The sequence below is a fragment of the Bacillus rossius genome, chromosome 1 (assembly GCF_032445375.1).
Source record: "Bacillus rossius redtenbacheri isolate Brsri chromosome 1, Brsri_v3, whole genome shotgun sequence".
Taxonomy (NCBI): domain Eukaryota; kingdom Metazoa; phylum Arthropoda; class Insecta; order Phasmatodea; family Bacillidae; genus Bacillus; species Bacillus rossius.
Genome location: NC_086330.1, coordinates 302,448,345 through 302,592,523, shown reverse-complemented (window position 1 = coordinate 302,592,523; position 144,179 = coordinate 302,448,345).

Below are 144,179 nucleotides of genomic sequence, written 5' to 3'. Positions count from 1 at the left end.
ATAAGATGGCTGCCTCCAGCAGACAACGATGGTATATAATTTTTATTTTGATAATAAATTTATTTTAAAGAATGCAGTGAAACAAAAAATTGTAACAGGTATGAGTGGGGTGTTCGATGACGATGTCATTGTAACAGAGGAGTGGGGGGATAGATGGTGTATTCATAATGTAGAGGAGTGGGGTAATTGATGCACAAGTTTTTTAACTAAAATTTTATTAAATAATATATTTTTAAATTTTATTTTAAAATTTTGATTATTTAATTTTTTTATAAATTTTAATTTTTTTCCATTAAAATCGGATAATAAATAAAGATTTTCAAGATGGCGGACGAAACTCAAAATGGCGGAATGTTTAACAAAACAAAATGGCGGATAAAAACAAAATGGCCGCAGGGGTCAAAGGTCAAGGTCAAATACAAGATGGCCGCCGGAAGTGACGTAATCCAATATGGCCGCCACATATCCCCGGATCCCCCACCGCCCACCGGTGTCCCAGGACCTACTATATATACCTACTAATAACTCATGACAAATAATTACCAATGTCAAACTATAGCGTGAAAAATATCATACCAGCAATAAATATTTAGTTACACCGCTAAAACAATACTCATACAACAATGGTTAAATATACTGATTTACCCTAGTAATTAAAATAATACGTACTTGTAAGAACGCCATTTCCTTGCGAATATACTCCCGTGGCGCGGTGCACAACAATAACCTCGAACCCCGCTATGTTGTCGTCTGCCCTGAGCAATACGCCGCCACGTGCCGGCCGAGATCTCTGTACCGTCCGCAACATACCAGAGAGATGCCACGCATGCGTAAACAGGACATCTGTAGTGGAACAATTTTTTCGTGCGTGCAGCCAGCGTTCATCCATTTATTAGATGTCACGTCAAAAGGATTAAAAGTTATTAAACAATGCAGTAAGTCCGTAACAGTTTATAAAATCACACAAGTTTTGTGTATATAAATCTTTACCGGTTCGACTGTGCACTGTCTGTGGGCCTACACGACATTTCAAATCGACTCCAGCATATTTCCACACATTACTAAATAGAATATTATCTCCTGTTTCTAAACCGACAATGATATATGAATAACAATTACACAATATTCCAAAGTGATTGCGATTCATCTTATATAGGCCTACTATGATATTTATCGCGAAAGTTGCAAGTATGTTTATTTTTCATTAAGGCCTGGGATGCCTGCCACTATAAACGCGATCCATTTGCCAAGGTACACTACCATGTTCAGAGGTGAAAATAGTTTCTGAATGAGTCTCTTATGTTGCTTGCAAGTGCTGCGATATTCCCGCCAACTCTAGGCAACTGTTGGAGAGCACAGATTTTGTTGTCGTTTTCCTGTTCTGCAGGTTCCCATGCACACACATCATTCCGCAACAAATTACGAAGAACTGTTGTAGCCAACACAATTTTCTCCATGTTCTTTGGAAGAAAGTTGTATTTAATGGAAAAAACACTAAATCATTTTGTTAGTAGACCAAAAGCGTTTTCACTGAGACGTCTTGCTCTACTATGCCGGTAATTGTAAACTTTCATCGATTCATCATCCGTAGATTGCGCTCCAGGATATGGCCTCATTAGATGCCTTTGTAGAGGAAAGTCTTCGTCTCCCACAATTACATGAGGAAGTACTACATCAGTAGAAGGCAGAGCTTTATCGGGAGGAATGTTCAATTGGTGTGATGCCAAACGTTTTCCTAGCGAAGATGAACGAAATATTCCGCCTTCGCTGTTCCTCCCATAGGCCCCTACATCAACTGTAATAAACCGGTAGTTAGCATCTACTAAAGATAACAGAACAATGCTGAACTGATGCTTGTAGTTATATTACAAAGAGCCAGTTTTTGGAGGTTTTTCGAAGACGACATGTTTGCCGTCTACAGCCCCCATGCAATTTGGAAAATTCCACATGCTAGAAAAATCCTCTTCAATTGCTTTCCAGTGCTCTTCTGTTGGTGGTGGCATGACTTTCAGGGCAAGAGTTTCCCATATCAGATCTAATGTTTCGTAGATGATGGTGCGAACAGTCGTATAGCCTAGCCTGTAGCTAAAAGAGAGGCTCTTGAACGAATTTATATGGCCAAGGAATCTGAAACATATAAACCGACGTATGTCTGAATAAAAGTAAATACCAAATTTAATTTAAACCTAAGGATGTTGAGGGAGTAGTTTCCTACATGTATTGTTTTGTTTGTTATATTCTTTTAACTCAAATTTATACCTTATTATTGACATTCACAGACAGTCATGACAAGTAGCAATACTGTAATTAGGTTTTGAAGCTGAATTGAGCCGATTGTCATTCACTATTTCTGATGTGAGACTGGCAGCAATAAATAGGCTAATTAGTCAACTCTTAAATGACAGTGACACAGGCCACATTGGTAATGTTGATTAAATAAATTTACCTCCAAATACCTGTTAAGACATGCTCTGTGTCATACTTAACCCGTATTTAAGACATGCTCTGTGTCATACTTAGCCCGTATTTAAGACATAACAAATATAAAAAAGCTTTAAACATTTCAATAAATTAAAGCATATAGGAAAACTTCCCCCTTAATAGGATACAGTTGCGCATTACATTATAGTATTATTAATGTTAGTAAACTGTATATATTGGATAATAGCATTTTATTTGCCTAAGCTCCATCAGCTAATGTTACTCGTTACTTCTATTGTTCCAGCTACTGCATGCAAGAAAAGATATACTGCACTAAGAGACAGTTTCGGAAGGCATTACGAAAACGCCAGACAAAGAGTGGGCAGAGCGCAGTTGAAACAAAACCATGGAAATATGAAGCATGCATGAGCTTTTTGATCCCTCATATAGGAGAAAGACCTCAGGTTTCCAACTTGGCACCACTTGATGATGTCTATGAAGAAAATGGAAGCATTGACACTCCAACTGAAGCAGCATCAGTTACACCCCATTTACCCGCCGAACAGCATTTGGCCACTTCGCCCATTGCACAAAGTGCTACAACTCCCCCGTATGAGCCTCCTAATCCCAGACATCAATTAAAGCGAGTTCACCAAAATGAGAAGCATGCGCCACCAATGTCTCTTGTCTTCAAAGATATTTTGACTGGAAGAAACGAAAAAGTGACGATCGTCGTGATGCTTTGTCAACATTTTACCTTGCAATGTAAGATACAGTAAGAACATTCAGCAAGCCATTGCAGATAGAGATGAAGGACAGAATATCAGAACTAGTGAACGAATACGAGTTTAGAAATTATAATACAACTCTGTCTTCCACTTCAGTTCAGGTAAATAATTTGGCATCCAATTCTTCCTACTCAACTTCCACATTTTCGTCACCTTCACCAGTATTGCTCCCTCCCATATCAGCAGATCAACCAGGAACTTCAACACCCCCAGCCTTTGTAGTGTCACCATTGAATAGTGTTCAAAATTATGGTCCTAGTCAATTCAGTAATACCAATCACACCTTTCATGAGAATATATGATTCACGTTTTGTACGGAATATTTCCTTTCAGTTTCTCTTTTATGTATTGTGAAATGCATATTATATAACATGTTCGTTTTAATGATATGGAGTATAATGTTTGGTAGAGGTGTTTGAAGCTTCAAAAAAGTCGAAGTCGAATCGGAGCATGCCGACTTTGGTTCGAAGTTAACACCAAGAATTTTTTTCAAAGGAATCATGAATAACTTGTCAATTATCTTGAGGCTTCATTCAACAATATTGTAACGATGATTGGCGTAAATATAATATCACTTTATTACAGTAAAACAGATTTTAGAACCGTATATTTGTTACTTCATAAGCAAAAATAATTTAAATAATATCTACGGCGACGATCGGCAGCGACATCTTATTTTAACAATTTCATGCAGGTTGGCCAACGTGACATGATTTTTAAAAAAGCACATTTGCGTCGTGCTCCGATGAAATGGTAATAAGTAATAATATTTGTTTCATCCTAAACACATAAAAATAATGCAGTTATTACTTCATGTACATATCAAAAAAAGATATTTGGGAATTATATTTATACATTTTAACAACATTAAGTCTGAAGATTTCTAATAGCATCGGTTGGCCATCCTGGTAGTATCAATATGTGATTGTGCGCGTCCAAATAATTATCTCAATATTAAATTATGTAAACGTTACTTTCAGTTTCAGCAATAAAGAGTTTTTGGGTAGTTACAAATGATTGCATTGATGAAGTTAAAATATTTAATTATTTGTGGTCCGAAAATATTGAAATTAAGAGAGCCTTATGATCTTAACCAAAAATAAGGGTAAACGGAATGTAAATAAATAGTGGTGGATACTTTTTTTATATATTTTGTTTCCTTGCACAATAAAGATTATTCCTAATCCTTTAATATATGGTTTTTGGTGTATCAACGTCCGGATTTCTGCTGCAAATTTTGAAAAATGTTAAAATTGGTAGAAATTATCATTTTTTCCTTCCCTTTTTTTTAGTCAATTTGTAAAACTGATTTTAAAACAATTCTTTAATGTTTTACTTTGCTAGTAGTAAAATCAATAAGAATTTTTTGATGTCAAGGATTACCCCAGAAGTAGGCCAGATTTAATCACTTAAAATTGCTACAGCAAAAAATTTAAAAAAAATAGTTTTTTTTTTAGCAAATACAACCTGCATTTTGTTTCTTTTGATTCAGCCACAACATCACCACTACTGGGACATCTAAAAACCCATCCAAGCAAGTGGAGGGATTACATTGATGTCAAAGAAAAATGCACAGCTTTGCCAGAAAGTCATAAATCTCATACTCATCAACAGTCTCTGCAAGAAGTATTTGCCAAAAAGGCAAAGATGACCTCAACTGATACTAGAGCTCAGAGTATAACTAAGAGCATTGCCATAATGCTAATAGATAATTTGCTTCCATACAGTTTTGTTGAATCACAAGGGTTTAAAGATTTGATGTCAAACCGACATGTTGCTCCTCTCTATCAGGTTCCCAGTCGAACAACTTTTTCCACACTTTACATTCCACAACTTTACGATGAGTGTAGTTCTAAAATGAAGTCCATTATTGCTGATGATTCGCCATCACTTCAGTCCTTGAGTTTAACTACTGATGGATGGAGATCTAGAGCTACAGATATTTACGTCAGTGTAACCTGCCACTATCTCACCAGCAATTTTTCATACAAATCTCTGACACTGGATCTTATTCTAATGAATGAATCTCACACATCCAGAATCTCAGTGATGTCCTAGTAAAAACAGTTGAAGATTGGGGTATTCCTGTAGTGGACTCCACAATACCCATTTACTGTGTCACTGATAACGGCGGGCCAAATTTCACTGCAGGTGTTTCCAAGCATTTTATTGGACACAATTGTTTTGCATATATGCTGCAGCTAGCTATAAATGCAGCGAAAAAAAGATGTCCAGGTGTAACTTCATTGCTGAGCAAGTGAAAAAGTATTGTAGGGCATTACAGACGGAGCAGCTCTGCACGTAAACGTCTGAACATGCAGCAACTTTAAGTCATTCAGTATGTATATACTAGGTGGTCTAGCGAATACTCAATGTTAGTGCGGTTAGTGAAAATTTAAGATGCTGTCAATGCTGAGCTTGCTAGCTCACTAAATAACAGTGAAATCAGCTCGCTCAATGCAAATGAGTGGAGGCACGTTCATGGACTAGTTGAAATTCTTCAACCATTCAAAGAAGCAACTGAAGAGATGAGTGGTGACAAATATCCAACTTGTTCAATGGTTATTCCAGTACTGCACTGCATTCAGAATCATTTGCAACAAATTATTGGAAAGGAAAAACGAATTGAGGGTACTATTTTTGCCAAAACATTAATGCAAACTATTATGGAGAAGTTCCCGATGTACTATGAAGATTGTGTTTATCAGGTAGCAACAATAATTGATCCTCGTTTTCGCAGTGTTCTGTCAGATAAAGAGTTGGCTTCGGCCACACTGTCCGCTGAAATCAAGAAATTGCAAATTGAATGGGTGCCTCAGTGTGAACCTGAACCACAGTGCAGAAGTAAAGACACATCAAGCTTTTGGAATGCACTCGATAGTGTACCAAATGAAACACAGCTACTGAGGATTCAGAAATACAACTGTATTTAAATGAACCAAGACTGAACAGAAAAGAAAATCCGTACGACTGGTGGATAACGATAGGACACAGTAGGTATCCAAAACTTTCTCAAGTAGCTCAAAAATATTTGCCGATTCCTGCAACATAAGTCAACAGTGAACGTATCTTTTCTGCTGCTGGAAACATCATCACAGAAAAACATCAGCATCTTTTGCCAGAGCATGCATGAGAAATGGTTTTCCTGCATTTAAGTTCTAACATTTTCTTCTCCTGTCAGGATAAACTGTAAATAATCAGCATGTTGCAGTTAGTAATGTCTAGGGGTAGTCAAATTTCGTTAATGATGAAATTGTGAAATTTTAAAAAAAATCACTTGCACATAATGTGTAATACAAATAACCTTACTTGGTAGTGATAAGATGTTAATATACTGCATTTCGTTTTAACTAAATTTGCTGTGATGCGCGAAATCCGTAGCTTTTCACGAAATATGACGAAATTGTTATATTTGTGCGAAGGTAACCTATATTATTGCGAAAAATCACGTTGAATCATTCTGGAACCTGCACAAAAGTTTATTATTCCAAGAGGTTATATGTGAGACACCATCTTTGCTTTTGTTTTTCTCTAACACCCATAGAGTAGAGATTGGCAATAAACATCACTTTAGCTACTGGTGGACAAATCACAGATGGCGTTGGTAGTTACGAGTGTCGAAATGTTCTATGATTTTATTTTCACGAGTGCGTATCTGTCGATTTTATGTTCTTTATTTTGGAGTGGATGCAATATATATCTCTTCCGCATTCTATGATCGTTTTCCGTTAAAGTTTTTGTGGCATGTTGGTCATGGGAAGCCTAAGATGCACATTTTTTTTTCCTAACCTAACTAAAACTAAGTGTATTTTGGAGGGGTCCGGGTTAGGGAGGGACCTAGGTGCGTCTCAGGCCGAAGCCTATACGCCTAGTCATGCTGGGATTAGCCATGCAGGAAGAGGGTCGCATGCATCATGTGCTAGGAGGGGATTGGCCAGCCATGGCAGCGATTGGCGCCATGACTAACTCCCCTCACTCTTAAATCTAGACTATAACTAGAGATAGGTTGGGCCCAGGTAAAACCTGCATGAACACAGGGAAAACCCTGGGCACATTCATGCAGGATGCAAATTGGCATGCATTACGTGTAGGAATTTACAGGAGACAGAGGATGGTCTGGATGAAGTGTTGGACAGAGTAGAAAAGAGTCTACCATGAAGGGGTTGGGCACTTGGACTCGTGGTCCGCTTTGCTAATTGTCCAGTACTGGATTTAGTGACCAGGGACGCAAGCGCCCCTGGTGGTGAGTGGTTGCACTGACCACTCACTCCGCCGCCAGTCAGCACCTAAGATGCACAGTAAGTTCTGCCATTCCCGATTTCACCTGAACAATTCACCTTCGGCAAACTTCAGAGTTTTGTTTTTGTAAATTAAAAATAGAAACACGGGCATTGTTTATTAATATTTGGAGTGTAAAAATGGCACGTGAACATAGTGTGAACACGTGAACTTAGATAAAAGGAAAGACCATAAACATGGCAACGGTATTTATTTGTACGCCGCTATATTTTTCGTTTGCCGTGTGTCCGTGAATGTTTGTTTTGGACAACTCATGATAACTAATGGTCAAGTAGGTTAGGTTGCTACATTATAAATACTTTAAAACTTGTGGACAGTTGATTTGGTTAGGATAGCTACATTAAAGATACTGTGAAATCATGTAAACTGTTTCCTAGCACTGGATAGCTACATATTAAAAAGTTGTTTGCTAAGCAACCATAAAATTATTTTACAGTATTTTTAATGTAGCTATACTTACCTAATGTAACCAACCATCCACAATGTTTTAAAGTATTTATAATGTACCTAACGAAAATATAAAACTTCTATAACAAATACATTCTGCCTAATTTCATAACCAAACTAATTTCAAACACAGAAAACGTATCGTGATAAAATTCATTAAAAATACGACTGAAAATAGCACATTGAATAACGGCTAATATTAATTAACAATGCCCGTGTTTTTATTTTGAATTTACAAAAACAAAACTCTGAAGTTTGACAAAGGAAAATAGTTCGGGTGTAATCGGGAATGGCAGAACTTTATGTGCATCTTAGGCTTCCCTGTTGGTCATATTACCACGGTCACTGTGGATAAACGTATAAAATGCCGAAAGTTGTGTTTTCGAAAGAGCTAAAGAATATGACGATGAAGGATTTTACGTGTTCAGTAAAGAAAAAGGCATCATGATGTGCAAGTTCCGTAATGTGCAAGTCGATTGGAAAAGACAAGACACGTGTGAAAAACACTGTAAATTTCGAGCATCGCACAAGGTGAACAAAGATAGGTGTCAAGCATCGGGTTCTGGAAATAAGCGTCAAGTTACTCTAGAAGAAAATATCTCTATTCACGAGAAAACTATACTGGCCGAGGATACAGTTCGCGCTTTTGTTAAAGTGAATATACCACTTCAAAAACTTAACCACCCAGCAATAAGAGAATGAAAGTTTGGTGAAACTAAACTAAAAGTTGGTACAGATTTATTAAGTTTGACCCCTTTTCCTTAATATATATATATATATATATATATATATATATATATATATATATATATATATATATATATCCCTATATCCCAAAACACTTTAATTTAGTGCTACAAATATTCCTCAAAGGCAAAAGGCGTACATACAAAATTCGTACCCATTTCGGAGAAATTACCATTTATAGCCTGAGCATTGATGCGGTAGCCGCCACATTGTTATTAGTTTACATCACATTTTCCATCTATTTTATCATTTAAGTGTCGCATAACACGATCCTGTGGTACATGATAGATGTACATGTTGTACTTTAAAACATTGTTTTTGATAAATTTTGACCAAATAAAACAACAATTCCATCATATATATATATACATACACATATATGTGTGTGTGTGTGTGTGTGTGTGTGTAAAATTGTAATAAAGAAATATTTATTTTTTCTAACTAAACAAAAAAAATTTTTCACCAAAATTTTGAACCTAAATAACTTTTTATTCACCTAAATTGTTTTTTTTTATTTACCTATTTTCATTGGCCCTAGCTAATGTCAAACTCTTGGGTTAGATTTCTTGTAAATAGTATAAACTTTTGAATTAAAATAATTCAGTTCATACATTAGAGATGTTTGTTTAAAACATTTTTTTGTCTTTAAAATAAATAAACAAATATCAATACTGTGAAACAACCTTCAATTATTCTGTAGAAAAGTTACGACTTCGAACTTCGGAAGTTTGAAGGTTTAGAATTTGACTTCGACCATAAAAAAAATGGACTTCGAACACCCCTAATGTTTGGTAACTACAAACATAAACATAATGATATTTTATATTATACTTATGTACTTTACAGGACATATTGTTAGCTTAAGAAGTGTGAGTGTACTAGCTACTAAACTTATTACTCTACACCTTACAGTGGAAAAACGTTTCACTACAAAATTATAATTAAACTCTGTTGTAAATGTGTGAAGCTGTATAATGTTCACTTAAATATAGGCATTTTTGAAATTCCTATAGCTTCCTCGTTATGGCAACAATCAACGCATCTAACCAATGTAAAAAGTATAAATGGAATGTGCATATTGATATTGGATATTTGGACACCGACAAAATGGCACTGTAACATTTGCAGCTACTTGACTTAATTCACTGCCAAACGATTAGGGACCTTCTGTTCTTATAGTAGTTTTTCACAGAATTAACTATGAAATAACCCATTAATTTACTACAATTTCGCTCTGAAATAAAACAATTACAAATTCAGTTTCATATTGGAAACTTTTTTATGTTACAGCAAAAAATACACATTCGTTGCCATTTTCCTGGAAGTAAACCAATGGATATTAATGTACAAATATGTGTAGTTTGTGAGCTTTTAAAAGATTTCACTATCTACATAACATTACTTTTCATATACTGACTTAAGTGTCAGTGCCAATCGCTCCTCTGGGCCAACCGATTTACGGAAGTTCAGTTCTTGTTTCCGTAGTGGTAACACGGCAACCAACTCATAAAAATTAGACACGGACATTCAAAAGTGTTCCGTAAACTTCTGCTCGTTGTTTAATAACTGGGGAAATAAATGGTGGTATTCAGCTAACGTTTCCCGTTTCAGGAAAATGTCGTGAACCCAAAAACCATGTTTGTGTTGTTCCACCAGCTCATTACAAGCAATTGTCACAACAATGTCTTCTTCTGAAGAACTGTCCATAGTTACTGACGGTCGGTCCGGTCCAATTGTGTCGCTCCAGTGGGTTTCGAGAAGGTGGGGCCGATCCGAGACGACCCGCGCCGGGCCGATCCGATTCAGTGGGTTTCGTGCTTAAGGCCCCTTTTATGCACGCGTTTTATGCACGCGTTTTATGCACGCGTTTTATGTCGTGCGAGTTTTGTCGCGCGTCTTGTAACTGCATGGGAGATAATGGGCCCGTTTATACAGTGTCGCGCGTTTTGACGATCGCAATTGTGCGGTCGCGTTCTGAAAAACATGCCGTCGTGATCTAGAGAACGCCGCCGCAAAAAGCTTGACGAGTTCTAAATGTATTGCTCCTAGTAGACGTGTTTATGCAGATGCGCAACATTGTTGCCGACTGCGATCTAGGCATAGCTGCCAATCGCTCTGACATAAAAATTCAGTTCACAGTTGTGCATGAGTGACATGTTAGTTCAGTAGTATAATGGAGTTCAATACGAAGCTTTTAATAGATGAAGTGAAGAAACGAAAAGCCATTTGGGAAACCAATTCGGAAGAGTATAAGAACAGAAATATGAAACGTGAACAGTGGATAGGAAGAGGTATGTTCGATCTTGTACCCTGACTTTGAAAACGTGAAGCCAAAGACAAATTGAATACAGGTATGTTATAAATAACAAAAATTGGAGGATAAACTTGAGAATTACATCGACAATTTTGAACGTAACAGAGATTCCAGGTCAGAAGAGCACAACTCCGACGACATGGATTTTTTTCGATCCTTATTACCAACTTTAAAATCTCTTTCACTACATCATAAATTGAAATTTAGAATGGATGTAATGTCATTGGTGCTTAACTACGCTGAACAGTCCCCCGCATAGATGTTGATATCCCCAGCCTACTCCTCACAGCCTATTATTCCATCACAGACACACATTGCCAATATAGTTCCACGTATTCCGCATCCTCCACAGCAATGTTCAAATGCCTATGAACGTTTTCCAGCAGAGCTCCATGCAACGAGCATCCACTCATCCACCACATCGGCCTACCTCTCGAGAGCCTGTCATTGATCAGCAAGAAAATGCTCATTATCCATAGGAAGCATTGCAGCGTTCACAACAAATGAGCTCTCACATTCTTATGCGTCCTACTGACATTTCTGAATCAAGTGCTCATAGCCATGCATCCTCCGTATCGGAAGATTCCGAAGCTATTTTTGGTTTACATAATTTTCAGTGCAATTAACAATGAACAATACTTTATAGGTGAACCAGAGACCTTTGTCTGCTAATGTAATATTTAAAGGCACTAATGACGAACATTATTTTTCATGTGTTCATAAATATTCTGAAGGTTTGTTTTAACAGGACCAAAAGGATGGTTTCCATGCATGTAACTTTTAATTTTGACTGTCATTACTATTTTAATTTTGACAATGGGTACTGTATGTCTTTTGTATTATGTATGCAATATATATGTTATTAGATGCATAGTTAACAACATCATATTTATTTAAATTGTGTTGACTTACCTTAGAGTTATTGCTAACATTTATTTAGGTGAAAATGATATGCCGCAAACCAATTCTTGATTAGCTCCAATTGTGTGTAGCAATTTAGCCACAAGTTCATCAAACGATGCCACAGACATTCGAAAATAGATGAAAAACTTTATACTATCTTCCCTTAATTTACCGAACAGGTTTCGGAATGCCCCATCCACGTATCTAGCCGCGTTGATAGGATGGACAGCCCATCTTCTCTTACGTCTTTTCTTTACAATATGTTTAAACGCTAAATATATTACACACGGATTCATCTTTCACTCGCGAATGGCTGAGTGGCAGCATTGATTACAACCACTTCGCGCAAACCTGCCGTCGGATGAACGCGCGACACGAAACGATGTATATACCGATCTTGCGGCGTTTTCCGTCGCCTGTCGCGCGACACAAAACACGTGCATAAAAGGGGACTACGGCGCCACTCAACTCTACCCCTCCCCTCAGTGATTTCAAGAAAGTCGCGCCTGAGAAACAACAAGCCAGCCCATTGCAGACTGACTCACTAATAGTATTGCCAACTGCTTCACCGCAGCTAAATCCCGCGGAGAAGCCAGCGATGGACGGGAGCGACTTTCTGAAGCTCGTAGGCCAATCGGATGCCATTACACTGGACCCTAACCTGGAACCAATGTGCATTTTAATGGCTATTTGGTGTAATCCGTCCAAGTCAATAGAGGACAAAATAAAAGCCACCACGGGCTTCGTGACAGCATTAGCTGCCAGCTTTAATGCCGCACACCCTAATTTAGGTTCTGCCATTAATCTTACCCCCGTAGACAGTAGATTAAGTACCATCCTTTACTGGAATGCACGAGAAACTAGAAATAAAATAATCGAATTTACCGATCATTTAATTAAACATAATATTATAATCGCGGCGTTAAACGAAACACATTTAATTCCAACAGATTGTCTAACCATCTTAAATTACACTATTAATAGGCGCGACCGCGATAACAGAAGTGGAGGGGTTGCCCTACTAATCCACAGAAGTATACAACATAGTGAATTTCATTTACCTGAATTTAATAAATTAGAAGCTGTTGCTGTTACTTTTGAAGTCAATAAACAACAAATAGTGCTTATTTTGATGTATGCACCACCGGGCAGGTCACTAACTGAAAACGAGCTGGATATCTTATATGCCTCAGCTCCCACATTCGTAGCAATCGGCGATATTAAGGGGGCTGCTCGCAAAAAAAAAAATTTCTCTTTTTCTTTGTAACATTTATTCATCCTGCGAAGAGCATCGATTGTACCAAATTTGATATTATTTAGGCATATAGTTTTAAATAAATCACTATTAAAGTTTGGTTTTTTTCAATTTTGCATCATACAAATCTTGAAAACGGGATAAGATATGTCAATGAAATTTTGTATAACTGAAGTATATTAAGTATCTATTGAAGGGATTAAAACCATCTATGTATTATGATTTTAGTGAAGAGACTCATTTAAATATAAAAATGGAATACATCATTTTATTTGTAACAAATAATGGTACATTTATGCATTGTTTTCAGATGTCACTACAACCGTTTCATTGGCTACCTCAATGTCTTCACATGTACTCACAACATAGTAGCCAAATTTGGACACTAAATCACGTGTAGATTCAGATGCTGGAAGTCCAAGTTCATGCTTCATCTTCAAAATACTAATGTTGTTTTATGGTTTTGAAGCTTAATGTAATCCAATAGAGATGTACTTTTTTTTTTTTTTTTTTTCAGAAAGTCATCCATGTCAGAATTTTGCTCTGTACTAGAGGCCTTCCTTTTTGTGGGTAATCCTACAAAAGAAAAAAAATTATAAGTACAAATAAATAAAAAAATATTAAATAATAGTTTGTTGGCTAAGCTAAAGCTGTAATGTGTTGCCTGTAATTGATAGGGGAACTTGGGCAAAAATGAGCAGTCGGGTAATATGAGCAACTTTAACCTCTTTGGCCACGACATCGCAACAGATTTTTTTTACTATCAATGACTGGTGGTAACACTGCTCTGTAGTATGCTTTAGCTTTGTAAGTAACATGCAAGGCTCCAGCTATTCTTCAAATGAGTTTTATTGTCATTCAAAGGTATGTATGTTTTGTTACTTGATTATGTGTGGCTTATGTAGTTAAATGAAGTGTAAAGTAATGTTAAAAATATTTCTTACTCTTAAACACAACAAAATTCTAGGGTACGTCCGTGAAACCATGGTATTTGCTCTCTCTTTTCATGTATGTGATTTGTAGTTAGTTTGTCGGTTGTCTGCTGAGGTCTAATAAAAGAAAAAGCAGTCAAAAGTGTAATATTAGCAGGCCTAATCAGGGTAATATGGTCAGCTGTTTTTCACTATGGGTAATATGGCCAAGCTAATGAAATCATGGTAAATACTAAATACCAAACAAATTGATGTGTCAATCATAACTGTCTAACAGTAAAACTATCCTTTAATATTTTATGTTGTAATTTCTAGTCATAAAAAGAAACAATGACGACTTATAAAATATGTTAATATATTGTCTTGTTCTGTGACAATAATTAGTTAACATTGAAATGTAAAGACAGCGCAGCGATGGTCAATTATTAGTAGAGAGACAAGAAAGAAACCATTAGCCAGCTTCATCCATTCGACGCCATGTCGGGGCCAGTCTAGGAAAATTTTGAGAAGAAACATTTTTTTTCTTGAAAAATTGTGTTTTTTCAGAGAAGACACCTATGCAGATGAACTTAAAAACTAAAACTTATGTTTTACTATATTGCTGCATTGTATAAAATGTTCCTTAAATATGAATGTACACCTGGAATCGTTTAGAACACGACACCATCATAGTGTTACTGCAAATTCACATAGTAACCTATAAATCACAACATTGTTGAAAAAAAGTGCCTTAAATTAATTAATCCTAATTTCTTTTTACTTTCAGATGGCTTATGACCTCAAAAGAAATAGTGTTGCCCGCCAGAAGTGGTCGGCAGAATCTATGGAAAAAGCTGTTAATGACGTTAGAACCGGAAATATATCTGAGAACCGTGCTGCTGCTGTTTATGATGTTCCACGCCAAACATTACGTAGGTATTTGAATTATGTTACTGATGAAACTTGGGGACTTCAACCAAGAAAACTGGGTCGCAAGCCTGAATAAGGGGAGCTAGTTGAAGAAGTCCTTACTGAGCGTGTAAAATACCTGTCTGAACATGGGTTTTCCCTTAACCGAATGCAGTTACGCGCACTAGCTTTTAATTTAGCAGAAAATTTTAAACTACAGCATAGGTTTAATAAGGAAGCAGGTATGGCAGGTTGGGACTGGCTGTGGAGCTTTCTCAAGCGTCATCCAGATCTCTCAATACAGAAAGAAGAAAATCTTTCAATTAATCGTGCTTTATCCATGACAAAATCGGAAGTTGGAGTATTCTTTGACCTTCTCGAGGAAAAGATGCATGAGTTGAACTTGATACATAGAGCTGACAGAGTATTCAACATTGATGAGAGTGGGTTCAAACGTAACACTAGACCAACTACTGTTGTAGCACCCAAAGGATGTAGTCGTTCACGCGATTTCTCCGAAAGAGAAAGGTGAAACTACAACTTTGGTAGCCTGCTTCAATGCAGCAGGTAACTACCTTCCTCCCTGTATCATCATGAAAGGAAAGCATACCAGTGGTTGGTTTGAAGGAAAATTTGCCTCCTAGAAGCGAAGTTTTTCTAAATGAAAAGTCTGCATGCATTAATGCACCAATTTTCTTTGTTGTAATTAAGAAGTTCGTAGATTATTTCCGCATAAGCAAGGAGTCACCAGACATTTTGATTTTGGATGGGCATGATTCGCATTGTTCTAACCCTGAACTTTTTGACTTTGCTGTGGAAAATGGTCTTTGTATGCTTTGCTTGCCACCACACGCCACTAATTGGTTTCAACCTGCAGATAAAGGACTCTTCTCGCCACTGAAACGAGCTTATTACGATGCTTGCAATCGTTTCGTTAGGCAGCATAGCAGAGCTTTCACCAAGGTTGAATTCGGAGACTTGGTAAAGGAAGGTTGGGAGATAGTTGCAACAGTCGGTCTGGCAGCCAATTCGTTTCGTGCAACAGGTATGTGGCCTGTGAATCGAAATGTTATTCCTGATCATGCTTTCATTTCAGAAGTGATTCCAGGCACAGATCAAGAAACCAGAACATGTCAAACCCTACAACAAGACAAACCTACAGCAGGCAGTTCTGCAACATCACAACCACATACAAGTACAGCTTCCCAGCTTCTCTCTACCTCCAAGCAGATAATGCCAACAAAGTGCAACCAAAACGCCTAAGAACATCTCTTACTCGAACGAGGTCTTCTAGGGGCAGGAAACGGGGTAGAGCAAGAGAACTCACATCAGCTGACGCAATTTCCAAAGTTAAACTTGCGAAAATGAGGTCAGGGAAGTTTAAAACTTGTTTCTAATGAAAAAAGGAAATTGGCTGATTCGGACTGCATGTGCCCTGTCTGTGGTGGTAATTTCACAGATGATCACCATGGTGAACAATGGGTTGTGTGTGAAAAATGTAGCCAGTGGTACCATGAAGATTGTGTAAGTTATTTCGACTCGGAATGTTTTTCTTGTAAGAACTGCATATGAATCGTTAAGGCAGACAATCCCTTCTATCCGAAGTAGGTAAATGTGAAAAAGTGTGTAAGTCCTATAAAACATGTTTTATGATAGTTCTGTCTTTTATTATTCTGTTACAATATAATTTAAAAAAATAAGTTATATTTTTTTAGTACTTGGTTATGATATTACTGAAAGTATTCAAATAATAATGCCTTGTGTCATATAGGTCTCTTTCAAGTTAAATATGATTGCTCATATTTGCCTATCTACTTGCTCATATAACCCCTACAACTGGGTAATATCAGCAGGTTGTTATATTTGTAAACTTAACTTCCACATGGAATGTGTATGTCCAAAATAATTTTGGTGACAGAAAGTTAACAATTTTAAGTATTATTTGGTGTATTAATTTTATTATTTAACGACCTTAAAATAAAGTTTTTTTCGGAGTGTTCCTTAATATGCTCATATTTTACCGAGTTCCCCTAATAAAATGATGAAACATTAATGCATACCACAATATATTGTTACATATTTTGGTTTTCTGAAAACCATTCCAACTATTCCTCTATAATCATTCCAACTATTCCTCTATAATAATAAAAACAACATAAACAATAATTATAAACTATTGTAATTGATACTTGTACCTTTTTTCGTGATGGGCCTACTATTAATAGGAGTGTCACAGAACTCCCTCTGCTCCTCCGTTTCTACTATGTCTAGCATGAGACTTCTGGCAAGGGCTGAATCTTCATCAATGCTCCCGCTGCTAGAATTCTGGGATTGCCAAGTCTCTAGTACACCCAAGGAATTAACGAGAGGTGAATCTTTTCCAAGTGTGTCCAGAATTATACTGTCCATTTCATTAAACTTAGCAGAAGTGCCTCCTCCACTTCCCGTTTGTCGCCTGTTATCTACTGTTGCCTGTAATGTGAAATGAATACCTAAATTAATCTTGTATATAAAATTAGGTAAATGTTTCATGCAGTTTGCTTATAACAACTTCTAAGGTTATGATACTTACCATTGTCCCTTTCTTCCAGTTTTGCCACAGAACGTCACGTAAATATTCCCAGCCCTTTTGCTGGGGCACAACTCCTAGTGACTGAGCAAACGTCATTACATCAGTCCAAGCTAACTGCTTATTCTTTTTCGTCAGTTTGTCCGAAAATGCTCTAAACAAAATGTTTTATGTTCATTAATTTTTTTGAGCACACATATTTTGTCATGCATCTGCATTTGCAGTGAAATCATTTTTATCAGCATACACTTTGCAACTATAACCTACAAATTCGTTACATAATCAAAACACGAACAATAAACAGCTGACTCGTAAACTTGTAGGTATGTGTTACAAGTGCAGCAACTTCTATAAGTCAAGCAACTTTCTTTGTGAAACACTTCAAATTCACACTTGTAAGAAATTCCCTTGTAACTTGTAACTAGTAACTTGTTTTATGAAATAGGCCACTGGCCTCGTGGCGCGCGCTCTTGCCGCGCTGCCAGCAGGGCAGCAGGTATACGAGCTCAGCCCGTAGCTCCACTCGTGCGGCTAGCATCGCTTAGTGTGCAACATAAACTGGTGGTTTTTTCCATGTTTGAGTAGATTTTAATTTATTTTGTTTCCAAATGGCCCCACAAATATTTGTGGATGGGCGGCCTTATAAGAAAACAAAAAAACAACACGAAAGCGAGGATTAAAAAGAAATTTCACGCAGAGCGAAAAATAAAAAAATTATATTTCACAACAATGTGAAGGTTCCGATTCAAAATTGTGCGCACCTACCGCAATCTACTTCCGAATACGTGCAATTAACTGTTGCTACAGCATCTACTTCCGGTGAATGTGAAATGTACCAAGAATGTGCAGATAAGCGGTAGTCATCACACAAAATAATGTAAAGGGTTGTTTTATTCTTAGGTATGATTTAAGCTGATGCATCTAAAAATTATTGTGATTTTTATATTGTAATTCACTCATTGTCAGTTACTTTCTTTAAATTTTATCTTAGGGTGAATTAAAAAAATATATGCTTCATTCAAAAAAGAGTTGGTTGTAATTACTATATTTTATTACTGACAGCAATATAAGGAAATTGTAACGATTACGGAATTAGGATAAACATACGTTTTCTTATCTATTGACTTTCAATGCAAACTTACTCTAGTCAAATATTTTGCCCTATTTTTTTAATATTCGCCCCTGACTAGTGTGATAATTAGAATGTACTTAATAGAAACCATATGACTTGATGTAATAATTACATAGCACTAATTTCCATTTTGTCCACACTGTTGAAGTTTGAAATCAATTAGACTACCTTGATGTGTAAATCCTATTGCCTTTTACTAGGCACATGGTGCTAAGGTGTTTCTTTTAAGGCCCGTTCCACAATATTTTCTGAAATAACTCAAGGCAAACGCCGGGATGGTTCCTTACTATAGACCAGGGGCGGATCCAGGAATTCCTTCTTTGGAGGGGGGCAGCCATCGGAATGACCTTTTGGGGGGGGGCGGGGGGGGGTACACGGGTAGCCTGTATCTAGTATAATACCTGTGTATTACTGCATAAGTCGTATTATCCAGTGCATATTTTACCCTTCTAGGGTACACCCCATAAATCCGCCTATGATATAGACCATAACAAACTGTGCCTCCATAGAAGTGGGCACCAACCTAATCTGCGGAGTGGGAGATATGACATAATGCGCACAGGAGGGTCCAGGGGCACAATTTTTAAAATATTAGGGGAGCGACAATTCCTGCCCCTCGCTAACGGCGCCCATGGTAGTGGGTCATATTAAATATGACAAGGTTTATGCATGTGCCCAGAAGCATTTTTACATTAGAAGTACGTGTTTAGTTGTTTTACCTAATTAAATTAATGTAATTTGTTTTCATTTTACGTGGACAGGCTTGATGTTCAAGTATTTTCATAGATTTTAAAATTTCATAATCACAATATTACAGGACAATCTGTGTGGAGTTAGGAATCTGTATGGGGTTATAAATCTGTATGAGACTAGGATAAATTATTTTATACTTTTTAGTCAGTTTAAAAAACGTATATTAATAATTTTTATTTAAATAATCTTTCTCTTATGTCTTAAGTTATCATATATGTGTGTATATTTCCCACTCGTTTTTAATTTTGTATGACTGTTGAGAACACAAGTTTATTTAAGGTGCCAGCCATCCATTGTTTAATGTATGTGTATTATAAAAAATTGTGGCAGCAATAAATACACACACATGTTTGTAAGTAACGAATGTATCCATTTAAATAATGTAGTATGTTTGTCGGGAAATTGCCGTATTATTTCTAACGAAACATTCATATCAAAATTTAGTCATATCTTCCATTTTGGTGTAATTCTGCAGATTAAAATGAAACCTACTGGTAATACGCAGAAATGTTTCAATAACAGTCAAATTTTGCTGACTGCATATTTGAAGGGAATTCATTTTGCTACTTTTCAAAGCTGTAAAATAATCCGAATCAAAAATAATATTCTGACAGTTAATTCTTTGGTTCGCATACGACTGCATGTCTCAAAATTACCTTATGAGATACACATGGCCGTCGAGAGGGTTGAGTAAGGGGTAGGAGGGGGGGGGGGGGCTGAATTCTCAAGGCTCAGGCTACATGGCCTTGGTTAAGTTTCAATATTTTTTTGTTGTTATAAGACAATAATTACAAGTATATTGTTAATATAATCCATACAAAACCTTTACAAGTAATGCGATATGCACAGATTGCGTTTACAATTATGGCGACAGTAACGTTTACAAGTCTTTGGAGTTTGAAAAGTTGTCCATTAAGTAATAGGGAGGGGGCTCAGCAAATGTTTTCGCCCCCAGGCCCTTAAGTTTCTTTAGACGGTCCTGGATCATGGAGATGCAGTGCAGTTTCATTTGGATCTTCCGCAAAAAAATAATAATCTTCTCCACGTATACTTTCTATCAAAAATGTCATATTTTCTAATATATTTGATAAATTACTAAAAGGTTTACCTCAAAAATAAAAAATAAAGATTCAGAAATATTCTACCACACGTATATTTCCCATACAAATCTGGTTCAGATATTATAATATATTTAGTAAATTACTATAAACCTTGGAATGAGTCAGTGTATGTGACTCGTTGCGTACATTTTTATTGAACAATATTTACTTTTTTTAATGTGTTTTCAGTGCTGACATCATTCTCCAAGACCTGCCTTCATCGCCTACGAATTCTACTAATAGTAGTGGCGTTGATTATAATCCAGCCTAAGATTGGGTTGGTTTGGAAATAGACGACGATGAGTTTCCGCCACCAATTGTTGAAAATGAAAAAAAAAAAAAGTTTAGACTATGTTATTTAAAGACGTCGGATTGTCCATCCAAGTTTTCTTCTTCCTCAACTTGAAGCCGTGGAAAAACATTCCCTTTCACGCACAACTGGATGTCTCCGGTTGCGAAATGAATCGAGGAGAGGCCTTCACTGTGTGTGGGAATATTACTGCGAAGTATGTGGGCAAATTCAATACGTCACGACAGATGAAAACACAGTACAGAGCAAACCTGAAATAAATACGCTCTTGTTTTTGGGAATGTTATCATCTGGTTTAGGATTTACTCAAATTCAAGAGGTTATGGATGTGTTAGACGTGCCAGTTATGTCTTCCTCTTGTTTTAGGAAAAATGAAAAAGAAATTGGAAAGGTAAAATTTTGCTGACAATTTTGATTGTTTAAATTTAAGTCCTCAAAATTAAAATTTCAAGTTTTCTGCTCGAAATCTCTTTCATTCATCCTAATTACCTTCTACGATTAATTTTGTGTTAGGTGTGGGAGGAGCACTTGGCACTTAAAATGAAAATGGCTGGAGAGGAAGAAAGAAAAATAGCAATACAAAAAGGTCATATTGTAGATGGTGTACCATACATAACAGTTATTGGAGATGGCGGTTGGGCAAAGAGGAGCTATGGCCATGGCTACAATTCTGCTTCTGGTGTGGTGAGTTCGATAATTGAGATTTCTTTTACGTTATCGTATACTCGTGGTCGAGTGGGCAGTACAATATTCTAAGTTATATCAGGCTTTAGACCTAGTATTAGTAAAACATGCAAAATATAGTAAGTATCAGAAATGATACCACTATAATTTAAATATATGTTCTCAATGGTATATGTAGATTTATTATACTTTAAATTACTCTTAATGTTTTATATGCCGTATATCTGTAGCTTTCACTTGATTTAGTATGCAGTGTTTTGTGAATAAATATCAACACATAAAATATTTGTAGAAAATTATTTACTATGAGTCAGAATATGATTCTTATTTTTATGGTTTAGGCATAAACAACATTATTTTAAACTGCACTGATATTTTATGTTGTTGAAGGATCAACTTTTGCACTGGAATGCTTACACATTTATTTTACTTGTTTAATTACATTTTCTCGTCTGTTAATTATCGTGCTAAATGTAAATTTTGTTCTAGTATATGCAAATGTGTTGAGTTAGTAATCCAGCCAAACTGTAGCTATATTTCTCTCAGTTTTGTCGTTCTAAAATTAATTATATTCAGAATACAATATTTCATTAGTTTCATTACTTTTTTGTATGTGTCAGCACGAGATACATTTCTATAGTTGATTTTATCTGCTTTGCAATAGCTTCCAGGTAGAAATAGTGATTGAAAAAATCCTCTTTATATCAGTGCTCCTTGGTGGCTTAGCAGGTTTAAATTTGGAGAAATGTTACAATAAAGGGATTGGGACTCTAGCTGTCAGTGAGGCAAGACGGCTTCTGTGTAAGAGGCGGTCTCGAACCCTTTGAGACCCAGTACGGTAACCAACAAGAGTTACTTCTTCCGTGTTGTGTAACTAGTGGTGTTGATTTAGTTCTGGGAAATATTTTATATATATATATATATATATATATATATATATATATATATATATATATATATATATATATATATATATAGTCATAAAGTTAGAGATTACAACGGTCGTATATTAACTATAGTCAACGCAGAGCCTTAGGGGACGCCGTAGCTGTCCTATCGAGCTGTTAAATCTTGATCTTCATCAGTGAGATCGATGGATAAGGAAACTTTTCAGTTGCCGAAGGAGGTGCAGTTTTCTAAACCATGGTTCCAGAACAACGTCGATTGAATAGGTAGTTCCTTTCGATAGCCTCACACGCCTGTGTGCTGAGACAAAGCATCTTCCAGTGGTCCAGAACGATTACCATCTATGTTCTATGACTATGAGCTGCCGAGACGACTAATGGCATAACTATCTGTAGTAATGTGTGTGTGAATGACCTATCTTGAAAATTTTTAACATTACTATTTTTTGTTCCCGAAACCTACAGGACTAATATCAGTACTCTAGCACGAGGGTACGTGCTATGGTTGAGTTGCACTCTAGCGTATTGTTTTGGAAATTATAGTAATTTTAGATCAACCATTTTAAATTAAATTAAATTTTGATTACTGTGCATGTTGAACAAGTTATATCTTATTTCAGTACCTAAGTTGATAAGTTTAGTAACAATATGAGTTATAGTTTTCACAAAGATATTAATATAGAAATAATATTAACAGTCATCAGCCACAATTGACTAAATAAAAAATCCACATTTATTTATTTTCAAGGCACCTATTTCATCACCCCTTTCATCACGTTAATTCATTGTTCACATATCTGCGTTAAAATTAAAACACATCCTCTACATATTTGTCATACAGCATGCCAGCATTTCTATCACAACTGAACAAGTGGCTTTTATGCCAACCAAGTGTGTACTGACAAATACACGCACCCAACACTTAAGCAGGACTAAAATATGAAATGCATAGGAACGAACGCAGAAAACTAATTCAAAATCCAAAAATATAAATATTTCATATATTTTAGATGATTTTGTTTTCTGTTTTCGTTCCAGCCATTTGTTCGATATTGACTGCTAAGGTTTTTTTTTATTAATCTGTGGGTCATTATAGTTTTTGTAATTTTTTTAAAATATCAATAATTTCTATTTCATTTTTTTTTGTTGACCTGTCATTATTCAAACTCATACAACAGCATACTCCAATACCAAAAGAAATAACAAATTCAGTCAATATTTTTGGAGTACTAAACGTAACTGTATGCAGTTCATTTTGTTGTAATTAAAATGTGAAATATACTTTTCAGACAAGGGGATGTAACACGAGAAAATTTTGAAGCAAAAAAAAAAGCTGACATTTTATCTGCATTGCTTTAGGAAGATAAAATGTGTTTGGGGACATATTTTTATAATTTTTGTTTCGTTAGTGAAAATCAGTTGAATGTTTACATAATCATTTCTTGCTGTTGCAGGGTGTTTTTATTGGTGCTGCTACTAAAAAGGTATTGTTTATTTCCATAAAAAAAAATGCATTCTGTTCTGTCTGTGCCAGAACCAAAAAAGACCAAACTGAAATCCCAAAGCATGAATGCTTTAAGAATTATTGTAACCCTTCAACTGGCATGGAGCAGTGCGCCATAGTTGAAGGTTTCAGACACAGTATACAGCAACATGGCGTTATGTACAAGTACTACATAGGGGATGGTGACTCCAGTACTTTTTGTAGGATACAGGAAGGAGTTTCGTATGGAAGGCAAACTGTCAAAATAGAATGTGCTAACCATGTAACACGTGCCTTCAGCGAGAACCTACATAAGCTTGCTGCAAACACATCATATCCACTCCATGTACGTAGAGTTTTGAAAGACAAAATTAATGGTGTGACATGCATTGATCGTATGATGATTGGCGTGAGGGCTGCAATAAAAGAATCAGGTACGGACTTCAGCCAAGCTTCTGTTGAACGACTGCGTAAAGACTTGCTCAACAACCCTTACCACGCCTTGGGAAGACACAGCAACTGCCGTGAAGTATTCTGCAAGAAGAAAGAGGTAGAAGACAAAGTAGGAAAGGTTGAGGAAGGAGGAGTCTTGCAGCAAGTTTTTAAATGCATCGATAATGTCGTTAGGAAGGCTGATCGAGTTGATTCAACGAAACTACAAATGAAGCTGAAAGGTAAGAGTTTTGTTCACTTGATAAGACTAAAGTTATATTACTTTCTTTGTAATCGTAATATTGTATGTAATAATGTATATTGGTATTTTCACATATATGGCTTTAGTAGATAAATTCACTGGAGGGAAACGTGTTAACTACACACTGCAGGGGTCTTATCACAGACGTTGCCATGTCGCTGGCCTGGAGCACACCCTTAGAGCCAGTTGGCATCTGAGTCCTTGGAAGCACGTGTCAGGGAGAAGCCCAGGGAAGGTGTTCAAGAACATGTGCATCTCAAGAAATTGCTCGTCGCCTGCGTCTATCTAGCAGAGGCAAATGCGAAAGTTTACAAAAAAAGAAACGCGGAGGTGATGCTGACCAAGTATATGGACCGGATGCTGCTCAGCCTGACATTGATGAACATACACTGGAGAGAAAAAAGTTAGATATATTGGCAAGCTTGAAATCTGATGTGGAAACTTCCGAACAAATGGAAACCTTAGAACGCGATACAGTTGGACAACACATTAACAGCAAGTGGCGCGAACATCGAATGAACCACCTCACTGCATCTATGTTTGGTTCGGTAATGTGCAGGCGTGAGAAGACATCATGTCATAACTTAGTGAAATCCTTTTTGTACAGAAAAGGTTTTCTGCAATTCAGTATGGGAGGTTAAACAAATCGGTAGCAATTAACCTTTACGAGCAACAGCAAAGTGCTGAGGTTCAGAAATGTGGTCTGTTCGTGGATAGTGAGCATCCATACCTCGGTGCCAGTCCAGATGGGCTTGTAGGAACGGATAAGTTTCTGGAAGTTAAATGTTTGTATTCACTCAAAGATAAGGATTTGGAAGAAGCAGTGACTTTGAAGGGGAAAGAATTGTGCATTGAGAGTGCAATTGAGACGAAATCATAGCGATTATTTCCAAATTAAAGGTCAGTTGAATATTTGTGATAGGGAGTATTGTGACTTTGTTGTATACGCGGGAGAAAAATTAACAGTGGAATGTATTGTCAGGGACAAGCTTCTTTGGACGAAAAATGCTGCCAAAATTATCTCAGTTTTACATGAACTGCATTCTGCCAGAAATCGCTGACCCCCGTATTCCTCGCGGTTTGCCGGTTCGTGAGCCATTGTATAAAACTGAAGAACAAACGCAACACTATAAAACGAAAATCAGTTCAAAATAAGGAAACTGTACGGTTCCTACCAATGTTGTTTATATTCTAACATGTTATAAATTTTAATTTACGTTAACAAATCTGTCAAACTTGTAGAAATTTCAGTGGTTTCACTTTCACAAAACTAAAACGTAAATATAATGCATAATTTTTGCATAGTTAACTGCCTAATTACATGATTTACAATTTTGTGTAGTACATATAAGGAGAATGAAACTGATTACTGAACTGAAGCTTATAAGGTATAAAGGCAATGCTACTGAGTAGTGTATATTGGGGGCTCCTGGCACTGGCTTCTGGATGTGGATTGTGATTGTCGATCCGCCGTCTTGGATTGTGAAGTCACGGTGGCCATCTTGGATGGGTGTGACCTTGACCTTGCCCCGGCAGCCATTTTGGATCCGCCATTTTGGATGATGTAATTTTGTTTTCTCGAACTTTCCGCCATTTTGAATTATGACGTTACCGTTGCAATTTCCGTTACGCCTGCCATCTTTAACTTTTATATTTATTATCCGATTTTAATGAAAAAAATTTTAAAATTTATAAAAAAATTTAATTAATAAAATTTTAATAAAAAAATTTAAAAAAACATTCATTTACGACACAGAGCTCGGAGTCCTCGGTTCGAACCCGACGAATGCAAAAAAATTAAAAATGGCGACAGGCTCCTTCCTCAATGGTGGCTGCAGGCAGACTGACTTCCCCCCACCACTTTTTTTCATAGCACATATATCTTCTACCCCCCCCCCCCCACCCAAAAAAATTGAAAAAAATCATAAAAAATAGTAATCATCAAAACCACCCGACAGCCATATTGAATTTGTAGCTTCCCCCCCCCCCCCCCTATATTTTTTAAACATTATAAATACCACCGTCAGTGCCTAGGGTACCCTTCAGTTTGACGCAGCTCACCGACCAGTACCAACCCTGGGAGGAGAGTGACACGAGTTTGTACCTTACGAGTCTAAAAAAAAAAAATCATATGCAAGTCTCCGGGAATCCTGGAAGTCACGGATCTGTTCGGGGAGACGCTAATTTTACAAATTAATCTTCAAGAAGCAATCAACGAGATTGTGGTAGGATACGACGGCTTCGAAATGGACTGTGTTCGGTATAGCGTGGCAGCAATCAACGCCGAGGTAAATACACTGTACCAGGATCCGATAGAGGTACTCGTTTGCAACTTTATATCCGCAACAATAATATCATTATGCGAGGAAAGAAGAGCGCTGTACTAGCATACAAGAAATTTATTAATTCGCGTAAAATTATATCATCTCTGCTACTGCTGAAGGTGGACCGCCGGAACCGACACCTAGACTACGGTCGTACCCCAACGACCATGTCAGTCAAGGATTTCATCGATGGTCGTCGGAGGGCTTTGGGGCTGCCGTTAGTACATAAAACAAAAATATTTGTACATCAGTGTCTTTGTGCCGTCTTGAAAAAGTAAGACGTGTGCATGCATACTTAGCAAGGCAGTACCTTTTCTGTGTTACAGGTTCCTGCGACCAGCGTGTGCTGCACGACGTTCCAGCCCTCCTCGTGTGTGCGTGCAGCGCACCCAGAGACGTTCCTGTTTTCGTCTGGTGAGTTGAATTTTTTTTAAATTTCAACTTTTGCTTGTATACATGTACATGACTGTGTGTTAGTGTGTGTGTGTATGTGCGCGCGAATGCCTTTACACTTGAAATTTTATTTTTTAATTATACTTGACAAATAAAAAAAAATTAAATCTACAGGAAAATCACAAACATATAAACTTTAATCATTCATTACTTCAGATTCAAAATTTAATGGTGGAAATACAGTAAAACCTCGTATTTACGTTCTCGTTATTGACGTTTTCCCGCAAATAACGTCATTTTATGTAGGTCCGTTTTATTGTACATTAACTTTCGTGTTGCATTTTCCCTGAAATTACACCGCTACGTAACCAAAAAACCCGGAATGTACGTTTCAAAACACGGTAAAAATGTAAATACTCGTCACGTTAGTCATAGATGTGAAAAGTTTGAAGTAGTTCGCCTATTGTCTGTAACCTTTCGTTTTGATGTATCGACAAGTTCTATGGTGCCTCTCCTCTACTAACGTTTTAATCTTTGCTGCCATAGAGAACTTTCGTAGCAGAACCACAAACGGTTTTATTTATGGTGTCATAGAGCACTCTCGTAGCAGAGCATAGTCCGAAGCGCTGAGCTATCGATACTACCGGAAAGCGCTCATACACAGTACGTATATTTAGTAGTGCTGCATTATGTACAGTACATATCTATGATGGCTTTCATTGTTTACATTAGTCAACGTCCGTTTTGGTTAGCACGTGTTTTTTTATCGTTCACAATATTATTTATGGCAAGATTTTGATTGAAGATGGATAGGTATAAAGTTCCACGAAATACTTTATCTATTGAAGATAAAATTAAAATTATTGAGAAGTTTGACAAGCATGTGGGTACCCGAGTGGTTTAGGCCAAGGAACTGAATATTCCTGTTAGTACTTTAATGTGTTGTAAACAACTATTGTTTGTCTTGTAGCACCAGTAAATGCTGATACATTTTTTTAAGCTAAAATTTAGCATTAACTGCCAATAAAAGTGCTTTCCCACAATTTACACTTTCCCGCAATTTACACTTTTTCCTTGGGGTTCCTTGAAAAGTGCAAATAAGGGGTTTTACTGTAATTAAATAAAGTTTATTACTATAATATATTTGCTCGTGTTACAGAGTCCATCAACATGAAGAGGACTTCGTCAAGGGTTCCCGCGGGAGCCGGCCAGCCCTCAACCTCGGGGACCAGCCAGCCTGCGACATCTCAGGTATGTGCGCCGTCACCAGGGAATGGGTGTGCATACAGTGGCAAAATGTTTACAAATACCCAAAATGCTAGACGGCATGAGCGTGTGTGCAAGGCAAATCCCGGCTGTCATACCGCCAGCCAATGCCATATCTGCGGTATGAAAATAAGCCGCAAAGACAGTTTGACCCGCCACATTAGAACATGTGAGGGCACCGTCGAGCACAGCTCAGGCTCGAGGTGCATTTACTGCGGGCAGCAATTCAAATATAGCCATGATGCCAGACGCCACGAGAAGAGCCAGTGCCAGTTCAATCCTGGTCGTATTAGCTACAAATGCGTAAAGTTCCAGGGCGAATTCACACGTAAAGATAAGTTTTTTGTGCACATCAAGACGTGCAATGGCCTGGCTCCACAGGCCGCTAAGAGACGGCGCATGGACAAGCTCTCTGACCGAAAACAGCCCGGCCCCAGCACTCGTCTGCAATACGTGGCAAGTGTGCCCGACCAGGCACAGCGAAACTTGGAGGCGCAAGCGCCTGACCAGGCTCAGGTTGACTTGGGGGCAGGCGGTTCCGAGTTTGTTGAGGCGGAGAGCGCGTTCCGCAGAAATTTGAAAACGTTAGTGGCAGTTAACAATGGTGCAACCAAAGATATTTGCACGTACCTGGGCGAAATGAAAAATAACTTGATAAATCGCATTTCCCAGGAAGTACGTGAAAATGGCCCAGTGAAGTTCAATGTATGGCTGGAATGTGATTACACCAAGCCCGCTCCCTTCGATGAAGGTGTCGACAAGAGGGCATCCAAGACGAAGAATATACCCATCTATGAAGAGAGCGACATTGAAGAGGCAGTAACAGAATGTATTGAAAAAATATGTAGGGAGGAAGACGAATATGTCAGTAAAGGATCGGGGTGGACTCTGTCTGCAGTAAAGAAAATTCATCTCCGTTTCAACAAGTTAGTACCACTGCGAGTCTCCTCCTACATTGATCTACCATCCACAATCAAGAACAGGAAAGCATGCATAAATCCCATGAACCTGGAAGACAGCGAGTGCTTCAAGTGGGCCATACTAGTGCGGTACGTGGAGGGGGAGAATCCTCAACGCGTGGACAAGTGGTATCATGAGCTGCATAGTAAATTTAATTTTTCAGGACTGGAGTTCCCCACCCCCCTCCACCAAATCAAAGTGTTTGAGAGGAACAATTTTGATGTTTCCATCAATGTCTACAGCATCGATGAGAACGGCAAGATTGTGCCAGTGCGTGTGGGGAAGGAGGAAAAGCAACACCATTTCGACCTTCTGTTGCTAACGTCCGAAGATAAGAACTCTCATTTCTGCTATATAAAAAATTTCTCAAGACTCGTCAGGCCCCAGATCACCGCCCACAAAGAAAAAATACATGTGTGTAAGAGATGTTTCACCTATTACGATGAGAGGCCACATGTTTCAGGACTGGCAGGGCAGCAGTGTCTCGAGTCGCACAAGAAATTCTGCAACACCCATGCTCCTGTGTGCGTCGAGATGCCGAAAGCTGACAAGAACAGCAAGCCGCCTGTCATAAAATTTAAAAATTACCACCACATGTCAAAGATGCCCATCGTCGTATACGCAGACTTTGAGGCCATGCTCGTGCCCATCCCATCATGCCAGCCAGACCCCCAGCAATCGAGCACACAGGCCTACTAGAAGCACGAAGCCTATAGTTATTGTATATATGTTAAGGTGGATAATGATGTGATCCCAGCCACACTCACCGCCTCGCTGCCGCAAGAGCCAATTCTGTACAGGGGTCCCAATGCTGAGGCAAAATTCGTGGAGGACATAGTTAATATTGGAAATCAGGTGAAGGACATATACGAGCGAGCCTACCCATGACGTCGCTGACGGCTCAAGAGTATGTCAGCTTCGTCGCAGCCCATCAGTGCTGCTACTGTAAAAAGTCATTCACGGCCTACAACATCAAAGTAAAGGACCACGACCATTTTAGTGGAAAATACCTTGGTACCGCCTGCAACAGCTGCAATCTCCTGCGCAGGCGGCCCAAGAAGCTTGTTGTGTACTTCCACAACCTGGGTTATGATGAAAAGTTTATCATCAAGAAACTGGGCTACGACAACAAAGAAATATTTATTATTCCCCACACGCAAGAGAAAATGATTACATTCTCTAAGAAGCTGGGCAAAAAATTCTCCGTACAGTTTATCGACACATTCAGGTTCATGGCACGAAGTTTGGCGTCCCTCACGTCGTACCTACCAGCCGACAAATTCGTAGAAACATCAAAGTTCTTCACTCAAAATGAATTGACTCTGGTAACAAGAAAAGGTGTGTTCCCATACGACTACGTGACCTGCTGGGAGAAGTTGGACGAGCCACAACTGCCTGCGAAAGAGGAGTTTTACAATATATTAAATGACAGCCATGTCAGTGATGCAGAATACAGTCATGCGCAGGCAGTGTGGAGCGAGTTCGGCTGCGTGACCCTGGGCGACTACAGCGACGTCTACCTCAAGACGGACGTGCTGCTGCTGACGGATGTGTTCGAGAACTTTCGACAGCTCTGCCTCAAGACCTATGGCATCGACTGCAGCCACTAAGTCAGCGCGCCAGGGTTCACGTTCGACGCAATGCTAAAGCATACAAAGGTACAGCTGGAGTTGATGACCGACTACGACATGCACATGTTCGTCAAAGCTGGGATCAGGGGCGGGGTTGCTCAAGTGGTCAAGCGCCACTGTAAGGCCAACAACGTCTGCCTTCCATGCACCTACGATCCCAGCCAGTCATCAACCCACGTCACGTACCTGGACGCCAACAACCTCTATGGATGGGCCATGTCTCTGCCTCTTCCCGCCAGCGGCTTCAGGTGGGCGGGCACGGACATTGACGTCATGACCATACCGGACGAGGGGCGGATGGGGTACATCCTACAAGTGGATGTTGAGTACCCATCCGCCCTGCATGATAAGCACAAGACCTGCCGTTCCTGCCAATCAACAAGTGCCCGCCCGGCTCGAGTCATCCTTAATTGATGACGACGCTCGAGAAAAAGAGTAATTACATAGTTCATTATAGAAACCTGAAGCAGGCTCTCAAGCACGGACTGCGAATCACAAAAGTACACCAAGTCCTGGAATTTGTGCAGCGAATGATTTATGAAAAATACGATTATGAGGCAAAATGCTTCAAATGATTTCGAAAAAGAATTTTTCAAGCTGGCAAACAATGCATGTTTTGGTAAACTATTAGAACAAAAGAGGAAGAGGCAGCAGATGGAACTCGTATGCAGCGAGAAGAGGCTGCGGAAAGTTGTGGCAAAGCCAGCGTTCCAGGACAGGACAGTTCTTGATGAAAACTTGGCTCTGATCAAATCCAGCATGAAAGTATCCTCTTTGACCGCCCTGTATATGCGGGTTTATCCGTCCTGGAGTTGTCCAAAACGCTAATGTACAATTTCCATTACGACATCATGAAGGTAAAATATAAGGACAACATCACGCTGGCGTACATGGATACGGACAGTTTCATCTATGAAATCAAGACGCACGACTTTTACCAGGACCTTGCAGACGACTCTGCGCTCATAAACGTGTTTGACACCAGCGCGTATCCCATTGACCACCCCTGCTACTCGTCCAACAATAAAAAGGTGGTGGGCAAATTCAAAGAGAGTGCAATGGGGTGGCGATGGAGGAGTTTGTCGGCCTCAGAGCAAAATTATATACATATAAATATAACGATAATATATCCAAGAGAGCTAAAGGAATTCAGAAATGTGTGGTGAAAAACAAAATTACGTTTGAAGATTTTCTTGAAGTCCTGGAGCACCACACAACAAAGCGTGCGCAAGTCCGGTCCATAAGGTCGCACCAAATGGTATTGTACACAGAAACTATGAATAAATTGGCACTTAGTTGGCATGATGATAGAATACATACATTACCATATGGGTAAAATGGATAATGTTATTATACCTCAATAGTTATACATAATAAATATGTCTGCAAAAAAAAAAAGTAAAATCAGCAACAAAAAAAAAGTGAACTTATAACATGAAATGTTGAAACTGGTGACTGTGCTCGTACGTTTCGTGTAGGATTCACTGATGGGGTGAAGCATGGTGTGGACTTTGAGGACCCCTGGTCCGCTACGGTAGCCGAAAAGGTTCGTCAGGAATACCTACAGATATGTTACGAGTATGGCGCTAGTGATGCCACTAGGTAGCCACCCATGTCTCTGTTGATTTGGTGTACATATAGCCTTCGACGGTGGATTATGCATCGTCGGATTTTTCGTTATTTTATCTTTGCATCGATGTTTGTAGTGCAATGCTTTTCTTCATTGTGTTTTTTAATTATGCACCTACGTTGTTTTGAGGTGTACAGTTTATTCTTGGTTGGTTTGTTTTATGGATCTACTATGTTTTTTGTGGTGTTATGTTTATTCTTGGTTGAATGGATGGTGATGGATGGTGATGGCTGGTTAGTTTTATGCACCTATGTTGATTTGTGGTGCTACGTTTTTTGGTTGGTTGGTTGGGATGGAAGTGGCGGTTTTATGCATCCTCGTTGTTTGCGATGCTACGTTTTTGGTTGGTTGGTTGGGATGGAAGTGGCGGTTTTATGCATCCTCGTTGTTTGCGGTGCTACGTTTTTTGTAAACCGAAAACCAGCATTTGCCTTGGAACCATTTGGCCTTTGGCTTTCTACCGGTTAATTTTGGTAGGCCATCCATAGGCTCAAATGTATTTTTAAATTAACTTAACTCATGGACCTCTTTCATATTTCGCGTCGGTCCAGGCTCCGCCCAAGAACCTCTGAACATCCCTCCTTCCCCTCTGTAGTCTAGGCCTTTAACTGAAGCTATGCGCCATCTCTTGGCAACGTTTAGAACTATCATAGGTAACTCCTGGGTTTCCTCACCAGGCGGCGACACTTCCTGGAGTCCTGTATGCTGTGCTACTATCTTAGAGCACCTACCTAGTGGCGCGAGCCAGCGGCAGCTTCGCGAAGCAAGTCGCGCATCCGCGCTTTGTTTTATTTTCTTGCAGGATTTACCCAGGCTGTACAACTGACCAATCATAATGCGTTTCTCTCTCCCGTAAGTCCTACTAGCTCCGCCTATTTTGGTTCCCTCCCCTCCCTTCTGGTCACGACACCCTCAGGGGGCAGCTCTTTTGGGTACTTGTGACAATTGCTATCGACGAGCCTCGGCTAAATGACCGCCGCGACTACTGATCGTCTTCTACCGCGACGAATTTCCGCGACCCATCGACTTGGAAATATGTAGTTACCTAAAGTAAGGGAGTTATCCCAACTTACTTTCCAATTTTTAGTAGTATTGATAGTCGTCACCATGTCGCGTGCGGTAGTGTTTCGGATCGGCTCCCGCGGTGCTCCGATCCCCATCCATGGAGTAAATCTTCTGGATCGTACCCACTTTTGTGGTAAGTGTTCTCTCCCTCTCTATCACTAATATTTCACTAGCCCCACTTTTGGCCTTATAATTAACCTCTTATCCTTCTGGTTTAATTATTTTTCCTTTTCCTACCACTGTGTGACCTTCTGTTTCGCAGTGGGTTCCATGTCACGAGCGGGAATCGTGGTACTCCAGCCCGAGGACCAGTTTTCGGACCTACCCCTACTCTCCGCCTGTGCCATCCCTGGTGCTTCCGTCATGTACTGGCTGGCAGGATGAGTAGACAATAAATTTGAAATGTAAAATTTATTATCTCTAGAATCTTTTTAAAAAAAAAAGCAAGTAATCAACAGATTGCCACAGTGCGAATACCTTTCATAATGGACCTTTTAGGATTTTGAGAAATTAGAAAAATAGACAAATATATTTTTGTAATATTAAACAGTAATAGGCTTGACTTAATTTAATATCATGTTAAAATGCTTAATGTATTTTCACAACTAACGGGCCAGCCTGAGAAAAATTATTATGTAAAATTGATAAAATTATAATTCTGTTCTGTAAAAATGAATTGTCGACTGTTACAAATTTAGCATCCATAAATGGTGATTGCCTAATTCTAACCATAACTGAAAGTAACCTGTTTATTTTATTTATCTGATATATCTTTGTACGCTTGATTATGGTGACTACGAAACTAGCCAGTAAATTAGAACCAGATATCCAGTGTTTTATTGAGTTTGCCTTTGTCGATCCACACTTACACTCAACTTGAGCGGTGTGTATACTAAATTTATGTGTTCCTTCAGATCTCCTCCTCTGGATAAGTTACTGTTCTGCTGAGCACGTTTCCAAGCCTCTCCGATTTGGTTGCATTGTTTCTATTTATAAAAGGAGATCGAAGGTATGTTACATTTGGTTGGTTGGTTGGGATGGAAGTGGCGGTTTTATGCACCTACGTTGATTTGTGGTGCTACGTTTGTTGGTTGGTTGGGATGAAAGTGGTGGTGTTATGCACCTACGTTGATTTGTGGAGCTACGTTTTTTGGTTGGTTGGTTGGGATGAAAGTGTCGGTTTTATGCATCCTCTTTGTTTGGGGTGCTACTTTTTTGGTTGGTTGGTTGGTTGGTTGGGATGGAAGTGGTGGTTTTATGCACCTACGTTGATTTGTGGTGCTACGTTTTTTTGTTGGTTGGTTGGTTGGTTGGTTGGTTGGTTGGTTGGTTGGTTGGTTGGTTGGTTGGTTGGTTGGGATGGAAGTGGTGGTTTTATGCACCTACGTTGATTTGTGGAGCTACGTTTTTTGGTTGGTTGGTTGGGATGGAAGTGGCGGTTTTATGCATCCTCTTTGTTTGGGGTGCTACTTTTTTGGTTGGTTGGTTGGTTGGGATGGAAGTGGTGGTTTTATGGACCTATGTTGATTTGTGGTGCTACGTTTTTTTTGGTTGGTTGGTTGGGATGGAAGTGGTTGTTTTATGCACCTATGATGATTTGTGGTGCTGCGCTTTTGGTTTGTTGGTTGGGATGGAAGTGGTGGCAATAAAAAATATTTAAATGTATATATTAACGACAATATATATCTGAATTTTTTTTTAACTTTGTGTTTTATTTCTATAGTACTAATAGCTTGGTTTTTTTTCTTGATGAGCAAAAACATTTTTTATAATGTATGATTGAAAACATACATTGCTGTAAAAAAGTAAAACGATTATTATTTTTTCTGCATATATAATTTTTGTTGAAAGTTGGAATTAAAGAGACTTTACTTCCCACAAATCCATAATAAAGGTGAGAAGAAAAAAAGAACAAACATAATGGTATACATTTTTTCTATTTACAAATAAAATTCATCATTCTACACACACACACCAGACATTTACATAGGAAAAATTTTCAATTATCAGAAATATATTTAATCTTCACTCTAGTAATAAAGATGTTCATAGAGCCACAGCTCAGTAACTGGCTATTACAATGTGCACAGTGGAAACCATTATAAAATTTATCGCACTTTTCAATTTGGTTTCCGTACATATTTAACAGTGTGTTAAAGCCAGGACAGTTGCCTTGTTTACGTAGATCAATTACTTTGGCACTGCACGAATCACTCACAATTCGTTTCTGTTCATTACCACGGACGTAAACAACGTCGTCTTCCGGCTCGACAAGGTTAGACAGCACAGATGTAAGCTGGTCATAGTCCGCATCACCGTCATTCCACGAGAGACCGTTCACTTCATAGGTTAGTCGACGGTTCTAGCGTTGAGAGAATCTGTCCAATTCCGTCCAGTCGCAAGGAGGTTTAAAGATGTATTCATAAGTCCTGGTTTCTTCACCGCCAATGATGGACATCACTGACAGTTGCTTCACTACGGGTCCCTTTTGGGACGTAAGACACTGGACGTTGACAAGAAAGAGTGTCATATTGTCATTACTCACAGTTACACGTACGACGAGGCTGGAGTGGCACCTAGATGGTGACAGCGGCACGGCGCTCAGGATCTAGGCTGCTGCTGCCGCTGCCTGCACGCATCTCGCTGCTTCTTGCACCATGACTTCATGTGCGGTGTGTCGTGGACGCTGGAGCTTCCTCTGTCGCACTCGGTGCACGGCAAACATTCTTGAATGTCTGGGTCTTGCTGTAGATACACCGGCAGGAACTTGTAAACGTATCTTATCTCATGAGGGGCGTAGACCAGGTAAGACTTACTTTAGGTAAGTACGGCAACTCCATCTCCTTATCCAGTGCCGCAAGCGAGCGCACTTTACCATATGCTAAGATGGCCGACAAGATCTTTGCTCCGCTAGCACAACAAGCAAACATTACCCCACTCAGTAGACATCTGGTGCATGCGAGGAACTGCAGGTAACTGAAGGGTACCCTGGGCACTGAAAGGTGGTATTTATAATGTTTAAAAAATATAGGGGGGGGGGCTAAGATACAAATTCAATATGGCTGCAGGGTGGGGATGATTATTACTATTTTTTTATGATTTTTTTAAATTTTTTTGGGGGGGGGGGGGTAATTGTTGGTAAAGGGGGGGGGGGGGGGGGGGGGTAAAAGATATATGTGCTATGAAAAAAAGTGGTAGGGGGAGAGTCAGTCTGCCTACTGCCACCATTGAGGAAGGAGCCTGTCGCCATTTTTTATTTTTTTTTGCACTCGTCGGGTTCGAACCGAGGACTCCGAGCTCCGTGCCGTAAATGTATGTTTTTTAAATATTTTTTATTAAAATTTTATTAATTGAATTTTTTTATAAATTTTAATTTTTTTTCATTAAAATCGGATAATAAATAAAAAAGTTAAAGATGGCGGGCGTAACGGAAATTGCAACGGAGACGTCATAATTCAAAATGGCGGAAAACAAAATGCCGGAAAGTTCGAGAAAACAAAATGACGTCATCCAAGATGGCGGATCCAAAATGGCTGCCGGGGTCAAGGTCAAGGGTCAAGGTCACACCCATCCAAGATGGCTGCCGTGACGTCACAATCCAAGATGGCGGACCGACAATCACAATCCACAGCCAGAAGCCAGTGCCAGGAGCCCCCAATATATACTACTCTACTGGCCTATATGGTTTTAATTTCTTTCAGAACCAGATATTTTATTTAAAATGGCTGTCAAAAACCTCAAAAATTAAATAATTTTGAAAGACATGTAAAAATTATAAATTTTTTTTCGGCGCTACATTAAAATCGTATATTTAAGTAACCAGTTCCAATTTCTTTTAAAATTAAAGACATTTCAGTTCTGTAATCTTTATATATTTTTCATTTTTAATGCTCAAAATAGTTGAAAAAGTTATTTTGAAAGTTAACTGTAAAAATATGCCCAATATATTAGCTAGATTTCGTAGAAATACAGGCTTTAGTCGCCTATACCATGGTGCCACTTCCGAATTTTTTTTTACATACTTTTCTTGGTCTGTAGACCCCAAAACCATAGTCAACTCAAAAAATATATATATACTAGGTATCATTTTTATAGAAACGCTAATTATTTAATTTTTCACAAATCACTACCAAACAAATACATAAAATATAGTAATGTGAAATCTCGGTCAAGTTCGTTAATGGGCAACATCCAAACAAAGTGGTAGAATTGGGGAAGGCATTAAAAAAAACAAGAAGAATCGCTATAACTCCTACAATACGATGAATATAAAATATGTTTGTACGTACGTATTACATATAACTTGTAGGAGTTATACCAAATACAATTGTCTAAATAACAATTTTGATTCGACCAGCCATTACTGAAAGGAGTGGAAAAAGCCAAGGTTGGAGGACAAAAAGATTAATATGTCCCTTAATACGTACACTATCAAATCCGTTCAATTTGTTTGTAAGCCCTACGAATATTATCTAAAATTTTGTCTGAAATAATTTCTGATACAACCAACCAATTGCAAAGGGTGGCTAGAGGGGTTAAAATACAAAAAAGGAATTTATAACTTCGTTAGTAGGCACTACATCAGATCTGTTCAAATTATTTGTAAATTGTATCATTTTTATCTAAAACTTTTGTCTGAAGCAAGAAGTTGAAAAAACCTGGGGTTGGAATAAGAAAGCAAATAAAACTTTCCTACTGTATACATCATCGCATCCTTACTTACTTTTGATTAACTTTCTATATATTGTCTAAAACTTTTGTTAAAAACAATTTTATGTTACCAACCATTATTACAAAGGAATGTAAATAACAAGGCCTACTATCAAATCGGTAATAACTTATTGAATATATCCTAAACTTAATCTAAAACTTAGGCTAAACCATTTATGATTAAACAAATTATTACCGTAAAAATGGTTTGAAATTTAAAAAAAAGAAATTCTAAACTACTTTAGCTCTATCAGTATTTATTTTAAACCATCTTAATATTATGTTAAACCTTGGTACCAATCAACATTTTATAGGACCACGTTATTGGTGCAATGGATAAAAAGGGTTCGAAGGACAAAAAAAATTTGTAATACCTACTTTAGTTTACATAATATAAAAGTTGTTCTTAGCTATTCAATACTGAATACAATACTGGATTCAGTTAAAAACATTTTCGCTGCATGAACAATGAGAACATTTATGTAATCGATAATTTTGTGATATTGGAGGATGTTACGTACCTTAAGTTCCAAAAATTTTCCAGAGGTTTATATACGTTTTAAAAATATTTCTAAAAGAAGTAGGTACTTTGAAATCTACCTACGCCTATAGGCTGTGCCGAAAGGTATTTTTTTTTTTTTTGTAATTTTTTACTTTGTGAAGATAAAAACACTAAATGATAACATTTAATGTAAATATATATTTATGGCCTGAAAAAGGACATATCCCTTAAAAGTGCTTCGCTGCTTTTTAAATGATTGCTTGTGTATGTAATAGCTATTTCGGATATGCTATAATTGATATATTTATGCCAAACAAATTATTACATTGATTTTGTGAATAGTGTAGTGAAATGTTTTTCTAAGCATCTGCCATGTAATTCTGTATGTTGTCATGTTTTTGCAATAACAAGTTTTATTGGTAGGCAATACAAGATATGTATGTCATCAAAAATTATTATGAAGCTCAAATAATCACTATACCTACATTGTAAGGTACAGACGCCAAACAAGGCCAGTCTCCAAACAAGGCCAGTCTCCAAACAAGGCCACCACGCTCTGTAGCACGTAGTTGTAGCTCGACGCGATAGGTAGCGGCACTATCCGGTACATCCATTGGTATCAGCTTCACACAACAGGTAGCGCGAGCTGTATCGCCAAGTACGTCGTAGACAGGCTGTGAAGAATGTTTTGTCTGACTTGCGGTAAACAAATTTGGTAAGTAATGTTTATGTCATAGTAATGATTCTAGATTTTATACATAGAACATCAATACATTAAACGAAAGGGTATTTTGTTAGCTTTCAGAATATAGTATGTTTTTAACAGTCAGCCAATTGTGCTGTTGTAAGGAAATTAATGAAAGACACAAAGTGTAGGTGTCTTTATAAGGCCAAGGTGGCCTTATTAAGATACTGTGCTGGTCTTATTAGGTGTCGATGTTGTATTTTGTGATATGTTGCTATATTCACAGTGCAATGGTTTTATATTATGTAATCAACATTTGTTGTGGCTTTAATTCGTTTGATTAATTGTCTACTAAATAAATTACAGTACTTCTCATGTGAATTAATTTCTTGAAACATCTTGTTTTGTTTCAGATGAAAATGGACACTAAATGTAAACGAGCAAAGTGGACCGCTGACCAGCTTGTGGCAGCTTTAGCAGCATTCAGAAATGGCATGCCAGTTGCAGCAGTTGCGCGTGAGTACAATATACCACGATGGACATTGCGAAACCATATTTTGTCCGGAAGTAGCGAGAAAAAACTTGGAAGACGTGCGTTACTTACAGATCAAGAAGAAAGCCTATTATGCAATCGTATTTTCAGGTTAGGAGAGGTAGGGGTACCGTTAAATGCACAACTTTTAAGAAGGAGCGTATATTCGTTTTGCGAGTTGAATTCTATCAACCATCCATTCAATAAGAATTCCCAAATGGCTGGTAAAAAGTGGTTAAAGTTATTTCTTCAACGACACCCAGACATTTCAAAAAGGAAGGCCCAAGCAATGAATGCAGGTAGAGCAGCCAAACTTAACAAAGTCATTGTTGGTGATTACTTTGTTAAATTACGTGAAATATTAGAGGCACATAATCTTGTAGGTCATCCGGAAAAAATCTACAACATTGACGAAAAGGGCTGTCGTTTGACATTACACAAGCAGCAACAGGTATATGGCAGAAAGGGGAATAAGAGAGTTCATCTCCTTGCACCGGAGCATGCACAAAATGTTACAATTGTTGCTTGTGGTAATGCAATCGGCCAGGCTATCCCTCCTATGATTCTTTTTAAAGGAAAACGCTGCAAGCCAGAGTGGGAAGAAAACATGCCTGCAGGAACAGTTATTGAAATGACTGACAAAGGCTCTATGACATGCGAGGTATTTGCTAAGTGGGTAACCCATCTCTCAAAATTCAAGGCCCCTGGGAAAATAATTTTAATATTTGATGGAGCGAAGTCCCATTTAGATGCGAATATAGTGGATGTAGCCGAACAGAACGACATCATCTTGTTTTGCCTTCCATCCAACTGCACGCACGAGCTACAACCACTCGATAAATCTGTATTCGGCCCTTTCGAAGACTATTGGGATAAAGAGCTTCTTAATTTTTGGACCACGCAAGGCGACAGAACTTTAAACCGTGTAAGCTTTGGACTGATTTTTTCAAAGGTATGGGTAAAGTCAATGACCCCTGCCAATCTAATTGCTGGGTTTAGAGGAACTGGGATCTATCCTTACGATTGCAACATTCTTCCTGAAGCAGCTTTCGCCCCATCTGAACTGACATACACCGAACCCGATGCAACTGTGGCTAGCGAAGACAAAGTTGACAATGTAAGTGCAAGCATTGTTAGTTCTAGCAACGAGCCATCTGATCGCGGAGTATTGAACACTTTTCCAAACAATGATGGACGTTTAACATTCCACGATATACTGGCAACACCTAAATTGAAAAAATCTACAACACCAAGACGCCAAGCAATAAATTCACGAGCTCAACGTATTGTAAAATCATTGTTTCAGACCAAACGACAAACAGTTCCCGGAAAATGTCCAAAGAAGATAACTGAACCAAGAAAGGAAATAAAACGAGCAGCTTCTCGGACACCAAGATATAAGAATCGCACGGCTCCTCAGGCTGGATCTAGTGGGATAACAAAACATCATCATGTAAAAGAGGATTGGTCATGTCCTATCTGCAAAGAACATCAAATAATAGACATGAGATTGTGTTCAGAATGCAGAGTTTATTATCATGAACAGTGTGTTGGACTTGGCAAATGTGATGACAGGCCATTTGTTTGCCCTACTTGTGATGATTAGAGTAGATTTTAATGAAGTCCTTGACTGAAATTTCTAGGCTTTCATTAATAATGCCTCATAAAAATATTATTATTGAAATAACACAGTTGACAGTTAGGAAACAAGTATGCCTACGTCCTTTGTTTAAACACACAAATGTTTCTACATTTTTCATGCAATAAGGGTCAGGTCACTTTTTTTTACTCATATTATGTGATACTTTGTCATGTGTAAAGTCATTCTTAATGGTATATTTGTGACAAGACTATTTATTTTGGGTATTGTTAGTGTAAAGGAACTTTTCTTGTAGCTATTGTGTATGACCGATGCAAATTCAAGTTTAATATTGTGCCATGTATTTGTTTTTCTTATTTTTGGTAAATTGATAACATTATAACTTATGTGTAACATTTAGTTTTCCTTAATTTTCATTCTTAAACTGCTTTTCTAATAATGAATGTATTTTTTCATTGTATTATTATGTTTCATGCATGATGGCCTTATTAGGCAACACCTAGTGGCCTTATTTGGCACTGGACGTCTTAATAAGGCCATTTGCTATGCCCTTATATTTTTTTACCCTGGAAAAATAATAATTATGATAATCGTGTTCTGTATTTTTTTTTTTAAATCTCCACTTATGTTCTTATTACATAGTAAAATTCCAAACTTGTATATACTATCATAAATTTTATAACCACAGCCAAACCTTAACGTGGCCTTATTTGGCTCCTGTACCTTATATGCCAAATAACGTGATAATATTTTTTAAGTATTTTTACCATCTGCATTTGTTTTCTCTGTTAGGCATTTGCCATTTTTTGTGAGTAAAAATGTTTTTGTTATTATTAGTTTTATTATATAGTAGCCAATATAAAATGTATATAAACGTTACCGGGATTAATTCTGATACCTTGAATAGTCACTCCTTTGTAAACATTTTTTCTTCTAATTATTTGACTTGATATTCGAGTTGTTTTGTGTAAATTGTATTGAATATTAACTTAAGAGTTTTGGTACATTGTATAAAATTAACTTATCATCCGCCGATTCGTTCTGTGGGTTAATGCTTTTGTAATTTGGTGTTTTGTTGGTAGACAATAGAACTTGTTTTTAAATTTAAGTTCAGATGACTGTTAATCTGTTTCTACTTTTTGTGTTGTAAATATGTTTATAGTATCAAAACAAAAATTACAGTAAAAATATTTTAATAGTATTTGGCTGAATAGTTAATTAATATGAGATATTACATCTTATTACATTGCCTATTTGGTCAATCACGTTGTGCATGTTATTATATTAGCTGTTAGAATTTAATATTTAAATAAAAATAATTCCCTCCAGTTGCTTTCTGTGAGGCAGTGGACAAACAGTTTTACAAATTTCTTGTTACATTAATATTTAATTCAGGAAGGGCCTTGCTGTTGATGATTGCCAGTTATAAATTTTTAATTAAAATAATGTTAGTGATTCCTGAACCAATGCATCTCGCTAAATATCACGCTTTAACGTTTTTATACGTAAATATGTATACAGTATATAAAAATATAAAACACTGTTTGGAGACTTCCATAGACTGTAATACTCAATAATGACACAATCCCAAAATGGTAATTGATGTATGTATATAAAAGAATATATTACGGTCTACTATACATAAATCAAGTTTGCATTTAGATATGTTTGGCGATATCGAAACAATTTGTATCTGTAATACAACTACAAAGCTTTATAGAGCAATAAACAAGGTAGGTAGTTAATCACTAAAAAAAGTCTTCATTAAAAAAAACACAGAAAAACTGGTATCCCAAACAAGTTGTTAGTAAGCAGAATATTTATTGATGAAAGTTTTTGGTTTGTAATAAAGTAAATTCTTTTTTTTTGTCGGTTTTTAAAAGTTTAAACTGTGTGTTCCCGTCTACAGAGGGTTTTAATGCTAGGGCTGTTATATCATTAAAAATGAGTACGCATTTCTTATTTAAGTTATCAAGATTCAACGATCAAGCCATGCGCCATTTCTTATCTACTAAGAAAACTGTTACGTATGAAGGTTACATCACGTAGAATTTTAAACATAACTGTTTGAGATATAACTTGAAAATCACGTTTTTTTTATTTCCTTTTAAATAACTTTTTTATGTGTAGCAAAACATTAATAATTTAGTAACAACTTTTAAGAAACGGTGTAATAATGTGCAAATTACAAATGCAATCACTGTGGTAAACAACTCAGTTTTGATAAACTAAGACAAAAAGGGTTGGGATAGAACCCACGACCCATAGCACATTAGTGATACCTAAGCGACACCATTCCTTCAGAATATAATTTTTATTACACGCTATGTTTGTATATGTGTTTATTTAAAAGATAATAATTACATAAATCGTAATTCTCGGCGTTGTAGTTTTTAGATTTCCAATTTCACTAATAGCTAATGTATACAAAACACGGAACACAAAATACATTATCAGTTATATGCACATATATAAGTTTAGAAATGTACATTATAGAATATTTTATTATACAAATTTGTCTATTTTTAACTCAGGTAGGTTACATGCTAAGATAGGGTGGCAACCACTCGCTTCAGAAAGCAGAGTACTCATTGGCAAGAGCCATGTGTTCCTTCAAGGAGAGGATTCTGATAAAAGCTCTTGGGTGTGAAGTCACCCGAAGCTAGCCCGTGGAGTTGACAACACTGGTAAGCTGATCCCTCCCTGTCGCCCAGCGCGGCTCGGCACAGTGCGAGAGAGAGGGCAACCGCAGATTGTAACTGAGATAAGGCGCGCTTCCAGCCGCCACCGCGTATAGCAGCCTCTGCTACCTAGCGGAATTCAGGCGACTGCATTAGCCTTCCAGCGCCCTTAGGCCCGGTTCACACTTGCGTTGAAGTGACGCGCGTTGCAGGGTACATACGAAGCAATGGTGCAAGACACACTAACGATGAAATGACGCGAGGTAAAGTGTGCCGACGCGCATTGCCTGCCTCGATGCCGCGTACTGGCGTACACGTGCAAATACAGAGCAGTTCACACTTGCGTTGAAGTGACGCGTCGTAGTATGGAGGAAGAAAACCTTGATGTGGAAAACCTTATCTCCGAGGTGCAAAAATATCCTCTAATTTGGGATGTCAGCAATGAGGATTATAAAGACCGGGAGAAAAAAGTTACTGCATGGCTGCAAATCGGTGAAGTTGTTTATGAGAATTTTAGTTCCAAGACAGAGAAGGAGAAAGCAGAATTAGGTATGTATAAAATGTTCATTACATAACTATTTATTTGAAAAAGAATTGGGGAGATGGCATTAAATGTATACATAACAACGTTGTGCAACATTGTAAAAATAAACCATGATGTATACACAATAACGTAAAGATAGTTACAAATTATCACATGTAAGTTTTGTTTTAAAGTAACAGGTACATAACATTATTGTGTAACATTGTAACATGTGAACCATGTTGTGATAATGTTTTGCAATATACAAATATTTACAATTTAGCACATGCTAAGTTTTCTTCCATATTGAGTACAGCGAAACATAGTTGTGCAACATTGTTAACATATGCACCAAGATTTTGCAAATGTTTCGAAGGAAATTTTGTTGTAACTATGGTAATATGACACACAATCGTAAACTGTTGTGCAAACGTTACATTCAATTATTAACAGATATAGATTAACATTCTACTTCTAGCAATCAAACCCTTTCATTTTGCCATGGAACCATACCCACATTGGAAACGAAATGTTCAGCCCAAATATTTCTCAGATGATTAACATGTAACCCACCATGTACATTGTCATCCATTGCATTATTACCTATCTCTTCCAAACCTTCAATGGATAAAGTATCTTCAAAAATGATACCATCCCGAGATCGAACGTAATTGTGCAATATGCAGCACGTCTTAACTATATCTGTACACAAATTAAGATTTACATTAAGGGGTCTGTGAAAAATGCACCATTTGTTTGACAGTATTCCAAATGTGCATTCGATGTACCTGCGTGCACGACTCAGACGATAGTTAAAGATGTGTTTTGTGTGTGACAAAAATCTACCTGAAAATGGACGAAGCACATGTTTATGCAAGCCAAACGCTTCATCACCAACAAATGCAAAGGGGATTTGTGGCCGTATGGTTCCAAACAACGGTTTTGACTGAGGAATATTGAGGGTATTGTTTGTAATTCAATCCCATAGTGTGGATCTTCTCAATACAGTGCTGTCTGAGTCATTCCCGAAGGCACCAACATCAATATATGTGAACTTGTACTTTGAATCTGCCACACCTAATAATACAATAGAATGGTAGTGCTTGTAGTGGAAGTATAGCGAGCCGCCCATGGATGGCTTGATGATTCTGAAGTGCTTTCCGTCCACAGCTCCTATGCAGTTAGGAAAATGTGCATGTTGTAGGAAATAGTCAGCAATATTTAGCATCTTCTGTAGGCGAGGGAAGAGTTTCGTTTTTTAATGTGTTCCAAATTGTTTTGCAAACTTTCCGCACAATCTTGCTTGCTGTTGAACGGCCCACTCTGTACGAATAATGTAGATCCACCAAACAGCATCCACTCCCCAAATATCTGTACAAAATGTTATCAATCTAACAAACACATACTCATAACATTTACACATAACTACATGCTTATCATATAAATATTACAAAAGATGAATAAAACGAAAACACAGATTAACCTACACTATTTCTTTTGTTTGCAGGAAGGAAACTGACAGTTAAATGGAAGAACCAGAAGGATAATTACTTGAGAAATGTAAAGAAAGTACCCAAGTCTGGACAGGCACCCCGAGGATATCGTCCCTATTTATACGACAAGCAAATGTCATTTTTGCTACATGTTCTCAAACCTCCCAGTACACAATCTTCTTTACCTCACACAAAGGTATGAAGAAACAGCAACTGATGTAATGCCCACTGATAGAACTGATGATAATCAGGAACCAGCAGAGTGTGGAACTGTTATAACATCTGCTACAAGAAATAACAGAACCAGCCAGCGTAAAAGAACGAAAACGTTGGAAACATGTCTGATTATATAAATACACCAACTTCTACTACGGCGAGTGATGATAATGAGGACCTACATTTTTTTAAATCCTTGTTGCCGACACTGAATACTTTTTCTGTAGATCAAAAACTGGAATTACGTAGTCAGGTTCTAAGTGTCTTGAAGTGCATCCAAAGCAATGCTACTGGTCAGCCAGGTATTTGCTGTACTGTGCCTCCCATACCGAATCACAGTGTTGCATCAACATCCTTCAGCAATAACACTAATTCACTTCCTCATCCCCTCAGTGTTTCTCATCAGTATCAACATTTGATCTGTCCATCGGCACATACACAACACACATTTCTTTCGCCACACCATCACGGTTCGTTTCAACAATCAGATTCACCATCATACAAGCAATCAACCTCCAGGACACCACAGGAAACTGTCTTTGCAACAACTCCAAAACCAGTCAGCATGTCGCATCATCAGTATCCACAAGTGATCACTCCATCAACGCATGCACTACATACATTTGCCCCTCTAACCCAGCATGGTATGTTTCAACAGTCACCTGCACAATCACACATCAAATTCAGTGGAATTGGCTAGACTAACCAGCCCGAACCAAGTATCTCAAGATGATATTCAGACAACGCCACATCCACTGCCTGAAACTACCTATACTACGAAAGCAGTTGTGAACCCGTCTCCAGCAGAGACACTTTTGTCACCATCAGAAAATTCAAGTGATGATATCTTTGATGGTTATGAGTAATCATTATTTAGTTTTCATTATCTGCGCTTAATGTTAACATGTAAATGAAATAGTGTGTATTGTCTAACATTAGTGATTTGTTTTACTGTAAATATTCCTACTGATAACTATTATGTAATGTGTTCTTTAAAATTATCTGTGACTATCATATGATACTTATTAACGAAATTTTAAAATACCAAATTTTCTGCAATTTCCAATGTGTAACCATTAATTGTTTTGTTTGCTCTTTGCTGTACAGTACAAGTAATTTGTTGGGATGCATTCTTTTGTATAAAGCAATATTTTGTTTTTCTATTAAAGTTATAATATTCTTACCTTAACGTTATTGCCAACATCTCTGCTACTGTTGAAGCAAGCCTTAATTTTGTGTCTTCCGATCTGATTCCGTCTTCAAGTTTCACTAACAATTCACCAAATAATTTTACACTCATTCTAAAGTAATTGAAAAACTTATTTTCATCTTCTCCCAGATCTATAAAACATGTCACGAATGCACCTTTCAACAATCTTGCATTTACATACGGATGAACCCATTTTCTTTTCTTTCTCGACATCCATTTATACACAAGATACGCGAAAACAATGTTCTTATTCTTCTGTACTTGATTCATGTTGCTGCGCTGACTGCGATGTGACTACTGTAGAGTCAGCTAGTGTAAATATTGAAATTATTTAATGTATTTAATAATTTCGGTTTCTCTAGCCTACCTCTCTCAGTTTTAAGAATTTTATCTAGAAGCTTGTGCCTGAAAGTCAAAGTAAAGTGTGTCAAAAGTATGTTAAATACTAATATCGTGACTAGACCTTGTAATAACGTGTAAACAAATTCAAATGTAATATTTATATTTGTGTGTAATGTTTGTGAAGACGGTGACAATACACTTTGACATGCACAAAATCACACTTTCTATAAATAAACTTAACTAAAATAATTTATTTTTAACTACAGATGGAATTTGTTATTACTCTCATCTTCAAAGCATCTAACAATTCTTTCACTTGAGTGAATTATCTTTACAATCAAATTTTAATTATTTGTATGTTATTTATCTTAACTAACTTCAGTCCGGTAGAGCTTGGACTACTGAGTACGTAACTTGCAGTACCAGTCAACCAAAATAGCAATACGTTCTTCCAATATCAAATTCCATCTATACTAGCTAATATTATCTAGTTCGGGATCGCGATTCCGGAATTTGATTTGTAAATCTAAAGATGAACAAGTTAATCGGTTTTTCTGTACAAAGAATATGCTCTATAATATAAAAGATTCTAGTTCTGTAAAAATGTTTGTCTTGTTTAAATTGTAATTCGTTAGGGTACTTCTATATTCAGCGAGTCTTCGGGTGATGGGGTAAAGGACCAAACCTTGCTGCAGGATACCCACGAGACGTGTAGGTTCTCGGAGACTCCTTGGTTCGACTCATTCAGGACTGCGATGTTGGTGTTGCTCCTCCGTTCTCTAGCGTGCGGCAGGAATACGCGCTGTCACGACTCCATCCTTCAGACTATGGGCTGCAACTGGGCTGGACTGCGCGACGGTCATCCTTCCCGGGCTCGAACTGCGACTTTTCAATCTTCGACAGGATTCTTCTTTCTTCGGAATTGTAAACGGCATTTATTCTTCGTAGTTTCAAAGCAAATTAAAGTCATTTGACGATCTCTTGAACATGGATATTTGTCGACTTCTCTTCTTAAGTAATGATTTAAAATCTTGATGTCTGAGTTTTATCTTCGTCGATTAAAATTATTATTTTCTTCAAAATCTCAGTTAATATTGGCATTAATAACCATTTTCAATCTTCTATAAATATTCAATTATAAATCAATGTCAAAATCGTTGCATTCTAGCTGTTGTCTTAATCAAGTCTCAATTCGTTCTAAAAGAATATTTTCCCCGTCACTAGTAAACGATGTTGATAAAACAAAACTAGTAAAATTACTAACCATTACTGGCGTGTTCATCTTTAAATTAATAGTGGTTTCAAAAAAATACTGCTATGCTAGCCTTGACAATATTTTAAAATAAAAATTAACATAGAGTAATACATAGACAAAACGATAACCAAAGATATTTACAGTCTGAATTAATCATAGATTACAACTATAAACATACGGAATAAAATGTAATCAAACAAAATAAATATTAAAGGAAATTAAATATTTACTTTCTATAAAGTGTAAATATTGCCTTTATACTACTAAAAACTGCGGTATTGCTACGCAAGTGTGAACTGCACAGCTTGCGTTGGCAAAACGCGCGTCACTTCAACGCAAGTGTGAACCGGGCCTTAATGCCAAGCATAAAGACTGGAACTGTCGTAGCAATACAGCCAATGGCCTACTGCTGCAAAGACACGAGTCTAATAAAAATTATCAAGTACATGCTCCCTCAGAGCCCACGCACGATAGCGGAGTACTAAGGCACAACCCCGATATTTTAGATATTGCATTAAATAAGAGAGTTCAAACGGGATTCGAACTCAAGAGTCTTTCACGAAATGTCATCTGACCACTTTCCAGTACATCTACTATTCGATGACGTGGACACTGACATCAGTCCTCCGAGAAAAGTTAAAGACTACAAGAAAGCCGACTGGAGAGGCTTTCAGACGTATTTAGTCGATAATTTGCCTGCAGCCGATGCTGCCAACTCCGAAACGAAAGATAACATCGAATCAGCAGTCACTGAACTTACAGTTAAAATTCAAACTGCAATTAACTCGTGCATCCCAGAAAAGGTGGTTAGATTTAAGCAAGATGAACTTCCTGTGTGTATTAGGGATTTAATTTCTCATAAAAATAGATTAAGCCGCGAATATACTTGACGTAGGCAGTGCGACATTAAAACGCGAATTAATGAATTACAGAATATAATTTCCGATGAAATAACTCTATGGAGGAGCAGCCAATGGGAGACGAAAGTCTCTCAGCTACAGGTGCAAGATGGTAGCACCTGGAGTATGACAAAGCGGTTCCTCCATAAGATATATAAAATACCTCCGCTACAAACTCGCACTGGGTTCGCTTTTACACCGACAGACAAGGCACAAGCCTTCGCGAATACCCTTGAATTAGTCTTTCAACCTAATATCGAACCCTGTGATCCACAATTTAATGCCGGAATATACAGAGACCTTACAATTAAACTTAATAGGCCTTTAACTTCAAAACCGTACTTAACTCAATCTCAGGAAGTTAAACAGGCTATCAGGCGTATGAAACCACGTAAGGCACCGGAAAACAATGGCATTCAGGCAGTAGTCCTTAGGCAGGCTGCACACCGGACGCGTCAAGTTACGGAAGAGTCAAGACAAGCCTGTCTGAAACGTGACGCAAGGATAGGAACGCAAGGCAAATATATGGAATTACAAAAATCGCCGCACACCGGGATGAAGCATGACGCTGACGTCAGCTTCATGTTTCAGACACACTTGTAGAGACATGGCTGGGTCCTGTTCCTTGCGTCGTGCTTCAGACGTAGTAGCGATTTGGAAGGCACAGGAGGTAAAGATGAGCGAAGAAGAAGTAATTAAACTTGTGCAGGCAGTGGAAAAATTTCCAGTTATATATGATTATTCAATGGCAGGTCACTCTAATAAGGATGAATTGGACGAAGCTTGGCGAGAAATTTCTACAGAAATTGGTTTCAATGGTGAGTAACTTCATTCATTTGTTTAATTATAAATAAAACTTTGTAAGAATGACAGCCCATGCAAACAATGAATATTGAAGTTCATTTTGTATACATAAATAAAATTGCATTTATGATCAAAATAAACTAAATATTTTTTGCTAAACCAGTTTGAGATCAAAAGAGTACATTGTTGAGACAGCTATAATAGTTAATAACATCGTAACTATTTATAAATATATATGCAACTATTATCTATGTTTTTAATTTCTGTAAAAAAAATTTACTCCATGTTTTAATTTGATTTCTCTTGCAGTGAACGTTTGTAAAGAAAAATGGAGGAACTGCCGAAACTGCTGGGCCAGACACCTGAGACAAACAGAAGCTAGTGGTTCCATTTCAAATCCTAAAAAGCCATATTATTTGTCGGAGTATCTGTCGTTCCTGACATCTTTCACGAAGTCAAGAAGGTTAGTATGTACAAAGAAACCTGTGACCTTTTAAATAAAAATACACTGTTCAAAATTACTGTTAATTGACGGATAATTTTACGGAAATGTTCCTTTAATTCATGGGGTCCTACTTTTGCAATGCATTAAAATGAAATGATGTTCCATTAGTAGTTATACGTATATAAACCCGCGTAATAATAATTCAGTATGCGCACATTCAACTTTGTGCATCTGCATTCTAAAGAAGTCTCAAAAATATGCGATTTTCCATAAGTGGAACTAGTTGCCTTCTGTAAATTAACGGACACTTCTAGATATATTTTTACCATCTATTTTCCGTCAAACAACTGAAATTATCTCTAGTATATATCTTCCTTGCTGATTCAATTTAATTATTTTTATGTCATTGCAGACAGTCATGTAATTTGGCAAGCGCATTCGACAATGGCGAGCCATTATCCCAGTCTGAAGATGAATGTGATGCGAATGACAGAAGTAGTGATGATAGTGTTATGTCGCCACCAGAGCAGAGTACCGCTCAGAAGAAGAGCAAAAGAACAGATAAACAAATCCTATAGACAGTGCATTTGTTTCATATTTAGAGGCAAGGAAAAGGCGATGTGAAGCAGAGCCAGAACATCCGGATTTGCTTTTTCTGAAAAGTCTTTTACCCGATATTTCAAAATTGTCACCATCTCAGAAAAGCCACTTTAAAATAAGTGTTCAGCAAAAGTTACACAACATGCTCTATGAGTCACCAGCAAGTGAGCAGAATCACACTGTAAATTATCAACCAGGCCAATCAGCATCCTCTTTTCAGTTCATTGATTATGATCAGTCTCGCTCTGCTTCTAATGGCTCTCCAATAATGCCTCCTTCAACCAATGGAATCTTTGGCAGGTCCTTCAACTTTCAATAATAAATCAAAATTTATTTTTATACTGTAATGTGAACTGATTATGTGTATCAGCATTGTTAAAATAAAAATTTGGATTCTAAAAAAATTACTAAAAATTTTGTTAATACTATTTCTACATATATTTCTAACACAGTTCCTTAATTAATAAAAAACATTAATATCACTATAAATGTGTACAAACTTTGTTTACAATTTCGCTGTTATTGCCTTTTCACTATTTATATACATTATCAATTAACAATTTTGCAACAATAAAAATTAATAAACAGGTTTCAGATGATTATGTACACTATTGTTGGGTACACCTTCAACGACATAGCCTACCAGTAATGTAATATGACATTCATCATTGCAAATGATTATTAATTTCAACAGAAGGAATACTTGTTTTGCCATGGAAGAGCAACATTCTGTTTGAGAAAATATGCACACAAACGATTTCACAATCCTACAGCTTCAATAGTTGCTCTTGTACAGCACGGTTTTAAATAATGTGAATTATCAAAAGAACTGTCGTGTACACTGCAACTGTTATTGTTCCCTACACTGGGTTCAGTTACTTTTCCTTCCTTTAATTTGATACAATTATGTAGGACACAAGCTGATCGTACAATGTGGTCTACCAAGTCTGGTTTGTAAGCTATTGTTGTTCTAAGAACTCAACATTTGGAAGCTACCATACCGAATGCACACTCTATACTCTTTCTTGCCCTGCTAAGTCTATAATTAAATATTCTTTTTTCGTTTGTAAGTTCTTTTCTTGGATATGGCCTCATCAAATGTTTTTGCAATGGGAAAGCTTCATCGGCAATGAAAAAAAATGGTAATGGCTCAGTTCCAGCGTCATCTGCAGGTAACTTTGTGGGCTCCATAATGTTTAGCTGATCATTTCTTAAATTTCGACCAAGTGCAGTTGTGCGCAAAACACCGCCATCACTGTTTCTTCCATATTCACCTACATCTACATAGATAAAATGACCATCCGCGTCGGCTAACGCTAACAAAATAATGGAAAAATATCCTTTGTAGTTATAAAAAGAAGAGCCACTTTTACTAGGACATTGAATACGAACGTGTTTTCCGTCAAGAGAACCTATACAGTTAGGTATATTCCCAAGTTCCAAATACCTATCAGAAACACATTTCCACATCTATTCTGTTGGCACTGGCATAAATTCAGGCTGAAGCGCAGACCATATTGCAGGGCAAACATCCTGCACAATACTTCCGATTGTAGTTTCGCCTCTTATAAAATTGGAAACTCAAATTCCTGAAGCTGCTGCCAATTGCAAGATACCTGAGAACAAATGATATTATTTTAAACGAATTTGATGTTACATGAGTACATTCAGAAGTAAACTAAGGAAGTATTTTTAATCTCGTAGTCTTATTGTGAATTTTTACTACCTATTTATTTTTGCCTCCAAATAAAAATGAAATAATAACACGGTTATTACAGTCAGAGCAGTTAACTGCTTACTCAGTACCGAGTAGTACATACATAAATAGATATTTTCCTCAAAGTGATAAGCAACTTCTCACCTGCTGATATAGCATTCCTGTAATTAGTGTCTCGTTTCCTCACATAAGGCAATACACGCTGAAGAAGTTCTCGATATGTATCAGGACACATCCGATAAAAACTTTTAAACTTGATGGGATCACGCGAGCTAAGACATATGCCCCATTTTGTGCACATGATAAGTTATAATCATGTACCCATTTTCTTTTTCACTTCCTGACATCCCGCCACATAAACATCAAAATATCGTCTTCACACGAAGTCATCTCGCCAACTACGAGACTCCCGCGTGTTGCAGACACAATGTTGCACCGGTGTGCGGACGCTTGTCTGAATCACGACGCAAGACAAATTTGTCCATGTCTTGAAGCTGTCTTGACGCGTCCGGTGTGCGGCATGCCTTAAGTTTTGAAAATAAACAAGTAATTACTGTTTTTTAAAGCCGTGTTTCTCTCTGTTGTAATATCTTTGGTGAAGTTTTATTTTCTCTATGCATTGGATTTTGATGCCACCTGTCGATACAAAGAGAAATTATTGCAGTATGATGAGAAGATGGCAGTGCGAGGGAGGAAGTATGTGTGTTTAATGGTGAGTTATATGTAAATTTTTAATGAAATAGGTAACTTTTTAATTCAAATAATTTATATACTTTCAAAAATAGTACGAGGGTTATTTTTTTTTCAACCTCCGATCAGCTGTTATAAAAAAACGGGAATGAATTGGGAAATTATTTTAATGTCAAAAAAAACGTACATCTTTACTCTATTTTTCCACATAATCACCGTGCAGATTGAGGCATTTGTCGTACCGATGCACCAGCTTTCCAATACCCTCTGCATAAAATGATGCCTGCTGCCTATTCAGCCATGTTTTAACAGTGCCCTGCAGTGTGATTACAGTTTCATTTCTCCATGGCATGCCCATTAATCGATACCCTAATCGCTCGTACACGAATCGACACGTCTCGTAGTGTTTACCCCCTTCCACCAACCATGTGGAGCGGCCAACTCACACCTCAGTTGAAGCTTGGTTATGGGAATGTCAACATGGCTGCAACGATAAACTGTACGGCGAAATGCGAGCTACGTGGAGTCATCAGTTTCTTACAGGCAGAAGGGCACACTGCAGCAGAAATCCATCGCCGAATGAGTGTTGTGTACGATGAAAACTTTATGAGCGATGGCGTTGTGCGAGAGTGGTGTCGGAAATTCCGCGAAGGCCGTATTGATGTTCATGATGAAGGTGGCCAAGGAAGGAAGTCGGTAGCAACAGATGAAACAGTTCAGAGAGTTAATGCAGTTGTTCGTGAGGGACGTCAATTCACGATTTCAGAACTGTCTGAACAATTTCCGCTCATTTCAAGGTCAGCCCTATACGCCATTGTTACAGACAATCTCGGATACAGGAAAATATGTGCCCGATGGGTACCCAAGATGTTGACTGACATCAACAAGGAGCGGCGAATGGCATCAGCCTTGTCGTTTTTGCTGCGTTACGCAGACGATGGTGAACACTTTTTGACTCAAATTGTGACAGGTGATGAAACATGGATTCATTTTGATAATGAAGAAACAAAACTTCAATCACAACAGTGGATGCACACCTATTCTCCAAACAAACCGAAAAAGTTCAAACGGACATTCAGCACCAAGAAACAGATGGCTACAGTGTTCTGGGATCACCAAGGTGTGCTACTGGTTGATTTCATGGAGCCAGGGACAACAATCAATGCTGCTGCATACTGCGCGACGAGAGGAATGCTGACATCTGGTGTTGTCTTGCTTCATGACAACGCCCGACCGCATAGTGCCGCCGTAACACAACAACTCCTTACAGGATTTCGATGTGAAGTGTTTGATCACCCTCCTTACAGTCCGGATTTGGCACCGAGTGACTATCACCTTTTCCCCACGTTGAAAAAGTGGCTTGGAGGACGACGTTTCAACACCAATGATGAACTGCAGAGCACTGTTAAAACGTGGCTGAATAGGCAGGAGGCATCATTTTATGCAGAGGGTATTGGAAAGCTGGTGCATCGGTACGACAAATGCCTCAATCTGCACGGTGATTATGTAGAAAAATAGAGTAAAGATGTACGTTTCTTTTGACATTAAAATAATTTCCCAATTCATTCCCGTTTTTTATTACAACCGATCGGAGGTTGAAAAAAAAATAACCCTTGTATTTAGGCATTGCACTATAGTATTATAATATAAAATTACATGTTGTTGATTTGATATGAGCCATAAAAGTATGTATCACATGTGACACACCACCAAAAATGAGTAATTCAATGTCTTGTTACGTATGTATTATATATGACACATTGCTTTTAGGCTGTATCAAATATACCACATTGCCAAATATGTGAACAAGTAAATCATTGTGATATTTTGCAACTGTTATTGTAAGTCTTAGATTAACAAACAAGTTTTAGGGTGAAAAGGCAAGTTACAGTTATTATTTCAAAGATATATAGTTTGAAATATAAACATTTTATTTTTACAGGGCCAAAAAATCTACTGCCCATCAAGAGTGCAGTTCATTATGACGTTGCTTCCTACAAGTGGGGATGTTTCAGACATGGCCACAGACTCTGAAGATGACCCAGAAAATGATATTTTTAAAATATCATCAAGAAGGGAAACCCACAATGACGACACCAGTTCTGTAAGTTCTGCAAGTTCTGCAGCTCCATCTTTGACAGCATCTCTTGAAAATTTATTTTTTGAACAAGATACAGGTAAAGAAATGCAATCATTAGAAAAAAATATATAGCACAATTAGGTCCAGAATCATACCAACATTCTGAGGATTTACAGCATGCTGAGAACATTCTAAAGACAAAAAAGTCCAATTTTCCTTGTGATCATGCACTGCCTCAAACACATTCTACGACTGCTTTAGAAGCCAGACAATCAACTGGTATTTTTTCCCCATAACGCAGATGACACAGTGCCTACAGCATTACCTGTTCTTCCGCCACAAGTTGAAGACATTCCTTCTAGTTGTAAAAGTGACAGTTTGTATGATGCACATTTATCTACCATAGTAGACTGTTCATTTACAAATTACCACATGGATGAACACCAAATAATACATTTTGACACCATAAAAGCAAATAGTGATCCTACTACTGCGAGCCAAACAATATCCATTTGTACAGAAATTAAAAATGCCATATCAGAAAACTCCAATATAAATTCACATCAATATGGAAACGCCACAGCACAAAGACGCCCACAACTTTCCTGTGTTGCAAGTTCTACAATACAGCTAACAGATTCCATAACAACTTCATTCAACAATGATGCTCATGTAACTACAAAGGGAGGAAAATGTACACATGCACCAAGTAACGTAATGCAGTCTCCTGTAACCCGCTCAAAGCGTAAGTTGGAAACACAGAGTCCCCCTCTAAGCCAAATTATTGGAAAGTGCATGAAACCCAATACCACTGGAATAATTAAAAGACCTGCCAAGCATACAAAATTAGACATTAAGTGGAAAAACATTCCTTTTCATAAACAAGATAAGTTTGAACCAACAGAAAAAGAGAGACCAGTACCTACGAAAATAAAATCTCCCATAGAGTACTTCACATCTGTTTTTCCTGAGGAAATTTTTAATGTTATGGTTGAACAAACCAATTTGTACTCAACTCAAGTCACACAAGTGAACGGTGGATCTGTTTTAGTGGTTACGAAGGATGATATTACAGATTTCTTAGCTATTGAGATTTTAATGGGTGTTGTAGACATGCCATGTTACCTAGATCACTGGTCGAATGATTTGAGGTATGATAAAATAGCCAGCCTCATGCCTCTCAAAAAGTACCAACAAATACGGCATTTCATCCACTTTGTAAACAACGATGATGCAAGTGATGACAGGTATTTTAAAATCAGGCCATATTTGAGATTATTAGGGAACGGTGCTTGAAATGAGACCATGAATCTCGATTTTCTATCGATGAGATGATAATCCCATACAAAGGGAAAAAGGCAGAAAGTAGGAGGCAGTATCTTCCTAGGAAACCCAAGAAGTGGAGATTTAAAGTTTTTGTTCATGCTGGAGTCTCTGGTATAATTTATGACTTCCTTCTTTATGGAGGTGATGATACTTTTCGTAACCGCCCATTTACTAGTGAAGAAGAACTCTTTGGGCTTGGCCCAAAAGTTGTCATTGCACTCTGTAAAACTATTCCTAACCCTGCAACTTCAGTTGTCTATTTTGACAATTATTTTACAACTCTTTCTTTGGTTTACTACCTGCGGAATGAGCTTGGCATCTTCAGTTTAGGTACAATCAGGGCAAGTAGGATTCGTCGCTATAAAAAAAATTAACTGATGAAAGTCAATAAAAAAAAGAAAAAAACGAGGGAGTTTTTGTAATGCAGTTTCAGACGAGCACAAGTTGTCTGTTGTCAGATGGGTCAATAACAAAGCTGTAACTCTAGTTGTTCTTATGCTGATGCCTATCCCATATCAATTGTGAAGATGTATTGCAAAGAAACTAGAGAAAAAGTAGAGGTGGCGTGTCCATATGTTGTGAAGGAATACAACACACATATGGGAAGAGTAAGTTTGGCAGATATGCTTATCACTCTATAATGGACACCCCTAAAAACAAGGAGATAGTACCTTGCGATTTTCGCACAGTTACTTGATATCTGTGTAAACAATGCTTGGCTTTTAATGAGACAAAATCTTCAGCTGTGTAACATGAAAAGAGGCATGTCACTCAAAGCTTTCCGAATTGAACTTTTTGAGAGCCTTACATTGAAGAAGAGAGTTTGTGGTAGACCTAGCAAATCAAACATTGCACCTGTTGAAAAGATCAAAGCCCCAATGAAGCCTTGACCATGTGATGATGTGAGACTTGATATGTTCGGACATTTCCCAGTAGTATATACTCGTGTATAGCGCACCCTTTTTTCCCTCAAGTAAAGGAAAAAAATCAAGGATGCGCGCTATACACGTAAAAAATAGTTGAGGGGGGTGGCCGGGAGGAGGAGTGTTAGTCGTTAACTGCCGGGTGATGGGTGACCCCACACATACGCACAAGCAACAGGCCTCTCTTTCTCACACACACACACACACACACACACGTGTGCGGGCGAGGTGAGTCATCTAGTCCTCCGCGCCAGCTTAGCAACGGTGACGGGAGTGGTGGTGTTTAGTCCTGTGAACTGTCAAGGTTACTTGATTGCATAGTCCTGTTCCTGCCTGCCTCCCTCCCTCCCTCCCTCCCTCCCTCCCTCCCTCCCTCCCTCCCTTGTACCAGTTGTGACGATACAGCGCTTCATTATCTTCCGTCTACACAGCAGAGTTTAGCTTGCGCTGTCGTTTCAGATGGTACAGTATGCCACAAAAGTTTTGCTTTCAGGTGGAAGAGTACTGAATTTAAGTATTTTCCTGACACATCACCACACATCAATGTAAATAATCATTTGTTTCATAAGTAATTACTTAACAGGTACCACAAAATGTTAGTAAAATTTTTTTTTGGGATTTTTTTTTTTTTGAATTTGTTGCAAAAATCGTGGTGCGCACTATACACGAGTAAATACGGTATTTACATCACGTGGAAGATGCAAGCTGTGTGTCAAGGGCCAGACATTCTTAGGGTACGCGCACAGTGCAGGCAGGTTTTCAGATTCCGATAACCAGCGCCGACCGGCGCCGACTCTCGGCTCAAGTGGGGGCTCATAGGGGAGGTAGATTACAAGCACCAGCAGTCATGGAGCTGAGTAGCGGATCATCAAAGAAACTGTACTTATTCTTTGGGAAGAGCTACAGCCTTTGCACATGCCAGTGCCAACTACTGAATCATTGAAACACAATGCTGCAGTCTTTGAAAAAGATTGGAATTTCCCTCATGTTGTTGGATGTTTAGACGGCAAACATATTCGTGTGATTTGTCCTAGTGATTCAGGGTCAATGTATTTAAACTATAAAAGTTTTTCTCTGTTGTGCTCCAAGGACTTGTGGATGCAAACTATAGGTTCATTACTGTAGACGTAGGAGGTTTTGGAAAGCAAAGTGATGGGGGTACATTTGTGGCTTCAGACTTGTTTCGATTCATCACCGAAAACAAAATTATTTTTCCAGAACCTGACTTTCTACCTCATAGCAACGTGAAAGCTCCATATGTTATGTTAGCAGATGAGGCCTATCCTTTGCTTCCATATCTAATTAAGCCATACAAACAACAAACCACAACCATAGGAGGTGAAAACTTCAACAAGCGTTTGTCTAGAGCTAGAAAATCTGTGGAATGCGCTTTTGGAATTTTATATTCGAAATGGTGCATTCTATCAAAATGCATAGGGACAAAGGTTGCTGACAGTGACGTGAAATGTAATGTGTTTGTGTATTGCACAACACTATAATAGGCAAAGAAGGGTTTGAAAGGCACTTAACTGATATAACTGCACATGGTGAATCTGTTATGTGGGAAAGACAAGGAAGATATACAAATGATGCTTAAACAGTAAGAGCCGTTTTTTGTCTCTATATGCAAAAGTTTCCTTTAACATATGATTGAAAGGTAAATAATGCCAAAAGCAGTGTTTAGTTGTGAAAATAAAGAGTTGTGTGTGTTTATAGTCAATTCTGTAGACTTAATACCACTTTTTCATTAGCATAAATGTTTTACATTACATGGAAGGCTTTCAAAAAAATCATGGGCTCATGTTTCTTATTTAAATAAACATACATTAGGCCTACTACAATTTTAATTGTTATTTATAACTGATCTCCTTACCTGGAAAATCCATTTCCTTAGAAATGTCTTTCCAGCAATGATCCGTAACAACCTGGTTGGAATACATTTTCAGTCTCTTGTCCCAAACTTCAGGTTTAAGGAACGCTTTGGATATTTGAGTTTCAGTATCCATATTAATAAATCACAACTAAACACGCGTAAATAAACGTAACTTGTATGACAACTATGATTTTGTCAAAAAATACAGAGATCAGTCAGTTAACGTGCCGACCTCGCCGATGTCTGAAACCAAATGTAAATTTCATTCCGGTAAAACGTCTGACTCAGACAAGCCGTAGATACACGGCGATGTCTGCCGGCACCGTGAGCACTCGTATCTAAACAAGGGTTAAATTTCTCGCGCCTGTCGGCGCTGGTTATCGGAATCTGAAAACCTGCCTGCACTGTGCGCGTACCCTTAGAATGCAATAAGTGCAAGCTTAGGTTTTGCCTGAAAGAGAAGAGCAATTGCTTCTTAGATTTCCATACTCAAAAAACAAAGTAACCATGTAAACGACACTACCATAGTCTAAAAACATTGAAATAACCAGTTGTTTGAAATATTGTAGTGTAATTATTTGTGTGGTATTTCAGTTTGAGCTCATAAAGTTTGAAATATCTGTTGATGTACCTGACTTGTACCCTATAATTTATTTGTAGCAACTTATACTGGGTAATATTATTTCAATGGTTTTTCCTTTCCAGGACTAATAATGTTGTGTACTGTAAATAAGTTGTAATTGTAATGTAATGTAAAACATATATTTAACTGTAATGTAAAACATATAGATTTTAGAATGTTTCTAGTACATTCTCTAATTTTGATTTTTTAATGTACGTTTTTGCGATATGTATTTTATGCACTTTATATATTTTTGATTTCCAACTGCTGTAAAATTTACCCTTTCATTGGCAATATACCACATTTGACACATTGCAAAATTGAAGCGATTATTTGCATATTTGGCAATGTATCGCATGTGATACATTCATTTTATTATACTTTTTAAATAAATTAATTTTTTTGAATATTTTTATCACTTCAAACATGCGAAATCATTGTTGTAATAATTTTTGCTTCCAAAAAAAAACTTTTTCTGCCAAATTAAAGGTTAAGAAACTGCCCCACGAAATTTTGGAATACCTAGCTCAATTAATAAATGGAATACCCATCGCAGTGTAAAGAAGCGAATGTGATAGTTTTTCATAAATCCGGAAAAGAGAAGACACTGTCCCAAAATTATAGGCCCATTAGTCTGCTGAGTACATTGTCAAAAGTAGCCGAATGCATAATTCTGCAAGGACTAAATGATCACATTAAAGAAAATTACATACTGCCGGACGAACAACTTGGTTTTTGCAGCGCGCATTAAACAACGCATCAACTGGTCTGTATGACAGAACAAATAATAACTGCGTTCAATCAGAATAGCTATAATCTCGCAGCGTTTTTGGACATAGAAAAAGCCTTTGACAGAGTACTTCACGAAGGCTTAATTTATAAATTATATAAAACTGGCTTCCCCGATTGTTATATTAAATTACTGGCCTCGTATTTAGAAAATCGATCGTTTAGAGTCACGACAGAAGGAGCAGATTACGATTTAAAAAAAATTAAAGCAGGAGTCCCACAAGGCAGCATTTTGGGGCCGGTTTTATTCAATATTTATATCCATGATATGCCTAAGCCCGCACACCGATCAGTTCAGTTTGGCTGCTACGCGGACGATACGGAATTGTTTAGCAGATCTTGTATCCTAGAACTCGCAGCAGACAGATTGCAAACCGCATTAAATTCAATAGAACAGTGGTGCACAAAATGGTGAATTAAGGTAAACCCTACAAAATCAGAAGCTATAGTTTTTACGCGTAAACATCTCCCGCCACTCGAAGATAGGCCACAACTAACACTTTTCAATGAGCAAATTCCTCACAAAAATGTGGTTAAATATTTAGGCGTGCACATGGATAGGAAACTAATATGGCGCGATCACATAGAGGCGAAAAGAAAACAGCTTTCACTAGGCTCAAGACCCTCTACCCCGTCATGACCAGGCGAATAGGTAGCTCTGTTAAAAACGGAACAAACAATAATTTATAACGCGCTAATAAAACCAATAATCACGTACGCAGCGCCGTGGGCAACAGCAGCGGAATCTCACTTAATCAAGCTACAGAGAATTCAGAATAAGAGTATTCGTATTGCGACAGATGCGCCTGTGTATTGCCCCGTCAGGGCCATGCACAGAGAGCTCAAACTCAAACTTTTAAAACATTATTATTTTCTAACTTTTCAAAAATTCTATTATAAATGTGTCATAAGCAGAAACCCATATATTTTTTTCATCACTGGGCGAACAAGATCCAGAGTTGCATTGAAAATATAAAATGCCAAATTCAATCTTGGCTCACAGACCTCCGTAGTGTGCTGTGGTTGGCTGAGAGATCGGCCAATCAGCGCGACGCAGATTTTTTTTACTGGTTATGAAATTTTTTTTTATTTATCTTTATTCAATTTGTATAATTATTCTCCCGCGAGTTGAAACTTTAAAATTATAAACAACATTAAAATGAAATAATTTGCTAATTCAAAATGGTCCGAAGCACGCGGGTGTAGATTTGGCTCCCGGGAGTTCACTGCCTGTTGTGTTAGGGCTGACTCCTTATGTCCGATGGGCATGGCCCGCCTGGCAGGCTTCACCTACAGTGCCGGTTGTGTTTCTGAAAGACATGGGATTTTGAATTGGGTAACATAAATTCATAATAATAATTTTAAAAAACTAATATAGTTCAATGTTCTTAAAATCTTAAAATATATTCTGCTAATTCAAAATGGTCCGAAGCACGCAGGTGAAGGTTTGGCTCCCGGGAGTTCACTGCCTGTTGTGGACTCCCTATGTACGATGGGCATGGCCCGCCTGGCAGGCTTCACCTCCAGTGCCGGTAGTGTTTCTGAAAAACATGGGATTTTTAATTGCAAGCTTGCAACAAATACCAAAATGTGAATATGTCTTGACTTAATTCACCTGTAACTTATACGCCGACAGTTCCTCTATATTTAACTAGTAGTATAGTAGTATATATTAGAGATTAGTAAATTAGTAATAGGTCCTAGCTACTAAGTAATAGTCATCAAAAATATATATTTCTAAAATAATAATAAAAAAATTCAAAACAAAATCAAAAAATAATATTTATAGTTATTATTTTAGTTTTATCTTAAGCACTTCACGCCCATCCCTGAGTTGGGTGTTTGCATATTTCGTAACTAAATGCCTAGTTTGTAAGTCTTTTTTATCTTTTTTGTCTTATTTTCTTAGTTTTTTAGGTGCTGACTGGCGGCGGATTGAGTGGTCAGTATAACCACTCACCAACAGGAGCGCTTGCGTCCCTGGTCAAATATTCCAGATACAAATAAAATTCAAAGCGGGCCATGAGTCCAAGTGCCCAACTCCCTCTGTCCAACACTTTATCCAGACCTTCCTCTGTCTCCTGTAAATTCCTACACGTAATGCATGCCAATTTGCATCCCGCATGAATGCGCCCAGGGTTTTCCCTGTGTCGGTTTTCCCTGTGTCTATGCAGGGTTTACCTGGGCCCAACCTATCTCTAGTTATAGTCTAGATTTCAGAGTGAGGGGAGTTAGTCATGGCGCCAATCATTGCCATGGCTGGCCAATCCCCTCCTAGCACATGATTCATGCGACCCTCTCCCTGCATGGCTAATCCGAGCATGACTAGGCGTATAGGCTTCGGCCTCAGACGCACCTAGGTCTCTCCCTAACTCGGACCCCTCCAAAATACACTTAGTTGTAGTTAGGTTAGAAAAAAAATTTGGGCTATACTGGTCTTTACGAGTCACTGTGAGTGAGTACTTCGTGATGGTAAGTGGTCCTGTTTTCATGGTTTGTGCTCTTGCAGCTGCATGATATAGTTATTTTCTTACAGTGTCGATTAAAGTGCGTGATTTTTCAGCCAAGTTAAATAAGTTCATACAAGTGTAAAAGATTTTTTTAATTTTTTTTTTCAATTTTGCATTTTGCAAAACTTAGTTGATTTTGTTTAAAACTTTTTTATCCGGTCTCGCCAAAATGAAACCTAAAATACTGGAGGGAAAAATTTTGTTAATTTACCAATTCGTGAACTATCTTCCGAAAAGAACCGCAGAATTTTGCTTGATGATCAGCTGTTGTCAGATAATATAAATGATTTCTCTGAAGATTTTAACAAGACTGCTGGTAAGCCAATGTTACCTTTCGAGAGGATCTTCGCCTTGGACTCGGCCGTAGCGCTTCCACAGACTGAAAAACACATTCAAATCCTATTTAATTCCGACAGTATTAGTTCCAGTCATTATATTACTGTCTGTTTCCAGGCTAATGTTCTTCATGTTTATAACAGCGTAAATGAAAATAAATTAAGTAAAGCAGCAACGGAATGTATTTCTCTTTTTTACCCTAGCTACACGACATTAGAATTCCATACCGTTCAGGAGCAGCAGAATACAATTGACTGCGGTGTCTATGCTGCCGCTTTCGCCACTTCTTTGGCATTCGGTATCAATCCTAAAAAGGAGAGATACATTATTTCAAATAAAGTCATGAGACTAATCTGCTCAAAATCTTGGAAACAAAGCAGCTTTTCCCATTTCCTTCGGTGTTGCTTTCACAAGCAACATGTGGAGACTTATTTTCTAACGTAGTAAAGACCCCGCCGCGCAATCCAGAGATCATTTCAGATAATGCTTTCAGATATGAATCGCGTGGTCACAAAAAACAATAAATCGTTCCTGCTAGTAAATCTGATCATACATATTACCGCCAAAAGCAGGCCCATAGCAAGGTGTCAGTTCCCACAGGCGCAAAAACTCGCCACCGAATGCCGAAAAAGGAAGAAATTCGTAAACGTGTCAGCTACTCTACGAGCGGAAGTGAAGATATGGTTATAATACCGGAACAGGAGTCACTGTATAATGTAAAGGTAAAAAATAAATTTAACTTACTTTCAAATACTGACGATGTAATACGCAATGTATCAAAAGACAGTACAGAATTTGTTCAATGCAAAACAGCAGGCAAGAAATCCCGTTTATCCGTGCGTAGTGATGATGTTAGAATTTGGCTTGTACATCATGAGGAAAGTTTTGAATCACTTTCAATCAATAAACGTGATATTGTTGGAAATATTTTACGGGACGTGAAAATTAAAGCGACAGCTAACAACTACAGGTACATTGTGAACATATGTTCAAAGCTTTTCGAACTTAACAGGTCCTTTGATGTTAAAAAGTGTACCTCGCCGTGTCAGCTACTTGCCGACATTAGTTATTCTTCTACTAGCACAGATAACCTACCTCCATTATCGCATGGAAAAGTAGCGACGAGTGTCATCAACGATAGCAATAACCGAACAAATGGTTTAGTACATAAGCCTAAACTATCATCGAAAAACGATGTGTCCTTAGACATGAAAGGCAGAGAGCCCTGTATTTGCAGTGATGTTTCCACAGAACTAGATGATACATGTGTAGTCGTAACTTCACCTTCACTGCATGAATTTTCGCTACATTTATAATCCGCTATAACTATTTCTCAAAAAGTTTTGCGCGTGGAAATCCGTGCATATTTCAAAGACACTTTGCATATACATGCTCCATTGATCTAGCAGTAGTCCGCCGGCTAAACAATAATGAATTTAATATTTACGCATACTGTGCGCGTTCCCGACCTTCAGCAAATCGCAAGACTTTTAAGGTTTACATAACCATCAATGACCGTATTGTAGGTAAATGCATCTGTCATGATAGTGCATCTGTATGTTCGCAAAGAAAACACAATTTTACTACTTACGAGGGCCAGTTGGTGTTACTTTAAGACAAGGTAAAAGACGGAGAAAAAGATGTGGGGTTAAACAAAGAATTGCTTCGAGACGAGATCAGAACTGAAATGTGTAGTACACTTAATAAAAATTTTGTTTTCTCCAGTTTAAGAGCTTCCAAGACCGTGATAGCTTCCAAGACCGTGATAGCTCCCATTGCGTAGAGTATGCTGTGTGTAAGTATTCTACCGAACAGAGTATATGCAAGTCATTCAGATTCAATGTACATACATCCGACCAAAATGTTAACGTAGAAATACATAGCACGGGCAGTGACACAGAGCACCATGCCGAGAACTATGTCGCGTTTACCGAACTACGCGGAAGGAAAAGGAAACTAGTTAAGGAAACATTGCAGCATGCAACACCAAAACAATTAATGTCACAACAAGTACTTTCCGCAAGGAGCACCGGGCTTGAAGGTCGGAATATGCAGGATATCAAAACACTTAATGTTTTGAAACAAGCGCATAGGGAACAACTGAAGGAAGACGACTGCGACCGTGACGACAAAGTGGACGTAATTTTTCATTACCGTCTTCAAGCTAAAGACGATACGTATTATATTCAACATGTCGGAATTCCTTTTCGGGTTTACTTAATGAGCAATGCTCAGTTAAATATCTTAAGAAATTTATTTACAAATCAGTGCTAGTTAATTTACATTTCGATTCTACAGGTTCTGTTGTACGATATACGCCTTCAGGTCAAAAAATATATTATTATGCAGGTGCCATAAACTGTAACGTTGCAAGACCCTGCCCTCCTAAATAAATATTTCTATTTTCATGAATGTAAATATTTCTAAAAAAAGGTCTTTTCAAGGATATTTTACCATTTTTATGTTTAGAGTTGACATTTTTCACTTGCTATGTTTTAAGAATGTACCTTGTATTTTAAGAGACGTTTTCAATCAGTACTATTTTTTTATGTAATTATTCACAAAGAAGTCGCTGTACTAGAATTTTACCTGTTTAGGCCTACTTTTTCAGGTTTTTCTCAATAAGTTTAATTTTGTAAAGTAATTCGTATTATGATTATTGTTCTTAATTTTAATTAACGTGTTGCAATATAATTATAGATCACGGGACTGTGTCTGGGCTGGGGTGATGTGTAGAAAGAGAGAGGCATAAGAGACATGTAAGTGCAAGTGAGAAAGGAACAGTGATTCCCCAGTAAGAGAGAGACCAAAGCTGGGATTCCCCACTGGTCGTGGGAAATGTGTGATAACTGCTGTCTGACGGTGTGGGAGAGAGAAGGAGAAAGTGAATCCCCTGGCTCTATGGAGAGAAAACTGTTTTCAATGTGTGTTCTGTATTCTGATTGGCTAGTAACTTGTAGTGTGAATGAAGAGTGCGTGTGATTGGTTGGTGAGGTCATGTGACGTCTACTCCCTGCGTGGAGGAGACGTGTCATGAGTTCATCAGTAGTCGTCGAGCGATTGCTGCCAGGCGAGGCCGCGTTTCGGCGGCTCGCGGTTTTTCACCAGTTGCGGCCGTATTTGAGGCCCTACTGATTTTTGTATGATTACAGCTTGCAGTAAAAGATTACTGAAGGACGTTATTTTTCGTTAATTCACATTGCGCAAACTGTGAGCATTTTTCGACGGGCAGATGTACATGTTGAACGAGTGAGAAAAAAACTGTGAAAATGATTGGATTTGTCTATGTATTCTAGTTTGAAAAATAAAACAACAAAATTTGCAATCAGCGTTGAACATCTGTTTATTTTTGTATGTAACGAACCGTTATAAAACGTAAAAGGTTATATTATATTGGTTTTTTAAATGCTCACATGTCAACAATATATCCAATTTTTTGCTATTCGTCAAGTTTGAATTGAACAAACATGCACGCAGATGGCCTGTTTTCGGACGAGTAGTTGTCGATTGGAGTTGGGCCTTGATAAAAGGTTTCTTGACAGCGTGGAACAAAATGGACCTAACAAAATATTTAGAATTTACTTACGCTTACTTGCATGATAGTAAGGATGAAATAAAAGACATTACGTTTGTCTATTTGTGTTGAAGTCATTTTATGAAAATGATTTCTCGAGCATACCATAGCATATAAAAAAAGGAGCTTAAGTTATTCGTAATGAAAGGTATGGCTACTTTAGTTACGAGTCCAGATATTAACTGCATGCTCGCTCGTTACCATGACTTTGTTTTGGTTTTGAAATCCGAATTTGTGACCGTAAATGTGCATGTTGCTACACAAAAAATTTCAGGCAATGTTTCTTATAGCACTGATGAGAGCGAAGCAACAGACACGGAGCTGTACGAAGATACAGACACCGATGCGAATACAGGCGAATACAGGAACTTTTTATTTGGACAGTCCGTATTACAAATATTTCCAAAGCGAATCAGAAAAAAAATTGAAGCAGCGCTGAATTCTAACAGTAATTTTTCATGCGTACCAAATAGACTATTTTGTCCAGATTTTGCAGATTACATTTTAAAAAGGTACATGCCTTTTGCTCCTCTATGGTCAGGTGTTATTGCGAGCACCCAAGATACGAGTACCCTTCGGTTTAGATATGTGATCGTAGAAAACTGTATGGGCGAAGTTAAAGGAGACATACTCGATCAAAAGATGCAGAAGAAGCCAGCCCGATTTATTAACAAAGTGAAAAGGCGCATAATGGCAAAATGTAAGCCTCTGAAATACGAAATACCAAAGAATTCTGTAAAACGTAAACGAGATGTTAAGTGTGTTTTAGAGTTAGAGGAAGACGCAGATGACCCTAATGTTGAAGAACAATGGTCACGAAGAGTTAAACGCACCAAAACGTATTTTGATAGAACATTCATGAACTTACAGATCTGCCATGGTTCAATTTGAACACTCGAAAATTTCGGCAACTGTAGTCACCGAGGTATTTCGCACATCCATGCTGAAATGCCAGATCATGTGGGTAACCATACCGATAGATGCGTCGATGAAAAAGCATATATTGTATGTCCCTTACAGATTTCGTTACCCAAAGTAACCCAGGAATTAATTTATAGTGTACCAAGCATTCACTTAGACAAACAATCTTGCGAAAATATCCGAACCAACAACTGTGCTGCCAAGCAGGTAACATTACAAACACCAGCAAATATCTTCGAGAATCTCAATATTCAATATTCTTGTGAAGTTGCAACCGAACCAATGCTAATTTCTAACGTAAGTGAACTTATCATTGTAGAAGAAAAAACCCAAATTGGAATCGGAACTGCGTTATCACCAACTGAAACAACAGATATTAAACAAGGTTCACCAATACGTAACAAAACATTAAACGCTACTCCAGACACATCAGAAAGTAAAATTATTTTACAGTCGCAAGTGGTCCCTCCGCCACGCGGTATTCCGCTGGAATTTTCCATTCTATTACCCAATGGCCTACTTCTTGATCCTGAAAATTATGTTAAAAACATAGGTAGAGAATACCTGGTTGCCTATTCAAAAACTTACTGCACAGGTTACAGTGTTCGTCATAAATTATGGAGTAATGCATACAAGACGCTTTTTGGCGAAATGTGGTTATCAAATTACGTTATAGAAATAATACTGTATGCAATGTTGCATCTATCAAACAGAAAGGATGTGCTAATATTGTAATGTGACATAACAAGTGATATATTCGGTAGAAACCCCAGGGATCCGAAACATAAATCAATTCAGACAACTATTGTCAGTGCACTGGATTTAATTATTATGCATTTTAACCTAGAAGGAAATCACTGGATAATTATAGTTGCAAACGTAGGGAAAAAAATATTGCCGATTTTTATTCGCTTCAGTCGCGCGTTGACACAAGGGCTACGCTAAACTCGTTTTTGTCTTTTAAGCGACATATAGATAAAAAACATGACATTTGACACCACTAAATGGAGGATTATCTTAGAGACAGAACACCCTAAACAACAAGATGGCAACAACTGTGGCGTGTTTGTTATCTATTACGCAGAGTGTTTAATAACCGAACAAACTTTTTCAGATAATCTGAATGTACAAAAGTATAGAGAATACTTACAACAATACATCAGAGAATCACAAAGTGTTGTTGATCTTTGCATGTTTTGTGGCCGTGAATCTGGTTTGATTGGGTAATGTGCGACAAATGTACGAGATGGATTCACATGCCGGAATGCTTGAACGGTGCAATGGTTAATAAAAAATGTGATTTAATATGTCAGTTATGTGAAACAATTTAAATAAATATTGGCACAGGAAGCTGAAGAAATAAGCAAATCTCTGGACGCGGGACTTGGAGAAAAAATCGCAGCGTGGGGCTTATCTAAAATCATTAAGGCAAAGACGAAATTAGGAATGGGTGCTCATAAACCCAGAATTCGCAAGACCAAGAAGCGCAAGATTTGGAACATATTTTAGCACACACTATGTATCATGTACAAAAATGTGGGCATATTGCTTTCGACTCCACTGTGAATTAAACAAAAACATGAATCTTGAAAGGCTGCACAAAAATTTAAAGTATGTTTATTTTCATGGGAAAAATGTTAAATGATTGGACAAAAGATTCACTCTATGAGTTTCTTTAGAGGCAAACTCTTTGACAGATTACTTGTTATACACAAGGACAAAATCACATCAAAGATTCCAAATTTGCAATAATGACATAAGGCTAGCTTATCATTGAACAAGACAGATGTTACAGAGCACAATGGCTGCTGGCAAGTTTTATCATCATCATCAGCAGTAAAGGAAATTTACAAGGTACGCAAAGAGAAGGAATCAAGTGACTGCAAAATTAACTGTGTGGAATGTAATGCATGCATCTATCTCTACGTATGTAGCTGCTTTGACTCTTCCATCAAGTGGAACATGTGGAAGCACATTCATCTAGTTTGCAGTATAAACAAGTTGCAAATAATGTACTTGTTATTGACTCATACGGAGAGGTGGAAATCATAACTGAAGAATTTAGTAGAAAGAAAACTAAATTTAATATCAGCATGGAGGACAAAAAAACATCTTGATTGTGAAGACCTCGGAAACAATACAATTAGCCTGTAGTACAGTAGAGCTTGAGGCTCTAGAAAAACAGCTCGTGTCTTTGTGCGCAATAATTTTGGCTGTTTGAGAAAACAGTGAAACCAATGAGCACTTTCATTGTCCTGTGGATGACAGCCCAGCCAATAAAAAAATTTCTCCAAAACGACTGTTTTCAACTAAAAAAGAGAAACAAAAACTCTTTAACGAAACTTAGCTTGAAGTTCAGAACATAGCTGCAGATGTAATTCTGCATAGCAAGTCAAAATAAGGTCTTATATTTGTTTAATTATTTGAAGAGAAATGGCATATTTGAGTGTAATTGAATTGTGTTTAAAGTAGTATACCGTGTGTTCGACAATAATGTTAATATTTAGTTCAGCTAGGACATTCGGCAAAAAGGAACCCCTATGTATAAAATGTAAACAATAAATGCTTGAAAAACTGTATCGCATATAAAGGATTCCAAGTCAGTTGTGTCACGGAAACTCCACAAACTATTTTGCAACTCGGATAACCTGGTGAGTACAGTGTAATATGATTTTGTTGGCATTGTCAAAGTTTATGTTATATATATTGGATAAGTCTGTTTATAATCAATGGCATTTATTGAATTCTCATACCGAGCAAGGTGGTGTAACGGTAAAAAAAAAATAGGACCTACATTCTGGAGAATACGGGTTTAAATTCTGGTCAATCAATCTTGATATGTTATTTCAATGTTTAACTGAAACCACTCTACACTAATACTGTGATAGTTTCTATAATAGGATGTGGCCACAAATTTCCCTAATACATGTAGTGTGTTATTTCATCTATAGTAACATTGTTGACGAAACATAACACCAAACACCCACTTAATAATGTGGTGCCAAAAAATTTTCAATTCCTATTTTTCTCATGTCGCTCATAATTAATTTTTAAACTTAATATTGGTTATTTTGTAATAGCACACACCATAAATTAGTCTGACACCACCTACATTAAAATATCTCTTAACCTAAACAAAACACATTGTTTCCAGACATAATGCAGGCAAAGGCTGACGAATATTTTAATTTTAATGTTCTATTAGTATCACACTCATTACACAGTTATTCTTTAAGTGAAATTTTATTGGTCGTGAAAAAATAATGATTTGCTCTAAAATATTTTTGGTTGAATTTATTTCTATTTAACAGTCAGATCCAGGTACTGACCTCTTAAATTTTCATTTTTTACACACATTATAAATTAATAATAACAATTTTATGTTTATGCACTTTAAGGCTAGCATCTGATAGCACCTGTTTTCTTATTTATTAAATGCATTCTCTATTAATGCAGTTGAAAAAATAGTGTTTTGTTGAGTGGATCCTCTGACATTTATTTAGACAATTCACTCTGCTGTAATGCCTGCAGGAATAAAGTGTATGTGTACTTCTCGCAGCACGATCTGAATATGGAAAAATGTGATCACGAGAATGTCGATGTATAACCTTGTCATGGTTCAGCCGGGGGAAGTTTTTTCGAGAGCGTTCGAGGAAGAGGAACAAAGAGAGCTGGATAGAGTCGGAAAGGGATAGTCGGAAAGAGAGTTACCTCAGGTTTTGACCTATGGAGCGGAAAAGGGGGGGGGGGGGGGGGGGGGGGGCAAGAGCACGCATGTGCTAACATGGCTTGACTCGTAGTACGGGCCTGTCTTTAGGCGCTAGTAACTTCGGGAGCCATCTATTAATCTTAACTTACCAGCCTCCCTGTACATATTGTCTCTGCATTACATTTTGTTGGAAATTCAGTGCTGCCAAATGTCTTTCCAAAATATTTCTAATGTGGTTAAACAAGCATTGCCAAACATACACGAAAATAGACACACACACACACACACACACACAATGCACGAAACGAAACTGCCTTATGATATTGGGGCTAACCCACTGTACGTGTGGCTTAGCCCTATTGCCTACACACAGAAGGCCAGTTTCTCTTGAATGGCTATTGAACTTCACATAATATAGGTTAGAGTAAGTTCACCGTTTGAAAAAAAGAATTATATCATACTGTAGTATGTAACCACAAAGTCAACAAACAAAAAATAACTGTCTTGACTATATCGCAGTTACATTTAAACTTCATTAAAAAAAAGTTGTATTAATATCCACTTTTAAATGAAAATAGTCAACATTACTTAAATAGTTTCAACAAAAAATAAGGCAGAGAAGCAGGGCAGAAATTTTCCCAAATTGTTCTCAACTATATTTTGGACCAAAATCAATTTATTCATTACCCAAAGTTAAGTATTTCCTCTCAGTTGTCTGGCAACAGTTACAGTTCTAAAACATTAATTTATTGAATTAAATTTTTTTTTTTTATATATTTCAATTAGAATATCAAAGTTCTTTGTTAAATGTAAATAAATTCTAATAGAGACAGAACTTTAAAACTGCAGTATTTACTAAATGTTTTAGCCTCTTGAACAGCCTTAATGATATTTCACAATCCATGTTTGTTCTTGTTGACATTGTAGGAGGAACAAGAAATAAAACACACTTTGCTTATGTTTGTCAAGTATATGAAGTCTTAGATGAAGAGCTTGCAGTTACTGAGATGAAGAGCATTGGTAGAAACAAAATTGAATTTATTTTTGTGGAGAATGACAAATTCGCCATCACGTGAAAGTTATTCTGCTGTGTCCAACATACAAAAATCAGGAAGAAAATCTGTGTACAAGTTTAGTGGCAGTGTTAATTTTAAATAGAAGTAAAAATTAGAAACATTTTGATTCATTCTGCATATTTTCAGTAATTTGCTTCTTGATTTCAATACTGTTGTCCTATTGACACGTTTTTATGGTTGTTGTAGTAGAATATAATAATTTCCTGATAAAAAAGGCTCAAAAAAGTAATCTTTGGATCATTGTTGAAGTTCGTATTGGGGTAAATATGAACGTAATTATCCTCTTGGATGATGTCTGCAACTTATCCCTGCCAAATGTTTTTGTGTGAACTTAATGATTTTTATAGTCTACCATCCGTACACAGAGATAGATGTTAATAATTACCCCATAGTCTCCGGGGTAATTATGAACAAGCATTTTAGTTACTTTATAATTAATCCACAGCACCAATAACCAATTTTAATTGAAGTATTGGAGTAAAACAATAGTTTTATGGAGGTTCTAAAAGGTTTTACATGGTTCCTATGATCCTAAAAGCCATCAGTAATTGAAACTAGTAAAATTTGTTCACAATTACCCCAACTGACCCTACTAATTCTAAGTATATTCACTCTATGACTTAAACATGCTATTATTTTCAGTTCCGTGTTGTGTACCATTTTGAGTTGTTTTATATAACTACACAAAATGTCTTCTGAAGATGAAACTGAAAGTTTATTGCAAGACAGTGGAAGCGAATATAATCCACACAGTGGTAGTGATTCAAGCAATATTATTAGTGAAGGTAACAGTAATAATGATGGAGATGATGTGTCTGTTAATAATACGTGTAATCAAAGTACTGTCAACCCTAGAAGAAAGAAAAGGAACCCTGCATCTTGGAAACGTTCTATTTGCAAACAGAAAAGAAACAAGGGAGAAGAGTATATTGGAAAAGGAGGCAAAGTTGTTATGAAAAAAGAGGTTGGCCCTCTTTGTGGTTGCATCTCACAATGCATGCTTGGTTTGGGACAAGAAACCTGTCAAGACATACATTCAGCTTTTTGGAATATGGGGTACTTTTCTGTGCAAAATGCTCACATTAGTGCAAGTGTAACTGTTTCAGCCAAAAACCATAAATACAGTCGTAAAGAAGTGAGTCGGAGTGTACATGGGTGTGATAAAGTTGTATGCAAGAAGGCATTTCTATCCATTCATTGAATTTCAAATGGTAGGCTGTGTCGTGCTCTCGACAAGAAAAAGAAAACATCAAATGCAGGTACTGATGGAAGAGGGGCTCATGGCACCCAGCCAAATAAGATAGCTGATGATGATCTTAACCGTATTAAGGAACATATTAACAAGATTCCGAAACAATCAAGCCACTATTCCCGCAACAAAAATCCTGATCGGCAATATCTTCCTTCAGAGCTCAATATAACAAGACTCTATGAAATGTACAAGATTGAAGAGGTGGAATCAGACAGGCAACCTGTGACAGAATATCGTTACAGGTATGTTTTCAATCATTACTTCAATCTGTCTTTCGATGTACCAAAAACAGACACTTGTGCTGTCTGTGATAGATTGCAAATGAAGATTAACAGTTCAAAAGGTGCAGATAAAAAAAGTGCAGGAAATGAGAAAACATTGCATCTTGCTAAAGCTAACAAAGCTATAGACATGTTATGCGCATACACATTACATGCAAATAAAGATGCAACAACATTGGTTGTATGTTTTGATTGGCAACAAGCTTTACCCACCCCATTGTTACGGACAAGTGTAGTATTCTACAAACGACAACTTTGGTGTTTCAACCTTGGAATCCATGTAATGCACAATGAATCTGGTTACATGTTTCTATGGGCAGAAAATGAAGCACGAAGAGGAGCAGATGGAATAATGTCATGTGTGAAGAAATTAATATATAGCCTTTCAAACACTGTTCGGCATATTGTGCTATATTCTGACTCCTGTGTCGGCCAGAATAAAAATTTTACTGCCATAACTTATCTGATGTCCCTAATACACAATGACCGTTTTGACACAATCCGACATAACTTCCTTGTACCAGGACACACATACATGCGATGTGACCGGGACTTTGGTCTGATTGAAGCAGATAAACGAAGACGGCAATATGTTTACACACCAGACGACTGGATTGATGTGATTGAAAAAGCAAGACGAAGAAATCCTTTTATAGTTTATAAAATGCAGCGGAACGATTTCAATGTCATTTCAATGTTTGGCAAACAAACTTCAAAAACGTACAACAGTGGATAGAGACAAAGTGGAACTAAGACAACTCAGTCAGTTGATTTTCAACAAAAAACATCCAACACAGTTTGGAATAAAGCGAAGCTATTCCGAATTGGAAACGACAAGGTATGTTGATATAACCAGAGGTGCCCGTGGTTGTTCTGCCAAAGCAGCATCTTTGAATAAAGTGTTGGCTGGAATGACATTGCCCCAGAAATACCAGAACAATGTTCCTTTAAACCCAGCCAAATATCATGATCTGCTTTCTTTACTCTGCTACATATCACCTGTGCATCATGTGTACTATAACAGTCTGGTGTCTACACAGCCTGTGTCATCACCTAGTGAAGATGACATCATTGACTATACTGACTGAATATCTTGATTAAAAGAGACACTAGTTTTGACTCTTGTGAACAAAATTATTTTCCTTAATGATTCTTAGCAATGTTTACTGATGATTTTTTTACCCCTGTGTAACTCATTGAAAATATGTTTCGAGATTGAAATTTCACTGCTCGTTACAGTTTTACATTTAAGTATGTAATATTATTACTGTTGCACATATTGCTTGATTTTTAAAAAAACTGTATGCTTGTTTTACAAACACACTACCCTATTGTAATACAAACATGGGTTAGCCCACTGATGCTCAGACTGTCAGTCTTGTGATGCAGCTGCAAGTTTTGATTTTTCAAATGTTCTGTCAGAAATGGATGAAACCCAGTGCCATGGGGGAGAAACTTAAGTTGCCACGATAGATACCAAGTTTTTAAATTTGTTACGGGCCCTTCCGCTAGATAGGAGTATCATCTAGATTCAACTGTCATGGCGTCTGTTTGTTTCAAGTTGCTGCCCGCCATTCACCATATTGAATTTGAATGCCAGCATGGTGTATTGCAATGTATTTTATCAACTTAATTACGTGTGTTTTAAGTATGATTTGGCTATTATAATTATGACAACTCGGAAGAGAAGGTATTGCGTTCCGGGTTGCGCAGATAATACAAGTGTTCGCCATCGGATTCCTATATCAAGTAATATTTTCGATGTTTGGTTGAAGAGAATCGCAAATGTAAAATTGTTTGGTTTACCTAAGGAAATTGTAAGGAACAACTACAAGATATGTGACAGACATTTCTTACCCCAATGTAAGAATGTGGGTTCTAGTCAACTCAAAATATATTCATTACCATCAGTAAATCTTCCAGGTAAGTAAATTTAGTATTGTATGATATAACTGATATCCTTGTACCTGATGAGTCAGTTTTATTTTTTAATCATTGTTGGTACATATAATATGCAGTGAAAGTAAGAGAGACCACTTTTCTTTTTATAGGATTTAATGATGAGGGGAACTGTGAAAACTCGTTTCTATATCCACCAGAAATCGCGAGCAAAGACTATGTGAAGGTAAGAGAATATGAAATGTTTTTTTTTGTGCAGTGTAGGTACATATTTTGCACACTAATTAATGATGCTTGCAGGCATGCCTTGCATGGTATGTGTGCCTCATCATTGGCTGAAGGGATGTTTGTAACTTTATGATATTTTTATGTTTGGGAATAAGTGCAGAACATTATACTAATAAATCATTAATTACCTACACTTCTACCAACAACACAGAATATGGCCACATATAACATGGCTGCCATAAAGCCTAAACGAAGTAAATTTAACCTCAAAAGAAAACTAGCTAAACATAAAATTATGTATTTATGCATATGTAAAATACATGTAAGTATCTGTGCAGTATACAAAACAGAAAATAGGTATTTGGAATGTGTCATAAGATGTAAAGCACTCTGAGGCAATCACCCCAACACAAACACATATTCGTTGCCACAGCACAGAATGAAGCATTGAAAAAGTAAAGTAAAAAATAACAATACAAGTTACACCTACATCAAAGCATAATTCTTTGAAAATCTATAAAAATAAGTTGGTATATGTAGGGACCAGTTTCTTACAAATGCTTTTGTTAAAATATATACTTTCTTAACCTTCCTGTGCAGATATATCAACTCAGCCTGAAGATTGTGGTGAAGAAATTCCCAATTTGTTCATGGACCCATCTGCAACAATCATAATCGGAAATAATGCTGAAGACTTAATAACTTGCACTGATCCGGCAAATAGATACATAAAGTCATACAGCAAAAGATCTCGCATTGTATTCGGTAAGTAAAACTTGCATGTTGCATTTTAAATTTATAATAATTTAGAATTTTGATTAGGTGTACTATGTAATGTCTTGGATTAGCAGTTACTGCATGCTATTAGTGGACTTTTGGTCAAGATATCAGTATCTTAAATAGATCCCTAAGGAACCATTACAAATATTTTACAGTATATTTTATGTAGCTGTACTAAACTAAAAACAGTCTAGAATATTTAAAAGTAGTTCTAATGTAACTAACCTAACCTAATATACTCATACTATCACAAATGTCTAATATTGACACCAAACGTGTACAAACGTGGCTTCTGAGTAGGCTTTTCTGATCACTGTTCCTGTGATTGTCCACATGTAAGAAAATTTATCTGGATCTGGGTATAAGCAAAAAAATGGGTAATTATGGAGTTTGGCAGCATATCTAAGAAAAAAAAGGTATTCATGTAGTTGAGCGGCGCATCAAAGAAAAAAATATTAAAAATTTGAAAACCCTTTCTAAGAATACTACAGACCTTCCTCTGTTCATAGCAGAAAAACATCTATCCAAAATTCCTATTCGTTCCTGAGATATTAACTTTTTTTAAAGAACTGCAAATCCTTACAGTAGATGCGGCGGCCACCATGTTGGTTCTTGTTTACGTTCTTTTATATTACATTTAGGGCCATTTTCATAAATAAAAATAAGCATATTGTGACTGACCTAGCCCAAACTAACCTGACCTAACGTAAAGTAAAGTAAACTAAACTAACATTTAACATAACATTTTAAATGTTCAAAACTCAATTATGTTGGATGCAGGTACAAATTCTTCCCTGCCTGCACAAAATGATGCAGTCGTTCGTGATCGTCGGGACTACTCAAAACCCCGTGATCAATCTAAAATTCAAATAAAAAATGTGAAAGGTTAGGTCAGTCACCATATGCTTGTTTTTATTTAAGAACATGGTCGTAAATGTAATGTAAATGTAATGTAAATGAACGTAAACAAAAACCACCATGGTGGCCGTTGCATCTACTGTAACATTTTGAAACCTACATCTCACAGGACCTTTTCGACACGTCCGAATATCTAATGTCGTGTAGATTGGGCTTTTTCTTTTATCTGTATTTACTGTGCCTACAAACTGGCAATAAAAACAGAGACCTTTAAATCAAAACCTTTCACATTTTTTTTCATGTTTTTTACCTATATTTTAAATGTAAGGGAATTGTAATTTTAAATTCCTTTTATAGCATATGTGCTGTATTTGGTTGAAAATATTTTGTTGATTGATTAAAACATTGTTAATTCTAAAGCAAAGTCACTTTTCTGGTAAATAAGAAATAAACATTGAAAAAGGTTAGTAGTTTACAAATTTAACGAGTGCTTAGGTTAGATGTAAATATTACAAATTTGCAATAACATTTAAATGTTGACTTAAATTATTGCAATTATATTAAAAAAAATTTCAAGAATATAGATTGTTGGTTAGGGTAGATACATTAAAAGTACCTTTAAAAAAGAGTGGATGGTTTATGTTATGTTAGGTTAGCTACATTAAAAATACTCATAAAATATTGGTTGGTTAGGTTAGGTTAGCTACATTTAAATTACTTTCAAAATATTGGGTGATTGAGTGGTAAGTTAGGTTAGGTTAGGTTAGCTACATTTAAAATACTTTTAAAATATTGGGTGGTTGGTTAAGTTAGGTTAGCTACATTTAAATTATTTAAATTACTTTATAAAAGTGGACTGTTGGTTAGGTTATGTTACATAATTAAAAATACTGTGGTTGAGAATTCATAATAATAATTAGGTAGATAATTTAACCTAATGATTCATATAGTAGTTGCACAAGCAAGCGGCTAACATATTTTAGCTTTGGAAATGTTCGGGTGTCCATGTTAGATGAAGGTAATTGAATTGTAGACTTCCCATACAAAAAAAATCACACGTGTGAAAACTAATGCAGCTATGAGATACAACGGTATTACCTTTTAAAAATGGCTACACCTAATAACATACATACACATGTTTCTAAAAGCAAGTTCTGAATCGTTGCAAATGAAGACAACTATTGTTGTGGATTTAGGAACGTTATTATTTATGAAAATAATTAAAAATAACACACACAAACATAGAAACCATAAGAATATACGGCCGGATAAGCAGGTATAACGTTTCATAAAAACTGCAATTACTCAGAAATTAACAGTGTAATTCAATATGTGTTTTTTGCTAAAAATAGAGGATGGTCTGTAGTACACCAATCCCTCACTTAGCACGACTAATTCGTTCCTAAAAATGTTCGTGTTAATCGAAATCGCGTATTCTGAAGCATTAGTCCCCATAAATATAAGGCTAAATTATTTAATGTGTTCCAAGATGTGTAGGGAAGTAATCTTTACATAATATAAATGCGTAGAATAATACTTGAAAATGCATATGTCATATCATTTATCTTTTTAAGCCTACCACCGAATACGTTAGATAAAGAAAACATGGCACAGTGTAACGGGAGATAAGTGGTAACATATTTACCGTCAGTCAGCAGGTTGGCTTGCCCGCCCAGGCGTGACCTACAACACGCGCGCGCATCTGTCTGCCTGCTGTTGCAAGCAGCTGGATCCTTTGTTATTACGTTTAAAACTTAAGAAAATTAAAACACTTTTATGAAATTAAGAACCGGTTTTATATAACTTTAAAACACACAGCCATATGTAAACATTTAATTTGTTATGCACACCTCTTATAAAAGCGGCAATGTAAACAAATCAGTTAACAGATAAACAGATTTAGATTTTCCCTAGAGCACAAACATAACATTAAAATACGGGTACACTCCCTATTTAACGCGGTTGTCGGGGGACATAACTTTTACCCGCATTGTTGCATAACCGCGATGTTTCGATGTGACCAAGGTCAAAAGGCATAAAACACCGCCTGTGTTCTAATAGGTCGGCAAGCACGCACAGTATAGACGGCCCGCCTTTGTGCTGACTTTGCATCCGCAGTTTCCACTAAACACGGGTGAAAAAATAAAAATAATAAATTTTAAAGATAAATATTAAATGTTGAATTGTTTTTATTTTTCCGCGTGCCGCGCACAGTTTGTTGCACGGCCTACGAGCGCGCCACACGCCGCCATACACACGTGCGGCACACAAGCTGCTGCTGCCAGTCTCGTGGTGTTAGCCACAGTATCTGCTTCGTCAGTGTCCGTAAAAAAGTAAGTGCAGTGTGTGCGGTTACACACGATTCTGTGGTCAAAGTCTTCTAAAAAGAAAGGCCGTAGTGATACTTCAAACCGAATATGAATCGCAAAGTACCGAGTTTGATTGACAAAATAAAAATTCTAGATTTACTTACAGATAGCTTGTCTTTTGTAGAAGCAGGCCGCAGATACAGGAAAAAAACGATTCTAGCATTCGTACAATAAACAATAAAGAATCGTCTATCGTGTCAAGTGGTTAAACTTTATTATCCATGCTTACAGTAAATTATAAATGGTCACATGTGGGAAACAAAAATTGTGCCAATTTAATTTTAGCGCAATCAGTGACGCCGTATTAAAAACCGTGTTAAACTTTGTCTTTACTTATTTCACCAAACGCTGTGTCGAGTTGCTGAGTGTGTGTGGCTCGGATCGGCAAGTGTTATATTCCCCAGCCTCTGTTTAAAGGTCGGGAGACCGCTACACATAAACATTTCCGGGACTTGTTTACTACCTCACGGCAAAAGTGGTACAGTATGGTTCACGTAAATATTGGACCACTGGGAATTCCTGGGCAAAGATTAAAAATACGCTAGCCGATTTACTTTACTATTTAATGTTAAAACATTATACCAAAGTAAAAAGATGAACTTGTATAATACAATGAATTACCCAATAATATAACGTCTGTAGGTTTAAGTTGTAACAAAACATTTATATACAGATGTCCAGTAAAGTACCAATTAAGATTCTGGAGTGGAATTTTAAACACCGGACTACCTGATTTTGCCTTGTACGCAGCGACGCTGCTCAGTCAAGTGACTCATGCTCTGCCTGTGTGCTGCGTGAACACATTCCCTCCCCCACTCCCCCTGGTGTTTCTGCCCGCTCTAATCTCTACCTCTCTCCATGTTCTCGGCTAGCCTCTCCCTACCCAGCGCTTGCCGACAACCAAGCCTATCCAACATCAATCCCCAGCCGAGTCACGCTGGATAATGTCGCTGGATGGTGGGCTTTATCAGGTCCCCTGTCCGATGCTTCATTTGTGAGATAAAGCGACGTTAAGAACTAGTGTTTCAGAAAATATCACTGGGCTGGGCTGGATTGGACCATAATTTGAAAACCCTACAAGATAGAGGAATAATGTACGGAGATATCTTGTTTAGAATTTTACTGCGGACATTTTCTACGCCTAGGCTTTTTTCTGCCCGATGCTTAGTTTGTTAGTTACAACGCAAAATTATCCTAATCGGCTGTCAACCATTTATTCCATTATTATTATTATTCATTTCTGACTGGGGGACATGGTTTGACCCGCGATATACCCGATTCTGCGATCAATCGGGGCGCGATATACCGGGAGTTTACTGTATGTACCATATGTACATATACAAAACATAAAAGTTAGTTAAATATTTTCTGGGGTGAAATTAACACTATCATCTTGCTTTTTTTTAAAAAACGTGTCCAATTTCATCTGCTTTGGTTTCTGTACGGTACGGCCTGGTCTGCAGCCGGGCATCAACGGTAGGGCCTGGTCTGCGGCCGGGCATCAACAGTACGGCCCGGTGTTTGTTTATCTGCGTGCGCATCTCTTTCCCCTCGCATTCCAAACCACTCTTCCCCCCTCGAATTCCATACCTGACGTCGCGTCGTTTCCGAGATTTTTTTTAGCCTGTGGCGATTTCATGCTAACTGAAATTTACAGACGTGCTATTCGAGACTAGGGCAGTAAAATTTACATCGTGCTAACTGAATTCGCATTAAGTGAAGACGTGCTATGCGAGGGATTGGTGTATTTTTAGAAAGTGTTTTCAGATTTTTAATGTTTTTTTTCTTCAATGCGCCGCTGAACTACATGAATACCAAAAAATATTAAAAATTTCAAAATACAAATAGTACTAGATAGATCTTCCTCTATTTATAACAAAAAGCGGACATACAAAATTCCTATTAGTTCCTGAAAAATTACAGTTATATGTATACATTGCATAGCCTTAGAATAGATGCGGCAGCCGTAATGTTATTTGTTTACATTCATTTATATTGTATTTCCAAACATTTACATGAATAAAAACAAGCACATATAGACTGCCATTTGTTGGCATGATGCCATACATGTGATCCTATGGTACATGATGCTTATTTTATTTTGCGGGGAGATGCTAAGCGCCTTCCCACTGCTAAAAAAATAAGCATCATGTACCACAATATAAGGTGTAGGTACAGGATCATACATCCGGATCAATGGAATTACATTCAATATAAAATTATAAAACGTTCAGAAACTCACGTACGTATTTTGTGTTTTAGATTTTTATTTCTTTTTCTTACCTAAAAACAAGGATTTCTCAGTAAACTGTGGGGATTAAGAAACACTGTTGTGGTATAGATGAACATCTTAAGTGCTCAGAAAGTATTTTTTTTTATTATTTTATTTACAGAAAAGCTTCAACATAAGAATGTTACTAAATGCTGCAACAAATGAAAACTTTATTTAAATACAAATACATATTTAGCTGTTTGAAAAAGTTCTGCAGCTACATAAAATATGGTCACACTGTCTTGTCAAAGACAAGACAAATATATATAGAAGAAATAATAACAGTTAAATTATGCACTACTCATGGGATATTATTTTTTGTAAAGTTATTTTCAACATTCAAATACCTACATAAAAATATTTCAGTTTTTTTTATTTATTTTTTAAAATTATTATGCAAAAATGATTTACAAAATAAATATTTTAAAATTATTCCACTGTTTATACTGTCTGTTTTTTTGAGTAATGATTAAATGTTTGTCCACAGAAGAGTTTGCCCAGGCTACAAGGAAAAAACTGCACCTAGAGACTCCTGAACCTTTCGATGGCCTGCCTTCACCAAATGAACAAGTCTTGGTGGAAATCAATTGTTTAAGAGACAATACTGCAACGAGTAGTAACAGAGAAGTTTTGAAAACACCCTGGAAAAGAAACCATGGGTTGTATATTTATTATGAATTAACGTAATGTACTTAATGTCATTTCATATTTGTTTCAAGAATACCATGCAGCATCCCAAACTGTTGCTTCGGAAATTAATTCTCTCAAAACAGTAAATCTTGTGTAATATTATTTACGTGAAGATGTAATTTGTTTCGAGTTAGGGACACTCTCAAAAATTTTAATATTTTGTGAGGATTCATGTGTTTTCTAAAATTTGCATGATTTTTCCAGTTCTTCATTGCAAGAAATTTTTTCAAGCTAGTTTTTTTAATTTTTCTTTGGAATGCGCTGTCTGTTAGACTTTTGCATTAAAATTTATGTTTTATAACATTTTATAGTAAACATTTACGGGCAGATAGGAGTGTTGTTTATAGAGCCCAGGAATTTCAGGCTCAAAAACACCCTAACCCAGAAAAAAATATTATAAAGCTGCAAATTTGGTCATTAGTACTATTCACCTTCCTTAACAACATACTGAATTTCCCCTATTCTCCAATGCCGGCGTCCATTTTTTTTTTGGCAAGAATGTCTTAAGTCGCAAAAATCGACACACAGGCGAAATTGACCCTTCAGAAATTAAACCCAAGAATAAATACTCTTCTGTATATATTTTATTTCATTGTAAGATCATACTGAATAGCTGTAAGTTTTCAATTAGTAAATGAAATACATTTCAAGCGTTGTTAAAGCGATTATCTTTCAAGAATTTCTTGAAAAATTAGCAAAGTTACAAATCAACTGACTCAGAGATTATAAACTAAGCCAGATAGCTAAAACGTGGTTTCCACAATCGATATTTGCTACAGTTTTCTTTTTCCAATGGTGTATTTTTCATTTTCATGGGATGGTTTGTTTAGGAGATATGGCCGCCTAAACAATAGTGCGCGTCGTGTAATCACGAGTTCTGGCGCGAGTCGCCACCAGCAGTTGTCTAGACGCATCGTATTTCAGTACTTGCATACGTGTCTGCTGTCTCTGTCTACCATATCGATTACATACAGTCGACTGATCGTCGACTGATCGGTGACTGGCTCCTCACATAAATGTTCAGTCTTTGTCCGGACGTGTCAGAAGTGATGTTGCGTATTTACTGGTGCTTTGGAATGAGTTATTTATTTCTTAATGTGAGTTTGTGGTTAGAAATGAAATATTAGTTGAAATTGCTACTCAATCTGAGTGTTTGATTGATAAAAAAACACTGGAACCTGGTCAAGAAGAAGTAACTATAGTAACAAGAGGATTGTTGGGACTCGTTAAAGCCAGTGAACAAAGGGCTGAATACTGGTGGAAGCAAGATGTTATCTTCTCAGGCCCTGATAACTATGATACTACGAATGGAAAATGACTTTTCGGTGTATCAAGAAGAATTACACAAACACTTTCTTGAAGTTATAAGTGGTGAGAAAATGATTCCAGATGCTGTGGATTCACCTTTGCTAAACCTTTGCTAGTCAGTTTTCTAGCTTCATTTGAAAGAAAGTGCACAGCATTGTCTGAACAAAGTCGTACTGGCAAGTTATGGGTGCAGTACCTGCGGCAGCTAGACATATTACGCCTTTCTATAAGAGCTGAAAGGTCTGGTGATTGGGAAATTCATTTACAGTGTGAGCGGTCAATATTGTCATACCTGCATGCTGCTGGACACTTTCACTATGCAAAATCAGCTCACCTATATGTCCAGCAGATGGAGGAACTTCCATCTCGAATGCCACCAAATGAGTACAACAAATTTACATCACAAAGTTTATTTACTGTACGAAGAAAGGACGAGTTCTGGGGAGGCGTATGGACAGACTTGTCGATAGAGCAGGATCTCATGCGTGCGCTCAAAACTCAAGGGGGCCTTACAAGAGGACGTGGAATAACAGAAAGTACACTTGCATATTTTGTAGCTGCTTTTTCTGTATGCTTGAAGTTGTGCAATGCCTTGGAGGAGCTATCTGGCATCAAAGCTGGATCATCTGAACAGCATGTTGAGTTAAGGGATTCACGCAAAACCAGAGATGCTCATGATGTTGCTGTACTACTGTCTTGGCTTAAGCAACACTCTCCTTGGAATGCAGACTGCTTGCGATCACTTGCATCTGGTGTTGTAGGAGATGATAGTATTAACTGTGATCATGCAGAATATGTTGGTTTGGGTGCTATAAAACGTGCAATAGGCTCGACATTTGGTGAAGTTAAACTTACACATAAAAACAGAGCCAAACCTCCCTCAGCAGTGTCTCGAAGCATTTTGATACGTGACTATGTTGTAGAGGTAAATTCTCACCAGCTCTTTATGCGGATAGTGTGTGTCATGAAGACTGAAAATGATCTCAAACACTATCTCAGTTATGAACTTTCTCCAAGACCTCCAGCTCTTTTTGATGAAGTTGGAATGCGTAAAACAGTGAAATCAGCTTTCTTACAGTTGTTTTCCTACACAAACCCTGAGGAAAACTCCACAAACGACCCCAGAAGAATAGAAATTTATGGTGGTCATCTACTTCATGCTCTGGTTTGGCCACGTCCTGCTACATATGGCCAAATAGTGGATGCATACTTACAATGTGTGCAGAAACATTATAGAGCATCTAAGACTGTTGTATTTAATGGCTACAATGTTCTGTCTACAAAATCACAAGAACATATTCGGCGTGCTTCTAAAAGGACATCTGCGAGCACAACGCAAGCTGATTTCCTAAGTAACTATCACAACAAGGAACGACTGATCACATTGTTGGCTCACCATTTCGAAAAAGCAGGAATCAAAGTGTGCAATTCTTAGTGCGATGCTGATACTCTTATTGTGAAGAAAGCGCTTGAGTTGGCTTCATTGGGAAACAATGTCACAGTTGTTGCATCTGACACATACATTGTAGTCATGCTGTTAGCCCGCGCCACTGATGACATAAGTGTCCTTAGTCCAGGTACGAATACAAAATGTGACAAAGTGTATCATGTGAAGGAAATTCAGGAACATATCGGAAAGAGCAAAGATAATGTCCTCTTCTGTCATGCAGTTACTGGTTGTGACACAACATCTGCTTTCTTTGGCAAAGGTAAAAAAAAAGCATGGAAAATTCTCCAGAGACCTGACAATGGTCTATGTTGCACATGTGTTCAACAGTCCAGAGTCTACGAAAGAGGAGTTTTTGTACTGCTGGAGAGAAATTCGTCATACATGGGCGTCGCAAGGATATATATTTTTTTTTTGGGGGGACTTCAATTGATTTAGTTGTTGACGAATATCCATCCCCTGGAAAAAAAAGCAGGGGGGGGGAGGGGTTACTCCCCCGGGAAAATTTTGGGTTTGAAGGTGCAAAAACGTGGTTTTTAGGCATTTTTCTTTCCTAAATATTCTAATTATATTTGGTTGCAATATAAAATTTATTTTAAAAAAAAAAACTTTCAGAAAACAAATTTGTAAAAACAAAGTTTACATATCTGCTGGTGCTTTTATCCACACAAAATCATTTATTCAAACATCAGGAGGAATTACGAAACTAAATTTATTATTGGGGGGACGTGTCCTCCCCGTCCCCCCCCCCGGTTGCGACGCCCATGCGTCATAGCTCTGTACGTTGGGAAAAATGTCACCAGTTTGGATGAACTCAGAGTAATTCAGTACACACGCTCCATCGCTAAGTAGTCTGTTACGGCAGCCTTTGAACTAGCGACATTGCCACCAACAAGTGCAGCATGTGCAGAACATTCACTGCGGACATATCAGGTAATTTTTTTTTTCAAATATACACTGAGAATGTAACTGAATGTATATAATATCGAAACATTAAATAATAAAACTTGTGTTTCTGCCCTAGGTTCAGCAAAGGTATGATAACGTATCCCTTAATTCAGTCGACTGGGGGTGGAAACTGGCTGGAGGATACGTGGTTCCAATACTGACTAGCCGGGCACCTGCGCATGATTCTTTGTTGCGCCTGATTTCCTGTGGCTGTAAGACAGACTGTGGCTACAGATGGGAATGCAGGCGTGCTGGATTGGCCTGCTCGATGATGTGTGGACATTGTAGAGGAGGAAGCTGCATGAATATAGAAATTCAAGATTTTAATGGAAGTGGCGACGAAGATGGCCCAGAGAAAGCTACTCCATAAGTAACTATATCCAATTCATGAACCAAATAAATTGCTTTCCTTTTTTTTGTTTATAATTCATAATGAAAGAGTTGTAGAAAAGATTGCAAACATTACTACTTTGTATATAATTAAGAGAGGGTTTTATTAACATAGAAAACCGTATTCCAGTTTCAATAAAATTAATTTATGTTACTAAATGCTGTGCTAAAAGTTATATTACCATAGGCCTAACGTAAGTTATTTAATTTGAAATTAATTAAAAAATAACTGAATTAGGAATCAAAATAGTGTTGTTTCAGTTTAGGTGTCGCATAACATAACAGTCCAATCATTTATATAAATTATGTATACATGATTAACATACTTATAATATGCGTGTAACTGAATGTTACTTGAATATTATAACTAGCTTACACTTACATAGATTCCGTAGACTAGCAATTGCACTTGATGATGCACGCCAGTGTATGTGATTACACGACGCGCGCTATTGTTTAGGCGGCCGTATCTCCTATACAAACCATCTCATGAAAATGAATAATACACCATTGGAAAAAGAAAACTATAGCAAATATCGATTGTAGAAACCACTTTTTAGTTATCTGGCTTAATGTATACTCTCTGAGTCAGTTGATTTGTAACTTTGCTAATTTTTCAAGAAATTCTTTAAAGATAATCTCTTTAACAACGCTTAAAATGTATTTCATTTACTAATTGAAAATTTACAGCTATTCAGTATGATCTTACGATGAAATAAAATATATATAGAAGAGTATTTATTTTTGGGTTTAATTTCTGAAGGGTCAATTTCGCCTGTGTGTCGATTTTTGCGACTTAAGACATTCTTGCCCGAAAATAACATGGACGCCGGCACGGGAGAATAGGGGAAATTCAGTATGTTGTTCAGGAAGGTGAATAGTACTAATGACCAAATTTGCAGCTTTATAATATTTTTTTCCGGGTTAAACTCTAAAATTCCTGGGCTATTAATGGTGTTAGATGTAATGGTATTATCAGACTTCTTGCTTATTTCTAAACATTTGTTGTCAAACAGTATTTGAAAAAAAAAAATAAAATTTTATAAAAATTACATGGACAAAGATTTGCGATGCATGAAAGGAATGCATAACACTATATCATAATTAATTTATCTATGCAAGGCAGAATAAAAAAAATTCAATCACATGATTCATTTTCTTTACTTAAATTATCAGTGTCCTTAGTCATTCAGTATACTACATGTGAATTAATTTAAAATGCACAACACATAAAGTAATTCACCTGTTTTATGTGTTTTTATTATTTTTAGTACATGCCATAGTTTCATTTGCAAAACTTGAAAAGGAATAAGTATAGCTGTATAACACTAAATTGTTAATATATTTTTTTACAATAACTTGATGTGCAAATATATTATCTTTACCTTTTAAATATAATAAAACTTTTTCATTATCAGGTATTCAAATAAAAGACCATGTTTTGAGAGGAGTTAGTGTGACCAGGAAAAGTGATCTAACTCCTAAAGCAAGTATTCTGTATGGACATGTTAAGAAGTTACAAAGAGTTTCTAAGCAGCTTGAAAAGAGAAATAAATCTTTTAGAGCAAGAATGTAACTGGCTGAAAAATTTAGCACTACAGAATGTTTTCATAATCTTGTCACAAAAGTTGATGAAATAACTTACAATTTCATCAAATCTCAAGTGGCTAACCAATGTCATAGAGCCAGAGACAGAAGGTTCACTTACGAGGACAAAGTTTTTGCACTGTCTTTGTTGAAAGCAAGCCCTAAAGGTTAAAGATACCTCTCGAAATATTTTGCACTGCCTTCCAGAAGAACATTGATGACTGTTGGGGAAAATCCCATTTCATCCAGGGATAAATGCACCAGTGATGAAACATTTGAAAACGGTGGTTTCTGGCATGAATGACATGGACAAACATTGTGTCCTCTTTGATGAGATGAAGCTGCAAACACATTTAAATTTTAATGAGAAATTGGACATCATTGTAGGATTTGAAGATTTCGGGGGTGGTGAAAAATCAAAGAAATTTGCAAATCATGCCCTTGTCTTTATGCTCCGTGGACTACGAGGGAAATGGAAGCAGCCTGTTGCATACTACTTTGTCGAGTCCACCTATGCTGGTTCGGTGTATTAAGGAAGTAGTTCAAGAAATTTTGTCATGTGGCCTCCAACTTGTGGCCACAGTGTATGACCAGGCCAGCACCAGTGAAGCTGCTATTAACTGTTTATTAAATGACACACGTGCCAAGTGTCTGAAAATTAATGAAGACAATCACCCTTACGTTTTTAAAATTGAAGGCAAAAAAATTGTACCTCTTTTTGACACACCACATTTGCTCAAAGGCATTCGAAATAACCTTCTTTCAAAGAATTTGGTTTTCCAATGGAAGAAAGGTAAACAGGTGGCTTCTTGGGAGATTTGGAGAGGTTTTATGCCATCGATAGCAGTCAGATGGATGGCACCAGTACCTGCCTACGGCTTACAGACGAGCACGTGAAACCTGAGCGTATAAAAAAGATGAAAGTCAGAAACTGTGTGCGTGTGTGTGCGTGTGTGTGCGTGTGTGTGCGTGTGCGTGTGCGTGCGCGTGTGTGTGTGTATATAATGTTTGTAAGGGTTGTACAGATATTCTCTGTAACGAACCAGTGATGAATAATTACAAATTATAATTTTTTTTTGCTAAGAAATTTGTGTGCTGATAGATTGTAACGAAACAAAAATAAATCAGCTAAGATAATCCAATTATTAATGGAAGTTAATTTAATGCACCAGTACAGAAATTTGTTTCTTATATCTTATTAGTTATAATTATTATTAAAATAATAATTGAATAAAACTTAACTTCCCAGTGTTTGCAACAATGTCTGCATTGAAAAAATTGTCTTGTTTTGTTTTGCAACACTGTAGTATACTAGTATTAACAAAATGTAAGATTTGTTAAGGCGTAGCTCACATGAATTTTTTTTCCCAATTTAAATTTTGTAAAATGCATAGCAGAAGTATATGCAGTTGGGTTTTCAAGGCTGGCTAGCAAAGTGAGAGTGGTGCTTATGTTTGTTCGATGTAAAGGTCTCTGAAACCCTATTTTTCCCATTTCAGGTAACAGTGATCTGTTGCCTCCAGAAGCAGAGGACACTGCTGATTTGTTCTTGTTCTTGGACATCGTGAATGGAAGTTGTGTCAAGCCTAAAAAAGGAAAGCTGATGAGATGTGCTGTTTTGTGTACTTCACCCCATCATGAGTTCTGGAATGAAGACATAAAAGTGTTGCGTACATTCAAGTTTGTGAGCAATAATGGCAAGTGTTGCAGACCACCATCCGTGAAGAACTGGGAGCTAACATTACAAGGTACTGTCAGTTGGGGTGAAGTTGACCATTTTTATGAAATTTGTTTTGTTGGCCTGACACAATCCAGGCAATGAAGATAAACAATTATGTGGTTATGCTTTAAAATTTAGGAGAGTTTCTCTTAAAAGAAGTGATTTTGGAACTGAAATTACAATTTTAGACAGAAATTTAGAAACAAATAAAAACCAAGAACTATTTGTTATGATTAATAATGTTGCTAATCTTTATTACTGCCGGGTATAATAAAAAAATAATTGCAAATAAAATTGCTGTGTTTGCTGATTTGAGAGGATTGAAGAGTAAGTAAATAATAAAAATTGCCAAATAAATAAAAATTTCTAAGGTAAACTAATTTTATTGAAACTGTGCAGTTTCTTTAGCATTTTGGGGTGAAGATGACCACATAGTCATGTTCACCCCAATGTTTAGCAATTTATGTTGAGAAGTGTCTAATTCAGAAAACAGTTCTGCCTCCTTATAAACTAAACAAACGAGGCCATTATGTGTTCCAAGAAAAAGTGATAGCAGAATGAACTAGAATGGAAATGCAGGTCAATGTTTACTAACATATAGTTTCAATTGTTATTTCCAGTAGCTTACCTGTGGTTAGTTGGTCTATTTTTTCTATTATTGTAAGGTTTACTTCACATTTCAGTTAAATGTTTTATTATACTAATAAATATATATTTTTTGGTTATTGGCTGTTTTCATAACTTGTAGGTTCCTCTATTTTAGGAAATAACCATCAGTCATATTCTGGAATAGCCTAAATGATAATGTTGGTAAAATATCAATTTAATTATTTTCCAGTTTTGTGCACAAGTAGTTTAAGTAAAGTCACCTTAACTATTGATAGGTAGGTAAATAAATACGTTCACTTGAGTTTTCATTATTGGCAGTCTAAATAAATAACTTTATTTTGTTCTAAATTGTTTATATATATTTTTATTACAGCTAGTAAAATTTTGAAATATTTTTTTTCTCAAAATAATTTTTTTGGTGTTTCTCTTACATATAATATAGTCAACTTAACCCTAACACTAGCAAGGTGAATATTAAAATGAAAATTAACTTAATGGTCACATTCACCCCACTGGGGGTGAACATGACCAATTACATAAAAAAAAATTAAAAACATCATTAAAATATTAGTAATTTTTTCTTTCAATGACAGCATTTCAGAAAACAAGTATAGATATATACATGTTCATAGTTAGATAAATAAATATATTAAAATTTGTTAGCAAAAATTCATTATGAAGATGAAATCTGTTCACCTTCACCCCAAATGACGGTATTAAAGTTCTTTGGAGTGCGTTGCACTGGAAAAATTTTTCGGGTGTATTCGCAGTCACGGAGTACGTAATGTCATGCCATCTTGTACGTCATTCATTTCATCTTTCAAAACCTTCACATCTCCACACTCTGTTTGGTCTAACTGTATGAAGAACGATACACAGGGTTCTCTAGACAACTTGAAAGTATTCCTCGCACAGAGTGTCTCTCATGAGCAGCCTGGACAAGTTGATAGTGATGTCAGATTTGAATATTTGCCAAGCTTTTTGGAATATGATGAAGTACAGTCTCCTCACACTGACAGCAACCCCTTATCACCAGAAACAAAGGTGTACATAAACGGTTACGTGGCCCGAAAGGTGATGAAAACTGTTGGTAGCTGTGCAGAATGTAAAGAAAACTTGTTTTCAAGTGGACCAGTTGAAAACTCTGAAGTTATTACTGCCAGGTCATATACACCTACCTCATTGAGGTATCCTAATACAGGTTTCAGCAAGGTGTGTGTTGTTGCTGCACAGAGTGTATCGAAGAACTTGCCTATGTTGTGTCACTTGCCACATATCAAAAATATTTTGCAAACACTTATTTTGATGGAAATAGATACAAATGTATTTACCTGTGAAAAACATGAGCGTAGCGGAAAAAAATAAAAGCTCCACCGCCCGTGTTCCAGTTTTGTCCAGTTCTAATATCAGTTTATTGGTATACGCACCAGTTTTCTCGCTGCCGTGACATGTTCAACCGCCAGTGTTCCAGTTTTGTCCAGTTCTGATAACAGTTTATTGGTATACGCACCAGTTTTCTCGCTGCCGTGACATGTTCAAGTTTACATTCATCTTGATGTCTTGATACCAATGATTAATTATTTACAATCCCCAGAAATAAATGGTTAGTTAAAAAATATGCGTCAACTGTGTACTACTTAATAATACAAAATAATTCAAGAGATGGACACTGGCACACGCTCACAAGCGGAGATAGCGCAAAAGCACGGAATGACGCGGTCAACGATCAATACATTCCTGCACAACAAGAAAGCCATTGTAAAAGAAGTACAACAGGACGATCGCAACGTGACTGCCAAAACATTGAAATGTGCAGCCCACGAAGGCCTGGAGGAGGCTGTGTTTGAGTGGTTTAGCCAGCTCAGAGCACAAGACGTGCCTGTTAGCGGGCCAATGATAGTACAGAAGGCCAATACATTTGCCCTGCAGTTGCATGTAGATAACTTCAAGTGCTCGCAAGACTGGCTGGAACGATTTAAAATAAAAACGGTTCAACAATTCCCACTATAAAATATCAGGCGAAAGTGGTTCAGTTAACCAGGCATCTGTGACTGAATGGCTGCCAGCACTCAGCAACATCTTAAAGAGATACAAGCCTTGCGACGTTTACAATGCAGATGAGACTGGCATGTTTTACAATCTCATGCCAGATCGCACTCTTTCTGTTACAGGAGATGCATGCAAAGGTGCAAAACGAAGCAAAGAACGCCTAACAGTGTTGCTATGCTGCAACATGGACGGCAGCGATAAAATGAAGCCATTAGTTATAGGCAAGTTTAAAAAGCCCCGCCGTTTTAAGAATAATACGATTCCGTGTGATTACAACCACAATAAAAAGGCTTGGGTTACTTCAACTGTATTCACCAAGTGGCTTCGGGCTTTTGATGCTCGTATGGGATGGGATGGGATGCCGAAACAGGAAAACAGTACTGTTTGTTGATAATTTAACTAACATTGAGCTGGTGTTTAGTGTTCTTGCCACCAAACACCACCAGCATTCTTCAGCCCGTCGACAAAGGCATTATCCAGCAGATGAAACTGAAGTTTAAAGGAAAACTTGTACGCAGCTTTGTGTTATCTCTGGATATGGCCGCCGCAAAAGAAGTGGGACGTTTTCAAAGCCCTACACGGAATTGTTGCTAGCTGGAATGAAATTACACCAGAGACTATTTCGAACTGCTTTCGACACGCAAACTTTGGAGCTGACAATACAGATGCCTTAGCCACTCTGCCAGAAAACGAAAATGTAAGTGACCCTGAAGAACTGATGCCTGTTACTGCTATGTCACAGAGTGGTACGTTCGCCGAAACCCAGCCAGGCAGTTCGTCTGAGCCCACTCCAGGCACATCATCGGAACCTGCACCTGGCACTTCATCCGAGCCCAGAAAAACATTTCGTCGGAGTGTCAACGAGCCCATGGCACAATTACCCAGCAGTGTGTAAAGAAAATGTGGCAAAAACTGGCCCCAAACTGTTCATATGAAGAATACGTCACGGCCGATGACAGTTTGGCAGCTTGGGGTGAACTCGGCGACGAGGAGACTGTCAGTGGACAAAACCAGTCGTCTGATGACGAGAGCTGCGATTTGGACGGTGCAGAACAGCAAAAACCAACAAGGGCAAGTGTTCTTAATGCAGTAGACGTTATCTCAAACACCTTCATGTTTGATAGCAGTGCGAGCGCCGATATTTTGTGGCAGTGGGAAAACATCAAAAAGTATTAATAGAAAACATCTGGTAAAAAGAAAAAGGCGTCCATTGTAGACTTCTTCCATAAGAATTAAAGTTTTGTGTTGCCGAGTGTCAATTTATTTCTTCATAAGTTAATTTTTAGTGTGGTGATTCTCTCCCGCTTGTGTCAGTGATATGTGTTTTAAAAAAAGGTAGGCGTTATGTTTTTTAAATAAGTTACGTTTTTCCGTGACAGTATAACATTTTTATGCTTCCTATAACTTTAGAAATGCTTAACTTTTGCGTAGGTCTAAACCCAATGTTACGAAACTAAAACGGTATAAGTGGAAATATTGTGCAAAAATAAGCCTATTTTCTTTTTTTGTTTAAGGCCATGCCTGGTAGTTTTGCAGCGATTTTGAAAATAATTTATTCAAACAAACTAATATCTGTATCACAATATCGCTACGATGTTTTGACAATAATATGTCAACGTTTGTAGGCCCTATCTTAATTTTTTCGTTGCAATAAATCCAACAGATGTTTAGAATCTTGCACCCGAAGTATCATCTATTTTGGTACGAATATAAGCCAAAATTACGCAAAATAATTTATTGCTGACAAACGGTGCGTTATTTTTCAAAAAGCCTACGATTAATTGTGCATAGTGATACTTTACCCAGTCTCAAATTATTTCAAGGCATTAGGTTCAAAACTATTTGAGTTCTTTGCACCAACATGGAAAAAAACTCCTGAGCATGGCCTTAAAGTGCTGTGTGTAGCATGTGATACCCATTGCTATGCTTCTTTTACACGCCTAGGATTAAATTAATACATGTTTAGAAATAAAATAAACTTTTCTATAAAATATATATTATATAAATATATATTGCGATTTAAAATGCTCATTGCCAACTATAAACGTTACTTTCTCACTATGTTTTTAGGCCTACTAGCTAATCTTATTTACATTTATAAAGAACCCACTGTTTTTTTTTATTTGAGCAAAATATGTTATGTGTTAATTATTATTACTTTTATGATATAAAATATCAAAAATTTAAAAACGGGGCATACGACACTGCCTTCGTAAGCTGTATATTTGGCCTAGACATAGTGTTGAGTGTTTTTTTATTTTTATGTTTGATTAGCTCAAGTGTTGTTTCTGCATGAATAGGATATCATTTTGATCGAAAATACATCAGCATAATAAATATACATGTAAAAAACCTTACATGTTTGCCAAAGGCACAAATACGTGACCTTATAGACACGGCAAAGGCTTTCCCGCTGCAGCAGAGGGAAAAAGGATGGGGGAGGGAGAGTAGCCACAAATGGACGTGATTTGGCCTCACTGGTTCGTACGTACAACTCGGTCGTACGGACAAATTTTGGAGAACCGTGAGTGTACGTAGAATCAAGGTTTTACTGTACCAAATTAACGTTGAGATTTAAATCTCCCACCCGCGTTTTTTTTTGTAGTAGTTCTGGGCCCACCCAACAGGTAGCGCCACAGTCGCACGAAACGTAGTTTCAAGTTCCGCCGTAAGAGTCGCGTTTCTATATCTCCCTCCCTTTTCTATGTCCAGTGCCCAAGAAGTGACACAAACCCATTGTCAGTTGGTACGAATGTTTACATTAATGGGTACATTGCTCGGCAGGTGTTGAAACAGGTTGAAGACTGTGTGGAGTGCCGGGACAACCTTTTTTCCACTGGGTCAGTGGAAAATTCGGAAGTTATCAATGCCAAGGCTTACACACTTATATTGCTTAGGTACCCGAACACATGTTCCAGCAGAACATGTGAGGGGGTGAGAAGCCAAGGGGTACAAGTGACATTATTGTGGAAATGGGTTTAAGTACAGGAATGGGCAATTAATGCCTATGAAATGTTGGTGGCAAAGGGATATAGGTGCATCTCTATCATGTGATGAGATCTAGCGGCAAGAAAATCAACTACACAAAGAATCAGCTCGTTTGTTTGGAGGCCAATCGTAGCAAGTGGCACCTGTTCCCCTTGTGTACCAAAGTTTGTGTTATTCACAAGGTTACAAGTGATACACCATCTTGTCTTTGTTGGAAAGTGACATAGGTTACATCATCTTGTGTTTGTTACAGGTTTATGTGTTTTAAATATACAACTTTCAGTGTTCCTTTGTTTACAATAGTGAAAGTTTCAACTAGTATGTAAATGTGCACTTTAACTTGCAAAATAATTTACGTTAATAATGACACAATCTAATGCTGAAGAAACGTTTTCTTTATTATGAGGTTAGTATTGACAGTGTTGTAATATTTAGGCAGAGATGTTATTGGTGTTTTGCACGATAGTTAAATCTCTCAAATACATAATGATGAATTACTTTTTTATTGCGTAACTAATTAGTTCATAACTTTTGAGCTTAAAGACGATGACACTGATGCAGTGTGGGCACTGCACAGCATTCCTTCCCCTCCTTTCCCCTCCCCCCTTCCTCAACAACCTCCCCTTCCTACCCCCTCTTCCACCCTTCCACGCCGCGCCACCAACGCACTCTGACAAGTATTGTTCCCGCCCTATATATACCCGGCACCCTGCTTATTTGTCGCAGTCTCTCGGTCGTCTGACTCAAAGGCTGTCGCTGTGGGACCTGACGTCGCGTTCTGGTATGTACTCAGCTGTGTAACATAGCGTCTGTAATCAAGTTTGATGTATTATTCTTGCCTGCGCGTTGTGGTCGCGCTTTCACCTTTGTATCTCTGCCATGTATTGTAATGACTTGTATCTGCTATCACTGTTGGACCCTTCAGGTCAATTTTGAAATTAGTTTATTTTGCTCATGCCGAGTACTGCCTGTAGCCTTGCATAAATGTTCTGCGGTAGTATATGGGCACACCACGATGACATTGGACACTTCTTGTCAAGCCACGTCGTATTAGTAATTTCTCTCTTGCTGTTGCTTTCAGCCTAGCGGCCCATATTATTTGCGCTACTTCTAACGCTTCGCCAGCTTCCCCACTTTAACTCCACATCGTTTTAACTTTTTATGAATGATTGTCTTGTATATCCCGCGGGAATGCACGAGGAACGCATAATTGTTGCTAATTTGCTTGTAATCAACTTATATACGCATGTTATAAGTTTTGGCTCTATATTTTTATAAATAAATATATATTTTTGCTTATGATTTATACGATTTGTTACAGCACCAGTCCACCATTGCCGTGGGTTTTATATGAAAAACCCCCTTTGCTTGTTTTCTCTTTTTCAGTTGTTTAAGGCCGATACAACTTCTGCGCTACTCTGCTTCGGCAGTGGTTTTGCTGTGTGTTTTGCTTGTTTTCTTTCATGACCATGAGCGGCTCGGGAATCAGTTGGATCTACCGGCTTCACCGCGACGAGCTGATACGGTATCTCGAGGAGAACCAGCTGCCTGCCGCGGTGACACCGTGGCTGACATGCGGGCCCGGCTCGTTCAATTCATACGCGAGGTCAGTGACGTCTCGTCTGGTGTTCCGACGGCGCAGCCCACACTGGAAGTAAGTCCGGCTCCCGATAATTCCTTTTCTCAAAAATTGTTTTTCTCCGTTCTCTATCCCTTCCTGTGTTGAGTGGTAGTGAGCTTAGGCCTATTATGGATATTTTTACAGGCTAAGTGCCTCGCTAAATTGAATTTGGTGTCAGCTGGCGCCTTTATGAAAGCTCTGCTTAGTAAGTGTACTGGCATGTATGTGTCTAGGTTAACAGTTGCTATCGTACAGGTAGATTTTCATACTTTTAAGATGTCGGTACTTCGTGCTGTGTGTCCGCCGCGTGTCATGGACGCATGTAAGCGCGATTTGGTATTCAGGTTTCAGCGTCCTAATGAGTCAGTTACTGATTACATTGATTAGGTTGTTTTTCTATGCTGATGTTTTGGAAATTGACATCGCTGAGGCTCAGTTAGTACAGCTTATTTTAGGCAACTTTGCACCTCATGTGTACCCACTGTGGTATGTTAGCTCCACCTACCATCTTTGATGCTTTGCGTGCTTGGGGTAGTGAGGTAGAGGCGTGGTTATTAGCGGTGTTAAGGTTAATTCTACTACAGGTTGGGAAGATCAATGTTATAAGTTTGGCACACTATTTGGTTTCGCCGCCAGGTAGCAGTAGTGTTCGATGAGGTGGTCATTTTCATCTGTTTCAATGCATTTAAAGGGGCCTTTTGCATTTTTCAAAGTGAAATAACAAAATGTGTAAAACTTCTCAGTTCATTTTGAATTTAAAATTAGGATAGCTTAACTTTTATCTTTAAGTAGTTTTTAATTTAGTTTTTTAATATGCCTAAGTGTTGTTTTGTGACCGGTTGCAAAACTGGATGTTGTAGAAAGTACGACGCAAGCATTAAAGTATTTAAGGCTCCTGCAGACGAAAAAAAAAGAGAATTATGGAACCGAAAGATCCCAAGGAGTGATAGAGACTTGAGGAAAACTGATTATGTTTGTGAAATTCATTTCGAGGTTCGTGAAAATAAATTGTATATCCTAACTTCCAGCTTGATAGTCACGTTAGGCTCTGTAGTAGGATGAGTTCGTTGGTATCAAACCAGATATAAAAATGGTATTACAACATGCATTATGATCTTTTTGTTTATGTTAAGGTTCGTGTTCGTTTTTGTATCATTATTTAAAAAACTTTCGGTTACATCTTTTGTATGCCAATAACCCCAAAATTTAAAAAAAAAAAATTGGCATTCATATTTTTAGTATGTTTTTGGGCTGTTTATAATTGTAATAGGTACTTTAAATATCAACATTTATTCACCCATTAATTCAAATTTGCTCTTGGCAAATTTAAATAAAATTATTTATATTTTATCGATAATCATGTAAGTAGGGTAATTTTTTCAAATAGCCTTCTAGTTTGCCATAATACTACTTACCACTAAATATTATTTCTTTCGTTGCAATTTTCATTCAGGTTATCATTTTGCTCAAGGATTCCAATCTGTTGACTATATTTAACACATTTTTTTAGATAATCAATTAGATCAAAATATTCTAATTGAAAAAGTTTTCACCAGAACTACATGTGTGTTAATTTAAATTTAAATGCAATTGCGCTTACTAGAGAAAGTTAACAGCACTTTGAAACTTTGTTGGCATTAATAACAATGCAGTCTAAATTGTTGCTCAATCTTCCAGTAGACACAACACAGAGAACATACACTGTGTATTAAGGAACGTAAAAAATCACATGTGGAAGCCAGATGTCCCAAGATGATATATTTACAGACCTGTACAATTTCCTTTCACAACTAGGAAAATCTAAACGCACGTGACTTAGTACACAAGATCCTCAGTTTAATATAAAGTAGGAAAAAAAGATTTAACGAGTGAGGTTATATAAAGTAATTGAAGGGTAGAGGGGCTGGGGAAATCAGAGAGATAGGCTGACCAGAGGGGTGTACAGAGCGAGGAGGGATCACCAGTGGAAGATGAACTGAACCAGGAAAGCAGGTGTTTCTGGTGAGGACAGGGCGAGAGTGGAATGGGCTTGTGGGAAGGGTACTGAATGGGAGAGGAGGGACGGACTTCAGGAGGAGGCTTCAGAAATTGATAGTGAGAGCTAGAGGGGAGCTCCTTGCCAATGGGTGAAAGCCCAACCACAAGTGTATAAAGATAATAATTTACTTTCCAACTGCCCTGAGTTTGCTCCAACCAACTGAAAAATATATCAATGTGTGATTTAGGTACATTATTTAATATTTAAATTCAAATGAAGCCAATGACTATTTGAAGCTCATTCAAAATCCCTTTCTTATTACCTTAATTGCATTTTCATTTTAAATATTATTTTGGTTTAAATAAATTCATGCAAAAAATATTGATGAACAAAAAGCACAATTGATTTATATATATATATATATATATATATATATATATATATATATATATATATATATATATATATATATATATATATATATTTCTTGTGTGCGTGTGTATGTCACTGAACTCCTCCTAGACGGCTGGACCGATTTTGATGAAATTTTTTGTGTGAGTTCACGGGGATTCGAGGATGGTTTAGATTCACAATTTGGTCCACTGGAAAATGTTTATTTAATTAATTTTTCTTTTGTTGTTGATCTTTGAATGGTTTAGGTTTACAGTATATATATGTGTGTGTTTTGTATTTATTTATGTGTTGTTGTTAATCATTGGATGGATTTTATGAATTGTTGTTATTACATTAAAATAGAATTGGTTATTGAGATTATTATATTATTATTTATTGAAATAACATTTTAAAGTGTAATTAAAAATATAGGTGCAAATTTGTGAGGTGCAGTATTGAAGTGAGTATTTAACACGATTTTTCATTACTTTTAATTATGTATAGACGTGCATTCAATAACAATCAACTTAACCTACAATTTTAAATTGTTAGTTCTCATTTTATTCTATGCAACTTATGACGGATTGATGTCTCTTTGAAAATAAAAATATAAGTTTGTAAAATAAATTATAACATTTATATAATTTAAATTACTTATAGTAATTATAGTTTAAAGTATATTTAAAATTGAAGTTTTGTATTTTTTAATTTATAGTTTTTTTTTTAATTATGATTTTTGGATTTACAACGTTTGAACAGGACACCGTCTGTCGGGTCCACTTTAAAGTGTGTGTTCAGGTGGATTTAAAAATTGTTTAGATTCACAATTTAAGCCGATAAATAATATTTGTAATTAATTAATTAATTTAATTAATGTTGTTGAACATTCGATGTTTTACATAGGATCCGGTCGGTAGCGCTGTGGTCGCGTTATCGAATATTCAAAAATATTTTATTTTTATTTCAGTTTGACCCGGCAGATGGTGCTGCGATTATATTCAGGGAAATTTCCTGTAAATTTTCAAATTTAAAACGTTTGAACAAAACAACGTCTTTTGGGTTCGCTAGTATATATATATAAATCAATTGTGCTTTTTGTGCATCTTTGAATTTGAGCACATTATTGTTCTAGCTAAGTGGTTTTTAATGGATTTTTAATGTTACTCAACATTTTTATTCTTACTTATATTTGAATACAACAAATGAGGGCTTATTATTGTGGATTGTGTTGAAAACGAGAAAATCCATTAAAAACCACTTAGCTAGAACAATAATGTGCTCAAATTGAAAGATGCGCAGTTTTTAAAGAGCACAAAGGGTTACAGGACATGAAGTGGCATGTGGCATACATGTTGAACACAGCTGTTATTACAGCGGTAATCTGTCAAGTAATTAGCAAATATGTATACACATTTCAGGAACAAATGATATTATGAAATTATGTTCACGAAGTTCAAGGTGAAACCATCAAGATACCAAGAGGTAAAGTAACTTTAACAAAATCTGCAGTGCCAACTATTTTTCCAAACTTGCCTTCATACTTGACACAGCGCAAGCCATACAGAAGAAAACTAGAGATAAGTGCAAGTTCATTTTTGAATAAAACACAATACTTGCTGCAGTTACGACCATCTAAATTTAAAATTTCAAAGTAACCAAAATCTCACTTAAAACCATTTACAGTTGCTGATGGCATTTTTACTTTTAATGAAAAATTTTTTCCACACAGTACTCAAGTGGTTTTAAAGATAATTACTTGATTTTATGCTACTGCAGGGAAGGCATCACATGATATTTTATTTCATATCTTTTAAGTAAAACATGAAATTGAAAGAAATATATTTAAGTTTTATTATTAAAGGTATAGAATTGAGAATCGTAACATGAAATTCAGTTGATCTATGTTCACTTAAAGACTTGACTATAATTGTCTGTTTAAAATTACCTTATTGCAGTATAATTTGCAATGTTTATTAAAACTTGGGCACCAGCACAATTCAAGAGAAAAAATTTAAAAAAAAATTAAGATGAAATCTAACACATTACAGATGAAATTCTTTTAAATATTTTGAGTGCATTACAATAGGAATAATAATAATTTTCAAAGTATTTGCTTTTCTATAAAACAAAACCTATGTGAGTTAATTTAATCACTGTTAAGTAAAGCTTTAAGGGAATTTTAATTTCAATCTGAAAAATTAATTTACACTGGGCTTAGAAAATCCTATTTTATCACACAATGGTTTACACATACACACATATTTAAAGAATACGCAAATGTAAATAAAGTCAAAACAATCTTCATTGGAATCTGTAACAGATCCAGTACTTCATAAAAGAAGGGATCATATTAAAAACTGTTAGTGAGATTAAAAAAAAAAATCTTGTGTTATTAACTACTGAATTACCACCTCAGATTTGTTACTAATTGGCAATAATTTAAGCAAGTTTAAGTTTTGGCAATAATTTAAGCAAGTTTAAGTTTTGGCAATAATTTAAGTTATATCAGAAGCATAAAACAATGTATGAAACTAGGTAAACAGTGTACTTTTACTGAATAGTTATTGTTAGAAATATATAGCAAAATAATAATCATGTTTGAACATTCTTGTTTACAGAACATTTATAAAAAAAATTCTGTCAAGATAGCTCGCTTAGAGCCACAAAGTACCAGCTCCCCAAGCACCACAAAAACCAAAATGTGTGGCAGTGGCTAATATCAAGGTCTCTTGATAATGGTTGGGGCAGAAAAACAGAAAACGATGCTTCACTGACATATTTCTACTACTGAAAATCTGAGCAGAACAATGCAGATTTGTTAATTAAAGTTGTTTGGGAACATGACAGTGCTCAGTCAAGTTTGTACATTTGCAATCGTAAAATAAATATGAGGAGGTTAAATTTTAACTATGTCCATACTACAGACAGCATTTTGTTACTTCTCAGAAAGTTGGAAATAATAGAGTTTTGCAAAGGGGTACATATCAAAGAAATAACCAGCATGAACTCACCTCAAGTGTCATTACAATATTAAGTAATGCAACAATATGCAATGGAATTTTGTTTAGTCCAAAATGTTGCTTTGTTTTAAATGAAGTTTGCCTACACTGCAAATGCTTCAAAACACAACTAATAAGTAAATCAACGTTCCACGAAGATGCTTTCTAACTAGAAATGTGAAGCGTTCGGTACTAAAAGAAAGATCTGCCATTACAATGATAAAACACTTACAAGGAAAAAACAAACAGCTTTCTACTACTGCTTTACAAGAAGCCATAAACAATTTGCCAGAAAAACAGCAAGAAGCTGTAAAACAGTTCTTTCATTCCTGTACGTTGCAGAAAAATTATTTTAGTAACAAATGGATACTGGAATGTATTCTTATGCGATGTAAAAGCCTTGATTTGTACAAGCATATTCAAGAACGAAAAATTCTTCATGTTCCCACAGTACGCACTATGAACACACACATCCGAGGTATAAATGCAGAATGTGGCATTTCAGATGATATTCTGCAGTGCATTCAATGTAAACTGAAATCCTTGCCTATAAGAAAAAACACAATTGAACGTCATGGTGTACTGCTGTTTGACGAAATAAGTTTAACACAACATTTGGATTTAAATTCAGTGTCTGGTACAATCACAGGGTTAGTGGACGTAGGTTCTAATACAACAGACACACAGATCTCTCAGTATGCTGACCATGGTTTGGTCCTATTCTTTCGGCCTTTTATTGGTAACTGGGGCCAGGTTGTTGGTGTGTATCTCACCAAAAATGCAGCCCCTGGCAATGTCCTTACAAATTTGGTTCTGGATGCTATTGTGAAACTAGATACAGCTGGTCTGTTTGTAGTGTGTGATGGAGCAACAACAAACCTTTCAATGTGGAAAAAGTTTGGTATTGGCATAAAATATGAGAAGAACGTTTGTAATTCAGTTACCCACCCATGTAGTGACACAGGCAACAGAAAGTTATATTTCATTTCTGATGGTTCACACTTGTTTAAGTGCATAAGAAACAGATGGCTTAAATCACGTGTATTTAAGGTTAGTTTTCAAATGAAAAAAAAAATGCTGACACTTCAATATGATTATTTGATTGTTAAATTTACAGAATTTGCTTTATTTAAGACCGGGATGGAAGAAGCATGCATCAACCACTTGGAACTTCTACTGAAGTATGACAGTAAAGCGGCAGGCCTAAGAATGGCCCCAAATTTAACATATAAATATGTGCAGCCAAATAATTTCCAGAAAATTAGTGTTACTCTCATGAAGCAGGTAACTACAAATTGCTGTACAAATTATGTGATTTCCATAATGCAGTTATTCATAATAAAAGTTCCACACATCCAAATTTAAGCGATGATGGTACTTGTCATTGTTTTCTTTACTGACTAACTACCAGTGGCACTAATGAATTTATGAACACAATTTTCTTTTGCTTCCAGGAGCATTTTTGGGAATGAAATGGGAAATATGGGCTCGGCCAATTTATTCACATCCTGTGCACACAACACATTAAAAATTATTTTGTAAATTAAATATATATACTTGTTTTATTAAATAAGTACACAAAAATAATTTTATAGACAGTTTATTTTTTACCATTAATTATTTGTAACATGGGGAGACAACAAAAGTTTTACTAAATTATTTTGATTGAAAAATACTTAATGATTCTTTATTTCTTATGTAGACACTTCTTGGTTTCTTGGAGTATATTGACACGTGGGAATTATCCACCAAATATCAGCCAGAATTGTTTCTTTCACCATCAACAGCCTGTGGAATAAGAGTAACGATAACATCAATCATTGAGTTCTCACATACACTTAATTCTATTGGCTTCCATTACCTTCTCACATCCAAGGTCAACCAAAACACATTGGAGGTATGCATTATTTAAGAAACATTCATTGCTGATTTTTTAAAGCAAATAATAAGTAATTAACTAATCCTTATGTGATGTCTATAGGAAAAATTCAATATGTCAAGAATTGTGATACTGTGAAAATGGTTGCTTAGGTTATATTTAGTAAGCTACATTTAAAATACTTAAATAGTGGGTGTGGACAGTTGGTTAGGTTAGTAACATTTCACCGATTGAGATATTAAAATGGTCAGTTGAGTTAGGCTAGCTACAAAAAAAATAGTAAAATCGTTTAGTTAAGAACCGCCCCTTTAAACTACACATCCAATGGCACTGATTTAATAATTTAATTTTTTTTATTGAATATATTTGCCATCCTGCTTCATATAGTGCTAGAAGATTAAGCACAAAAGGAACAACCATTTACCTACCACATTTTATCCCTATTTCAAATTTCTAAACAAGCACAAATGCTGCAAGTAGATGGGTGAACCATACAAGCTCACTACACTCATAGTTTTGAAAACAAAATTTCACAGTCAAGCATATAAACAAACCAGTAGTTTATAGTAATTAATAATGTTATTTAATTTCAAAATTTGTAAATATTTATTTGTGAAGTATTGCCACAACTTGTGTTTTGGGAAACCTTCTTCTTTTTCTTTTCATTATACTCCATAGTAACTTTTAACAACGATATCTTTGGATTTAAAACATATTTATTTGCCTACTTCCTCTATTCTTGCTTTTGAATTACAAGTTAGATGGAGAATTTTTATTAGGAAGGATGAATTCGAACGGCGAGCATGAAAGAAGAAAATGATAAGCAGCAAAATTGACTGAGACTTCGAGAAATGTACGAATCTACAATTTATATAAAACTTAAAGTTCATCGCTGCCAATATTCGACCAGAACTACATAATCGTCGTCGAAAGTATTAAAGAACTACATAGTCGTCATCGAAGATAGACCAGAACTACATAGTCGTCGTCAAAGATAGTCAAGAACTACATATGCGTCATCGAGGATAGTAAATCCCTGCATCATTATCAAGAATGTGAACAACTGCCCTTCGTCGTCATCAAGAATCGCCAGTTTGGAGATCCATCATCAGGACGATCGAGAGCCGCTGTTCCTGGAGACCCATCATCAGGACGATCGAGGGCCGCTGTTCCTGGAGACCCATCATCAGGACGATCGAGGGCCGCTGTTCCTGGAGACCCATCATCAGGACGATCGAGGGCCGCTGTTCCTGGAGACCCATCATCAGGACGATCGAGGGCCGCTGTTCCTGGAGACCCATCATCAGGACGATCGAGAGCCGCTGTTCCTGGAGACCCATCATCAGGACGATCGAGAGCCGCTGTTCCTGGAGAGTCATCATCAGGACGATCGAGAGTCGCTGTTCCTGTGGAGTCATCATCAGGACGATCGAGAAGTCGCTGTTCCTGTGGAGTCATCATCAGGAAGATCGAGAGCTAGTACATCACTACGTCCGTACGAATGTAGTTACTGAGATCCGCAGTTCACGGTATAGTTGAAATACCATATCTTAAGGTGGTATTGTCCTTAACTTGCGGCATGTTCTGAGGTAATTATGAACTATGAGAAAATTTTACATCTTTACAACTCCACAAGCTTATAATTAATAGCAGTACATAACTCGACAGTCGTGTACCAATCTTATGTATGATTCGTCTACTTACACCCATATAACCCGAGAGAATAATCGAAGAGTCCCGATTGAGCTAAAATAATTTTAAAACTTTACTACATTTGAATATTGCAATATAAATATTGAATTTTATTCAAAGAGGTGCCCTATTACACAGGTTGTGCAATATTAATCTTAAACTATTATACTGAATATAGCTATTCTTGTAAAAATTCCAGTTAACATGTTGTAATGTGAAAACCATATCATTTCCAATAATATAACTATTCATATTTCCACAGTGAATCGTTTGCGTTATCATTGAAATTGAATTAAAACTTAAGGTTAATAATAAGTACAATTTTGTGTTTATAAATAACACAGTGGATCACCTTAACTTAACAGGTTACTGATTGTTATTGATTCAACACCCATAATCATAAACATATACTCAGAGATCAAATATCGTGGGCTTACAAGGAAGAGGCACTAAGTCCAAAAATGCAGAAAATTATATTTTCATAGTAATAAATCCAAAAGTATGTGTTTTATGTACAGGGAAAAAGCACTAAGTCATATCTCATAACAACACCTCAACAATGTAAAAACATAAAATCACTAAGTCCGATGTAGACTCGTATTGTCAGAGAAAAAGCACTAAGTGCACTTAATGCTTTTTGTCTGTATACTTTAATTCAAATCTACAATGAATTGTATAAGCAGAATGCATTAAGTCAATAATCGATACTATGTCAATAATCGATCACATAGATCAATAGGGATCTAGTAAGCAGTGATCAACAGTGTTTAATGTAGGTCAGGTTAATTTACATGGGTGATGAACAATAATGCGTTACTAGAATGAATAGAGGAAGAATTATTGTGGAGTTAGCTTTGCAGCAAGCTAATGAAGTAGCAGGTAAGCAATTCTTTTAATAACATTAATTTGTGGAATTAACATTAAGTTTAATGATTTCAGGTTATAGTGTAGTAAAAAGCTTAGTGGCAACTGTAAAACAGTTGCCATTTTTACCATTTTCAAAACAATTAGAAAGAGATTATTGTTTTGAATTAGCTCATGTAAATGGGAAATCAAATCTAACTGATCCATCAAAATTTGGCATCGTGTTGGATACAGTCTCAATTGAATTCCCATGTAAACACGCAATGTATTAAAAATGTTTGTAAATAGACCAATGGCTTTGGAGTTTACCTGTTTAGCCAGTAAACCACTGAATTAAAAGTAGATAAAATATTTTATTGATAGTTTCCATTATCAATTCATTAAAACTATTCTTACGTACTGAATTGCAACATTGACAATGTGTGTTGCAAATGAATAGTTTTCGGGCTACTGGAATATAATTTACTGCAACAATTATGTTCCAGGATGCAGCACACAAATAAATTCCCCAGAAAGTTCATCAATTACCAGCGAACAAGAAGCTGTTTCAAACACTTTACGTCATGATGTTCTCGGAAGTGATTTTTCAGATGTGGATCCTGATTACAAGCCTGACTCTGACATGTCAGAAGGTAACTCTATAATGTCAATACATAAGGCGCATGAAAATTATTGTAATATACATTAAAATTAAAAGTAAATTTGATTCCATCAATCCCTTCTGCTTTGTTTTAGATGACAAAACACCGAAGAGATGCGCAGCTCGAGCAGATGTTAGCAGTGGAAGCAGGTGGAGAAAAAGGAACCCTAGCAAATGGAAGCGCAATGTAGAAAAGGAAAAACGTAAGGGTGGTTTGCCTCATAAAATAAAACATTTGCAACGTGCTGCTAAAGTTCCTAAAACTATAAACTGTTTAATGTGTAGATTTAAATGTGCTCAAACGTTTTCTGAAGAAAAACGAAAGGAGATCTGTTCGACTTACTGGAAGCTAGATGATTATCGAAGACAAAAAGACTTCATTCTTCACTGTGTTACGAGCAGTACACCAGAGAGGAGGAGACTCCGCCAGGACAGTGGCACACATCGTACAGATGCCAAAAAGTATTTATTTGAACAAGAAGGAGAAAGAATTAGAGTTTGCCAAGCTTTTTTTCCTGAAAACCCTATGCATTAGCAACAAGGTCATTCTGACTGCATTTAAGCACAAAAGCATGTGTGGCAGTTTTTCAGGTGAGGATTTGCGAGGAAAACATCCACCAGCAAACAAGACAAAACCAGAAGTAATAGAAGATGTAAATGCCATATTGAGAGTTTTCCTGTTGTAGAATCACATTATTCAAGGAAATCCACAAAGCGTTTATACCTAGATAGCAAACTTAGCATTGCACAAATGTACCATTTATACACAGATAAATGCAAGAACGAAGGGAAAATGCCTGCTTCTCAAATAACATACAGGAGAATTTTCGGTAACGAGTACAACATGTCATTTTATAAGCCGAAAAAGGACCAGTGCAGTTTGTGTGCAAAATATGATAATGCCACACATGAAGAAAAGTTAAGACTTCAAGAAAAATACTGTGCACATCAGAAACGGAAAGAAGAATGCAATACGGCCAAGTCCATTGATAAAGAAAGAGCAACAACAGATCCAAGCTTTGTGTCAGCCACATTTGATTTGCAGTCAGTGCTCCAAATTCCATCTTCAGATGTCAGCCAACTGTACTATAGTGGAAACCTCTGTGCCTATAATTTCACAGTTTATGAGTGTAGCACGAACACAAATTCGGCATACTGTTTTGCATGGACAGAAATCAATGGCAAAAGGGGCAGTACAGAAATTGGTACTTGTTTGTTCGATTATTTGACAGGCCTTCCGGAACAGGTAACTGAGGTCTAATTGTTTTCGGACACTTGTGGAGGCCAAAATAGGAACAAACATGTTGCAGCACTCCTTTTGTATGCTGTACAAACTACGCATCTTCAAGAAATTGAACACAAGTTCTTGGAGAGTGGACACACGTACATGGAAGTAGATTCAATGCACAGTGCCATTGAAAAGGCTAAGAAATACGTCCCAGTGTACAGTATGCAGGACTGGTTGGTAATATTCAGAATCGCTCGATCAAAACGACTTCGGAATAAGATAAATGAGCCATACATCGTAAAGGAATTAAAATATTCTGATTTCTACAACATTCAACAGCTGACTCAGTTGCTGATGAAAAACACAACAAAAGATGTTACTGGTGCTACTGTTAAATAGCTCCAAGTAAAGTGCTTCAAGTACTCTAAAGAAGCTCCTTGGGTTTTACAGTACAAGTACGAACATTCTGGTGAATATCAAGCAATCAGGGTTCTTGGAAAAGGGTGGCCTGCATGTCCAAAGCAGTTGTTAAAAGCATACTCCAACCCATTGCCAATCAGTGTTGCAAAGAAGAACGATCTCCAAAAACTCTGCCGATCTGGTATTATTCCCGAAGAACTACATGGTTGGTACAATAATTTACCAACATCTGACACTATAACTGACATACTTCCAGGACCTGCTGTTGAAGATAGTGGAAGTGATGATTCAGAAGATGATCACTAAGAAGCTGATGAAGAAACTCATCTTTATAAATGACAGTGATTATACTAGGAAGACAGTGTGTGTGCATAAACTTGCCGAGTTAGCCTCGAGTGTGATTGTCGTACTTTAACTAAGGGACAGTTGAAATTGTTAGTTCCAGTGTCTTTAAATTTTAGTAATTTAGCCAGACTTTGTTAAATTCCAAATTTTTATCACAATAACTGCTAAAAAGGGAAGTTTGTGCAATGTTTTGTGAGACTATCAAGTTACACATTTATCAATCAGTGTGACAGTTGTCATTTTCAGATCCTACGTCTTTAAATAGAAGTTAAATAGCCAGATTTTGTTAAACGTAAAAATGTGTATTACCACAATACCAATTAATACAGTAATTTGCAACGTTTTGTGAAGTAACTGTCAAGTGACACATTTTTCAATCAGTGCGACAGTTGTCATTGTTCCTGTGGCTTTAAATTGTTATAAAAGAGCCATTGGTTGGTTTCCAAAATTAGATTTTTGAGAAGAGTTCAAACTTTTAAATACATTTTACTCAAAACATACATTTTGGACTTAGTGCCTTTTCCTCGTAAGCCCACGATATGTTCTTTAGAGTTTTCTCAAATTTGGTATTAACCAAATTACTTTCTTTGTTGGTCTGCCAATGACCGGGCTAGTCAGATTGAAATAGGCGATCACAAGCAATGAAAAGTTGGAAAAAAAAATTATTTTTCTCTTAAATATCTTAGTAAATCACCAATGTTTTGTGTCCGTAAATGTTAAATTCGGACTTGCTGTAACTCATAATGGAATATGGGATGTAAATTGTATTAGTGGCATGAATAAAAATTACGTTGTTAAGCTTGGAAAGACTATCGCATATCCCGAGAAATCAGTCGACTGATAACAAAGTGAAATGTTGTTTATGTTACGCTTGCTATATTAATAACAAGTAAATCTGTAATTGATCTGTAATTGAAGTACAAAGCTTACCTGACCTCAACTTCACTTTAGTTATTATTCGCCTAATTTCCATTAATCCGCGAATCAACAACGTTCACAAACTATACAACGTTCATCACAACAGTATAGTTACTGTGATATCAAACCGATAAAAACACAAACACATCTCTTTTCATCCAGTCATAACTTACCTCAAATATTTGCTTACCTTCATATGCAGATTGCTCGTGGCGAAACAAAAACGCAGTATCATTTTTATTTACGTATCCAAAAGCCATAAAATTGTGAAATTCACACATTCTTTATGGAAGACTTGTTCAATATAATTCTTGCAAACAAAAAGCACATTACCAAATACCATACTGACTATTTTATTTGACTTCAATGCGGTTTTCTCACGTTCGCCCTCATAAAATGGCAATGTGTTAACCTTTCGCTACGCCAGCGCACCTAGCGGCAGAAATTTTCCCTGTGCCAAACTCGCCCATAAGAAAACCCGTTTTCTTCCTAATCTGTATTAGAATTAACCTTAGCGGTGTCTAAATAAGAGGCTGAGTTCTCGCCTCCCCCTCGGTCTACGTCCGTGTCACGTGTTCGTGACAGCGGATTTTACAGCTTACAGGTTACCTTAGATTTTTGTGGCAGTGACGTACACGATGCTGAAGTTAGTGTTTTACGCACGTATGAAGATAATAGTCATCATCGTTCGGCACCACGTAGATTTGACACGTCGCGTGCGTGCTTCCCCGCCGGTGGCGCGGCTAGTGTAATTCCTCCCAGTAGCCGCCCGTCTGCCCCGACTCTTGAGACTACGCAGCCGCGTGGGCGGTTGGGCAGCGCGGGTAGTGTAATTCCTCCCGGTGGCTGTCAGTCCGCCCCGCCTCTTGACACTACGCAGCCGCATCGGTGTTTGTCTGGCGGCGCTGTTACCACTTCTGCGCAGCAATTACAGGATGTTCCAACATACACTCGTGCTCGTTGCGCAAACTGTTGCGTGTTTGGACATGTGACTGAGGACTGGAATCGGGCACGCATTGATGTTAACGCACGTAGATGTTTTTCTTGTAAGAGGTCATTACCGGAGTAATTGTCCAGGAAACAGCCATTGACATGACGGAAAAGAGGTCGTTTAGTTCACTTCTATAAGAAAGCCTCGAACTGTTTTTCTGACTTTCTTGCCCGTGTGTATTCACGAGCGTTTCTTTTCGGCTCTTGTTGATACCGGTGCTACATGCTCAGCTATTAGTGAGATATTCCTCCAGACTATTTGAAACATTTCCTAAATCTTCTTTTCGTGTATTTTCTGAAAACCAGATTAATATTTGTGTGGCGAATGGCAAGTGCCTTCGCGCAAATAAGTTTGTGGTTATTCATTTTAAGATTAAGCATTTCTCCTGGAATTAGAAGTTTATTGTTGTTCCTGGTCTTTCACCGAATTTTATTTTGGGTTTAGATTTTTTGAGCAAGACTCGCCGCGTCCTGGCTATGGGCCAGCGTGAGCTCTGTTTTGACTTTGCTCCTTCTGTGAAAGTTCCCTTAAAATCGCAGCCTAGTGATTCTGTTATTTTTGAGTGTCGCGATGCCGATAGGATTGCTCCAAGGACAGGCTATTGCCGACCTAGTTCATCCCTTTTCTGATGTTATCACTTCTAAATTAGAACGCTGTAACATTTGCCCTATAAGTTTTACTTAAAGGATGAAGTTACCGTCCGCGCCAAATATATCAAGGTTCAGGCCATGCGTGAAATTGTGGATAAGCTCTTAGCCGCTGGTGTAATTTCTCCTTCTACATCTGATTTTTGCACTCCCACTTTTTTAGTGCGTAAAAAAGACGGTGCGAGCTGGCGTATGGTGCACAATTACATTCCTTTGAACCATAAAATTGCTAAAGACGATGTTTATCCGCTCCCCACTGTTGAGTCTGCCCCTAAACATCTAGGCAAGGCCAGATATTTTTCGGTTATTGACTTGAATCAAAGTTTTCACCAGTGCCTTTTAGATCCTAGTTGCCGCAAATATACCGCATTTTCAACTCCTTTTGGCCATTTTGAATTTAATTGTGTGCCTATGGGTGTTAGTTTTGACAGTCAGGCTATGAGTCGGATCCTTGATCATGTTCTATCTGATCTTAAGTATGATTATGTGTTAAATTATGTCGATGACATCATTGTTTATAGTAACACCTTTCAGGATCACATTACTCATCTGACTGAAGTCCTTTCTCGTTTACGAGGGGCTAATCTCACCGTTAACCCCAAGAAGGTTACATTAGGAAAAACGTCAGTTAAATTCTTAGGTTATGTAATTTCACAAGGTACCCTCCTTATGGATCCTGACAAGATCGCCCCTATCATTCAGTTTCCTAGGCCTGTAAATTTAAAGGGAGTTCAGCGCTTCTTGGGTATGTTAGGTTATTTTTCCAGGTTCATTAATAATTTTGCTTCCTTGTCTGCTCCCTTAAATATCTTACGTAAGAAGGATTCAGTTTTTGAGTGGGACCCCGAACAAGAGACATCTTTTCAGGCGCTGAAGTCATGTATGGCTTCACCCCCAGTGCTCATCCTACCCGATTTTAGTAAACGGTTTGCAATTCAGGTTGATGCCTCGCATAATGCGCTTGGAGCCGTCCTAGGACACCTTGAAGAAGGTCAGATTAGGCCCATAGCCTATGCTAGTCACTCGCTATCGGAGTCTCAGCAGCGATTAGGCGTCTATGAGAAGGAGGCCTTGGCTTGCCTATTCGGCCTAGAAAAATTCGAAAGTTATCTCGATGCTCGGGAGTTTGATTTATTTACCGATAACCGAGCCCTTAGTTGGCTCTTTAATCATCCTCATCAGCTGGGTAAGCTGGGTCGTTGGATTTTGAGGTTATCAAGATTTCAGTTTGTCATCCATCACATTCCAGGCAAAGATAATGTTATTGCTGACTCTCTCTCTCGCATGTTTTGCACCGATGAATTCTAGCCCTTGGAACTCCGCTCATCTGATGCTACTAAATTTATCACTGCTTTTAAGTTTTTTCCTGAATCCTACTTTAATATCAAGAAATGTCAGACTCAAGACCCCCTCTGCCAGCAGGTACTTAGAGATCTTCATGATAAGAAGCTTATGTCGAGGAGAGTGGTATGTTATATTTTACAGGAACTTCTGGCAGAGCCCGAAAGGCTGTTGTTCCAGCTGTCTTGAGGCCTATGGTGTTAACCTATTTCCATGCATCTCTCCTAGGTGGTCATCTAGGAATAGATAAAACTTTTCGCAGAATTTCAGCTGACCTGTTTAGACCTGAGCTTCATGCTGATGTTCGGAGCTTTGTTCGATCTTGTCTCGACTGCCAGATTTCTAAGCCGCCGCACAATTCTAAGGTGGGTTTGTATGCTGCTGATCCTCCTGTAGCCCCTGTCTTACATGTTGATATTTTTGGTCCTCTTACACGTTCTAAGAATGGTAATGTATGTTTGCTTGTTGTTTTAGATATTTTCACAAAATTTGTTATTTTATTACCTCTTAGAAACATGAAGGCTGCTACTATCGTTAAGATGCTTAAGGAGCAGGTTTTCAAGTTGTTTGGTCCTCCATGTATGATTGTTTCTGACAATGCCCCGTATTTTCAGTCTATTATCTATAAGAATTTTCTTTTTGAATGGACCGTTAAACCTATTTATAGTTCAGCTTATTTTCCGCAGGGCAACATGGTAGAGCGGCAAAATAAGGTTCTCAAAAGCATCCTGATTTCCTTCTACCGGTCTGATCAGACTCTTTGGGACTCAGATATTGAGTATATCAATGTCGGACTTAATTCTGCTCTTCATTTAGCTACTGGTTTTCCACCCTCGATCCCGTTCCTAGGCCGTGAGCTTACTGTTCCTGTACTGAACCAGTGGGGCTTGCCGTCCCTCGACACCAGCCTGGACGCCCAGGCATTGGAACGTGTACTCAACAGGGTTTCCTGTAACATTCATAAGGCCCGTAAGGCTGTTTCTGACAATTATAATAAGGCTAGAAGCACCTCATGGTTATAAGATTGGGGATTTAGTCCTTTGCAGAGCGTTTAAATTGTTTAAGTTGGCCGATCAGTTAAATGTGAAGTTACTTCCTCCTTATGAGGGACCCTATTGTGTCAACAAGTTTTTGGGTGCCAATACCCGTTTGTTAAGGTGATGTAGGCGCAAGTTTAAATTTCGAAAGTCTCACGTAACCCAGGTGAAACCTTTCGTTAAATAGAGTTTTTTGGGTTTGTTGTAAGCTTTGTATGTTGTAAGTATTGTATTATTATGAGATTAGCCTATTGGCCTGTCAGGCGTTTGTGTTCCTAGGAACGTGTGTTTGAAATTTGTATTTGCAGCTTGTCTTTTGTTGGATTTGTGGGTGTTGTTGCGGCTCCTTTTCTTCTTTTTTTTAGTTTGGCGCGCCATCCTTTTTCCCTGTTACCCTTGCTTGCTGTGCCCGACTTCCGCCAGCGATCTTCAGCTTCACCTCACCGAGAAACGTCTTCGTGGGACATTCCGTTCGTCGCCTCCTTCCTACTGGTGGTACCTGCCTATGAGAGCTCATTGTGCTACTGCCCAGTGTGCTACCATGAGCTTGCCTGGCGGCTTCCTCGTCGTGTGGAGGCTCGATGCTGTTTCGCCGCTTCTGGGTCTGGGACTGTGTTGATTCCGGCTGAGTGCTTCCCGCACCACAGTGAGTCCATGACTGGCCCTTGCTTGACGGGTCCTGGACATTGTAGCTGACCCCTTCGTCAGCCTGCTAAGGCACTGCGACTTGGTGCTCCCTGCTGGAGTCCCCTCCCATGCCTGGGTGGTTACGACTCGCGGGACCACCCTGCTCCGAGCCCTTGTTCTGGGCTGAACGCCAACTACATATCTGGACTTCTTACTCCGTACTCCGTATCAGCCGCTGTTCTGAAGACCTGTGTAGCGTGTGACTACGTTCGAAGCCATCTCGTTGATAGCCGCGGCGATCCTGAAGCTTGCTGTTTGATGCTGTCACCAGTCTCCGATTTCAACGTCATGAACTTTCTTCGTCGTGTGGATCTTCTGGCTCTCCGGGCAGGGACACATGAGGGACAGGGGGTTGAAGCAGTGTGGGCACTGCACAGCATTCCTTCCCCTCCTTTCCCCTTCCTCTCCAACCTCCCCTTCCTACCCCCCCTCTTCCACCCTTCCCTGCCTGTGACACCAGCGCACTCTGACGAGTATTGTTCCCGCCCTACATATACCCGGCTCCCTGCTTATTTGTTGCAGATTCTCGGTCGTCTGACTCGAAGGCTGTCACTGTGGGACCTGACGTCGCGTTCTGGTATGTACTCAGCTGTGAAACTTAGCGTCTGTAATCAAGTTTGATGTATTATTCTTGCCTGCGCATTGTGGCCGCGCTTTCACCTTTGTATCTCTGCCATGTATTGTAATGACTTGTATCTGCTATCACTGTTGGACCCTTAAGGTCAATTTTGAGTTTAGTTTCTTTTGCTCACGCCGAGTGCAGCCTGTAGCCTTGCATAAATGTTCTGCGGTTCTATATGGGCGAGCCACGATGGCATTGGACACTTCTTGTCAAGCCGCGTCGTATTAGTAATTTCTCTCTTGCTGTTGCTTTCAGCCTAGAGGCCCAAATTATTTGTGCTACTTCTAACGCTTCGCCAGCTTCCCCACTTTATCGCCTCATCATTTTAACTTTGTATGAATAATTGTCTTGTATATCCGGCGGGAATGCACGAAGAACGCATAATTATTGCTAATTTGCTTGTAATCAACTTATATACGCATGTTATATGTTTTGGCTCTATATTTTTATAAATAAATAGATATTTTTGCACATTATTTATATTATTCAATTAATCATATATATAGATATATATATAAATAAATATATATATATATAAATAAATATATATATATATAAATCAACCATTGCCGTGGGTTTTATAGGAAAATCCCCTTTCGCTTGTTTTCTCTTTTTCAGTTTTTTAAGGCCGATACAACTTCTGCTCTACTCTGCTTCGGCAGTGGTTTTGCTGTGTGTTTTGCTTGTTTTCTTTCATGACCATGAGCGGCTCGGGAGTCAGTTGGATCTACCGGCTTCACCGCGACTAGCTGATACGGTATCTCGAGGAGAACCAGCTGCCTGCCGCAGCGAGTGACACCGTGGCATCACATTCAAACCATTCTACAAAGTCTTGCTCACGTAGGCGCTTAAAACATTTCAGTTACAAAATAATAATGCTTTTAATATACAAGATATATTTGATTTCTAATAGGATTACAAAATAACATAAAAACTTGAGTGTGTTGTATTATAATACAAAATTATTTAACCTGTAAACGTAATTCCCGACTCTGTTGTTAACAAAGTGCGTTACTGCCTTGATAAGCCACTAGCGCAGCCTGTTATGTCTGAGTTAAACTAACCATGAAAGCTTCTGGTTTTTCTCACCAGAGCTGCTACTTCGAGGGGCAGGTGTATATTATGTACACTTACTCGAATATGTACATCAATGCAGCATTTTCTAGCTTGATTCACAACAAACATTATTTTAATACATACGTAATAGGTACTAAAGTGTTCCCGTAATTTACAAAAAAAAAAAAAAACAATTGCAAAGCATACCACAAAAACATCGTATTTTACAGTCACCACCCAGTAAAAAAGTCTTTTAATGGCGTCTGTTTCTTGGATTCATTTCTTTCTTACGAATATTAGAAAGAAATCTCCGTAAAACCATTTTGTTCGTAAGGAGGCTATGTTCGTCCGTGTCCCGGTAGTCCAGAAGTCCTTCGGAATAACTGCGCGCGAGGGTGTGCGACTCTTTTACAGGCGGTTCACCTTCATTCTCGCTTCCAGTTTCTTCCTCTTTCTCTTCCCCTTTGGTTTTCTGAATGATATCATCATCAGTTAGTGCAGCAAAACCAGGCTGGTTTGCATCAGATTCAAACCATTCTACAATGTCTTGCTCGCCGCCTGATACATCATTAGCAAGTTGCGCTAAATGTGCAGCTGGAATTACCATTTCGTCGTTAGCGAAACCTAGGAAATCATCTTCATTATCTGGAATAATTTTTCTCCATGATTCTACCAGCGTTGATGGTTTTACTCCATCCCATGCTGCAGCAATTTCGTAAATAGCATCCAGAACACAGTAGTTTCTACAAAATGATTTTAAATAATTTCCTTCATCAATGCGTTTTTGGAGCAAACTTGAACGATAAATTCGTTTCAAGGTAGAAATCACACCTTGATCCATTGGCTGGATTAGTGCGGTGACATTTGGTGGCAAATATTCAACGAATATTTCACCATTATCGGATTTCAGTATAGCTGCATTTGAGTGAGAGGGGGCGTTATCTAGCACAAGCACCGCACTTTCTGACAACCCTTTGCTTCTCAGAAATTCACTGACTGCTGGTACAAATGTTTTATCAAACCACTCCTTAAATATGAATCTATCCATCCATGCTCCCTTCTGATTTAAATACTTTACTGGCAAGTTATTCAAGTCAGCTCTTGCACATGTGAAATATCGAGGCTTTTTTGCCTTTCCTATGACAGTTAATTTTAGCTTGTGTGTTCCAGACGCATTTGCGCAACACATAACTATCAATCTTTCTTTACTAGCCTTATGGCCTGGTGCTCTCTGTTCACTCTCAGATGCTAGTGTTGTTGTAGGTAGACACTTCCAGTATAGCCCGGTTTCATCGGCATTGTAAATTTGATCTGGAGTTAAATTTTCTCTTTCAATTACTTCCTGAAACCCACCATGAAATGCATCTGCAGCTGTTTGATCCCCACTTAACTTTTCACCTTGAATACTAATTTCGCGAATTCCATGACGATTTTTGAATCTTGTTAGCCATCCCGAAGATGCATCGAAATTCCCTTACTACAGAAAAAAATACCACACAAAGCAACTGCTGACTTAAATCTACGCGAGCCAGTATCAGTTGCGTGAGTCACGCATCGGCGCTAACCTGAGCCCGGTTCACAAGGTCGCGTGGAACACAAGCGCGCACGGTTAACAGCGTTTATGATTGCTCCTGCTGTTTTGAAGTTCATGACGCATATTAATACTTACAAACTATGCATGTACCGTGTTAGGCAGCATTATTCATCGAGAATCACAGCATAAAATGCTCAGTCACATCAATAGATTACAATTATAAAAAAAAAGTCAAAATATTATTTTAGTTTTTATTGTTTTTGGAAGTGAAATATGGCACAGTGAATCCGCAAACCGGATAATCCGCACCCGGATAATCGGGAGTCTACTGTATCTTTTGTCTCATCTATCGTCAAGAGTGTGCAGAGCTTTGTCTCACCCTTCAGCTTCTTGTGGACAGACAGAGAAAATCATGTACAGGGGTTATATTCCCATTTAGTTTGTAAGTTACAGAGCTAACACGCTCATATACAGGGCTACCATACCCATATACAGGGGTTACAATCGCTGGTAGCAGAGCGTGGTTTCGATCCACGGACCTCTGGGTTATGGGCCCAGCACGCTTCCAAGGACTTGCAAGAGTTGCTTCAGTTTGTTCCTCTGTGTCACCATCCCTTCTACAATGATTTGCAAATTCATCCAGTAGGGCAACAGCAGCATAAAAGACTGAGCTAAACGATGGTGATGTTTCTACCATAGTGGAACAAGACGGAGACAATATTTTGGACAGCGACTCTGATTAGCCAAATGATCGTACAATAAACTCCTTGTTTGGTTTTCTGTACTCTGATTTCTCACTGTCACATAATATCCTTTGGAAGACAAGGGGCACAAGTGACATTATCTTATTATTGTAATGTAATAGTATACTTACAAACTTTTTTCTTGTAATATGTTGTAATGGCCGAAAATACTGTAGGATACCAGGGAAAGCTTTTTTGTTTTTTAATAGCTAGCCAGATGATCAGGAACGGCAGGACACGATGAGGAAATGACAAACGCAGCAGGAAACATTGGAGGACAGGTGAAGCGGGAGTTGGGGGGAATGTTTGCTAACATAGCATAACACGGCCGCGGAAACAAACAGGGGGGTTGCCACTCGCGCTCAGCTGGCGCGACCTTGATCACAGCGCAGCGAAACTCGGTCATAGGCACAGGGAAGGAGGGGGAGTGTGTAATTACGTCAGAAGCGGCGCCGAAGCGGAACTGTTTATGTTATTAATAAACAGACGCAAACAAGGTCAAAACGGGCTACTTAAACGGGGAGATTTTATTCAAGAAGTCAGAGTCACAGAGTCAGTTGGAAGCCACGCTACTCCGCCGCCGAGACGATTGGTGAGTGATCAGCCACGATGCGACGATGGTTCAACACTAGACGCAGCACAACGGCCTTATGCCCATGTAGCTGGTAATATTCTATATCTCTCTCTCTCATTTCAAAAACTAAGAATACGCAGTTTAACAATAACTCAGTAGAAATTATGAATAATAAATTAATTTAAAACCATCACTTAACTTGCGAGAAATTAGTCTGCAACAGTTGGTAACTGCACAAACAAGTAAGAGACAAATGAGGTCAAGAATAAGCTATAGGAAATGGCCGACAGCACTGTTTATTTATTAACGACAGTATCCCTGATAGGCACGACTATGGTTCAGTAATTATGTGTAATTTATGTGTGGTAAATATAATGTTATAAATTGTAATTATAAAGACACAGAAAGTAGAGAATTATATATGTGTTGAATAACTTGTTAGTTGAAACTGCGGAAATAAACATGTTCTTGTGGAAACGTTCACCCTTAATCTCTTTATTTAAAATGTTTTGCAAATAGGGACTCGTCACCCTACCTTAGGGGTCGTCCATTAATCACATGATGTTTTCTTAGCAAATTTTTAACCCCCCCTCCCCCCTAGTGATTTGTGGTGAGGTTTCAGACTAACCCCCCCCTCCCCCCAATAAATCACGTGTATTTTTTTGGTACGGAATATTTTTAAAAATTTCAGAATATTATCTTTAAATATAGGTATGATCTAATTTAATTCTGGAAAATTAAGCACAGTGATAAAAATGTCCAGACACACATTAAGGTTGCAGGTTTATTCTCACTGGCATAAAAATAATAAAGGAAAGGCTTATATGTGATTTACGCATGTATTCGGCGCCAAAATCACAGTCTTACTGGCGACTGGCAAGCCGAGCCGGGTGGTTCATGTTGTGGCGGGCGGGGATATTGTTGCCTGGCTACGGCGAGTCAGGTCACGCGTCGCTTTTCAGTTTAGTAGAAATTGCACGATAAAATAAATACACGTGATATCTCTCTACGCCACCCCTCCCCCCTTGTGATATTTCGTGATTTTTCCCGACCCCCTCCCTCCCCTTTCGAGCTTCACGTGATTAATGGACGATCCCTTAAGGATAATTAAGGAAAAACACGAGTGGTGGAACCGCCCCCAGAACCTGATACTCATGACAGGGCCGTCACGATTTCAGGAACACAGATGATCCCGGTAGATTCACTTCCATTCCCTTTCCCCATCATCCTTCACGATTCATTTCATTATCATCATTTCATTATCATCATTTCACGTACATATTCCCTTCATTTCCATCTTTATGGTCGACACAGATAAGAGTGAGTCGACGGCCGTAACAATATACATAAATATTTAAGTTGTATTCTGTACAACCAATAAATAACCATTTTATTGACATAAATATTTCAGGAAGTTTTCCAAATGATTGTAACTTTGAACTGCGAGTACTCAGAATTTTTAAAATGTCACTTGTACCCCTTGGCTTCTCACCCCCTCATATATTTTAGTAGCTAAATGTATTTCAAAGAACTTACCATTAATTTGCTATATAAAAAATGTTAAAACTGTATTGACAACACTTGTTTTAATGGAAATAGATATAAATCTATTCACATGTAAAATTCATGATTTCTGCAAATTTGTATTAGATGTAGTCATCAGGTTATATATACACTCATGGTGTAAGTCTGTTAACCGTATATTAGTAGGTAGGGTTACTCAGGTTGATGATAGTGACATAATCAAAAAAGCTGCAAGTATCAAATTCAAAAGTGTTTCAAACAACAAGGGCAGATTGAAACATCCAATGTTTGCTGATGTATGAGGGGACATACCTTTTATTAGGAAAACTTATTTCTAAGCATGGTTCAGACGGTAATTATAGTCTTTATTAGGGAACTGTAAATGACCTGTAAGTAGGCTACGTATAATGATTTACTATATTGGTGTTGGTCTATTTGCCAACTAATTCTGCATTTGGAAGCAAGGTAATTAAGATAATTATATGTTTTGTGATATACACATATTAGATATATGTTTAAGATATAACTGATATTTTTTATATATAATTTGTGGGTGCTATTGGTGACATTGTAAATGGTAAATGGTAGTAATCTGTGTAACTAGTTTTTAAACTTAACTAGTGTTCAATTTGTTGCAGTATAGTACATAATTTGTTACAATGGATTATAGTTATCTAAGGTTATTTATATATTTATTAGTAATCTAGGGGGTGGGGTGGAACAAGTAATTGCAATTTTAAATATTATCTAGTAGTATGACATTTGAACTAGCCACCAGGCCGCTGCCACTGAGTTTCTACTGGAAGAGGTACTAGTGCCATCTCCTAGATGGCATCACATTACACGGTAAAGATAGTTACAGTTTCTGCCATGAGAGTCGCGCTTCTATACTAACCTCCCTTTTCTATGGTTAGTTTGGTTAGATACTGGAATAGTTTTAGTTGTTAGTTTGAAAATTTTGTGATTTTTTTAAAATATTACTTACAATAATGCAGTGAATGTGTAAGTCTAATCTTTCAAAAAGCTATAATAAAGCTCGAGATATGAAAATAGCTAGAAATAACGAGACATCTCAACAAGGCGGTGCGTGAGGACGCACACAGAGCCACTGAGACTTCAGAACAGTATCAAGATCTGCATCAATAGCATGCTGAGTATCTAGCATCTAAACGAGCTGCAGACACACCAGAAGAGTTCCAAGATCGGCGTCAACGAAATGCTGAGTATCTGGTGTCGCAACAGGCTGCTGAGACATCAGAACAGTCCCAAGATTGACGTCAGCAGCAGGTAACTTACATGGCGTCTTAAAGAGCCACAGAAACTTTTGAAGCGGCTGAATCTCGCAGACGTGCTGTTGCTGAAAGGGCAGTACATCGCCATGAAATATTCACCAGAAACACGTGGGAAGTGTTCCATAAAGTTGCATTTGAGTATGATGAAACTTGATTATGAAAGTCACAAGTGATGTGCAACGATTGCAGATTTTGCGGAGCTCTTAAATGGAAAGAGGAAACAGCATGTGTGTGTTGTTTTAGCGAAAACATAGCCATTCCTTCTCTGGACAAGCCAGTTGAACCTTTTAGAGAAATATTTTTAAATCAAACAGATGAGTCTCGCCATTTCTTGAGACATCTTTTGGAGCAGGTAAAATTGTCTCAATGTCAGGATTTTGCCCGACATTTGCAATCCAAGGACAAGTATATCACAGAATTGGTTCTTTGCTTCCTACTACCAATATACAGCCACAATTTTTGCAAGTTTATTTCATGGGTGATGAATCAAAAGTCAAAAGAAGATTCCAACAGTGATACTGAATCTGGAGATGATATAATTTTAGGAAACCTCAATAACTTTTTCCAAATATGCACTAGCAGAAATAAAAAGCTTATGATATTAACTCTTTTGCCCATGGAAACTTGGAGTATACGTAGAACAATGAGTGTGTTTAAAGCTTCATGTTACATGGTTTTCCAGGCCAGGAAGCTTCTAAAAGTAAAGGGAATTTTATCAGCGACAACTCAAAGGCCTGGCAAAAGTCTCTCAACTAAGACAGTAAAAATAGTAAGGTGCTTTTATGAAGGGTATGAAGTCAGCAGGGCTATGCCTGGAATGAAAGACTGTAATGGACAAAAGATTCACGTGCCTAGACACTTGATATTCTGTAATCTAAAGGAAGCATACTGCCTATCGAAAGAAAAATGTCCAGACCTTAAAAGTTGGATTTTCAAAATTATTGAGTTACAGCCAGAAAACTGCACCATAGCTGGCCAGAGTGGTACACATTTTGTATGTGTGTGTACAACATCAGAACCTAACACTGATTGTGCATGCTGCCCTGGAACTGCAGTTTTCAAACCGCAACTGAAAAAAATATTTGAATAGAGCCTAGTTACAACTTTCACTTATCATCAATGGATTTTTGTAGATAGGTGCAACTTTAAAACTACACAGAAAACTGCCTAGAGTTTGTTGATTCATTTTGTGATAAGTCTCAGTCTTGCAATGTCATTATTTCATTTCAAAGCAACAAAAAATTTATGAATTACATAACAGAAAATTTTTCATATTTAGAATTGGCTGTGGTTTGTGACTTCTCAGAGAAATATTCATTTGTGGTTCAGGATGAAGCTCAGGTATATAAATGAACAAATGACCAAACAACTTGTGACGTTAGCTTCGCTCGTCACATATTTGTTTTCTTTGTGACCGCGCTGGTTATGTGAATGCTTACGCATTCTGGTGAGGTGGTTTTGAACTAGCCTTGCCTCGTAGTTCTCTGATTTGTCATAGGAGGTCTCTGTATGCTGCGCACTGATAGCGCCACGATGGAGAAATTTTTGTTTGCCGTAGCCAGCTGTTGGTAGGGCTAGGGAAGTAATTTTTTGTGAGGTTTGTGTCTGTATGGCGAGTTGTAATTGAAAATGTTGCGGTTTTTGGAGGGACGGTCGACAATGTAACTTCAACGAGTGGAGTTGAGCCACTGTATACTATGGCAGTATTAAGCAATACGATTTACGAGTGGTGTTTGCGACGAGCGCATGCTAATAGCTATTGCAGAGAATACTATGGCAATATTAAGCATGACAGTTTACGAGTAGTGTTTGCGACGAGTTCGTGCTGCTAGCTATTGCAGTGAAACGGGTTGGTGCCTGGTTGTACTTCAATTTCGATTACAGCAAACGTGGCGAGTTTACTGTAATTCATCGTGGTGGATTGTTACCGCATTTAACCAGGAAGTTCCGCTTGGTCTGGCACTGCTGTGTTTTCAGCCAGGTTGCTATTCTTTGAAGCATGTTTTGGAGACCTGCCTTATGTAAGCGTTTTCGTTTACTGTCGACGAGGATTTGAGCAGTTTTCCTTTACTCATGATGATCGATGTTGGGCAGCAAAGTAAGTTTTTGGCACTTAGTTTTAGAACCTCCCCGATTTTGGAGTACAAGATGTGAGTGAACTTGCTAAGACTACCCACAAGTTAAATGAAAAGTGTCACAGTCAGCCATTTATATTTTCAGTAATTTATTATCATTTTCAAGTTGGCTGTTAGTGAGCTTTGACTATATGGTGTAAGATACAGATATATATTTTAATTTGAGAGTGCTACTAGAGAGAAAGTTAATTTTTTTTTTATTGAGGAAAAGTAAATAATCAGAGTGACATATTGTTGATGGGTTTTTCGATGGTGCATATGATAGGCATTTAGATGTGTTCCTACATTTTTCTTGTAGTGAAAAAGAAGTTATATCTTGAGGCAGGTATGCGTGTATTTTAAAGTGTCTTACCTTGTATTATTAACAGTTAACTGTTCTTTATAACATGTACCTGAAGCAATATTTTTTTTAAGATAATTAATATTCTATTATGTATACACGCTAAAGATTTGCTTATCTGAAGGAAGTAATGTTAAAATTAGTTCTGTTAAGATACATGCTGGTACATGATCTTATTTGTGGTAAGTGATTTTTATTTGAGGTTTTACTAATATTGTGAAGTATTTATTATTGCAAGTATTTTACACAGCCTGTACTGTTTATGTATGCACCTTATTATATTTGTATTCTTGGGGGAGTACAAAGTTATGCTGGCATAACCTGTGCTGTATTTGGAGTCTGGTTATTAATAACTGTGAGTTGGTATTGACTCAGTCTGAGGCATGTGGTGTGGCCTGTGACTACCATCTCCAACCCCTCCATACCTTCATTTAATATTTGTGCGTTATTATTTTTGGTAAAAGTAATGGATTTATTAAAGTTAATAATTGATTACTATTATGAATGTTCCTACTAATATTTAGTGATCAGATTAAATTTGCTGTGGAAGCAGTCAATGTAGTTGTTAATGAGTACAGTATTAATTTTGTGGACAAGTACAGGTAATAAATTCACTTTACTTCGACCTAGGATTTTTTTTTTTTTCCATCAGACTGCCCTACTACCTCCCTTTCCGCTTAACGCTGTGGTTAGTGGAGATTACGGTGGTCACAAACTGTGCAACTATTTGTGGTGTATTATAAGAACTCTGAAGAGAAAATCAAACACCTGAGCTTTTTTGTGATTTCTGAGTGTCGGGAACATAATTCTTTCAGAAGAAACTTTTAAAATTTTTGAAGCAGAGATTAAAGAGAACTCTGACAAAGTTATTTTATTTTTCAGACAGTCTGGTGCACAGTTAAAAAAAGAATAACTTTCTGAATTTGTGCCACCACAAGAAAGACTTTCTTATTGATGCAGAATGACATTTTTCAGCAACAACACAAGAGAAAGGGCCATGTGATGGTGTAGAAGGCACCATCACATGGGAAAGGGCCATGTGATAGTGTAGAAGGCACCATTAAGAGATGGCAGCAAATACAAGTCTTCAAAAGCCATATAAAGACCAGATAATGACCCCAAGAAGACTCTATGATTGGGCAAAAGAAAAAAAATGAGGTAGTAACTTTACCTTTGCAACAGAAGAATTCTTGACAAATAGGTTCAACTCTTCAAGTACCATTCCTAGTACCATGAAACTACATGCTTTCATACCAGTAAAGGATAAAATTTAAGTTTTAACAAAATAATTTTCTTTTGCTGAAAATTGCATTGTGTGTTCTATGGCATCTAAAGACATACTGTTTCTAAGTGAGATATATGGTTACGTAGTAGCAGTTTACAGCGACAATGGTGGGTGGCTGGCTTATGTTTTGGCAAAAGACGAAAAGGCAGATGTCAAACTGACATTTTTATACCCTTCAGAATCACCACCATAGTTCTTTTATCCCACATCTGACATTCTCTGGATTTCATCAGCAGATATCCTGTGCAAAGTTCAATCCAATAGGCCGAACTTACAATCTGTCTGACAACGAAGCATAGAAAGTCACTCAGATTTTTCAACGATTCAAGGCAAAGAGAAGGCACTTCAATACAGAAACTCAGGTTAGCCCACTTTTATCATTAATGTAAGTACTACCTGTTGGACTTGGTTAGCAGCAGACATTGCCACTATGAAATACCTGCTGTTAACGTATACCACAGATTTATGCCTCATTATCTCATGATTCCAAAATTATTGTTAATACATAAAATAAGAATAATACAACCAAATTTTTGGAATTTTGAGAAAACCCAATTTGGTGTTTTCAGTTTTTTTTAATGAAGCAACACCTATCAAGTTGTATGTCATACGAAATCCCATTAAAAAAGCTTTAAAATGGGACCAATTTGAGCTTTCTAACATCAACCATTATTGAATTACAAATATTTTGTAAATCACAAACATGCAAAAGTAATGTTATTTTGTACATTTTGTAAATTAATTTTCAAAAAACCTAAAAAAATTATTTTTCATTTACTTCATGTACATAAACTGTAAACTACAAATCATTGAAATCCAAGAGGGTCAGGTTGAATTTAATTTAAAACTGTGCTGATTTGACATGGAATGACTTCACTAGGTTCCACTATGGTTGTTTAAACAGATAATTGTATGGTTTTATTAGTTTAAAAGTAGATTGTTGTCAAACTGTTATGTGACCAGCCATATTGGCCAGTAATTACATGTTAATAAAAACTGCTCGTTATTTTGAAGTCACCGATTCGTGATTCTCAAGTGTTAACCTCTTTGTTCGCACTTGAAAAGGGACTCATCAACCTTCTTTTCTTTTAAAAGGATAAAGATGAGTGGTGGAGAACCAGCCCCCTAGTATTCTGATATCCGCATGGGGACTTAGGAATATCATGAATAAACAAAAAGATAACGATCCCAGTAAAATTCACGTCCATTACCCTTCCCCATCATCATTCATATTCATTTCATTACCACTTTTATCATTTCCATTCTTCTCTCATACCTGTATTTACGGTCGATGCAGGATTAAGAAGTCGACGGCCGTAACAAATGGTAGAGGCACCATGTATAATGTTATAGGCCCCAGCTAAAAAGTAGAAAGACAATCATTCAACATAATGGGGCGGAATTAAAGTTTTTTTTAAGAGAAAAACATTTTTAGGTCCAGTAAAGTTAATTTTAAGAGGAATAAAGAGTTTAATGATTGGGAATAATAAAATGGTGAATCTTGAGAAGAGAAGCAGTTTTAGGGTTTAAGTAGAAGTTAGGTTAAAGGCAGAAGTAAATTTTTTTGATATCCTGAGCAGTTGATAAATAAGATGTTAAAAGTAAGAAGGAAAAGAATAAATAGATAATAAGAGGCCATTAGTCCAAAAATGGAGAATAAAGTAAGTTGATGTTGAATTAAAAAGGTCAAGAGTAAAAGCAGAATAAAAGACAGAATTTATAAAAGATTTAAAGCAGAATTTATTAAAAATCATTTAAAGAAGTATTTATTTTAAGAAGAATTGAGTTCATTGGTGGCAATAGAAAGAGAGAATTAATCAAGTTATGTGAGAAGTTTAATTTAGTAGGTTCCAGTAAAAATAGGTAGAGAATGACTGTGGAGAGTGACCAAGAGAAACCAAGCACCAGGATACTTTGTAAGAAGTGCCTTCTCATGCATCCCTGAAGGTAGACATAAAACCATGTTCGAGTAAGGCATGGTAGACGAGAAGAAGTTGTCACCCAGGGAGAGGAGTTTTGTGCTGAATAGGGGCAACAGGTAAGACTCTGAAAAGGCGAGAGTATTTTTTTAAATTTAAGGTGGGCAAAGTGTTACTGTGGAGGAGGTTATGTAGGGGTTATTGAGTTAGAATAGGTGACCCCGATGAACAGAATAATAAAGTTAATTTTATTATGAGATATTTTAATTCAGATTTTTTATTAGTTGGAAAACAGGATGACTCAGGATATTCAATTAGCTGCAGGTAGTATGGTGAGTGTGACAAGTCACAGTCAGGTTAACAAAAGATGAGATAATAAAGTTTAAACTAAATGGAAAAAAAAAGAGGATATTCAAGAGTTAAACAGTAGACTAACAAGAAAAAATAGGAAAGTATGTAAATAAATAAAAGGGGGGGAAATAATCAGTATCTCTTGTAATATGCTCAGAATTTTTAAGTGGTGTTACATACAGAGTAGGGATGGCAACGATATATCGATATATCGGAAATATCGATATTTCATGTTCAAACTATCGACAATGTAGCATCGATATTTTAATGCCGATATTATCTTCACATTGATATTTTGTTCCGATAATATTGAATTTTAAATTAAGTTTTAATTTGTAAGTAAAAAAGATATTAAAATAATCTGTAAATAAATTTAGCAGAAAAAAAATAGTTGACAAAGCTTCAGAAAGATAAATAATTCTTTAAAATGAGAGAAAAAAATGGCAATATTGGAGTTCAGAGTAGGGAATTTTATTTCATAGATTAGTAAGTTTAAGCATTTCAATGAAGCGACAAGGTGACTGTTGGCAATAAGGACATTTGTTGACGTGAACAGTAGATATGTGGACGTATGCATAGACTGATTAATGTCTAGTTTAGTAAATGAATTTATATTCATAAGCAGATTTTCAGTGTTGTAATGTGACAGTTTTATTTTTGTATTCAGTGTTGTTTGATGTGATAGTATGGGTCCTAAGAGTGATGTATGGAGGCACTTCACAAAACTTACTAAAACAGATGCGAAGTGTAACGTTTGTAAAAAATTGGTAAAAACTTCTGGTAATACATTCAATTTAAAATCTCATCTGAAACTTCATAAACTAAAAGATGAAATAGTAGATAGGCCTACAACTAGCAAGTCAACTAAATCGAGTCCAACCACAAGTAGTCTTCCTAAGATATAATTTGAAAGATAGAGTGATACATATATATATAGTGATAGAGATGGAGAGAAAGTTGAGATAGAGCGAGGTATAGAGAATGAAATGGGTTAGATAAAGAGATATACCTATAGATGTATAGAGCTATATAGAGACTTATATATAGAAGATATAGAGATAGTGGGAAGTATATATGTAGATATAAAGAGATAAATAGAGATAGAGAGATACATAGATGTAGATAGAGATAAGTATATATAGAGAGATGGATAGATGATTTGTGTATGTGGAACTACTTCAAACATATTACAAAACAAAACTGAATGAGGCATTGCAATGCAGGCCGAGCATTAGCTATATAATGGAATCTTTTCAATATTATTAATCTCTTATCTTTCAGTTTTTTCTATATTGCTTTATAAAGTCTAAATTACATACAGACCAGGTAAATAACTATAAACTGACAGAATAACGTCTGTTGGGATCTGAAAGTGATATAAATTAATTTTCACACTTGACATTCAAATTAAGAAGACAATTACTAACTACACCCTGTGTTCAGCCCGGGCAACGCCGGGTATTGCAGCTAGTTATAGCATAATTCTCCAACTGGATCAGTTAAGGTTTTAAGGATGAAGTTATGTCATTTTCACTTGCTGATGGAGGTTTAGTTATATATAGTGTCATAGTTAACAGTTAGATTAAAATCAAAGATTTTTCATGGATAGTCCATTTTCGACTTTTAGAGGGTTCATCGCAATATATTATTTTGGGGATAGATTTTTTGGCCAAGACAAGTAACAATAGATGTATGTAATTCTAGGTTGGAATTTGGATTTTGTCCTGACAGGCCAGTTTCTATGGTGGCTAAATCGTTTCAGAATAGGAAGGTTCAGCTTTGTAGTTTTGATGAATTACAGTCTAAGGAAATCGAAAAACTTAAGGTTGAATTTTCAGATGTAATTAAGTTAGGATACTGCAATACATATCCTATAAGATTAGAGTTAAAAGATGATAATCCAGGAGCTTCAGTTCCATACAGAGTAACTCTCCCTAAAAAAAAAAGAAAATTTAAGAAAATAATTTCTGAGTTTAAAGCAGAAGGAATTGTGGAGGATTCTAACAGTGTTTAAGCTAGCCCAGCATTTCTCGTTCCTAAAAAATCCCTAAGACAATATCGTTAGGTTTGTGATGTTCGAAAAATTAACGATAAGATAATTTTGGATCCTTATCCTAGGAAATCTCTAGGACAATATCATTAGGTTTGTGATGTTCGAAAAATTAACAATAAGATAATTTTGGATCCTTAACCTAAGAAATCCGTAGGACAATATCATTAGGTATGTGATGTGCGAAAAATTAACGATAAGATAATTTTGGATCCTTACCCCATCCCTCTAATAGATTCAGTTTTTCAGTACGTTGGCCTTTCCTCCTCCCAAGAACGTTTCCTGGGGATGGCTGCCTTTTATGCTAAATTCATTCCTAATTTTGCTTAATTAGCCTATCCATTAAATTATTTGAAGAGGAAAAGCGGGGATTTCAACAGCAGCAGGCTTTTGTTAAGATCTTAGCCAACCTCATGTTTTGCAACTTTCAAATTTTGAGAAAAATTGAGAAAAAGTTTGTACTGTATGTAGATGCTAGCTCTATAGCATTAGGCACAATGTTGAGTCAGAGAGTAAATGGTCATCCTACACCAGTTGCTTTTGCTAGTCGTCTTTTGACCCAGACCGAGAGAAAATACTATATCTATGAGAAGGAATGTTTAGCCTGTTTGTTTGGAATGAAGCGCTTTTAGGGATATCTGGAATTTGGTACTTTCACATTGTATACAGATAATCAGGCCTTAAATTGGCTTCTTGCCTCCATGAAACCTGTGGTTAGCAAAATTGTTGGTTTGGCTATTTGCCTCTCAATAATGTATTGTGAGGAGGAATTTGTCCAATCCATAGAGTCTGTAAGTAGTCAACCCGAAACAGCAGTTAATACTGATGGAAACTTTGTGATAGTTTTACAGTATTTTCCCAAATCAATTGTTAACATTTAAATATATCAGGAGAAGGATAAGGAATGTCAGGAAATTCGGAATGACATTGCTAAGGGAACATCACAGTATACCTTAAATAAAGGGTTAATAGGGTTAACGACTAAAGCTGGAAAATTTCGTATTTTTGCACCAGAAGAAATACAAACTGATGATTTTTTTATTATTATCACAATTCCTTTTCTAGGGGTCATGTAGGGCATGATAAAACCATAGCTAGAATAACAGAATTATTTGGCCAGGTCTTCGTAATAAGGTAGAGATGAAGGTCAATGTTTGCGTAAACTGCCAGAAAGCTAAATCACGCAATATGAGAAGTGAAGGTAAATATGTAGCTAATGTTGCTAGTTACCCATGCAAGCGCTTGCATTTGGGATGTTGTTGGCCCCTTGCCACGAACAACCGCAAGTTATACTGCAATCTTGGTAGGGGTTGACAGTTTTACTAAATATTGTTTTTTTCTTTCCTCGGAGAAACATTAAAGCCAGTGAAATCTGTCAATATCTGGGACAGTAATTATTTACAAATTTTGGATCATCTGTATCTATTATATTGTTACGATTTACCTGCGGGTTCGTAAAGGATAGCCCAATTAAAGATTTTTATCACACACACAGTTTTATTTATTACCACTACTTGTCACTTACAAATAATCTTCTAAATTGGCAGATAATTAATTACACGCAAAAAAAGGTCAATTCCCCAGTCACTCGTTTCACACACCTCGCTGGGCCGCACTTCCGGCGCAACTCTCGCCGCAGCACCCCTCGTGGGTCTCCGCCGCGGGACTCCGTCGCCACACTCCGCCGCAGCCGTCACACCCTTCGCCGAGATCCCACACGACGACTCACTCGCAACTTCGCCCGGAACTCCGCCGTGCCCGCGACTCTATCGCCCGGAAGCTCCCGACTCCACTGAACTCACTCACTCCCTGCCCTGGAACCTTCGTCCAAGGACTTCGCCACTCTGCCGCACCCGCGGCACTATCGCCCGGAAATTCCGCCGCGGGAGAACTCCCGACTCCACACACTCAAGACTCTCCGCCCTGGAACCTTCGTCCAAGGACTTCGCCACTCTGCCGCACCCACGGCACTATCGCCCGGAAACTCCGCCGCGGGAGAACTCCCCACTCAGACTCTCACTGACTCTGAGGTCGGCCCAACCTCCTTTTATAGCCTTGGGTTCCCGTCCAGAACAATCGGGCATGTCTCCGAGATATCGCGCGACCTTCGCCGTCGAAATGCCCAGAAACGCGTCGTGAGTCCTCGAAGGACGCGGCGGCTGCTCAAAGAACGCCGATAAACGCAACAAGCATCGGGTTCCCACAAAACGCGCCGATAAACATGTCTAAGTCCTTTTATTCCGCAGTGCGGCCTCTTTTAAGTAACTCGATCTGAGGCAGGTGCGCGCTGCGACGGTCAGGATGTTGCGAGACAGTATGACACGAGATACCAGGGAGAGGATGCGGGTGGAAGGGGGCGCAGACAGGCCGAACGAGCGCGGCGATGCCAAGCACTGCAGCCAAGCGCGATCGTAACAATATGTAATAATTTCTCTTCAGTGGAGATTAAAAACTTGTTTGCCTGAGGATGTTAGTTAGTACATACCTACCCATATCATCCTCAAGCCAATATTGTTGAGCGGTACAATAAGACCTTAAAAGTAGCGCTTCAGCTACTCATAGAATATTTGCAGTGCCAAGTTGGATGAATCCATATATTACCTTGCATTGTGTTTTAATAATGTTGTAAATGATGCAACAAAACATAACCCCTCACAACTCTTTCTGGGGAGATCTTTGTTTCACCCCTTGATTAATATCTGGTCCTTAAACCCATTTGTGTGGGTTCCTGACTAAGTAGGGAATATAGATGACATTTGGACTGAGGTAGCCAAAAATTTGGAAGTATAGCATAAAAAGCTAGCTGTAAAATATAATATAAACAAAGCCAATGTTTCATTTCAAGTAGGAGACATTGCATTGTAGGAATCACATTTCCTGAGTTCTAGGGTAAATTATTTTTCTGCCAAATTGGCACCTTTGTGGTTAGGTCCTGGTGTATCCTTTGATTTTGATCATGGGTTTTATGTAATTTATAGATGTGATTGCTTTCTTTCTCTCTCTCTGTCTCTCATAAAGGTCTTTATTGTGGGGGAAATTAAGTTGGTTAGGTCTCTCTATTGTTCTGGGAATATCCTACTCCGAGTGCTACCATCAACTCCTGGAACGTTTGGTGTACCTTCTTCTTCATCATCATCATCATCATCAAGAAATGTCAACAGAAACATGTCAGCCCCCATCAGCATCAACGACTGCATCAGCCTCAGCTTGTGCCCTCGTCCGCTTCCAACTTTACTTCTGCTTTTACATCTATGGAGACACCAGCAGGTGAAGAAGTGACTTGAGACTGGCCATCACAAGACTTTTCATCCCCAGCAAGAAGACGCCCTCCTGCAGTGAAGTTTTAGGGGAGGAGGATGTGACCGTGCATATTGGTCACAAGACTTTTCATGTTCATTTCCTGCTTTTAAAAACATTTAAGGACACAAGAACCTTACCTGTTTACATGCAGATGTTTTACATCATGCGACCATCACAAGTCATAAATAGGTTACTGCTATGTGCTGGTAAATACTGAATACTTCAAGCAATACATCAAGGTTCCTACCAAAACAGCTTCAAACTCAAGGGTACCACCTGAGATCTTAGTAAGAAGAAGAAAAATAACCGGAAGACTTGTCTGTGTATCTAACGTTTTGACTTAATGAAGATCATTATAGAACTTTCGGTAACATCCTCTATCACTCAATATTCTCCTGAAGAATTGAGTGGCAATTGGGGGGGGGGGGGGGGAGGGATTAACTATGACTCTCTCTCGGCTGCGAACTTGTTCGTGGTTGTTTGAGGGAAGGCAAGCGATCGTTTGAGGTGTCGGAGCCCCTCGGGGTTCTAGTATCCGAGATCAGCTGTCCAACATAGTTACGGAATGGTTCATGATGCGAATACATAGCCTCTCATGAGCAAGGCAACTCCTACCTCCTTGTGGTACCGCTGGTGTTAAACAAACAGGAGCTCTGCCGATAGGATGGGGAGCAATCCCTATGGTCATTCCCTTGAGCAAGGAGTGACCCAGACAAGGGCTTAAGGGTCAGGTTGGGAATCAGAGGGCCCCTCTGCAGTCCCCGACAGGAGTCCTAGATCGCTGGCAATCCGCACTAGGACAGATGGTTGGAAACTGCAGAGAGAGAAGAAGCCTTCTCCCGTCGCTGGAAACCTTTGCCTAGCCTACTCACTTACTCTCTGAGCATGGCAGAGAGGTTGCCATCCGCCACTAGGAGAACACCACACAGTGGCAAGTGAGGGGTGTTGCAGGCATGCTTTGTATGTGGGGTCGTGTTCGGGCCAAGGACCCGTCGCGACTGGCTCATGTCATCCTTCCTGATGGGCGCCCCCGCTCCCCGGACACGGGCATAGGATGAAGTTCCTTGTGCCCACGATGTCCCATGAACACAACCAGTGGGGGAGGTTGGAGAGGAGGTGTTGTGCCCTTCCTGCCGAAAGGATCTGTCGGGACGTACGCTGCCGAACTGAGCGCGCCACATCCAGCAATGTGTGCAGCCTCCACCACAGGAGGATGGCAAGTTCACCTGCCCAGCACCTGGATGTAGCCGTCTCTTTGACACCTACGCCGGGGCCTGCCAGCATTTAAGGAGAGGTCATGCTGCCCTGTATAATGCGCGTGACCTTGAGCTGGCGGACCTCCGGGGTTCCTCCTCGAGGTACACTGACGAGATGTATGTCAGGATGTCCAAGATTGAATGTGACTTCCCAGAGGGAGCTCTGCAGAAGGACATCAATAAGAGAATGGCTGAAGAACTTGGAAGAAAAGCGGATGGCATCTCCAAAGCACGGAGGAAGCCACGCTATCAGGCCATCCTGAGGGAGCGAAGAGAAGACCTGGAACGGAGGGAGAGGGATGACCTGCCTGTGCCGTCGCCAGAGCGCCCCCAGTTGGACTGTGCCTTTCGACCGCCAATTCCCTGCCCGACGCCACCCCTGTCCCAGAGAGTGCGAGCTGAAGATCTCGAGTGGCTGCTCAATTTGAGGGCCAGTATCACACCGCGGATGGCGGAGATAGTGGATGTGTGCACTGGCCAGGAGACAGATCCCCGGCGCCTCGATGAGCTATTATCAAGCTACATCGAGGGACCCCAAGGGAGAACACCAAGAAGAGGAAGCGCTCTCGAAAGACGGGGATTTAGAAGAAGCGGAAGAACGCTGCCCGGCCCAATCGGAGCAGTCGGCGAGCCCGGATGTACGCTGAGTTGCAGCACCTCATGTGGGAACACCCTGCTGGGGCTGCTGCACTCATTCTGGATGGAGCTCCTCCAGAGGGTCAACCCCAACCAATGGCAGAGTTCGAGGAGGCATACAGAGGGATCTATGCGGCGCCAGAACATCCCCCCAGAGTAGGTCCTGTTGGTTATGGAACCAAGCGACATCAGCACACCGATCAATGTCGAGGAGATAGAGAGGTTTCTCCGCCAGATGAGAGATTCTGCATCTGGTGTGGATGGAGTGACTAGGAGTGATCAGGAGAGTATCCACCGCCCGGATCTGGTTGCCCTGCTAAACATCATTTGGCTGTTCCGCCTCATACCAACGCCTTTGAGGCGGAACCGGACAGTACTGTTGCCGAAGGGAGGAGATCCAGCACAGACGAAGAACTGGAGACCCATCACGATCTCCAGTATGGTGCTGCGACTCCTCAACAAGGTCATCAATGCGAGGCTGGAGTCGGTTATGGATCTACATCACTCCCAGCGTGGATTCACCAGGCAGGATGGGATCATGGCCAATACCACCATCTTAGAGGCTGTGATCAGGGAGCATTGGGAAAAAGGGCGTCCCCATGGTGCTGGTCAGTGTGGACATGGCCAAGGCATTTGACAAGGTTTGTTCTGAGTGACTCGTTGCGGCCCTGCATCGGTCCAACATTGACCCTCGCACCATCGAGTACCTCACCGAAATGTACTCGGATGTGACCACCACCCTGGAATGCCGCGGGGAGAGGTCTGCACCACTTCAAGTCCGCAGAGGTGTCCGACAAGGCGATCTGACTAGTGTCCTGTTTAACATGGCCGTGGACCCGTTCCTACGTGCCATGAGCGACAGAATCGGCATCAAGTTGGGCACACAGAACATCACAGTACTGGCCTTTGCCGATGATGTTGTGCTGTTGGCACTGGATCTGGCCACGATGGAGGGGCATCTGGAGCTGCTGGAAGAGTTTCTCGCGGCGAACTCCATGGAGTGTATCGCCCAGAAGTGCAAGAGCTACCAGCTCCTGAGAGTACCGGGCACCAAGCGGTGCTACGTGGAAACCAGGCGCCGACTGAAGATACAGGGAGGTCTCCCGACCTTAGCAGTCGGCTCGCAGCTCAAGTAGCTGGGCCAACTCTACGAGGATGCCGCCGCCAGGTTCCTGTCAGAAGAGGATCTGGCAGAGAAGCTCAATAAGCTTCAAAAGGCTACACTGAAACCGTGGCAGAAGCTGAGGATACTGAACCAGTTCCTTATTCCTCGTCTCTACCACCGTCTCCTCTGTATGGACATCACGGTGAAAAAGCTGAAGTCCTGCGACCGAATGGTGGGGATGTTCGTGAAGCGAACGCTGCATTTACCGATAACCACGCCAACTTCCTTCCTGCACGCGCCGATGAGAGACGGGGGGCTGTCCGTCCCAAGTCTCCGCTACCAGATCGGCGCGACGTACTTCAGGAGGTAGGTGAAGATCCGGGCATCGGGTGATCCCCATGTTATTGCCGCCTTGGACTCCGACGCTGGAAAACAGCTAGTCCAGAAGCTCGGCGTAATAAACGGGCTCGAATGCACGTCCAAGGACGAAGTACTGGCGACGGCAACTACACCACCAGACTGCACTGGGGAACGGCCTACACCATTCGGTTCCCCAGGGAGGCAGATGGGTGATCAACCTGCCCGGGATGTGGAAAGGGCGGGACTACTGCGGGGGACTACTGCGGGGCACTCCAGCTCCGCATTGGACTTCTCCCTACCGTTGGCGCCCCCTATGTTGAGGGAGGAGCTGCCATGTGTCGGAAAGCCTCCTGCAGGACGAGGGAAACACTATCCCACGTACTGCAGAGGTGTCCTCTCACCCACAGTTTGAGGATTGAGAGGCATGATCATGTCGACCGACTCCTTCAACATAGCATGCAAGAGAAAGAATACCTAGTACACAAGGAGCCGCGTCTCACGGCGGGGACGAACAGGTACATTCCTGACCTTGTCGTGATCCGGAACGGCGTAGGATATGTCATAGAGACGACGGTGGCGTGGGAGTACGGCGGATCCCTGGAGCAGGCCTACGACCTGAAGCAGGGGAAATACAACACCCCAGAGATCGAGCAGAAGATCAAGACTAAGTATAGCCTGGCTTCTGTTCGGTTTCTTCCCTGCGTCGTAGGAGCCAGGCTGCAGTCCAACAACGTCATCTGGAAGGAGCTTCAACTACCACCATCACTGATCACCACCATCTTGACGTCAGGGATGCATAACCGGGTCTCCATCCACCGTTCCTTCATGCGCCAAGTATGAAGGGGTGGAGGAAGAGTACAACGAAGGCCCCGTGTCGGTGGAGTTCCTGAAGGGTGACACCGGTGGATTGCAGCCGGGGACACACCTCGTTCCGGGGCCGGCTGACCAGCTGCCAGTCATCGGTTCCACTGCGACGGGGAGAGTGTGTGGAGTGGGCAGCCAATTCACCCTGCTTCATTCTCTTCTGTTGCAGTGCTCTACAAAGGATGGCCCAGTCCTTGGTTGTGGTGGCTGCTCCTGAGATGGTGACCCAGGAAGAAGAGCCTGACAACCGGCCCTCGGGCGACTCCACTCCAAATTCTTCTGTGTTGGGGTGGAAACCAGTTGCCTTCGTCCGGGAGGGTGCCGCCTGGGTTGCCGCTCACTGCGGGAAGCGGCCAGCACAACGGCGGAGGGATGCTGAGCGCGGGATTGCGCACAGGCTCCGCAGCCAAAACGCTAATCCCGCTCCCCCAGCCGAGCCCAGCAACTCCACAGCCCGCGAAGAGGTGGAGTTTGGCGAGACTGTAGCTGTTGAGGCGAGTCAGGCCCCAAGCCAGGGGTTCGACCCAACCCAGATTTATCTGGATTGTGAACATCGGCTACAGCTCGCCCGGCTGGAGGACCACCGTGTCCTCACCACCGCCCTTTCATTGGTGGTGAGAAACACCGTCCCGGGGGGGACGAACATCTGCTTCCCCCAGCCCACGTTCATACAGCACATGACATTGGCAGCCGCCAGCTTGCCAACTGACGCTGCACGCCTTCGAGCCCTGGTCAAGGAGGCAAGTAGGAGAAGAGGCCTCTCGACCGATTGGGACAAGGTTGCCAGGGACTTCGCCCTGGCACACGGAAGGCGAGTGCGGGACTGGTCCAAGCCGTACAGCGAGGGATGCCGCGTTGTGCGGTACTAAGGACCCCGGTATCAAGATCTACCAGCCGCCTTCATCATTCGAGGAGCTGTCCCGCCATCAGATGCAGTGGCGGGGGAAGGGGGGGGGGCCCCCTAGGCCCCCCTGCTCAGAGTGCGTCTTCCCTCCACCCACCGGGCCATCCTGGTGGGCACACAACAACAGCCACCACCGACAACGACTTCCACATCGGCCCCTGAACGTGACAACGGAGGGAGAAGGACACAACGCCGATGAAGACCATCAGGTGGGGGGCGGTCGGCTGGGCCGTGGGATCGCATGTGAAACGACAGGCGACTCCGCGGCTTGGTCGGCTTCCCTGCATCGGGTGGAGCATCAGCGCCGATGGCACGAAGACCTGCAGCCAGATGTGAGGGCAAGTCAGGTAGTACGGCGATGAGGGGGAGATGGTGCGGTACCCGAGAGGGAGATTCGTCTCTCGGTCGGGTGTCGCACTATCTCTCCTGGAAGCTGGAACCCTGGCCCCCAGGTGAGGAGCCTTCATGGGGAGGTGTAGTGGTCGGACGCCGGAGAAGTGCTGGGGGACGGGGGTGGGTGTCCTTTCGAAAAGATGACCGCACAGGAGGGCCACTCTGATCTCCTAACCGAGCATGACTCCACATTCCCGGCCATGAAACCTTTCTCATGGGGCTTCACAGAAGAGAGTGCCCAACACCATCACTCTTCTGGTTTCGGCGACAGTTGTGGACTAATTCTCTCCAAGTGTTATGTGTTTCCCCCTCCTTGCCCTCCTAGAGCCAATCCTGGGAGATGCCGTGCCCCTATGCTCCGAACAGAGATGGGGAGGTGACACGTCATCGACTTCTAGAGGCGACAGGTGGGGCACACACCCTTTTTCCTTACCGTGCTGTACTCTGCTGTCTTCCTCACAGGAGACTAGTAATGCAGCCTTCCTTAGTGTTTGTGTTTCGTCTTTTGTCGATTCACACCCGTAAGGTGTTCATGTTTTTCCTTGTATGTATACTTTGTGAATAAATGTTTATATATATACTCATGATTTTGGCAGTTAGGAGGGAAGCAGCAGGACCATCAGACGACTATGGAATGTTAAACACCAAGAGAGGGAGCATATTATGAATGAGTGTTTGGAGAGTTAAGTACCTATAAAGTTTGTGTTGTAATAGTCAGCAGTAATTTTCTACATTCTATTTTATGTTGTTGTTGTACTTAGACTTTGAATGATAGTTGTACTTTGCTTGATGTGGCATCGTTTGGACTTAGTTATTTATTTGTGATGCTTTCTGTTTAAAGGTAAATGTGTTACAGAGTTTGTTGAATGCTCTTAATGCTATGTTGTTTTTCTAGTCAGTATTTTTCTGTTTTCATACATTGAGAAAACAATTTGTGATAGCCATATTTATTTCAATTAATTGTTTCTTTAGCTCTCCCTCCAACCACCTGTGTTAGAAGTTATAGACTCCACAATGAAAAAGTATTCGGGTATGATCAAGCCAGAAGTCAAGCATCTATCATTATCGATAGCACAAACCCGCAGTCATCTGCTACATCGTCAGAAGTAAACGAGGCGTCCTTATCATCATGTTCCACGTCAGCGTGTGGAGGAGCGACTGGCCCTTGTCTCTCTTCTGGCTAGTCTGTGTGCGTGCGTGTGTGACATTTATTATCAAAATGTGAGAGGTCTAAGATCAAAATCAATTGAGTTTTACGATAACTTAGCAGCTAATGATTTTGATATAATTAGTCTTACTGAAACTTGGTTTAATAATAATAGTATTTACTCGCATTACATTGATGATAAATACCTCATCTTTAGAACAGATAGAGACCCAGCCTTAACAATGAAGGAAAGGGGAGAAGGGGTATTAATTGCTAACAACAAAAATAAATTTAAATCTGCTTTCCCAACCCATGTTTTCGATCATACAGGAATTGAAGCTGTATGGATTAAAGTTAAAACCTCTCAAACAAATATCCTAATGCTTGGTAATATTTATATTCCACCAGATACATCACCTGCAGTGTATGGTGCCTACTTTGAAGAGCTCGAAGAAAAGTTTGCCACATGCCAAGATAATATCCTTATTCTTGGTGACTTTAATGTGCCTGGTCCTACTTACATGCTGTGTTCCACTTTATCTCAGGTTTGGGTTTGTCCCAATGTAATGTCACTCAGCCTCCTATCCACCTTTTGGACCTATGTTTTTCTAATTTACAGAATTGTGTGGTTAGTAAAGCCTTAGAGTCATTAATTAAAGAAGACACATTCCATCCGGCTCTTATTGTTAATATTGAAATAATACTAACAATCAGAAAAGAAAATACATCCTCAACCTTTATAAATTATAAAAAAGGAGACTACTTAAGTTTGTATAATGCTATTAAAAACCATGATTGGTCTATATTATATAACACTACTGACGTGAATATTATGGTAGACATTCTAACTACACAGTTAATCAATATATTATGAGTTACATTCCGGTCACTGTGAAAA